General features: G+C 34.0%; 19 protein-coding genes, 2 long non-coding RNA genes and 1 pseudogene across 39 annotated transcripts in view; 14 read left to right on the plus strand and 8 right to left on the minus strand.

Moving 5' to 3' along the window:
• Positions 1–1,179, minus strand: part of LOC112783937 (RHOMBOID-like protein 10, chloroplastic) — a 3,029-nt gene extending 1,850 nt beyond the window's left edge. For 2 of the 4 annotated variants that reach the window (XM_072229302.1, XM_025827025.3), the window contains exons 1-2: positions 803–1,150; positions 27–247 (exon numbers count right to left, since the gene is read on the minus strand). In XM_072229302.1, the coding sequence (XP_072085403.1) occupies positions 27–247; positions 803–961 (380 nt within the window). In that variant the 5' untranslated portion in view covers positions 962–1,150. Of the gene's footprint in view, positions 1–26; positions 284–802 lie in introns of all 4 variants that reach the window. The other 2 variants (XM_025827024.3, XM_025827026.3) reach the window with 2 other exon arrangements.
• Positions 1,180–1,575: 396 nt separating this feature from the next.
• On the minus strand, positions 1,576–2,850 carry LOC112783939 (E3 ubiquitin-protein ligase RING1). The gene is made up of 2 exons (XM_025827027.3): positions 1,800–2,850; positions 1,576–1,694 (listed from the first exon to the last, which is right to left on the minus strand). The coding sequence occupies exons 1-2, from the start codon at positions 2,710–2,712 to the stop codon at positions 1,654–1,656; spliced, it is 954 nt and encodes a 317-aa protein (XP_025682812.1). The 5' UTR covers positions 2,713–2,850; the 3' UTR covers positions 1,576–1,653.
• A 457-nt stretch (positions 2,851–3,307) lies between these two features.
• Positions 3,308–6,990, plus strand: LOC112783940 (uncharacterized). The gene is made up of 8 exons (XM_025827028.3): positions 3,308–3,950; positions 4,408–4,572; positions 4,691–4,783; positions 4,862–4,977; positions 5,516–5,614; positions 5,708–6,013; positions 6,137–6,301; positions 6,411–6,990. The coding sequence occupies exons 1-8, from the start codon at positions 3,603–3,605 to the stop codon at positions 6,700–6,702; spliced, it is 1,584 nt and encodes a 527-aa protein (XP_025682813.1). The 5' UTR covers positions 3,308–3,602; the 3' UTR covers positions 6,703–6,990.
• A 6,124-nt stretch (positions 6,991–13,114) lies between these two features.
• LOC112783941 (fatty acid elongase 3-like) lies at positions 13,115–14,706 on the plus strand. Its single transcript, XM_025827031.3, has one exon. The coding sequence runs from the start codon at positions 13,597–13,599 to the stop codon at positions 14,413–14,415; it is 819 nt and encodes a 272-aa protein (XP_025682816.1). The 5' UTR covers positions 13,115–13,596; the 3' UTR covers positions 14,416–14,706.
• A 2,362-nt stretch (positions 14,707–17,068) lies between these two features.
• Positions 17,069–18,829, plus strand: LOC112783809 (fatty acid elongase 3-like). The gene has a single exon (XM_025826882.2). It carries the CDS (start codon positions 17,143–17,145, stop codon positions 18,007–18,009), a length of 867 nt encoding a protein of 288 aa, XP_025682667.1. The 5' UTR covers positions 17,069–17,142; the 3' UTR covers positions 18,010–18,829.
• Positions 18,830–26,806: 7,977 nt separating this feature from the next.
• Positions 26,807–28,242, plus strand: LOC112782636 (pathogenesis-related thaumatin-like protein 3.5). The gene is made up of 3 exons (XM_025825115.2): positions 26,807–27,024; positions 27,283–27,952; positions 28,040–28,242. Exons 1-3 carry the CDS (start codon positions 26,964–26,966, stop codon positions 28,176–28,178), a joined length of 870 nt encoding a protein of 289 aa, XP_025680900.1. The 5' UTR covers positions 26,807–26,963; the 3' UTR covers positions 28,179–28,242.
• Positions 28,243–28,366: 124 nt separating this feature from the next.
• LOC112782634 (uncharacterized) lies at positions 28,367–33,807 on the minus strand. 2 transcript variants are annotated; one of them, XM_025825113.3, is made up of 11 exons: positions 33,386–33,807; positions 32,893–33,121; positions 32,349–32,496; positions 32,036–32,134; positions 31,642–31,799; positions 30,925–31,090; positions 30,509–30,645; positions 29,721–30,408; positions 29,459–29,571; positions 28,988–29,243; positions 28,367–28,867 (listed from the first exon to the last, which is right to left on the minus strand). In XM_025825113.3, the coding sequence occupies exons 1-11, from the start codon at positions 33,567–33,569 to the stop codon at positions 28,568–28,570; spliced, it is 2,478 nt and encodes an 825-aa protein (XP_025680898.1). In that variant the 5' UTR covers positions 33,570–33,807; the 3' UTR covers positions 28,367–28,567. The 2 variants fall into 2 exon arrangements, with proteins under 2 accessions (XP_025680898.1, XP_025680899.1); XM_025825114.3 differs by having other exon boundaries at positions 32,349–32,503; positions 33,386–33,805.
• An 8,349-nt stretch (positions 33,808–42,156) lies between these two features.
• LOC112783221 (probable plastid-lipid-associated protein 4, chloroplastic) lies at positions 42,157–44,673 on the plus strand. 2 transcript variants are annotated; one of them, XM_025826045.2, is made up of 7 exons: positions 42,157–42,560; positions 43,233–43,346; positions 43,443–43,538; positions 43,622–43,696; positions 43,991–44,058; positions 44,275–44,354; positions 44,436–44,673. In XM_025826045.2, exons 1-6 carry the CDS (start codon positions 42,240–42,242, stop codon positions 44,345–44,347), a joined length of 747 nt encoding a protein of 248 aa, XP_025681830.1. In that variant the 5' UTR covers positions 42,157–42,239; the 3' UTR covers positions 44,348–44,354; positions 44,436–44,673. The 2 variants fall into 2 exon arrangements, with proteins under 2 accessions (XP_025681830.1, XP_025681829.1); XM_025826044.2 differs by having other exon boundaries at positions 44,275–44,673.
• Positions 44,674–45,949: 1,276 nt separating this feature from the next.
• Positions 45,950–48,518, plus strand: LOC112783220 (F-box protein At1g10780). Of its 2 annotated transcripts, XM_072229303.1 has the most exons (5): positions 46,046–46,181; positions 46,526–46,576; positions 46,718–47,461; positions 47,562–47,842; positions 47,931–48,518. In XM_072229303.1, exons 3-5 carry the CDS (start codon positions 46,720–46,722, stop codon positions 48,165–48,167), a joined length of 1,260 nt encoding a protein of 419 aa, XP_072085404.1. In that variant the 5' UTR covers positions 46,046–46,181; positions 46,526–46,576; positions 46,718–46,719; the 3' UTR covers positions 48,168–48,518. The 2 variants fall into 2 exon arrangements, with proteins under 2 accessions (XP_025681827.1, XP_072085404.1); XM_025826042.3 differs by lacking the exon at positions 46,526–46,576 and having other exon boundaries at positions 45,950–46,181.
• A 548-nt stretch (positions 48,519–49,066) lies between these two features.
• On the minus strand, positions 49,067–51,945 carry LOC112784435 (transmembrane emp24 domain-containing protein p24delta4). Its single transcript, XM_025827637.3, has 4 exons — positions 51,558–51,945; positions 50,772–50,981; positions 49,346–49,422; positions 49,067–49,211 (listed from the first exon to the last, which is right to left on the minus strand). Exons 1-4 carry the CDS (start codon positions 51,810–51,812, stop codon positions 49,067–49,069), a joined length of 687 nt encoding a protein of 228 aa, XP_025683422.1. The 5' UTR covers positions 51,813–51,945.
• A 12,986-nt stretch (positions 51,946–64,931) lies between these two features.
• LOC112786754 (uncharacterized) lies at positions 64,932–65,741 on the plus strand. Its single transcript, XM_025830128.3, has one exon. The coding sequence runs from the start codon at positions 64,932–64,934 to the stop codon at positions 65,373–65,375; it is 444 nt and encodes a 147-aa protein (XP_025685913.1). The 3' UTR covers positions 65,376–65,741.
• Positions 65,742–66,842: 1,101 nt separating this feature from the next.
• LOC112786753 (disease resistance protein RPS2) lies at positions 66,843–71,692 on the minus strand. 2 transcript variants are annotated; one of them, XM_025830126.3, is made up of 5 exons: positions 71,365–71,692; positions 67,886–71,166; positions 67,660–67,750; positions 67,306–67,407; positions 66,843–67,217 (listed from the first exon to the last, which is right to left on the minus strand). In XM_025830126.3, exons 2-5 carry the CDS (start codon positions 71,121–71,123, stop codon positions 67,085–67,087), a joined length of 3,564 nt encoding a protein of 1,187 aa, XP_025685911.1. In that variant the 5' UTR covers positions 71,124–71,166; positions 71,365–71,692; the 3' UTR covers positions 66,843–67,084. The 2 variants fall into 2 exon arrangements, with proteins under 2 accessions (XP_025685911.1, XP_029151929.1); XM_029296096.2 differs by having other exon boundaries at positions 67,886–71,172; positions 71,365–71,655.
• Positions 71,693–72,497: 805 nt separating this feature from the next.
• LOC112785426 (uncharacterized) lies at positions 72,498–74,614 on the plus strand. The gene is made up of 5 exons (XM_025828894.1): positions 72,498–72,740; positions 72,821–73,209; positions 73,521–73,734; positions 73,999–74,199; positions 74,462–74,614. Exons 1-5 carry the CDS (start codon positions 72,498–72,500, stop codon positions 74,612–74,614), a joined length of 1,200 nt encoding a protein of 399 aa, XP_025684679.1.
• Positions 74,615–85,250: 10,636 nt separating this feature from the next.
• On the minus strand, positions 85,251–96,256 carry LOC112784155 (uncharacterized). 2 transcript variants are annotated; one of them, XM_072229304.1, is made up of 5 exons: positions 96,061–96,253; positions 95,912–95,967; positions 95,702–95,833; positions 91,833–93,022; positions 85,251–85,517 (listed from the first exon to the last, which is right to left on the minus strand). In XM_072229304.1, the coding sequence occupies exons 4-5, from the start codon at positions 93,007–93,009 to the stop codon at positions 85,492–85,494; spliced, it is 1,203 nt and encodes a 400-aa protein (XP_072085405.1). In that variant the 5' UTR covers positions 93,010–93,022; positions 95,702–95,833; positions 95,912–95,967; positions 96,061–96,253; the 3' UTR covers positions 85,251–85,491. The 2 variants fall into 2 exon arrangements, 1 of the variants encoding a protein (XP_072085405.1); XR_003193737.2 differs by lacking the exons at positions 85,251–85,517; positions 91,833–93,022 and adding an exon at positions 93,456–93,720 and having other exon boundaries at positions 96,061–96,256.
• Positions 96,257–97,494: 1,238 nt separating this feature from the next.
• LOC112783849 (disease resistance protein At4g27190) lies at positions 97,495–101,512 on the plus strand. 2 transcript variants are annotated; one of them, XM_025826920.3, is made up of 2 exons: positions 97,495–97,725; positions 98,332–101,512. In XM_025826920.3, exon 2 carries the CDS (start codon positions 98,345–98,347, stop codon positions 101,285–101,287), a length of 2,943 nt encoding a protein of 980 aa, XP_025682705.1. In that variant the 5' UTR covers positions 97,495–97,725; positions 98,332–98,344; the 3' UTR covers positions 101,288–101,512. The 2 variants fall into 2 exon arrangements, with proteins under 2 accessions (XP_025682705.1, XP_025682706.1); XM_025826921.3 differs by lacking the exon at positions 97,495–97,725 and adding an exon at positions 97,730–97,861.
• Positions 101,513–101,878: 366 nt separating this feature from the next.
• Positions 101,879–112,270, minus strand: LOC112785428 (disease resistance protein RPS2). 3 transcript variants are annotated; one of them, XM_025828897.3, is made up of 4 exons: positions 112,057–112,270; positions 103,748–106,705; positions 103,537–103,642; positions 101,879–103,394 (listed from the first exon to the last, which is right to left on the minus strand). In XM_025828897.3, exons 2-4 carry the CDS (start codon positions 106,677–106,679, stop codon positions 103,037–103,039), a joined length of 3,396 nt encoding a protein of 1,131 aa, XP_025684682.1. In that variant the 5' UTR covers positions 106,680–106,705; positions 112,057–112,270; the 3' UTR covers positions 101,879–103,036. The 3 variants fall into 3 exon arrangements, 2 of the variants coding, with proteins under 2 accessions (XP_025684682.1, XP_029152168.1); XM_029296335.2 differs by lacking the exon at positions 112,057–112,270 and adding an exon at positions 107,032–107,317; XR_003816383.2 differs by lacking the exons at positions 101,879–103,394; positions 103,537–103,642; positions 103,748–106,705 and adding an exon at positions 111,561–111,841 and having other exon boundaries at positions 112,057–112,252.
• Positions 102,163–102,819, plus strand: LOC112783245 (uncharacterized; annotated as a pseudogene).
• Positions 108,270–111,206, plus strand: LOC114926110 (disease resistance protein At4g27190-like). The gene has a single exon (XM_072229305.1). The coding sequence runs from the start codon at positions 108,453–108,455 to the stop codon at positions 110,946–110,948; it is 2,496 nt and encodes an 831-aa protein (XP_072085406.1). The 5' UTR covers positions 108,270–108,452; the 3' UTR covers positions 110,949–111,206.
• Positions 111,837–117,300, plus strand: LOC112783243 (uncharacterized). Of its 5 annotated transcripts, none has more exons than XM_072229307.1 (6): positions 112,499–112,737; positions 113,173–113,394; positions 114,584–114,799; positions 116,020–116,059; positions 116,429–116,648; positions 116,883–117,300. In XM_072229307.1, exons 3-6 carry the CDS (start codon positions 114,760–114,762, stop codon positions 117,147–117,149), a joined length of 567 nt encoding a protein of 188 aa, XP_072085408.1. In that variant the 5' UTR covers positions 112,499–112,737; positions 113,173–113,394; positions 114,584–114,759; the 3' UTR covers positions 117,150–117,300. The 5 variants fall into 5 exon arrangements, with proteins under 5 accessions (XP_025681872.1, XP_072085408.1, XP_072085407.1 ...); XM_072229308.1 differs by lacking the exon at positions 112,499–112,737 and adding an exon at positions 112,811–113,038; XM_025826087.3 differs by lacking the exon at positions 116,020–116,059 and having other exon boundaries at positions 111,837–112,737.
• A 4,714-nt stretch (positions 117,301–122,014) lies between these two features.
• On the plus strand, positions 122,015–123,478 carry LOC140182555 (uncharacterized). Its single transcript, XR_011878365.1, has 2 exons — positions 122,015–123,029; positions 123,178–123,478. It is a non-coding gene; the product is annotated as an uncharacterized lncRNA (long non-coding RNA).
• A 2,035-nt stretch (positions 123,479–125,513) lies between these two features.
• On the minus strand, positions 125,514–130,095 carry LOC112784662 (phosphatidylinositol 4-phosphate 5-kinase 7). Of its 3 annotated transcripts, none has more exons than XM_025827954.3 (10): positions 129,758–130,095; positions 129,296–129,372; positions 128,275–129,204; positions 128,025–128,192; positions 127,606–127,771; positions 127,419–127,529; positions 127,154–127,341; positions 126,906–127,009; positions 126,637–126,793; positions 125,514–125,994 (listed from the first exon to the last, which is right to left on the minus strand). In XM_025827954.3, the coding sequence occupies exons 2-10, from the start codon at positions 129,310–129,312 to the stop codon at positions 125,649–125,651; spliced, it is 2,187 nt and encodes a 728-aa protein (XP_025683739.1). In that variant the 5' UTR covers positions 129,313–129,372; positions 129,758–130,095; the 3' UTR covers positions 125,514–125,648. The 3 variants fall into 3 exon arrangements, with proteins under 3 accessions (XP_025683739.1, XP_025683737.1, XP_025683738.1); XM_025827952.3 differs by having other exon boundaries at positions 126,906–127,063; XM_025827953.3 differs by lacking the exon at positions 129,296–129,372 and having other exon boundaries at positions 126,906–127,063; positions 129,758–130,033.
• A 2,407-nt stretch (positions 130,096–132,502) lies between these two features.
• Positions 132,503–139,697, plus strand: part of LOC112785054 (uncharacterized) — an 8,077-nt gene continuing 882 nt past the window's right edge. Inside the window, exons 1-2 of one of the 2 annotated variants that reach the window (XR_003194144.2) lie at positions 132,503–132,638; positions 132,730–132,902. This is a non-coding gene — a long non-coding RNA (uncharacterized lncRNA). Of the gene's footprint in view, positions 132,903–139,697 lie in introns of both variants that reach the window. The other variant, XR_003194143.3, reaches the window with a different exon arrangement.

A 139,697-nucleotide genomic window follows, 5' to 3' on the forward strand; every position in this document is an offset into this window, starting at 1 on the left:
ATTCATGGGAATATGGTAATACTCACAAGACATTAGCAGCAAGGAGAATGTTTGTCCATTTCCTTCCATTAAATGGATTGTTTCCAGACATCTTGGAGTTAGACATCCCATCATTTCCAAAGTGTGCTCCATGTCCTCCCCCATTAAAGAAAGAGAAACTAGTTGAACATGTGGAATTCAAATCATTGTTTGAAAGTTGAAGAAAATTTAGTCCTTTGAGTTTAAGGGAACTTTGGCACCATTTATCCTTCAATTTAAACAGTTGATCAAGAGAAGTGAGTTTCTGTTCAAGAAGAAAAACACTAGAGTCATCAGGGTATGCTACCACAACATCAAAAGAAGACTGAGAAGCCACAAGAGGTTGCTCATTTTCATTAAGGCTGCTTTTGGTAGCTTGGATAGGACATTAATACAAAGAAAGTGATGCAAAATATTGCTCAATTCAGTATTTGTGTCTTGTCTCAGTTTCCAAAAGCAGCATTAAGGTACCAAAATAATAGACAAAACCAAACAAGGATCCATTATATTGATACATGTCAACCACTATAGTAGCCTATGAGTCTATAACCTCTTTATCCTAAACGTATAATCATCATAAGGAACTAGGACCCCATGATTATTCTAATTTCTAAACGAAATTCACCGAAAAGCAACATTTTTCAAATAATATGACACTTATGACCTCAATTTCAGCAGGTTCCCATGATAAAAATGAAGTAATTACAAATTCTTCAGAGAAATCGAACAAAAACGCTGCGTAATTTGTTGCAAAATTAAGTAAAAGAATAAGTTAATAAGAGACCTTGAAACAGGAGTGAAGAAGGGCGTCAAGGCGGAGATGGTGGTTGGAGCAGTGGCGGAGAAGGTGGCCGGCGGCGGCAGTGGCGATGAGATCAAGTGGGTAAGGAGCTGCCTTGCAAACTGGCGACAGGAAAAGCTGAGGACCATTCACTCCTACCATTCTCTTTCCCACGCTCGTTTCTTACTTTTCTCTTTCGCTCATTTTCTCATCTTTTTTCTTTTTATTTTTCTTTTTCTTTTTCGAAATTCACAGGTGTCTCAGAAATCTTCTTACGAAGAGAATATAAAAACAAAGTACACGCAATAAAATAAAATAAAAGAGAGACAAAAAAAAAAATAAAAAAATAAAACCAACTAAAAGTACTAGTATGAAATTACAACTTTACAATATTAGTAAGTTTTGAAAATATTTGTGCACATGAATTGATTGAATACACAAAAATAAGAAAATTAAATACTTTTCTTTTTCCTTCTCAATTATTATTATTATTTTTATATGGTTAATTCATCATTTATTTAATTCGGAAAAATTAAACAACTTGATGATGATGATGATGATGATGCACAGCTCAAATTATTCAATTCAGCAAGGGAATTTCCCTAGCGATTAATATGCACAGAGAAAGTTATAAAATGTTATATACAGTAAATAATAAAAAAACAATTAATAATAATAATAATAATAATAATAATAATAATAATAATAATAATAATAATAATAATAATAATAATAATAATAATAATAAGGTAAACCAGGATGCAGGAGAAGTACTCTCTTTTGAAGTCTTCATCATCGTCATCATCAGAATCTTTCATAATAATCTAATTAATAAATACTATGCACCTTTGAGGCTATAAGATGAACAATTCTCTCCACCAAGAGCTAATAGTACCTGCATGGAATATACACTCCAAAGTAAAGCTTAATCAGTTAGGCAATCATGTATGTATGGCTTTCATTAACGAGAGTTTGATTATTGTTATGTTAATTAATTTACCTCCATCATCATGAGCAGGAGCATTGTTATCTTGGTGATTAGAGTAATGTCTGTGAGTCCAATAATCCAAGATAGCACGAATGGGGCTACTGATCGAAGCAATTTGTCTCAAAATCCAGTTGAAGCTAATAAACCTCTGCTGCTCATTATTATTAATATTATGATTATGATTATTATTCTGATTCTCACTCGCCGGAACAGGAGGAAGCTCATAGCGGCAGACAGGGCAGGTATTATGGATGCGCAGCCATGGTAGAATGCAATCGCAATGGTAGAAATGCTTGCACGGCAACTCCCTCACTTCTCCATCTACCTCAAATTCCTCTTTGCATATTGCACAGTTCGGATCACTAGCCAATTGTTCCCGCGCCAGCCTCACCACCGGCAACGCTGCGATGGCCGAAGACGAAGCCGGAGGCGGCCCCGGCCGGTTGTTATTATTCTCGACCAAATTTTGAATGAATTCATCAATCGGATCGCTGTTATTGTTGGCTTGCGGTTGCGGCTGCAGCGGTGGAGGCATAAGTCTCTGTGGACCGTTGTTATTTGGCCTGACGAATCTGAGAGTAATCCAAGCTCGTGGATCTTGTTGATTTTCTAGTGTTTCTTCTTCTTGTCCTTCCCATCGGTTATGATTGTGTTGAGGTGGATGGAGAATGAGAGCGAGGCCATTCAATAGCTGAGAAGCTGGTGAAGGTTCCAGATTGTTGTTGTTGGTGAAGAGAAACCTTGTTGGCCTTGTTATGTCAAGCTCATAACGGAGTCTATTGAAGCAATAAGGGCAGAGAGAACCGTTTGGATAGGTAGCAGGTATTCTCACTGTTCGTTGGCAGTTAAGGCACCAGAAACAGTGGAAACTTCTTGTTCTTCGGACTCCATTCACGATCACTCGAGGACGCCCTGTTAAGGACATGTATGTATGCAAGCAAAATGGAGAATGGAGGGTGTATTGTTGAGGAAGAACCAGAACCAATAATAAGCTGGACCTATTTACATGTATATATAGGTGAAGGAAAAGTTAGATTGGTGCCATAAGAAAGGGATTCCTTTGATGATGATAATGGTTTTTGATTTCGTTCATCTATGTCTATGGGTTTTAGTTTTTGTAGCTGGCTTGCTTTACTTGAGAAGGACACAAACTCTGTGTGCTCTTCACAAGCAAGGCAAATGATTTATTGCTTTGCATGCATGTTTACATTACCAAATTATTGGTTCTTCTAATAACAACCTTGAATGGGAAGAAAAGACTCTGCTAATTAAACTACTGATTTTTTTTTTTTTATACCAAAGATAGGAATTGAGTATGGAGAGACTATGTCATTTGAGTTATAACTCATTGGCTAATTAATAGACTCCCCATACTCAATTAAGAGGTTGCGGATTCGAGTCTCTTATCTTTTCAAATTTTTAATTAAACTACTGATAATAAGGATTCTTTCATTTTATTTTATTGGCCCAGCCTGATAAAACTATATAAATATTTTATATCGAATTATATATGAGAAAGTGTAGGAAAACAATGATAACTGTGAATGAGGCGGCTGAGTCGACCCGGCGAGTGAACTCAGCTGGTTAGAGTAGAATGAATTGACTTGGCCTTTGGGATTGGGTTGTTGGCTTGTTGGGTCTCAAGTGTCCAGAGTGGGCTATCTACACCCTCAGCGCCCCATCCCCTCTCTCTCTTCCTCTTTCGCTTTCTCTCTCTACTAACTTTCTAGAGAGAGGCGCCCTCTCCTCACTCATGAACATTTTCTGAGCAAAATCCAATCACAATTTTCTGTCCATCCAAACGCACCACCAACAATGTCTCACGCGGTGTTTCACACGGCGCAAATCATGCCTATGAACTCACATGTCAACGCCAACACCTTGTCCTCTAAACCCTCCCTCCCGCCTCTCCCCTTTATCCACCACCGCCGTCGCCGCTTCCTGCCGATTAGGGCCTCGGCGTCCCCCGCCGAGGTGGACAGCGACTCCGTCTCTATGCTAGAGCGCTGCTTTGCGGCCCCCGCGGCTTCGAATTCTTCGTCTCCTTCTTCCTCGGCTTCGTTGGGTCCGGTTATGAAGGGGCAGTACGGTTCCCTTGGCGCCGTGACGCTTGAGAAATCCAAGCTTGACACGACGCAAAAGCAAACCAAGTCGAGCCCTGAGGTTTGTGCTTTTTCTTTGTTTCTTTTGCAACGGTAAATTAGGGTTGAATTCGAAACACTTCTTGTTCGGTTTTGGATAGTTGAAACGGAAAGTAGAAGGAAATCAATAAAAGAATGCTTAGCTATGCTGTTTCTCTATTTACAGTGCTATTTCAGCTACGTAGTTGTGTCTTCTACGTGCTTATAAGGAAGGAAACTAATATATGTACTTAAGCAGCTTCAGAATTCAACACACTGATGATAGAAGCGTCATTTCTGTGTTTTCTTTCTTCCCTTTTTTCCAGTTAACTATTTTTATTTATAGTGTCTTGTTATTAGCTTTAACGTCTTACTCATGAGTGGTGTCTGATAGTTATGTGGTGGATGTGGGCTGTGGTTTAACGAGTGAGTCTTTGTGCTGTTATTTGCAAGTTAGTATCTGCGAATTCATTTTTTATTTTTTTATTTTCCTTCGGCAGCTAGATGTTGGGGGAGGTAGTGGAGGTATTGGAAAGAAAATCAATCATGGTGGTGGTGACGGAGGCGATGATGATGGTGATGATGATGATTACTTTGATGACTTTGATGATGGTGATGAGGGAGATGAAGGCGGATTGTTTAGGAGACGGATACTTCTTGAAGAGGTTAGAAATCTCATTTGTGCTATCTAAGAGTGTTTTCTGGCAATAACAAATCTTTTTAAGAGTCTGTCCTCATTTTAGAATATATGCAAAACCTGTAATGTCTTTCTCCTTGTTGCAGCTATTTGATCGTAAATTTGTGGATGCTGTGTTAAATGAATGGCAAAAGACGATGATGGATTTGCCTGCTGGGTTTCGGCAGGCTTATGAATTGGTACTGTGCTTTTCAGGTTATGTTTAGACTATGAAGTATAGGTCTATATGCAGGAACTGACTAAAATTTTAATTTTAGGGATTGGTTAGCTCAGCTCAAATGGTAAAATTCCTTTCAATCAATGCCAGGCCAACCACTAGTAGGTTTATTTCACGAGCACTACCACAAGGAATATCAAGGGCTTTCATTGGCAGGTAATCTCAGCTATGGCCTCTTGGAACAAACACCCCCCCCCCCTCCCCCCAAAAAAAACCCAGAAAAACAAAACTTTTCTGTATATACAATACAATTGTATATGTGCAATTAATTTTCATGCTGCTGGATTGTTAGTTTTACTTCTTTTGGAATTTTCTTTACAAAAGGTAGAAAAGATATGAAAGAAAGTCCTCTGATAAAAACCTTAGTATATTTACAATTTTACATGGGATTTGAAGGTAAGGTTAGGTTTTCGATCAACTAAAAGAAGTACAAACTTTTGTTTTTTCTCCCTCTTGAAAGAACAAGAGGGCTATATTTCTGTGCTAGTGGGGTTAAGTGGTCTGTTAGGTATCTAATTTTCGAATTCAGGTGATGTACATGTGGGAGCATGAAATATATGTCCTCTCATGTCGCTAGTAAAACTCGGGAATCATGTTTATCTTCAATGTGCTGCTAATTTGTGAAATGGAAATTAATATGTTGAACTTCCTTTATAAGCTGTATAGCCTGATATATCAATGATGTACTGCACAGGTTGCTGGCAGATCCTGCATTCATGTATAGGTTTCTATTAGAGGAAGCTGCTACAATAGGTTGCTCAGTATGGTGGGAACTTAAAAATCGGAAGGATAGGTGTGTTTGTTATCTTAAATTGATTTGAAGGTTTATCTGTATTCTCATCAATGAATTGAAGTGATAATGATTAAATTTAATTTGAATCTCTAGGATAAAGCAGGAGTGGGATCTTGCACTAATCAATGTGCTGACAGTAGCAGCATGCAATGCAGTAGTTGTTTGGTCACTTGCTCCTTGTCGATCATACGGCAACACATTTAAATTTGATCTACAAAATACATTGCAGAAGCTTCCAAACAACATATTTGAAAAGAGCTATCCACTAAGGGAATTTGACTTGCAAAAGAGAATCCAATGCTTTTTGTTCAAGGCTGCTGAGTTGTGCATGGTTGGTTTAAGCACTGGTGCAGTACAGGGTGCCTTGTCTAACTCTTTGGCCCGGAAAAAGGAGGGAAGGTATGCAGGGTTGAAGCCCACCTTATTTTCATCAGCTTCAGAAATGAGTTTTACTTGTAATTGATAAAATTATGAGTATTAAATGCTAATTTTATCTTTTTATGTGTTGTGCCTGAATGGCAGGTTATCTGTGACAGTCCCAAGTGTGAGCAGCAATGCACTTGGTTATGGTGCTTTTCTTGGAATCTATGCTAATCTGAGATATCAACTGCTATGTGGATTTGATAGAGCAATGGTTAGCCATTTTGATGTCATTGGAGTCGCACTGTTCTTCAGCACAGCCTTGAGGTGTGCTTTTCCCCCCCATTGAGTTATTCATCTCCCCAATACCAGTTTACCATGTGGTCATTATGTACTTATTCATGAATATGGCCTTTCTCCTCTGAATTTTATGCAGGGTCATGAACGTTCAATTAGGAGAAACTTCCAGGCGAGCCTGGCTTGGAGTGGAGGCAGATCCCCTTGCTCACTCGGATGAACTTTTGAAGAAAGTTTACAGCAGGCCTTCTGAAAATGTAGAAAAACAGTCCTCAAGATGGTTTATATCTAAGAATGCACTTGTTTCAGGCCTTGGACTACTGGGCATCAAACAAGAGAATGCAGGTTCCGTTGGTGATGGACAATCGTCAGCCCCTAAAGCTCGAAGAAAAAGGATTGTACGGAAGAAGGTTGCTGCAGGAACAGCTTAGTTTCTTCAAATGTAAACGTAGGCATTATCCAATTTTGCTGTTTGTCATTGTTAGCTACTGCTCGGGTGTCCCTGCGGTTTCAGGCTCTGCATACTCTGGAACCTGGAGGGGTTTGAGTGTGACTAGTGGCCCCAAATTTTTCATCACGCTAAAGCTTGAGGGGGTTTTATTGTTTTCAAATTTTTTTCCCGGATTTTTATATCCATATTGTGTTTCCTATCCGAAACTTGTAGTAATATTTTGAATCTCAAATAAAGTAGAGCTAGTTCTTTTCCCCTTTGATCGAAACACTTCCGTTCAATCGTTCAACCATACAACTTCAATTGATATTTCATATTTCAAGAGTAGAGCTCTTATGTTTCAGTAAACAAGTGTCAAGTAATACCAGCTTAGGTAAATAAATGCATAGAAATGTCGGTGATAAAATATAGCTGAGCATATAAAGTTCCGTCGTCCTTTGTTTATTATTATTGTTTTTTTTTACCTTTTTATCATCATTCCCAAGTTCAATTTGAATATTAGATGGTGCAGGTAAAGTGTAATGAAAATTGGTAAATTCGAAAAGTGTAATTACACAAGGGAATGAAAAGCGTGTGCAGCAGTGGCAGGTAGCCGAGAAATTATATTTGTATCGATTTTAGGTTTATTAATAAATATATATTTTTTATGATATGATTTTTTTTTAATTCTTTTTCTACTTTTTATTCATTAATTGTAATATAAAAACAATTATGCGTAAAATATGTACAAAAGATGGAGTTAAGCCCCATTTTGATCCCTGAGATTGACGAGTTGCACTGATTTAGTCCTCCAGATCTCGATTGCACTAAATTAGTCTCCCAGATTCGAAAAAATGCACAACGTTAGTCCTTAGCCTATTTTCCGTCACCGGAGGACTAACGCTGTTAGTGACGTGGCAAAATATTGCCACGCTGGACACGAGGAAACGGTATCGTTTCTAAATTGGCGCTAAAAAACCACTTTGAGTGACGTCGTTTCTATGCGATGGAAAACAAAACGTTGGCCTCTCCCTCTTTTGTCTCCACTCTTCGTCTTCAACTCCTCCATGATTGACGCAGAGGAAAAATGTCTCTCTTCCGTTACTCACTCAAAATAGGAACGAGTAACTGCAATAGGATTCCTGGAGACTACTGGATCACGAGTGAACACTGTATAGTTGTCTGAGGAGGTGCTTTGCCGCTACAAGGAGCTTCTGTTCCGTCACCGAGGTTAGTGAAGATTTTAAAATTTTATTTTTTCAAATTTTAGGGAATGCGTTGATGGTTGTTGATCATAGTTTATTGTTTTGTATATTGTTTTTCCTTAAGGTTTGTAGTGGAATTTGGGCTAGGATTTTATTTTGATGTTGTCTGCAACTGTTTTTTTGGGGTTTGTCTTCATGCTCTGTTCCGATGGTGGATAAATGTGTGTTATTTTGATATATATTTCTATCATATATGAATGTAGTTGATGAAAACTATCTTAAAGGGATCATTGTGTGGAACTGGTGCTGAAAAGAGATTTTTTTGAATCATACAGATGGATGTGCACTTAGATATTATGTTCCACCATGGGAGAAAGTTTCAGAAAAATAAAAACGGGATGACTATATATTCTCCTGATAAGAAGGCATGCGTTGGTGACATTGATGTAGATACTTTAGATGTTTTTTGGGTTAGAAATTATTATAAAAAACTAGGATATGATAGGATAGGAGAATGTTGGTGGCATGTGCCCGGGAGGAGTTTAGACATTAGGTTAAGAGCTCTGAATTGTGATGATGAGTTGAGAGAGATGTGTTTCATGGGTGAAAAGAATGATGGGCTGGTTGATGTTTACTTTGAGCATGCAGTTTCAACACCAGAAATTCTTGAGGGAAATGAGATTGTGGAGTATATTGAGGGTGACCATGATGATTTGAGAGAGGTTAGTGATGAAGCTGACAATGAACCCCTACAAGACAAGACCCCAAACCAAGCAAATATACCCACTGTCCCTGCTGATGAGACTCCATTCACCAACAACAATGAACCAATGCATAATACCTCACCACCCAAGACCACAGAACCAACAGATCCTGGTGCTAATAACCCAACACCCCAAAATAATAACCCCACTACCACATCCAACTCTAATCCTAGCCAAGCTACTACTGCAAATCCTGTTACCAATACTCCTCCAGTTCTCCCAAAAACTAAACCCAATTCAAATGCCAACCCAAATCTGAAATCCAATAATACTACATCATCACATAAGGCCACTGCCAACCCGAAGAATGCCTCTAAGCTCAACCTCAAGCCCAACCGGAATTCTGTGTCCAAGCCCAAACCAAATCCAAAGCCCAAAATCACAACTAAAGCCTATTGCACAAGATCTGCTTCACAAGTGAGGAAGGGGCAGCAACATGACAAGAAAAAATAAGTGCTGAGGTTGTCTTCTTCTGAAGATGAACACACCATAGAGGACAGTTCATATGATCCTGGGAGAGATGATAGCTCAAGTGATGATTATGTTGTTGAAAAAAAATGTGAGACCAAGAAAAGAGAGCCTGGGTTGAAGCATGCACCTACTGAGGGACTAGCAAAGTCTAAGAGGAAGTTTCTTAACGATGATGATGCATTGGTGATGGATGATGAGGAGTGTGAGGTGGACTTAAGTTTCTTAGAAGTCCCTGTGACAGGAGATGAAAACCTGGACAACGCTTTGGATCCTGGAGCAGAGTCTGATGGTGCCAACTCTTGGCACTTGGAAGAAATGAAGACTCCTCCTCCTTCGGAAGATGAATTTTCTGAAGAAGATCCAGATGATGTATTCCCGGTATTTAGAGATGGTATTCGGTTCGGTGATTTAAAACTTGAGGTGGGGATGAAGTTTAATACAAAGTCTGAGTTCAGAGAGGCGGTGAGAGAGTTTACAATTCAAGAAGATAGGCGGATTCAGTTTATTAAGAACGATGCTGTGAGATGCAAGGCTGTCTGTAAGAATGAGGAGTGCAAGTGGGTGGTATATGCCTCACGAGACCATGAGGAGACATGTTGGCAGATAAAAACCTTCAATGATGATCATACATGTGCTAGAGAAGCCACCAACCGAGCTGCAAATAGAAACTGGTTGACTAGCAAGTTAGTGAAGAAGGTTAGGAAATATCCTAACTTCAGACAATGTGAGGCAGCTGTCTACTTCAAGTCCAAGTGTGATCTGGTGCTAAATAGGAATTCAATTTCTAGAGCCTTGGCAGACGCTAGAGCTGTGGTGTATAGAGATGAGAAGGCCCAGTATGCAATGGTCAGGGACTATGGAGAAACCCTCTTGAAGTGTAATCCAGGTTCAACAGTTAGAATAGGAACCATCCCCCAACCAGATGGAGAGGTAATCTTTCAGAGGATGTATGTATGTCTTAGTGGGTGCAAGAATGGTTTTAAGGCAGGGTGTAGGCGACTGATTGGTTTAGATGGTGCGTTCCTTAAAACACAAACTGGAGGCCAGATTCTATCCGCTGTGGGTCAGGACGCAAATCATCACATCTATGTTATAGCATGGGCAATTGTGGACGTCAAGAACACGGAGAACTGGAGGTGGTTTCTGGAGCTACTCCATGAGGACCTCAGAGACTATAAAGAAAACAAATGGTGCTTCATGAGCGACATGCAGAAGGTAAATATAAATTGCTACTCCATGCCCTTTCATAGTATACTCTATTATTAGAACAGTTCTTAAGGTGTAGCCTACTGCTAGTTAATGTAAGTTCTTTGACTATTATGTGTCCACATGCTGGTCTGAATAGCTGTGAACTGACTGATTATACTGTTTGTGTATAGTATTGGTAATATGACTTAGGGACTATTATGTATCACGATTTGTAACTCAGGGACTATTATGTGTCACGATTTGTAACTCAAGGACTATTATGTGTCACGATTTGTAACTCAGGGACTATTATGTATCACGAATTGTATCTGATTCACATGCAAGGCCTGCTTTCTGCAGTCCAGGAGGTAATGCCTCATGTCCACCATAAGTTCTGCGTGTGACATTTATGGAGAAATTTTAACAAGCAGTGGAAGGATTTAGAGTTAAGGGGGTTACTTTGGGAATGCGCACGATCAACAACTTATCAAGATTTCTCTGACAATATGAAGAAGATTAAAATAATTAATGAAGAGGCCTGGAATTACCTGAACAAGGGGCCTATGGAGTCGTGGACAAAGTCAGCATTTAATCATGCTCCTAAACTTGATAATATCTGCAATAACGCTTGCGAGGTCTTTAATGCAAGAATTAAGAAAACAAGGGCCAAGCCAATCATCACGCTACTTGAGGAGGTCAGAATGTTTGTCATGAGGTCAATCGCTAAAAATAAAGTTAAGTTAGCCAACCATGTGGGAAAGCTACCACCAGTGGTTCAAAGTAGGTTGGATAAGATCAGGAAGGAGTCTAAGAGTTGGATGCCAATCTGGATTGGGGATGATGAGTATGAGAAGTTTGAAGTGCATGGTCATCCAACTAACATGGTAGTGGATTTGGGCAAACGACTCTGCACATGTCAATTTTGGATGCTAACAGGTAATTAAATACTTTATTAAATAAGAGACCTGTGTTAAATACTTTAATAACACATTACTTTGTTAATTACTTCAGGAATGCCCTGTGTGCATGCGTGTGCAGTACTCGCAAGGGTGAATAAGAGACCTGAAGATTTTTGTCATAAGTGGATCACTATGGACGCATATAGAGACACTTATGCACATTATGTAAATCCATTGCCTGGACAATCTCTTTGAAAAAAATCTGAGCAGAATAGACCACAAGCTCAAAGAAAAAGAAGAAGCCCGGACCACTAACAAAGAAAAGGAGAAAGGATGCAGATGAGGGTAATGGAGGAAGCAAGAAATCTAACGTGACTGAGACTCTAAAGAGACAACTAAAACCATTTACTTGCAAATACTGTCTACAAAAGGGGCACATAAAGAGGGGTTGTCCAAAAAAGAGAGCAGCTGATGTTGCTCAAGCTCTTGCTGATGCAGCTGCAGCTGCAGCTGCTACTAAGACAAAGCCCACTGAACAAGAAAATGTTGTTCAAGCACCTACTCAAGCTCCTCCAGATGCACCTGCTCAGTCTCATCCACAAGCACCTTCTCAAGCTACTCCAGAAGCCCCTGCTTAGGCACCTGCACCAGTTGATGCCCAGGTGGTTGAGATCGACCTCTCCCAGCTAAACTACTCCGATGCACAACAGTCCCAACATAGTCAAGAAATACTTGCATTTAGTTTCACAACTCATACTAAAAATTGTTGTCCACATTCAACTGAATTTATGTCCTACTGAAACAGGATCCACCTGCGAGGCCATCCAAGTTGCAGACCAGAAGGAGGTCCTCCACACCACCATCAGGATCGATCACTATGGATCCACTACAAGGAGCAAGCTCAGCCACATCTTTCAGACTGGCCAACTTCCTGAAATTTGTCCCAACACCTGGCTTCAAGCCACCAAGAAAGAAGAAATGAAGATGTACCTGATCTGTGCAGCCTATTTTAGATGAAACTTTGAATCTTTTTGTGAATCATATTTTTTGTTTTGTGGGCTGAATTTATGGCAGTAAACTTTTAGTATATTTGAATACAATATGACAATGATTGCACTCTGTGTCCTTTAGCTAAGGTGTATTTTGGAATTAGAACTACTCTTTACTTGTCTGGAGAGTTGTCATTAATATGGCAGGATTATTGTTACTTTTGTTAAAACTTATTGATATGGTTATTATTATTATGACAATTTCTTCCAGCTTCAATTATGCTACTTCAGATGTATTTTTTGCAATTTTTTTTAACAATTTCATTGAATGACAGAAAACAACTAGAAAATTTGAGAAGGAGAATTTTTCTTTCTTCTAATACACTTCCACCCTGAACACAGTAACACAAACTCATCTTCAAGCTTTATCTACCAACATAAAACCAACAACAAAAACTATAAACAAAGCCAAAACTAAAATGTACATTTTTTGGGTTCTAACTTCAGCCTCTATCTTCCCAATTCTCCAAGCCAAATCTACCCTAACTTGGTCACCATCCACAGTAGAAATTACCTTTCCTCTGAGGTCTTCTTCTCCAATGTCAGTCCAGACAAACAAACCACACCACCTCTTACCATTAATATTGTAGTTAGGGCACCTAAAGAATGACTTGTTAGGGTTAGCCTCTGTTGTGGACCACCGAAGAACAGGGCGGCACTCACACCCACACCACTGCGGAACACCCGATGCTCTACTTCGACTGAAACTCCTTGTGTTGGACCGCATGGAACTCTGGCTCCCACTTGCAATCATGATGGTAAACTCGGAAGGGAGCAAGAGACGAAGAACCAGAGAGAAACGAAAAGAAGAAGATGATGATGAGGTCACATGATGAACTTAGGTTTTAAAGGGGGGATAAGGACTAAATTGGAGTAAATCAAACTTTACGCCACATCATATAACCGTTAGTGTGTCCAGCGTGGTAATATTTGGCTACGTCATTAACGGCGTTAGTCATCCGGTGACGGAAAATAGGCTAAAGACTAACGTGGTGCATTTTTTCGAATCTGGATGACTAATTTAGTGCAATCGGAATCTGGAGGACTAAATCAATGCAACTCGTTAATCTCAGAGACCAAAATAAGACTTAAATGCACAAAAATGAGAAGAATATACACATATTCCTCTCGCTTGAAGTATGGTTGGGGCGATTTTACAATTAAAAAAAAAAATCTATTTAGTATTAACAGCGAAGTCCCAACTCCCAAGTGAATTAATAACGCAATCCATCACATTCTCCAAAACCCCACTTATCCAAAACCACACATTGCGAACCAGTTGAAGTGAAGGTGAGGCATCTCAATCGGTATTCACGGGTATGAATATGACGGCGAACGCCATGATCTCCGGCCTCCAATACTGGCTAGTTAACCACCCAACCATCCTCAACTTCCAATGGGACCCACCTCAAACCCCGTTCTCCTCCACCATGTTCCTGTCGGCGGCAGTTCTATCCTACCTATCCCTGATCCTCATCCTCTCCGTCCTCCCTCTTCCGCCACTCTCCCCGAATCTCTTAAAGCCACTCACGGCACTCCACAATCTCAGCCTCCTCATCCTCTCCCTCGCCATGTCCCTTGGCTGCGCCCTCACCACACTCTCCCACATCCCTCACCTCAACTGGGCCATCTGCTTCCCTCCAAACACCAGGCCCAATGGGCCTCTCTTCTTTTGGGCCTACGTCTTCTACCTCTCCAAGATCCTCGAGTTCCTCGACACGCTCTTCATCGTTCTCTCCCGCTCCTTCGCGCGCCTCACGTTCCTCCATGTGTACCACCACGCCACCGTGCTCGTCATGTGCTACCTCTGGCTCCAAACTTCGCAGTCGCTGTTCCCGGTGGCGCTCGTGACCAACGCCTCCGTGCACGTGCTCATGTACGGCTATTACTTCCTCAGCGGGCTAGGGATCCGACCGCGGTGGAAGCGCGCCGTGACGGATTGCCAGATCGTGCAGTTCGTGTTCAGCTTCGCCGTCTCAGGTTTGATGCTGTACCAGCACTTCTACGGGTCCGGTTGCTCCGGGATCTGGGGTTGGTGCTTCAATGCGGTTTTCAATGCTTCTCTTTTGGCCCTGTTCGTTGACTTTCATCTCAAGAGTTATGCTAAGAACAAGAACAAGAAGATTAAACACTCATAATCACTTACCAATTTGAGTTGGTTTAGTGATTCGCTAACTAGTCCGATTAAACTGTATCAGAAATTGGAATCTTACTTTATGTATGCAGCGAATTCTTGAAGTTTCGATGCTTGACGGATTAGCCATTCACCAGTTGAGTTGAGGGATGCGGGAAGCACTAAAAAGAACACTCATAATCACTATTTTTTCATTTCCATTTTCATTCTTGAAACAACTTTGTTTATTTTTTTTGTGGTAATTGTTGATTACAAATTAATCATATCAATAATATTAGTCACTAATTAATGCATATTTCTAATGCTCAAATGTTGTATTGTTGTACATCCCTTTCATACACAGAATGAAAGCCGCACCTACCTTCTGCATGGCAAGCAAATAAGCATGAAACTAACTTAAATGTAACGTGTGGTTGGCTTATGGATAAATAACTTAGATATATCTACCCTATACCCGCTTATAAACAATAAAAAATAAACGAGTATGTTGGGCCTATGCGGTACAAAATGCCACTTTGTGAATAGTACAAATATTTATATCAACTTTGTTCATTGGACAAAATTTGTGGACTCCATCATCATCTCTCACTTGACTCATTCACTATTAATATTCAATACACATGCTTCCGGTTCTTTCAGAAAAACATTTAAGTTGATCATTATGCACAACTACTCATCATTTTACACTTAATAATACATGAACTTTAGCCAGAGCTAGGTATAATGATGTTTTCAAATGATGAGTCCTTATTAATTAGGTATATGTCCTGCAACATTATTAGTGAAACTAGCTAGGAGAAACTGTAGGGGACTAGGGACCCAAGACTGAAAATCAAGGATCACCCAACCTCATAAACGTTGCATTTTTGGTTATGTAAGATGCTTCATATACAACCTCTGTCAGTACCTAAGTTTTAAATACCTCTAACTAATTGCTGATCATGACTAATGTTATTTATATTATAGTATATAGTATATATCCACTTTAATTATATGTGTATTTTTATGTACAAATTAAAGAGAGATTGTGTGTCCAACTACTATTATACGTACTTATTATTACTTGTGACCTCTGCAGATAGAAGAACGCACCCAACCGCAGTTAGTTGGTGTTGATAACTAAATGAAAAGCCATTCAATTCTCTTTCTCTGAACCCCGATAGAGATTATAAATCGACAAATGGACAGGTGTAACTAGATTTTCTCCATAACTGAATGTATCGCATAACCATTGAACGCTGCACAAGTGTGCAATGTATATCATTAATAATGGTTGGGATAAAAAGAGATATATGCATCCCTGTTAAGTGTTAACCAATAACCACTCTCATTATTTCAATATATACCTTGTTTCTTTTTTCTGTTTTCTTTCTTTTTTTAGCATGTTGTGGATATAATCATATATATAGAACATGTATGTTGACCATTTCTAAAATCTACATGTATAAAGTTTGATGTATCTCATTCTAGTTACATGCATGAAGAGATGTATGTGTAAATAAATGAAAACTATAAGGTAGTTTGTTTTGAGATACTGAGACAGAGATTGAGAGATTGAGATTGAGAGATTGAGATTCAGCATCATGTTTGTTGGTTTAGAGATTGGTACTAAAATTTTTGTCTCTGTCTCTAAAATTTCAGTATCTCCAAAAAGTAGGGGGACAGGGGACTAAAATTTTTAGAGATCGAGACTGAAACTTTAATAACATTTTATACCTAAAATATCTTCATTTTAATTAATTAATTCTAATTTTATTTTTATGCAAATTAAATTAAAGTTTCATTCTTGTTTCAATTTCTATCTCCCATTTTACATCAAACAGAATACTAAGATTTATTTCAATCTCTGTCTCTTAGGTAGCGTTTGTTTTGAGATACTGGGATAAAGACTGAGAGACTGAGACTCAGTATCATGTTTGTTGGCTCAGAGACTGATACTAAAATTTCTGTCTCTGTCCCCAAAATTTTAGTATTTCAGTATCTCCAAAAAGTGGGGACACAGGAGACTGAAATTTTTAAAGACGGAGACTGAAACTTTAACAACATTTTATACCTAAAATACTCTCATTTTAAATAATTAATTCCAATTTTATCCTTTGTACAAATTAAATTAGAGTTTCATTCTTATTTCAATTTCTGTCTCCCACTTTGCACCAAACATAATACTAAGATTTATTTCAGTCTCTGTCTCTAAATCTTTGTCTCTCAGTATCAATCTTTCAGTCTCTGCCTCTCAATCAAATGCTACCTTAGTTTCTATCTTTCAATCTCCGTATTTCCGGTTTTGTCTCTTCAGCAAAGGCTATTTAAGAGTTGACGTGGCAATAACAATGACAGGGTGAAATAAAGAGGCGATGAGATTGGCACCTTCATTAGCAGTGGCAGTGGCAATGGGAAGTCATGCTCCTATCTATCAAGACTGTTACCATTTATTAAGAGCGAGCAACATTCAATATAGCGAAGTTGTCTCTGTTTCATACAGCTAGCACTTAAATGGGACCTTCTACACCAGTATTTTATTATTTAAACATCTAGATATATGTATTATCACAACTAATATTACATAGCTGATAATAATACTCATTTATTCTTCTTAATTAATTTTAAATGACTAATAACTAATTTGAGAGCATGTTATATATATGACTCCTCATTCCATATATCATTCTTCTTTCTCACACTATAACTAAGGGTGGTGCTAGCTTGAGTGTGAAAGAAAAAGAAAAGAAGAATGAGTAACATATTGGCAGCATTAGAGTACTGGTTAGTGAACCACCCTACAATCAAGAACTTCACATGGACGCCAGGGAAAACCATGGCCTCAACTCCACAGTTTCTCTGCTTCACAATCCTCTCCTACCTGTCGTCCATCTTCATCCTCCCTCAAATGAAATCCCTGCCGTCCATCCCCCAATCCATCCTCAGGCCAATCTCAGCCGTCCACAACACATCCCTCCTCCTCCTCTCCTTCGTCATGGCCCTTGGCTGCCTCCTCTCCACCATCTCGCATGCACCTCACGTCCACTGGATCATCTGCTTCCCACCGCAAACCAAGCCCACTGGGCCCATATTCTTTTGGGCCTACATCTTCTACCTCTCCAAGATCCTTGAGTTCATGGACACACTCCTCATCATCCTCAGCAACTCCATCCAACGGCTCTCGTTTCTCCACGTGTACCACCACTCCAACGTGGTCATCATGTGCTACATATGGTTGCAAACCTCGCAAACACTCTTCCCGGCGGTACTCTTTACCAACGCCTCCGTGCATGTGCTAATGTACGCCTACTACTTATCGTGCGCGCTAGGAGTGAGACCTAAGTGGAAGAAGCTTGTGACGAATATCCAGATCATGCAGTTCTACTCCAGCTTCGTTGTTCTGAGTTTGATGCTTTACTACCACTTCACGGGTTCAGGGTGCTCTGGTGTTTGGGGTTGGACCTTCAATGTCGTTTTCTATTCCTCTCTTTTGGTCTTGTTCGTTGACTTTCACAAAAAGAATTATGGTAGTACTGCAAACTCCAAGAAAAAGTTTACTCTCAACAACGTTAAGCAGGATTATTCCAAGGGCTTGTTTTGTGCTTATCACATCTCATGATGTTAGTATTAGTCTTAATTTAATTGTACCATGCATTGTCATTATTTTATTAATGTTTGGTCTATATAGAATTAGGGTAAAATACTATTTTGATCCTTAATGTTGGGGTCAAATTTTAATTGGGAGCCATTCATTTAGATAAAAATGTTTAAAATATTTTTTTTAAAAAATATTTTTTGGTAATTAAAATTTAATATATATAATCGATTAAATCATGTTATTTTTGTTAAAATTATATTAGACAAATTGATTTAATCGAAAAAAATGGTGAATCAAATCTTGAACTGATCTAAATTAATATTATTTTCTTATAAAAAATTACTACAATACCCTTATTATATATATATTTTAAAAATTCTAAATCCTAACCTTATCATAGAAAAATAAAGGACTAAAATTTAGGATTTTCAAAATTAATATATATAATAGAAATATTTTAGTCATTTTTTATAATAGAGTATTGTAGACATTTTTTATAAAAAAATAATATTAATTTAGACCAGTTCAAGATTCGATTCACCATTTTTCGGTCAAATCAATTTGTCTAGTCTAATTTTGACAAAAATAACACGATTTAATCGATTATATGTGTTAAATTTTAATTATTAAAAAACATCTTTATAAAAAGATATTTTCAGCGTCTTTATCTGGGTGGTTCCCATTTTAATTTAGTCATTAACGCTTTAAATGTTATATTTTTTTTTGTTCCAAAAGGTTTAAAAAAAAAGTTCAATGTTGAGTGATGTGGACATTAATAAGGTTGTTGTTAAGTTATATCTTTTTTTATGTGTTAAAAAATATAATCAAAAATTTTTTGTAATACTTTTTTTTCTCAATTTTTTTTGTACAAAACTCCAAATCCTAATTGCTGGCGAATTGATTATTTTATTTACATGAATGCTATTGCCAATGAATTATAGCTCAAATGGCATAATCTCCCCATACTCAATTAAGAAGTTGCGAGTTCAATTTTTCTATCTTTAGTAAAAAAAATATGCAAATTATTTGTGTCAAATTTAATTATAGAACAATATTGAACCTATTTAAAATTTTTTTGGATTGAAATAAGATGTTTGAATATTTTTGGGATTAAAATATAACGTTTGAAACATTAGAGACCAAATTAAAATTTAACCTAAATATTAGAAATTAAAATAATATTTTATCCATAGTATTATTATATATTGTTATTTTTATTAAATCTCGTTCTACTCTAAGCCCATGAAGTGTCTAGTTTATCATTATTATAGTTACAAATTTTGTTGTTTTTGTTTCTAATAAGATAGGATTGCATGGAGAAAATTGTTACGCGCACATTGGTATCAAAAATGGAATTGTATATTTAAATTTAGATCCTATTGTTTATATACTTCTCTTACAAGGCTTGAATGTTGCAAGTATAATTTTGTTTAGAAAATTAAAGGCATTCTTTGTTTCAATGCAGCTGCAAGCCTGCAACTTGTTTAGTACGTATGTAATAGTAAATTTTAAAATGTTTAATTGTTTATTGTCTCTCTCAAAACATACATGTCATGTCTCAAAACCTTCATAATTGGGCAACCCTACGCAGCTAAAAAGAAAAATTAGAAGTTTTGTTAATGAATATATCGATAGTTAGTAAATGAAGTATAGTATCTTGTTAGAATTTTTATTCTAATTGTGGTCCAATTTGTTAATATAGAAATTAGGTTGGGTAGTGTTGTAATTATTAATTAATTATATTGATAATTAGTCTATTCTTTGATGAAAAGAATACGACTGTTAAAGTTTGGGTCCCTAATTCTAATTACACAATAATAAACAAATACACTTTGATTTCATCTGAGTTTGTGATTTAAGAATTGAAAATTTTCAAATTAAATCAAAGAATGATTTTATCCAAGTTTGTGATTTAAGAATTGGAAATTTTTAAATTAAATCAAAGAATTTATTGGCAATGACTGGAGGTACGCAAATTACTGATTTTATAAAATATCTAACATATGGTATCAGACCCAAATTATCTCTATTTTGCCATTTTAAAATTTAATTATTGTGCATTATTTTGATAAATTATTTTTAAAAAAGAATGTATAGTATGAATTTTAAAATAAGTAAGAAAAACTATTGTAATTAAAGTTGACGTACCATAAAAAGAGGGAATAATAAATATTATTCTTAGAAGGAATCTTCTAAATTTATGTCGTAGTTGTTTTTTATAATAGCATAATTTTCTGTGATTCCCATAAGTTTTCTTATTCTTGAATAAATAAAAAAAATAAAAAATAAAAAGAGAGAGAAGAAGAAGAGAGATAAGACACTGGAAGAGAGAAGACAGAAAGAACTTGTTTCAATGGATGAATTTTGTTTGTTATATAACATTGGATGCTTGCTACTTTTACGTTGAAGTGGTTGGGTTTCAAAATTTAAATTTATTATAAAAATTCAAACTTTGGTAGGAGTGAGATTTGAACTTGGATCTTCTAAATATTGAAGTTGTTGGGCTTCAAAATTTAAATTTATTATAAAAACTCAAACTTTGGCAGGAGTGAGATTTAAATTTGGATCTTTTAAATATTGCTAAAATATTTGTCCACTAGATCGTCTCCACTTTGATAATTCATATTACTGAATTTATTTATTTGATGATTATATTTGCATGCAATATAAATTATTTCGCTGCATATCATATTGTGATTAATATATGATTTATTGAGAAATAACCATAGCATCCTTGATAATAATAATTATATTTAAAAAATCACATAAATATTAATATGATATATTTGTAATTGTTGTGAATTATATAATGAACTTATCCATAGGAATTTATTATGTTATTCACATATAATTAGGTTGAAATAGAAAATATCTTTTTATTTCTTAATTAGCCTACAGGTATTAAGAAGTAGTATTTTATTTTCTATTTTCAATACCTTAGTTAATATAGTGAATATTATGTGTGTTAAAATCTTTGCCCACAAGTAGATTTTAATGACACTATGATTCATATTTATTTTGATATGACTTGCATTGGCATGTATTATCATATGTTATGGATTTTGATGTGCTTATTTAAAGTTGAGTAATGTTAGTATGATTTATTATTTGTAGCAATAATGATATCTGAAACTGTATCTGAAGTTCATTTGTTAAGTGGTGACAACTATAAAGAATGGAAAGATAAGATTCTCTTTTACTTAGGGTGTGCAGAACTTGACTATGCTCTTCGTAGGGAAGAGCCTCCGGCACCTACTGATACTAGTTCTCAAGTCGAGGTAGCATTATACGAACGGTGAGAGAAATCCAACCGTTTAAGTATGATGTCAATTAAGTCTCGTATCTCAACTAGTATCCGAGGTTCAATTCCTGATTGCAGAAATGACAAGGATTACATGAAGGTTATTGATGAACAGTTTGAGTCTTCTAGTAAGGCGCACTTGCAAGTCATCCATGAGGCTTACCGGCATAAGAGGTGTGCGTGAACACATCATGAGGTTGAGAGACATTGCAGCACAGTTGAAAGCTTTAGAGGTTGAGATCTCTGACTCATTTCTAGTGCATCTTATTCTGAATTCTCTTTCTACCCAGTACGAACCATTTAAGATTTCTTATAACACACATAAGAAAAAATGGTCCATTAACGAATTACTGGTGATGTGTGTGCAAGAGGAAGGAAGGCTAATTTAGGAACTTGGTGAAAGTGCACTTTTAATGACAAATGAGGGTAGTAAAAAGCAAGCTCATAAGAAGAAAGGAAAGGGTATTGTATCCCATCCTATGAAGGAAGAAGGTGCACGATGTTTCTTTTTTAAAAAGAAAGGACACATGAAGAAGGAGTGACCAAAATTTAAAGTTTGGGTTGAAAAGAAATGTACTAACTTTTGTGATCTTATTCCTTCAGTGTGTTTTGAATCTAATGTTGTTGAAATTTGTCATGACACTTGGTGGATTGATTCTGGTGCTGAAATTCATATTTCAAATACCATGCAGGGTTTCATAAGGAAACCGATAAGAAGTGAACTAAGCATCTATATGAGCAATCGGATGCATTCACGTGTGGAAGCTGTTGGAACATTTAGACTTGTATTAAATACTGGTTGTATTTTAGATTTAAAAAAAATTTATATTCCAGATTTTTCTAAAAATTTGATTTCTTTATCTAAGCTTGTAAAACAAGGATTATGTATAAATTTTTATGATGATTCTGTTGACATTATTAAAAATTCTAATATTATTGGACGTGGTACTTTAACTGGTGATTTATTTAAAATTCATTTAGCTAATAATGTTCTGTATAGTCTTATGGTTATGCATAGTAATGGTGTGAATGAAAAATCCTCCATGTTGTGGCACCGAAGGTTGGGACACATCTCCATTGAGATAATGAATAAATTGGTAAGTGATGGAGTTTTTGAACCTCTATACTTTACTGATTTTGATACTTGTGTGGATTGCATTAAGGAAAAACAAACCAAAAAGTATGAAAAAGGTGCTAAGAAGAGTTCTGACATATTAGAAATAATTCACACTGACATATGTTGTCCTGATATGTTCTTAAGTGGTTAGAAATACTGTATCTCCTTTATTGATAATTATTCACGATATATGTATCTATATATGCTTCATAATAAATATGAGGCATTAGACACTTTTAAAGTTTATAAAGCTGAAGTAGATAAACAATGCGAAAAGAAAATTAAGATCGTGAGATCAGATAGAGGTGGAGAATTCTATGGGAGATATATTGGAAGTAGACAAGCACCTGGTCCATTTGCAAAGTATCTTCAAGAGCATAGTATTGTGGCACAATACACCATGCCTAGCACACCAGATCAAAATGGTGTAGCTGAAAGAAGAAATATGATTTTGGTAGATATGGTGAGGAGTATGCTTAGCAACTCCAATCTTCCTTTATCCTTGTGGAGTGAAGCCCTTAAGATAGCTGCGTATATATTAAATAGAGTTTCAACAAAGGCAGTTTCTAAAACTCCATTTGAGCTATAGAAAGGTTGGAAACTTAGTTTGAATCATATACGCATTTGGGGTTGTCCTGCTGAAGTTCGAGTTTATAATCCACAAGAAAGGAAGTTGGACCCAAGGACGATAAGTGCCTATTTTATCGGCTATGCAGAAAAGTCTAAGGGTTACAGATTTTATTATCCCTTCCATTCAAGTAAAATAGTTGAATCTAGAAATTCAAGATTTTTAGAGCATGATGTGAAAAGTGTGAGAAATCATCCTCTTAAAATTGTTGAGAATGATAATGTTTGTCAAATCTCTTCATGTACAAGAATGATTGTTCAATACAATGCCCATACAGATAGAGTCAATGTAGAATAACCTATTACTGATGTTCCACATCATGAAGATAATGTTCAAGTATATCATATGGTGGAGGATCAAACTCTTCGTAATAAAAATGTTGTTCAAAAACATATTGCTCAAGAGTAACTTTAAGAAGAGGGAGAACCTGTTATGCCACTACCTTTACAAGAGGTTGATGATGCAACATTAAGAAGATCAACAAGAATAAGAAAGCCTACAATTTCTAGTGACTATGTAGTATATCTTGCTGAGTCTGACTACAATGTTTGTGATGAAAATGACCCAAAGATGTTTTCACAAGCAATGAAAAGTCGTAATTCCAATTTATGGCTAGATGTTATGAAGGATGAAATGAATTCTATGGCGGATAACCAAGTTTGGGATCTTGTAGAATTGCCTGATGGGAAAAAGGCATTGGCTGTAAATGGGTATTTAAAACCAAGAAGGATTCATCAGGCAATATTGAGCGCTACAAGACTCGACTTGTCAAAAGATTTACTCAAAGGGAAGGAGTTGACTATAAAACCTTTTCTCCTGTTTCAAAGAAAGACTCTTTCCGCATCATTATGGCATTGGTAGCACACTTTAACATAGAATTGCATCAAATGGATGTGAAAATGGCATTCCTTAATGGAGATTTGGAAGAAGAGGTCTATATGAGACAACCCAAAGGGTTTGTCTCAAGTGCTGGTAAGGAGTTAGTTTGCAAGCTTAAGAGAGTAATGTATAGTCTTAAGCAGGCTTCCCGACAGTGGTATTTGAAGTTTCACAATGTGATTTTTTCGTTTGGGTTCATTGAGAATATTTCTTATCAATGTATATATCATAAGGTTAGTGGGAGTAAGATCATGTTTCTCATCTTATATGTAGATGATATTTTGCTTGCAACAAATAATTTAGGATTGTTACATGAAGTGAAACAATTTCTCTTTAGACATTTTGATATGAAAGATATGGGTGACGCATCTTATGTCATTGGCATAAAGATTCATAGAGATAAACATAAAGGAATTTTAGGTTTATCTCAAGAAGCCTATATTAATAAAATTCTTGAGAGGTTTAAAATGCAAAATTGTTCACCAAGTGTTGCACCTATTGTGAAAGGTGACAAATTCTGCTTAGATCAATGTCCCAAAAATGAACTTGAAAAGAAACAGATACAAAATATTTCTTATGCTTCAGCCGTTGGAAGCTTAATGTATGCTCAGGTCTGTACAAGACCTGACATTGCTTTTGCTGTTAGCATGTTAGGAAGATATCAAAGTAATCCAGGAATTATCCATGGGAGAGTTACAAAGAAGGTCTTAAGGTACCTTCAAGGAACCAAGGACTTCATGTTTACATATAGACGAACCGACAATTTGAAAATTGTTAGATACTCAGATTCAGACTTGGTGGAATGTGTTGATTCTAGGAAGTCAACGTCAGGATACATCTTTATGCATGCTGATAGAGTAGTATCTTGGAAGAGTGCAAAATAATCACTTGTATCCGCTTCTACCATAGAAGCCGAGTTTATTGCTTGTTTTGAGGCTACATCACAATGTATTTGGTTAAAGAATTTCATCTCTGGGTTTAAGATTATGGATTGTATCTCTAGGCCATTGAGAATATATTGTGACAATTCAGCTGCTGTATTTATGGCTAAGAATAATAGAAGTAGTAGTCGAAGTAAGCACATCAATATTAAGTACTTAGCCATTAAAGACCAAGTTAGGTCTAATGAGGTACAGATAGAGCATATTAGTACTAAACAGATGATAGCTGATCCTTTGACAAAAGGCATGCCACCAGGATTGTTTAAGGATCATGTTACTAGTATGAGTTTATATTCTATAACGTCACTTATATGACTTATTTTATATTATATGATATATTTGGATATGAAATTCTTATTATTGTTTGTTTCTCATTGATTAATATATATGCGCATACATAATTGAGAATGACAAATAAAATTCAGTGAAGGACCTAGAATAAGTATTGTGCATATTCCTACAGAAATACCACATAAAGAGTTTATTCACTTAGGAGATGTTACATTGTAATACATAGAAGGTAATACTCGATTAATGAGAACCTATCGCTATGATTCATATAATTTGTCTTAATTGTTTAAGCATAGTATGTAATTACAAACTATACGTAACAGATATTGGACCAAGTGGGAGAATGTTAGAATTTTTATTCTAATTATGGTCCAATTTGTTAATATAGAAATTAATTTGAGTGGTGTCGTAATTATTAATTAATTATATTGGCAGTTGGTCTATTCTTTGATAAAAAGAACACGATTATTTATAAATTTTATAAAATTTGGGTCCTCAATTCTGATTACATAATAATAAACAAACACACTTTGATTCTATCTGAGTTTATGATTCAAGAATTAAAAGTTTTTAAATTAAATAAAAAAATTTATTGACAATGACTAGAGGTACACAAATTATTGATTTTATAAAATATCTAACACATCTATGATTATCTCTATATATTATTTTTCTAAATGATAATCACTCTTAAAAATATAGGACAGTTTTTATAAAGTCGTTACTCACATACAAAGAGTGTGTAAAATATCATGGTAGGCCTTTTCTTTTTCTTTCTTTTTTTTCCTTTGTTTTCCTTCATTCGGTGTTCTATGTAGCTTTTAAATATGTATGAGAGTGGAAACTTTTTATAATTAACTAGCCATCAAAATAATTAATATATTCTGAAAAGAGTAAATAGTTAAATTAATCCTTGAAAGATTACTAGTTTTTTTCAATTAGTTTCTAAAAAAATTTTTTAATCAAATTCGTTCTTTAAATATTTTAAATTATTTATATTAGTCCTTCCGTCACTTTGTTTGTTGATGGTGTAAAACTTTGCTAATGTGACACGTTAAATGACACTCCAACACACACTTAGAAGTCTTAGTTAACTATTAACATGATTAGAACAAAATGAGGGAATGAGTAATATGACTAATTTAAAATCTTTAAAGGACGAATTTGATTAAAAAAAATCTTTTAGAAATCAATTTGAAAAACGAGTGATTTTTCAGGGACTAATTTAACTATTTACTCATTCTAAAAATGTCTCTTTCATAGGTTTAAAATTGTCATATTAACACTGCGACGCAAAAAAAATTAACAATTTATGCATAATATTTACTATTAAATGTTAGAATATGCTCTTTTATAAAAATAGTTCTCAGGTAATTTTAATTTTATCATTTAGAATTTAGAGTAAATCTCATTTAAGCTTAATTCAAAAGAAGTTAAATACATATTTGGCTGAGAGTAAATTAAAGCAGTAATACTGGAATTCTTACAGAGAGTTAAAATATCCTGTTATTTTGGGTGAATCTTGTAAAGCACTTCAAAACAAGAGGAGAAGAAGAAAAGTTTGAGAAATAAGTTAAAAGAGGGAAAAAAGTGAAAGAATAAATGAATCTTAGGACATGAGCATGACATTGATGAGCAAGGTATCCTTTGATTTATCTCCTAAGCAAGGAAGCTTTTCTCGGTTGTTAGTGTTCACATTCCTCACGTATTCTTCAACTCCTCTCTTTACAGCATACTCATAAATAACACAACTCTTCATCACTTGATCAAATGTCACGTAATTAGAGACACTAATTACTGCTATAAGAGTGTCATTGGATGGCTAATCCTTATAGTGCAGTTCTCAAACTCACTTTCATCTTCCTTGTCATTGCATCCGGTAAACTTTTCATACTTGAGCCTTTTTGTTGTGTCACCAACCTTAGCCATGCAGAGCAAATATAGCATTTAGTGCTACACCTTTTGCTTGATGCCTCTATATATAGGTTCCTACTACAAAATGTTTCTCAATTTTCAATTGAATATATTTCTTGATCCATTTATTTTATGTAAAACTTCAATGCAAATATTTTGTGTACTCATTTCGTCTTATATTGGAAGTTATTTTTGTTCAATAGCTTGTAATTTGATGTTGCAGCACCAGAACTTGGTGGAAGCAGTAAATCAGTGACCATAGTGAATTACTGCAAGGAAACAGTATGGCCAGGGATTACACCAAGTGAGAACTTTAGTGGTGATGGCTTCACACTGAAACCAGGGCAATCAGCAGTGTACACCGCACCGGCCGGATGGAGTGGCAGGATATGGGCAAGAACAGGATGTGATTTCGACAAGAACGGCAATGGTGATTGCCAAACAGGTGGCTGCGGCGGCAATATAAACTGCACCGGCCCAGGAACCCCACCTTCCACCATAGCAGAGTTCACACTCGGTGATGGTAAACCTGATTTCTATGATGTTAGCCTTGTTGACGGCTTCAACTTGCCTATTGCAGTGAAAGCTGTGAATGGCTCTGGGAATTGCAGCACTGCTGGCTGCGACGGCGACTTGAGGAATAACTGTCCTTCGCAGCTGACGGTGAAGAAAAACGACAAAGTCATTGCTTGTAGGAGCGCCTGTGATGTCTTCAACACTGATGAGTATTGCTGCAGAGGCATATATGAGGACCCTGCTATGTGTTCTTCTTCAAACTACTCCAAGATTTTCAAACAAGTGTGCCCTGTAGCTTATAGTTTTGCACGTGATGACCCAACCAGTGTTATGACATGCACTGGAGCAGATTTCATTGTCACATTCTGTGGATCAAGGTATTCTTATTCTTGACACTTATTGTCATCTTACAAGTTACCATGATCCTATATTCTTATAATTGTTGCTAATATCCTTTGATGCAGGAATCAAACCGTGTGTTCTTATCATGGCAAGCAGCTTTTATGCAATGGCTCAAATTCAAAAGGCTTTAAGACAAAACCAGATTGGTGGTGGGTCTTCTTGCTCTTAGTGGCATATGTGTCCAAGTTATGCTTATCTTAGCGAATGGATAAAAAGGTCATGCAGTAATTTATGTGGCAGATATGATTATAACAACAACATAACCTTTTCACCGGTTGGAATTGACTAGAGATTCAACTATCTTTTTTAGTATACCATAACTGTAAATCAATGTTTCTTTGTTTTGTTGTTTCATTCACTTTTGTTGAGAACATCAGTAGAATCCTCAATTGTAATAAACCATATATTATTGATTTCTTCAATCCTATGAAACACAAGTTAAAAAAGAGTACTATCCAACTCAAGCATTTTATGTAGCAAATCCAAAATATAACTAAGCTAGCACACAAACTTTCTATTTTTCTTTACAAAAAAATCAAACAAAATTTACATCTTCACATTTTCCTTAGGCAGCCAGGAAACTAGTGATACTATCTACTGGACTTACCACTGATATTATTTTCTTGTGATTTTGATTGGTCATTGCTCTCCTTTAAGTAAATCTGTGATCTTGATTCTTCATTTTCGTATGGTAAAACCGATACTGGGGCAGCCGGCACTGCATTCCAACGCTCCCTTAAAAACTTCATGAATTTCCTAACCATTTCTCTCCGAAACTCAAGCTCCCGCGTGAACAAGTCAAAGAGAAGAAAAGAAAGGATGTACTTGAATGGCACAACAAGAAGAGCAGTTGCAGAAGCTAACAGGACTAGTGCAACCTCAGTGGTTATCTGAGAAGGAAGCAAATCAAATTAAACATACATTAAAACAAGGAGCAAAGAGCAAGGATAATATGAAAATATCGCCGAAATAAAAAATCCAAGATCTACTTTGAAAGCACATAACTATACCTGTGGATGGCCAGAGAGGAAAACAGAACGTATTTTGAGAAGTGCAACATTCACTTGCTGTAAGAAATTTTCAACATCACGCATCGCATCTTTTACAGCAATAATCTTCTGTATTGTATTGGAAGGTGGCTGATCACGTATTGTTACTTTACCGAACGATCGTCCAAGGCGACCTTGCTCCTTAAGGCCCCTAATTGTCAACATTCCAACTGCCAAAATCATCAGCATCATGGGGAACACATATGACAGCAAGTTTCTGCAGAAGACAAAAACACATTAGCTCATCTAAAATAAGGTTTCCACCTTCCAGAAATACGTAAAATGTAAGCAACTAAATGCGTCAAACAGAAATCCAAATCTGGAAGCTACCAAATAATTATCAGTTTAGCACACCATGTGATCATAGACAAATGTCCTTTAGAAAGCAACAATCATTAATAGCAGAGAAAGTAAATTGAGGAGTGAATTTACCTAAAGATTATTGTATAGGTAAGAGAGAGAAATGCAACTGTCAATGGTGGCTCCTCCCAGCGCCTGAGCTTTTCAAAGTTTCTGACAGTTAGAGTGAAGGGGAAAAATAGCTCCTGCAGATGATCAAGACCAATCTCATGCAGACTTAGTCCAGGCACAATTATTATGCTAATGAAGAATTATGTAATTGCTCAAAACTATATGTATAGTGAACTAAAATGCCACTCATAATATGAGAAGTAATTAAGTTGAGCATCCAAACCTTAAAGAGATCAACATTGCTGGGTATTCCTTGTAGAGTTGCAGCATCAATGGTGGCTTGAGTTTTCTCCTCAACCCGGTATTTCTGTTTACTTATTTCTGCTGCTCTTTCTATAAGCGACATATCAGCCACAACAAGATTCTTACTTAATATTAAGCCTTTGGTTGAAGTATTCTTCCAGAAATTAATGGAATTACTAGATGCCCAAGATGGAGATTTCATCCACTTCCGTAAGTAGACACTTCCATCTATGTCAAAAACATGGTTGATGCTATTGCTGCCATCAGACATTTCTTCAGAGGATTGAGTCTCTGGCTGATTGCGGGTATTCACAAATCCTGTAACCAGTGGGCCTCCCCAATAGTTAACAGCTAAAGTCTGAAGGACGAGGTCACTATGTGGAGCATTCCGTAAATAAGAAAACTGAACAAGCTTGATGGGATCTTCAAGCAACTTCCTCATACATTGAAGCGCCTGGAGTCTAGCTATACCATTAATGGCACTGGTTGTTGCTTTTTCCTTTCCTTTGTGAGCCCCGTATACATGAAACAATGACTCGTCAGAATCATCAGGTCCATATTCATGTGTGAACTTGTGTAACGCTATAATTTCACTTATCAAAGCATGCCAAACATCTCTCCTCATTTCACCTCCCAAGTCAATGAATTCCAGTATCCAGCTATTTGGCCTAAGTATGAAATAAAGTAGAAGTATCAATTATTGTAAGACAATGATATTAAAAATTTAAAATGTAGCATCCAATGCTCGATGGAACAAAGCATACTTACTCTGAGACAGAAGAAATGGAAACAGCAGAGTCAAAAAGTGCAGACCCTAAAGGCCCAACCTTTGCCTTCTCTACCTTTAATCCTTGATGTGTAAGATCCATTCTCATGGCTCTCTTCTCTCCCAGCAAGCCAACTGCCTGAACGTTTATTTTAAGTTATCAATAGAAAAAGATAATGATCCCTTTCTCCTTGCAGAGGAACTATTCTAACCCCCCCCCCCCCCTCTTTCTTTTTTTCTCTTGTTATTTATAATCAGCTTACTTTGACCAGAGAGACTTTTCTTTCGGCCAAACAAAACAACATATCAATCAAATTGAAACTAAGCAAGACAAATAAATTAGGCATAGAGGTCATTGTGATTATACTGAAGAAATCAATGGGTCTTGTATGTGGAGAAAGTGGCAAAGACTGTGTACCTCAAAATATATTGCTTTATCAGTAAGAGTGAGTTTGCCTGGCCATGCCATATTACCCTCCCATTTCAGAACAGGTTGCTTACTGTTGGAACCAATGCATAAAATTCTCTCCCCTAAAATTTGAGGGAACTCTGGAATCTGATATGACCTCTTTCCTTCACGCACTCTACAATAATATTAGTACAAGGTCAGCAGAGATGTTCTGTAATATCAGACATTATATAGAAGTTGAGAGCACTCCAGCAAATCAATGTAGAAGTAAAATAATGAGACTATTCTTACACTACAACACAATAGCAGAACTTGCTTATCTTTATCCTATAGAAATGATCGTATACCACATAATGCAGAACTCAGAACTATATCAAAGAAGAGAAACTGGATAAAGGTCCAGGAAACCTAGTTTATTTTTAGTAATAGCTTGCATTAACCTTGAGCACAGCAGATTTGGATAAAGGACACAAAGGAGAGAAGTCTAAAGCAGCACAAATAAATATCAAAAGATACTTCAATAGAAGTGAACCAAAAAAAAAATCGAAGAGCTAATAATTCATCGTACTTTGTTCTTATGGGAATTGGATTATTTAGAAGATGTTTTCAGTAGAAAACTTTAATCCCCTAATCATGCATCCCAATTATTCTTTCCAAACTTTGCTTGGATGCCTTTTTGTAAGAATGCAACATCATTGAAAAAGGGAGAGAAAAAGACAAACTTACTTGATAAATTCATTAATGTAAGTCAGCCATGAGCTCAAAGAAATTCCAGATTGATCTTTAGCAAGAGCCTTAAAAAGATTATGCACTACAGGTCGATCAACCACACCAGAGACTGCAGGAGCAATACGAACAAAAGCTTCTTCAGTGACAAGTTTACTCTGCAAAGCCCACAAAATTATGCATCTAAAATGAGCACTCTACATCAGAAATATGAAAGAACTAACTGAAAAGATAAAAGATGTACTTAGTAGTTTTCTCTCCAATAAGCCATGCACCACTCTTACAAGTTCAACTAGTTTGAAAAGAAAAGCTAAACAGGGGATCCCTAAGAAAAAGATTATCCTCCTTTCATACAATTCAAAGGGACATTTACATGCAAAGGAAAGAACTGTACCTGTAAGGAAGCCTTCTCTGAGTTGTTGGAAAGGTCATTGGTGTAAGGATTTTCCCAAGCAAGCATGGTTATGAATATCAGCCTTTGGAATGCAGGATCCTGTGCAAAAATTTCAACAAGCAGCAAGCATGTTCTTGAGAGAACATAAAAGAATAAATTTGTTCATACAGTACTTGATTTATTAATTCATTTGATTGGAAAAGAAACCTGACAAACTTCTGTCTGCATGTGGGTGCTAAGCCCGACATATTGTTAAAAACAGAAACCGAACAAATTTTCCAATACACCTTTCAAAGAACAAGATGAGACTAACCTTAAGGGAAGGATGAATATTAGCACCATCTCTTGACAAGAATCTAAAGCAGCAGTATTCAACCAAGTTACGGGCATCACCACATACAGATTCCGGGACAAGTGCTTCAAAAATTTTTTGCATCTTCTTCCCAGTCAATCCATTCATCCTGCAATCTTATTTCCATCATGTCAAATAATAATTTCTGTATCAGTCTTATAGGTATTAAGTAAGCAAACTAAGAGATATGAAAACAAAGACAAATTCCTCAACTAGGTCATAACTTAAATCATAGCTAGCTCAAAAGCCACTCATATATTTTCATATTGAAGAAAACATTAAGTAAGTGTCTTCTCCAATGACCTCTTTTTCACTGTAATTTTGGGAGTAAAACATTTTAATGTTTATTGTACATTCCAATGGCATAAGCAAAAAGCATATATGATATAGCGCTACTTCTTAGTCTTGACTCGTGAATTTCTTAAATATGATCCATTTGATTAATCCAAAGCACAATTATAGAAAAGTGTCACCAACATAGATAGAAGAATGCAAATGTATTCACCTGCTGAATTGCTCAATACATATAACAGCAGCTAGAGATAGAACCCCATATCGGGTTTTGCGTTCTATTGTCTCCTCTACCATTAATATGTCTTCCATTACTTGAAACCCGAGTTCATTTTCATGAGAAGGCTTCCTATTTTGACCAGGCTTTGCAAGGGGAGAAGCCACTTCATTTAAGAAATTCTGGGTCCTTGATACCAATGCATTCAACCTCTCTTGTATAGAATCTATGAAGAAGAAATGGAAATTTAAAAGTTCAAAGGCAAATTCACAATGAGGAGACCAAAAAACTAAAGATAAATAACTACAACACACACCAACACTTCTTCAAGACTTCAAAATATGAGGGAAATCAAATTCCTTAGCATCAATATCAGCAATTTCAAATTTACACAGAAATTAACAACATATCTTAATGAAACAAAAGGCAAACGTATAATAGAAACTGATACAAAGAAGTAAATTGAAAAAGAGTTTGAAAGAGAACATACTGGGAGTTATGTCATTGAGCTTGAGTTTATCCCCCAAAGACTGAGGCGTGAACTTGAAGGGAAATCTCTGCTCTGAGAATATTCTTGGGGAATACTTATGGTATCCATGGAAATCTTTGCGGGATGAAAAAACAAGATAAGTGGGTGTTATTCTGAAGTGGGTCAATGGAAGCTTTGGCCCCATTCTTCATGAGTGAAGTGTGTTTGAAGTTCAAGTTTCAAACTTGGAGCTGATAATTCATAGCTGAAGCTGAAGACGAAATGATGGATCAAAAGAGGAAAGGGAAAGGGAAGTGATTAGTATCTAAAATGGAAGAAATCAAGAAAGAAAGAGAAACGTATGCAAATAGCATTCCTGCGCTTGCGTTGAGAATGAGAGCCACCGGCCACCCCTCAATGTAGTGCCCTTCCACGTGCTAAATGTTTATGAAAAAAATTCATCACCTTTTTACAAGAAACTAAAGTCAAGTCAATGTTTTTAGAATTTAATTTTGATGATAGTCATTCTAGGTAAATGTTACTATACTTTCCTAATCTTTGGAATTTTAAAACTTCTTTACATTATTAATATTGTATGTGTATTAGCATAATATTTTAAGAGATATTCTATTAATAGAGTTTTTATGAGATAAGTTTTAAAATGGTCCTTGAAGTTACCCTCGAGCTTCATAGTGATTTCTGAAATTAAAAATTACTCATATTCATCCCTGAAGTTGCACTCTGAAACTCAGACTCGTCCTTCCGGTCAATTTCGTCCAGCTGGCACAACTGGAAAGCTGACCTGGACTCGTTGGTGACACGCTGTCAGTACAACGGCTAGCTGACGTGGCGACGTAAACTGTTTTGACTCAATTTGGTCCCTAAATTGAGGTTAAAAACTCTAACTCCCAATTGACTCTCTTCTCCTCCCTTCTTCATCGCACACTCTCTTCTCCTCTTTTCTCCATCACACCAGAAGTGACTCTCCTCTATTGCTTCTCCTACAGTGTCTTCTCCATCTTCGAAAACCACACGTTATGGCTAGCGCGAGCAATGCAGCTGAGAGCTCCAACAACCCACGATCATTTGGAAGTATCATGAGGAGAATGAATAGAAACAGAGATGCACGTCTGCCAGAATGGTGTGAGTGCGGGTTGAGACCAGTATTGTGATGGTCAGCGACGGATTCTAATTTAGGGAGACCGTTCGTGGGTTGCCCAAACTACAATGTAAGTGTTTGATGCTGTTGTTTGCTGTAATTCTAGATGTAAACTTGATTGATTCACTTTCCAGGATGCAGACTGTAGGTAAGAGGTGGTGTGAGTTGTTTCTGTGGATGGATAAAATTCTGGAAGAAGATGCGGTAACATGTGATGGTAGAACAAGCTCTTCAAATGACAACGAAGAATGTGATTATAAGCAAAACAAGCTCTGTTTCATATTAGATATGCAGAGAATCATATGTACGTGATTGCATATGTAATTGTCCTTGTTGAAAATACTAAAAACTGGAGGTGGTTCTTGGAATTACTTCATGAAGACTTGGGAGATTATAAGCAAAACAAGCTCTGTTTCGTATCAGATAAGCAGAAGGTATGTTTTAGAAATTTATTTGTTGTTGTATAATTAGTATTGGCTGCTGTGATAATAGAATAAGTGAGAAGATACTCATTACAGGGTAGTTGGATCACTGCTTATATAATGAACTGCCGTGTATATAATGAACTACTGCTTTACTTAGTAGATGGACTAATGCTTGATGAACTGCTGTGTATATAATGAACTGATTTGTATGTAAAGAATAGGGACCATTTTGATGTCACTTATAAAACTGAAGGGACCATTCTGATGTCACTTATGTAACTCTAGAGCTGCTAATGAGGATGCTGCTGTTACTGCAGAGGCTGTTGCTGCCCAACCCCTTGCTGCTAATGGTGGTGAAGCCACCCTTGTCCACCAAAATTCAGCTTGAACTCAGTCAACCATCCTTGTCACAAACCGATGACTCTCAATAGGTTCAAAAAATTAGATGACATTCATTTTATTATGTGCATGTTCTTATGCACTTTTACTAACTATTTTACATGTCTTTACTAATAGGTTTTGCCTTCTCCTGTGAGGCCACCAAAACTCCGTCCCAAAAGGAAGTCCTCCAAACAAGAAAAGGCAACTCCAGAAAACAACAATCAAGCAGCAACCACCCAACCAGCAACCAGTTAACCCGCAACAAATCATCCGTCTCATTCTATGCAAGGTGCATCACAGGAGAGCGTTACAAGGTTTGCTAACTTCATGAAGTTTGTTCCCAACCTTAGATTCAGACCACGCAGAAACAAAAAATGAAGACTAGGATTATTACGTTTAGGAGAAGACTATTTTATTTATCTATTTTGATGAAGCAGCGTGCTTTCTGAATTTTGAAACCAGTGTTGGAGATTTTAGTGTTCAAAACTTGTGTTCTCAATATGTTGAGAACTTTGATATACTTGTTGAATATTGCCCTAACTCTGTAATGCCTATTTTAAATATGTTTTCTGCATTATGAATATATGAATATGGATTATGACTCCCTTGAATTGAGCTGTGGCAGATTTTTTTTTTCTTGGTCTCTGATATGCAATTAAGATTAATTCCATTAGATGAATCCATTAGTAGTGCAAGAACAATTATTTACATATAACCTCTTGTTTATTCAAATTCCAAATTATTCTTACACAGTCATGTCAAACAGTTTAATCTGCATTTTTTTCAACCAAAAGGACAGGTACAAATACATGAACAGAACAACATATGCATATCTCATGTCACATTTTTTTTTGCTAAATACAATTAACTATATTGCCTATCCAACCTTAAGACAAGCACAACAATTGTAATCAGTAGCAGCAGCATACATGTAAACAGCAAAATTCTCCCCATTTTGAGAACTCTAACTTTAGAATCTAATCTTCATCCTCCATTTTTTGTTGTCATTTGAAGAGCTTGTTCTACAATCACATGTTACCGCATCTTCTTCCAGAATTTAATCCACCAACAGAAACAACCCACACCACCTCTTACCTGTAGTCTGCACCCAGGAAAGTAAATCAACCAAGTTTACATCCAGAATTACAGCAAACAACAGCATCAAACACTTACATTGTAGTTTGGGCAACCCACGAACGGTTTCCCTGGATTAGAATCCGTCGCTGACCATCGCAACACTAGTCTCGACCCGCACCCACACCATTCTGGCAGACGCACATCTCTGTTTTTATTCATTCTTCTCATGATGCTTTCAAATGATCGTGGGTTGTTGGAGCTCCCAGCTGCGTTGCTCGCGCTAGCCATAACGTGTAGTTTTCGAAGATAGAGAAGACACTGTAGAGGAGAGTTACCTCTGGTGCGATGGAGAAGAGAGGAGAAGAGAGTGTGCGATGGAGAAAATAGGAGAAGAGAGTCAATTGGGGGTTAGGGTTTTTAACCTCAATTTAGGGACCAAATTGAGTCAAAACAGTTTACGTCACCACGTCAGCTAACTGTTGTGCTGACAGCGTGTCACCAACGAGTCCAAGTTAGCTTTCCGGTTGCGCCAGCTGGACGAAATTGGCCGGAAGGACAAGTCTGAGTTCCGTAGTGTAATTTCAGGGATGAATATGAGTAATTTTTAACTTCAGGGATCACTATGAGGCTCGACAGTAACTTCAGGGACCACTTTGAGACTTATCTCGTTTTTATTGTATATTGATAACATTGTTAAACAATTAATACTAAAAAATTATATTTTTTTTAAAAATTAATATTTAAAAAATTAACACTAACTTAAAATTATACTTTTAAATAAAAATTATAAAATAATCATAAAATATTAATCTCTCATCTGTACTTATTAAGCAACGTTTTTTTTTAATTTTAGTATTTTATTAATGTTAATTATTTTACTGAAATAAAATAAAAAATTTTATTTTTTTCCATAACATTTTTTTATTTTTATCTTTTAAGATTTATTTTATTTTAGAATTTCATAAACTCATTACAGTATGATCTAAATCGTACTGGTATATTTTTATTTTTATTTAATCTAATTTTATTCACATAATTTAAAATTTTAAATTATAAAATTTTTAAATTAAAATTTAAATAAATATAATTTAACTAGTAACTTAATTTAATTTGATAAAAATAAACGTATTCGTATTATTATATTTATATAATTAATTATATTTATTCAATTTTAAAAAAATAAATATTTGTTCCTATTTTATTGTTTTAAATTAAAATTTAAAATTTTACTTTCTAACTCAGGTAAGTAATCTAATCCCAAAAGAACATCTTAATATTTAAATTTAATATTAAATAATATATTTGGTTCAATTAATTAAATTCAACTTCACATTTCCGTGTTTTGGTTATCCAAAAAAAATTCAAATTCAAATTTTTATTTTTTAAATTTAATAAAAACAACTTTAATTATTTAAAGAGTAAAGTATTATTTTTGTCCTCAACGTTTGGGATAAGTCTCAAAATTATCCCTAATGTTTAAATTGTCCTATTTAAGTCCCTGACGTTTTAAAATTGGCTCAATGTTGTCCTGCCGTTAGGAATATGTTAATAGAATTGACGACGAGATAAAATTAAAACGATTTTAAAATGTTAGGGATGTAAATTGAACGAAAACATTGGAGACAAAAATAATACATAGAAATAAATTTTAATTTTATCCTTCAATAATATCAATTTTTTACGGTACATAGTTATTCAATTATTTTTTAATCACATTTAAGTAAATTACACTTAATTACATTACTTTCATTATAAATAAAATTTTTTTTTATAATTTTACTTTTAAAGATTTTTACTTTTAAACGTTAAAGAATTTTGACACGTTAGAGACAAAAAGTACAATTTATACTTTATTGTATATGTATCAATTTTTTTTCTTTTTCGCAAGTTTACATACTAGTCATTTTATAAAAATTTCATGATGAGTAAAAATATGTAAGAGTAAAATTATAAAAAAAATTAAATTTATTTAGAATAAAAGTAATGTTATTAAGTTTAATTTACTTGGATGTGGTTAAAAAATAATTAAATAACGATGTACCTAAAAAATTGATATTATTGAAAGATAAAATTAAAATTTATTTTTATGTATCGTTTTTGTTCCCAGCATTTTCGTCTTATTTAAGTTTCCAACGTTTCAAAATCGTCTCAATTTTGTCCCACCACCAATTTTGTTAATAGATCCCTAATGGTAGGACAATATTGAGCCAATTTTAAAACGTTAGGAACTTAAAGCCTTTGCGGACGGAGATCAAGTAGCATCGGAGAATCAACACAGAACCACAGAAGACAAGCGGCGGCGTCGGCCGAAGGCAAGACCCATACGCCTGAGAGTGAACCTCTTGAAACCGAGGTGGAGCAAGTGTCACCAATCACTAGAATCTGGAAGGCTTGAATCCATTACAGAGGAAAGATTACATGTGACCAAGGAGGAGCAGAGATGACTGCGGAACCAGAGCGTTGGAGAACAAACGGCATCAAAACTTTTCTACCGATCCCAATCATGCTTCAAGGGTGCACGAACTGCAGTGACGAAGGAGATGGTATTAGGCGTTGGGTGGAGTGGAGTTTTCGGGTCTCTGTTTGTGTTGGACTGGGTGACTGGCTTTGACAAAAAAAAATTAACATTTTAATTTTTATTAAATAACATTAATACTAAAAAAATTTTGGTCTTTTTAAAATTTATCTTAAACATGATATTTTAATTTTTTAATATTAAATTCAAATTTTTAAATTTAAATATATTTAAACAACATTAATATTAAAAATATATTTTTGTCTTTTTAATTAAACTTTAAATGGATATTTTAAAAGTTTAAACTAAATCTTCAACAGGAATAATTTTATCTATTTTACATTCAAACATATTTTATTTTATTTTTTAAAAATCAAACAACCCTAATCTTGTCAATCAGTTATATCTCAAATGGTATAATCTTTTCGTGCTCATATAAGAGGTTGTAGGTTTGAATCTATGTATCTTTGGAAAAAAACAACTTTAATTCCTAAAAAAATTTTATCTTTTTGCAATTAATTAAAACATATTATACTTTTTTAAAAAATTCACTATAAAGAAGTATTTTGTCTTTTTAACTTTTTAAACTTTTTAATTTTTTTTTTGTTAAGAGGTTTTTAATTTTTGTTTCTATTATAATTTTGTAAAAATCCAATAGCAATTTAAAAATAAAAGAAACCTAAAACAGGTCCAAGTAAAAACCAAAAAATAATGTTAGCCCTGTTGTAAAATAAATAAAAGATATATTAAATATAAAATAAAGATGTATAAATAGAAGACTTTAGTATTAATATAATTAGTTCAATAATGATTTATATATATAATAATAATATTATATGTTGTAATGTGTATATATATATATATATATATATATATATATATATATATATATATATATAAAGATAGAAAGAAGTATTAAAAGTAAAGAGAGAGAGAATTGCATTTGTTTATTGTTACTGTGTGTAAAAACTATTTGCCTCGTTTATGCTTTTATAGGCAAATAAATTCAACCTTTCAAACTATATTAATTGTGCTGTCATGGGAATTTACTCCTTTCAGTATAGGAAATCAGATCCACCATCAATGAGCATCCATCCTTATCTTTATTGTAACAAGCCCAACCATTATTTAAACTATTACCAAAAAAAAAGTATTATTTAAACTACAAAACGGTAACTTATTCCTAACTTTCTAAGAGGAGTTTTAATATTCCAAACAATTGTGGAGCACTAAATTGTGTCCCGTACCTAAAATGACGGGACGCGTCATTCTATACATTCATGTAATTTTGTATACAAGTTCATTCAAGTTGGCCCAACATTAAAAAAATTCAATACCATTAAATGAAATGTAAAAGACATGCATTCAATACACATAAAACTGCTCTTATCCAACGCTTCTTCTCTTTTTCTTTTCTCTCTGCTCTTCTTCTTCTTCTTTTCCCGCGCTTCTTCTTCTTCTCACGCTCATTTACGCAGGGAGCGTCTTCTTCTTTGCCTTTTTCTTTGCGTTCCTCTTCCTCCTCATTCTCCTCCTTCTTTTTCATGTTCTTTCTTCTTCACATATTTTCTCCTTATCATCATTCTTTTGTTGTTATTGCCTTTTCCTCATTTTTTCTCTGGTGAAGAAGCAGTAGAAGGTGAGGAGGAAGAGTTTTGAATTGTGTAGAACAGAAATGAACCGAATATGTTATTATGGTGAAACAATTGTATAGTACTAAATGAATGGAACATTATCCATTATATAAATTCAAATTTGAACATCTTTCTGCATAATGAACCGAACACGTACTCATGGTGAAACAATTGTATAATACTGAGTGAGCGAAACATAATCCATTATATAAAATCAAATTCAAACAGCTTTCTGTATAATGAACACAGTACTCATGGTGAAACAATTGTATAGTACTCAGTGAACGAAACATAATCCATTATATAAAATTAAATTCGAACAGCTTTTCTATATAATGAATCGAACGCGTACTCATAGTGAAACAATTGTATAGTACTGAGTGAATGAAACATAATCCATTATATAAAATCAAATTCAAACAGCTTTCTGCATAATGAACCGAACACAATACTCATGGTGAAACAATTATATAGTACTGAGTTCCTACAATTTACAGATTATCAATTCAATTCAGTACACCTCCGTCCATTCAATTCAATTCAATTCAAATTAGCAATTGCATTCCATTCCATTCAATTCGATTCAAAATTGAACAATCCAAACTTCATCAGTTCGATTCGTTTCAGAAGAATAATCCAAATCACTCTCATTCAACTGATTTGAAGTTGAGTTATTCATTGTTTTGATTCAGAAGTGCATATCGAAGAAGAAAATGAAGAGGAATAGGAAGAAGATAAATGCAACATAATCAGATCGAAAGAAGAAAATGAGAAGATGAACCCAACCAGAGGAGAAAACGATGAAGGCAATGCAGATCAATAAGGAAGAACGCGAGCAGAGAAGAAGAAGAACATGCGAGTAGAGAGGAAGGTTGTTGCAGCACGTTATATGTAGCGCATGTATGACAAACGAGTAAGGGTGACCAATATTACTTGGATAACTTGGATGTATTTTTTATATGGATATAGAGTATTATTGTAGTGTAAAATAATTTTAAATGTGCATCTAATTATATAATTTTATATTATTAAAAATAATTATTTTTGATATTAATTGCATAAATAATTATTTAAAAAATACACGTGATTATATGATGGTGTAACATATTTTAGTGTGTTAAATTTAAAATTATATTTTATAATCAAGTTTAATTTAATTTTTTAACAAAATTTAATTTTAATTTATTAATAATATTTTATATAATTAATGTTACAAATGTTTGTTATTATGTAATTAAATATATATAGAATTATTTTATACTAATAATACATTAAAAAATACTTTTTAGTCATATTTTTGTTTATTTAAATTTATTAAGACTTAATTTCAATTTTAAATACATATTATTTCTCTAATTTTAATTTTTTCTTTTTGAATTTTTCTTAATAAAATTTTGAATGTTTTGATATACAATTTTAGACGTTTATATAAATATTAATATGAATTAAAAATAACATTTTAACTAATATTAATTAATAAATAATTAATTCTCTAATTAAATTTAATTTTATTTAAATAAATTTTAATATGTATAAAGTATCTATATTCATTTTGATATTTATATTTTTTTATTTTGATCAATAAATACAAATGTGCCATTAATCTGTATTTATTTTTTGAGAAGAAAATTTAGCAGGAAAATGAAAAGGAAAAGGAAAAGGAAAAGGCAGATGAACATGAAAAATGGCCTTATCCTCTCCCTCCTTGGGCGCACACCATCACCACCTTCCACCTCTCCACACCACACATCACTCCTCCTCTCCCAAACTACTCTTTCTTCATCCACCGCATTTCTCTTCTTCTTCTTGTAACTTCCCTATCATCATCAGAACCGCCACCACTCCTCAGACTGAGAAATGGAGAGCTCAAGTCTCATTCTTCCCTGCTTTCTTGAAGAAAGGCGGCAAAGATGCCAACACCATCAAGCAAGAGCTACTTCAGGCCATTGCACCTCTTGATCGAGGTGCTGATGCCACCCCCGATGACCAGCAAACTGTTGATCAGGTTTCATTTCCTAATCTTCTACTATCTCCTTCAACTTTATTTATTTTTTATCAACAGTGTTTAGTTTTTGGATGCGGATTTTATGATTCCAGAGAAGAATACGAGTAATAAGCGCAAGTGAAATCCATAATTCATAAAAAATTGTTATGGAGCTACATTTCCTACTCATTAATTACTTACTTCAAAAAGTTTATGATACCATAGGTAGGGTTGAATCCAAGTTTTTCAAGTATTTAGTGTCACTGACCTAATAATTTAATTTGCTAATAATACATAAATAATATTTGATATTATAAAATTTGAAAACACTAAATATTGTAATTTATTGAAAATAAATTTGTTTTATTCAAGTTGGGTTGGATAGAAAGAGATTTAAGATGTACGGATTCAATTAGGATAGAGTTTAAACTCTAATCTACCATATCCATTGCACTCAAAGCTTTTTTTGATTTGGTTTGCTTAAATTTTATATATTTTTTACAAGTTTTTATACCATATCATAAAATTACTTATTTCAAAAACTTAAAGTGGTTTCATGAACTTTTTTTCATATTTACAAATATGTAAATTATATATGCATTATTCTTTGGTATATTTGTGAGGAAATTTTGATGTAAGTTGTTCACGTGCATGTTCATTGTTGATTGTTGGGATTTATTTCCATCTAAATAGATTGCACGGAAACTTGAAGCAGTAAATCCTACAAAGGAGCCCCTGAAATCTAATCTACTTGATGGCAAATGGGAGCTTATATACACTACCTCTCAGTCAATCTTGCAAACCAAGGTAAACCAATACTACTATTTCTATGTCATTGATAAATAATTGATTAGCCTTTTCATTTTCTGTATGCTTTCGTTAATATCATATATTGAATGACAGAGACCAAAGCTTTTGAGATCAGTTACAAATTATCAAGCAATCAATGTGGATACCCTTAGGGCTCAAAACATGGAGTCTTGGCCATTCTTCAACCAGGCGCGTACCCATTATTATTACAAAATTCAGATAATTAAATTGTATTTCACATGTAAATGAAATCAGCATTTTAAACTGTGTAGGTGACAGCAAATCTAACACCTCTAAATGCAAGGAAAGTAGCTGTACAATTTGATACATTCAAAATCTTAGGCTTGGTAAGTTTTATTCAGTGTTTCGATAAACGGTAATGCTAGGGAGACCAAAAAAACAGCTATAACTTATCTTATTTAGCATTCATTAATTTAATGAATGCTAAATAAGGTAAGTTCTGACTGTTTTTGTCTAATATTTTTTTGTTACCAAACATTTTTCGTTCGACAAATTATGACTTAAATTATATTTTGCAATGTTAGTTCTTCATATCATTTTATCAGGCTTCTTCAAAATTTCATAGCAAATTATTACTTGACCTCCTTAATCTTGTGAGAGTTATAATAAAAAATGTGCAGATACCTGTGAAAGCACCTGGAAGAGCCCGTGGTGAATTGGAAATTACATATTTAGATGAAGAACTTAGGTGAGTTGCCACATTTTATTCTAGTCACATTTACTTTGTATCCCACTCGGAAAAAGCAATGAAATTAAACCCATTGGAACTTTTTCTTTAGCTTCATCTCAATTTTAGCTACCTATATATATGACTTGTTAAGTTGTTATATTATAGAGTAGAAATTAAATATTCATTGTGATGCTTGCTTACTTGATTAATTATTATCATAATTCAAAATAACAGAGTATCAAGAGGTGACAAAGGAAACTTGTTCATCCTGAAAATGGTGGATCCATCTTACCGGGTTCCTGTGTGAAAATGATGTATTCTCAGCACTTCTATTCTATGACTCAACTAGTTGAAAATATATACAAGTTGAAACTTACAGTAATTTTCTGCTGCAGTGTTGCTATTCAAGTTGACTTAAAGTCTCAAACAGTTAAAACCATTTTACTTTGAGCACTCTTGGTGTATTAAAAAAAAATCTGAAATTATGACTTATGAGTACATCCATGATCCACCCCTTGTAAGTTTGTTGTATTAAGTGGAGACTCTGAGTCTGAGACAAAATAAGTGGTTGTCAAATCTTGATACTTGATGTATACTATATTATTTAATTTGATTTAATATCTTATCAACTAAGCTATGGATTCAGGAAAACAAGACAGCTTGGAAATGTGCCATTAATTAATAGATGCATTCAAAGCGACTATGTTTTTGTGACCACAGATCCATGTTAGTATAGCCAATACTATTGAAGCATATGATGATAGTTTAAATTTTTTTTTTGACCTTCTTAAGTGAAGGATTTAGGTTGGTTTAGGTGAATGATCAATTAATTATTATAACATTTGGTTTTTTGTCATTGTAATAATTATGACTCGTTCAATAAACCACTATTAACATAATTAAACAACTTCTAAATAATTTTATGAAAACAAAAAAAAGGCTTCCTTAGCTGGTGATAAAGATTTTTCTAATGCCGAAAAAAAAAAATGCAATTTGCAAGCTAAGCAGCTGTTGTCAAGGAGTGCTTAAAACAAAGCTTGCCTCTATTTTTGCAACGTGCTTGCTCCACATTGTTACTAATGTTACCACGGCGATAAATCAATTTAAATCTCTAAACGTGATATATCTCATTTACTAGAAGAGTAGTACTATATATACAAGTTATTTGAGTTTACAAGTCATATAAAGTGGGGCAAACACACGCGCGCTACTCAACGATTTTTATAGCGTGCTTTGCGTTCCTCCTCCTCTTCCTTCTTCTTCTTCTTGGTGACGACGATAACGAAAGAGAAGAATAAGAGGAGGAGGAGGAGGAGGAGGAAGAAGAACATACAGCAAAAAGAAGAAGAAGAATCGTGCAGTGAAGAACGTGCAATAACAGTTTGAAGCACATGAATATAAATAATTTATAAAGACTTGTATGGAAAAATCCTTGTATGTGGAGAATTATTCTTACTAGAATTTAATTAATTAATTGTTGAATGCATAGTAACACGCTTACATACAGTGCTAAAGTTTTTTAAGAATCACTCTTCATGATAAAGATATCAAGTTCAAATACAATGGTATAACTTCATCTACTTAACTAACAGTGATGGATATATAAAATGTTACTTAATAATAATGTGGGTGGGTGTGTGTTTAAGCATGGCAAGTAACTCACATGTATAGGATTATGTATATAACTATATATATTATATGGTTTTATATGTTGGAGCCTTGGCCTGCCTGTTTGAACGGTCAAAAAATATTTGAAATAGCGAAAATGAAAGCGGGCAAATTTTAATTTTGAGGCGCAACCCTCATTCTCCAAAAATTTTCAACTTGAGCCAAACAGACAACTAACAAAACAACACAAACTTTCCAGAAAATTTAAAAAAAAAAATCCAAAAAATTTCTCTCTTCTTCGTTCTTTTTTTTTTTTTTGCAATACAAGAAAAACACTGTTCCTATGAGCTCCCTATATTATTATGTCCCTCTTGGTATTGCAATATAGAGTGAGAGTGAGAGAGAAAGAGAGAGAAGGAGAGAATCTTTGGCACAGCACAGGCAAGGGGTAACGAAGACCCATACCCAGATCTTCATTCAGCGTTAATTGCCAAAGCTTTTTCTTTCCTCACTCTTTTCGGATCTCATTATGTGTAAGTTTTTCCCGTCACATTCTACGCTCAACTAAGAGGAATAAAATTGAACTTTTTTTTTGTTTTGGATGTTTATGGTTTGAGTTATGAGTGGGTTCTGTTACTGCATTTACTTGAATTTCTCAGATTCGGTTTCATTTCTGTTTTGAATTGTCATGAAATATTTAAATCTTAACTGGGCCTTTATAGTTACTCTAGAAATGTATGCATTGCTAGCTGAGATTTCAATTTTTTGAGCAAGTTTATTGAATATGATAGTTCTCTTATTTCTCACATGTTGATAGTGTTAGTATAATCTAAAGTTGCAAAATCTATTGTTTGAGTAAAAAGAGTGAAGTTTTCAGAGGTGAGTTGAAGCAACAAGGGTCAACTCGAAGGAGATTGTGATAGTAAAGGTGGGAAGCAAAATTCTTTGCTTAGTTTAGTCATGTATTTTGAGGTTTTAGTGATGGCAGTTTTCCCTATGTTCAATTATATTCTTTACTTGAATCTGTCTATTTCATATTGCTCATTACCTCTATGATTATTGTCCTCAGCCATGGAATCTCTCCCCGATGCCCTACTTCAATACATCTTGTCCCACATCAGTAATGCTCGTGATGTGGCAGCTTGTAACTGTGTTTCTAAGCGATGGAAAGATGCAACAACTTATGTCAGAACTCTCTATTTTCCTCGCAACTCATTTGATAACCCTTCTAGTGGTGAAATTCCGGACAACATTGTGCAGAGAATGGTATCAACTGTTGTAAAATTAGAAGAGTTAGTGGTATATAGCCCTTTCTCCCCTTCAGGCCTTGCTTCATGGCTGTCTCTTGTAGGTCAATCACTCACTCAGCTTGAGCTTCGAATGGACAACCTTACTGATAACCAGGCATCACGTGAAAGTCCATCAAAGTTGGACTGCATTGGGGCAGCAAAGAATTTGGTGTCTCTAAAATTGTGGGGTGTTTTAATGATAAATTCGCCAAAATGGGATGTCTTCCAAAATCTTAGCACCCTTGAAATAATTGGTGCAAGATTGGAGGATCCTGTATTGACTGTGGTGCTTCAAGCATGTCCTTATCTTAAACGGTTGCTGTTGCTTGGATGTGAGGGGGTTAGATCAATTTCAATTGAGCTGCCATATTTAGAGGAGTGTAAGCTTGATTTTTATGGTTTGGGAAACTGTTCACTTTCTCTTATCTCTCCGAAAATTGAATCCCTTGAGGTACAAGGCTGTAGTTGGATCAGGGTCCCTGAAACCGGGCATTTGAAGAAGCTTTCAATTTCCAACAGTTCGGGTAATCTTCAATATTAAGTGATTCTTGTACATATAGTTTTTTTTATTGGCTGTGTTTTCTTGTTCTTATATTTCTTTCATCTCATGTTAATTGTTTCCAGGGAGGGTATACATGATAGATTTCGGAAACCTCAATGTTCTGGAGTTCCTGTCAATGCGGGGAGTCCAGTGGTGCTGGGATGCAATATGTAAAATGCTGAAATTGGCAAGTGAGGTGAAGCATCTTTTTATGAAGGTTGAATTCACAGGGGACTTTGAGGCTCTGCAACCCTTTCCAGAGATTGATTTTGTTGAATTTTTCAATAGCCATCCAAAGCTGCGGAAGTTTGATATCCATGGAGCTATGTTCGCAGCTCTGTGCCAGAGGAACAGTCTGAAACATGTAAATTCATAATAGGCTAAATATTACTCTTCTGATTAAGTGTGCTCTTAGAAATCTTATCTAATGCTGATATTGATTCATTTTGCAGGTTGATCCTGGGTTTGCCATCCCATGTTTGGAGGAGGCTGTAATCACTGTAAGATCACCACTAAATGCTGAACAGAAAATCAGTACTCTTGAATCCTTGTTGAAGTATGGGAAAAATTTGAGGACCATGGTTATAAAGATTCTTCAAATGAAGAGCTGCCACACCAGTGCTGATGATTTTTTTGATGAGATTTGCCGCTTGAGATACATGAACCATGAGAAGGTACGAATAGAATAAAGCTTATAAAAGGCTATCATTGTTTCTTGATGCATTCATAATATAGGAAGAGGGTGATGAACCTTGTTTCACTGGCAAGGTTGTTGCCTTATGAGTTCAAATCTTAGAAATAGGCTCTTTATTTGCCTGAATAAGGTTATGGACTTACTCTCCCATTAAGTGGGTGAGTCTTGTGCACTAGTCTACACTTTTTATTTTTCATTTTTGTATTTGTCAAAAGAGACTTTTGTTGTTCATTTTTAGCTTAAGCTGGACTACTCACTGCTGAATTGATGTATGGTTCTCAACATTTCGGGGGAGCTAATTGACTTTGTAAACTTCTAATGTATTGTTTTTGAACTTCATTTGGAATTATGATCTTTCTGTTAAGCTAATTTGGAGAATGATTGGATTATCATCTTTCACGTGATTATCAAAAGAACATGATAATGGTGTTGCTAAGAAAAAGATGTTTATACTTTATATACTATCCACCATTTTAAGTTGTGTACAACAATGAGGTTTAGACTTGAAAGTTGAAACCTTTTAGAATACTGTTTGTACCCCTTTCTTCCTATCAATAGAAAGTATAGCTATTGTATTATAACAAAATCTTGTAGGTTAGCAAGATTTAAGTGAATAAGTGCTGTAATATGCCTCTACTTCGTCAAGTAAAAGCTAATGTTTCAAGTTATAAAATTCCTTCTTGATTTTCAATTTTTTTTCTTGTGTGCTTATATTTGTCACACGAAACTACTATATTTTTGTAATTATTTGAATAAAATTAAAATGTAAAATGAAAAGTTATTCGCTTTTTTTTTTCTAATAAGCTTTAAAAAACCTGATAAAATCAATTCTGAGAAAATCATTTGTACAAAAAAAATAATTATCCAAAGACCTAAATTTAGCACCATCTAGTTCTAGATAAGCTTCTTCTTTACGAAGTATCGCTTCAAATGCCAAAATTGCAAAGCTGAAACTACAATGCAGATACCCAAGGACATTATACTAAGCCATGCTACTCTGGCATTTGTTCTTTCACTTACGCCCCTCATATTTGATTCTCTGAGAAGAAAAAAAGAAATGGTTAATCAGAAAAAGTCGAGACAACTTGCAACACCGCCTCAAAGATGATAAGGGAAAAAATAAAAATAAGTGCCAACATTTAGGCGTTTGTCATATAATAAAAATTACGATACCTGTTCTTCAGATTTAGCAAATTCTCATGGATAGTCACCACTGCTTCTTCCAGCTTTCTCAACTCAAGCTCTACCCCCTAAGCATCAATAACATATAAAACTGATGTTAGCAAAGATAAATTCTTCAAGGGGGCAATATCCAGAGCATAATCTGTTAAGTAGTGTTTGTTTTAAAAGATTGAAACTGATATTGAGATATTAAGATTTAATATTGTGTTTAGTAATTAAAGATTGGAATTAAAATTTTAGTTTCGAGACATAAAATTTCAATCTTTTCATTATTTTTAGAAAATAGAGACATAAGGAACTAAAATTTTTAGACTAAAAAAGATTGAAATTTTAACACTATTTCATGTTCACATTTATATTGAATCAAATAAGATAATAAACCATAACTTAATCCTGTATATTTTACACTAAATATAATATAAAAATTTAATTTAGTCTTAATTTTTTAATTTTTGTCTTTTAGACAATCTCTATCTTTTAGTCTCAATCTCTTTTATAAATGTAGTATTAAGTACTTTATCAAGATACAAACATTAATGCATTCATGGTGATTAAAGCATTTTATGAATAGTTCGGACCGTGAATAATTAGGTTAATTTTTTTTTGAAATGGACAATTATTCATTAGTGTGGATAAATTAAGTGTTTTTTTTATGTGGAGATAAAAAATCTGAAGATCAGATTTCATAATAAAATTTTATGAATACACAAATCTGAGGATGGCTCTCAGATTTGTGATTTAAAAAAAATTATAAATACAAATTTAATCCTCTAACTTTTTGTTTTTAAATCTGACCCTCTAATTTCTTTTATTTTTTTTTCCACAATTTTATGATACATTCTTCATCTTCATGATATAACAAAACACACTCTTTTTTAATATAAAAATTGGGATAATTAACCCGGTCAAACATGATGAAGTCAAACAAGTTTTCCTTCGATTTGAGACAAGCAAGCTTACCTCACATTTAATTAAGTGGTTCGATTAGTAACTAACCAGTTAAATTATTGACTCAGTATTAAGTAATTCAATGCCTTAGATAGGTTAATTGTTAGATCAGTTTTGATAATTGTATATGCTTTTGAGTCACAATTTCAAAGTAGCATTAAAAAAAAAGAGCTGTGATAGATGTACTTAGGTTCCATTTTAAACTATCATACTTCCATTACTATTAGATAGAACTTAATCTCATTTTAAAATAGAATCACACCATATGTTTAATAGTAATAAGGTCGTGAGTTTCTTAATATAAAATACAAAATAAGTTACCCTAACTATTTCTATTCGAAGTGTGTTACAAATACTGAGATTTATCAAACCCTAACTGATTATTCATCTGTAGATGCCATAAATGGAATATATAGGTAAATTAAGAAAATATATGTAGGTAGATATGACTTATGAATGGAATATTTACCTCAATCTTTTCTTTCTTAGCAACTGTTTCCCATTCCGTGGCTGCAATGCCGATTTTCCAATCGAGGTTGACTTGAACTTCTTCGTTTCCTTGATTTTCAGCCACCCAGAAGCATGCCAGGTAGCTCCCAGTCTCTGTAGTTGTAAATGCGAACTTGCCGATTGTTGCGTTCTCCTTGAAATGAAGATTGTTTCCATATGGTGATGTCACCTAAACAAAATTTGTAGTACTATTACTATAAGATAAATCCAGAGATCAACTTACAAGAAACGGTGGAAGTTATTTTTTGATAACAAAATAATAGGTATACAGACAGAAACTAAGACACTACTATCTCTAATCTCTATAATTAATGCATTATTATTCGATGATTAATGTATCTAATAAATGTATCAATTTTCATAATAGAACCCTGATAATAATTTCTGGAAGGATTATTTGCATTCACTTCACTGGTAGCAGCATGAGCAAATATACATATAAGCACGTGCATTCAGATAAAAAGTTAAAATAGCCTGAAAGATGAGTTCATCAAAATAAGAGAAACACGTAAATTGAATGAATCATATTATATTCAGTAATTCTCATGGCACAAACCACATGAACTATCTAATATTAGTACTAAATCAATTTCACAAATCGAATTAGGTCGTCGATGAAAGATGATCCAAAATAATCTAACCTAATAATGAAGGTGAGATATATGAATTAATTATATTATTGTGTTGTGTGAGAAACGAAAACAAACGAGAATAAAAGCGATCGATCCAGATCGGTACGCGATACCTTGACGGAAATAGTAGGGTTTCGGGGAGGTGAGCGATGATGAAGATCAGCGGCACCGACTGCAGCAACGACAAAGTAGTTAGCTAAAACGATGATGTTGCTTTGGATTTCTTCTGAAACGCATTTCGTGGAAGTAGCCTTCGCCTGTAACGTGATCCAGATGGCTCCACACGGCGGTGACAGTGACAGCAAGAAGAAGCAGAAGATCAGTAATAAAACTATGGCTTTCACTTTCACTTGCAGTTCCAACAACATGATGTTGCTTCACTTTCTATATAAGATATAAACACATACAACGACGAAGAATGCAAATGCAATTGCCAATGGCAATGGCAGTGGCAATTGTTCCTCGATCTCTCTCTTTTTCGATCTCTTTCTGTTTCCTATCTTTCCGCTTTTTTTCTTTTCAAATTATTATTTTTGTTTTTTCTTTAATCTTATTTTTATATTATTAATAAGTTTTGTGAGTGAAATTTGAGGATCAGTTTTTGATGCATGATAGAGTATCCACTATCCAGTCACATTCTTCTCTTTAGATAATCATTTAAGAATATATATGAATTTAAAAATTAGTTATTTCTTATAAAGTTTTTAATGTTTATTATTAAATTTTGTCTTATATTGAATCAATTTTTACATTTAGAATTTATAAAATTAGATAGAGTTGCATTAAGTTGTATAAGAATTTAAAATGTTTTGTAATCTTAGTTTAATTTAAGGATTCGCTTACAAAAATTTATTGATTTGAAAGACAGTTAAAACTTAAAAAGTTTTCTATATAAACTATAAGAATCTATTGGACAGCTTCCAACCTCGCAGAGGGCTCAGGCAAGGAGATCCAATTTCTCCTTATTTATTTGTTTTGTGCATGGAAAGATTGGCGTGCTTCATTTCCAAACAAGTTGACGAGGGTATTTGGGATGGTGTGGCTGTTTCTAGAGGAGGACCTAGAGTTTCTCACTTGATGTTTGCAGATGACCTCCTCCTTTTTTGTAAAGCAAAGAAAAATCAAGTTCGGAATGTTGTGCACACCTTGGAGTTGTTCTGCAAAGCTTCAGGTATGAAGGTTAACATTGAAAAATCTAAAGCTATTTGTTCTAGAAATATCTCAAATAGAAGGAAGGAAATGTTGTCTGGTGTTTCTCATATTCCTTTTACTAGTGACCTAGGCAAATACTTGGGGGTGAACCTTAATCATCCTCGAGCTGCTAGGTCTATTTTTGCGGACTCTTTAGAGAAGATCAAGAATAGGCTGGCTAGTTGGAAAGGTCGGCTCCTTAACAGAGCAGGCAGGCTTTGCTTAATTAAATCTGTTGCTTCTTCTCTTCCTATTTATCAGATGCAAGTGACTCTTTTTCCTACTTCAATTTGTCAAAAGATTGATTCTGTGCTTAGACAATTCTTGTGGAAGGGAAAGGTGGGGGAGCGATGCTTAAATTATGTCAAGTGGAGCAAAGTTGTCACTCCAAGAAAATATGGAGGCTTGGGAATTAGAGATACCCAGTGTGTAAATTTTGCTTTATTAGGAAAGCTTGTTTGGCAATTACTGCATAATAATGATAAGCTTTGGGTAAGAATTATGTTGGCAAAATATTTATCTGGGAGGTCTTGCTTTTCATCCAGTTTTTCTAATAATGTTTCAAGCACTTGGCGAGCGATTTATAAGACAATAGAAAAGCTTCGTGATGGTTTTGATTGGTGTACAGGCAGGATGTCTCAATCCTTTTGGTATCATGCTTGGCGACCATGTGGAACGCTAGCTCCTTTGGTTCCTTTTGTGCACATCTCTGATTCTCACTTGAAGCTAGAAGATGTCTGGTACCATGGACATTGGCGGTGGGATATTCTTTGCACAATGATTCCGGAAGAAGTTAAACTTGATTTGATGCTCTTTGATCCTATCAAGCAGGCAGGAGATAAAACAGGTTGGTTTTGGACAAACTCAAATACTCTCACCTACTCAACTAAAAGCGGGTATGAATGGCTATTGAAGAAGAAATTTGGCTGGAACGATAATGAAAATTGGCTTTGGCTTTGGCGCTTGAGAATACCGGAGAAGATAAAGTGTCTGCTCTGGCTTTGTCTCAACAACGGAGTTCCCACAGCTAGTTACCGGTTTCAAAGAGGTCTTGCTACTTCTGATTTTTGTCAGCGATGTTATCTTGCTCTAGAGGATATTAACCACTGCTTTAGGACTTGCCAAAAAGCTCGTCAGATTTGGATTAGCTTAAATTTGGGAATGACCGCTGAGGACTCTAGTTTGGATTTTGTGTCTTGGATTCGTTCTAACCTCAACAAAAATGAGTTTCTCTTTACAGCGGCCTTTTGGTGGATTTGGAGGGATAGGAACAATGACATCTTCCATCAAGATGATCCATGGAGTAAGGAGAAAATTGTTCACTTAGTTCAACATGCTGCTCGCGATTTCTCTAAGGTTGTTACTATCCAAAAACATATTATTCCTTCCTCTTTGCAATATAACTGGGAACCACCTCCAATGAATGTCTGTAAAGTGAACTGCGATGCAAGCGTTTTTGAAAATGGGCAATTAGCGGGCTTTGGATGTATTATTAGAGACAGCATGGGAATTTGGATGAAAGGTTGTTCTGCCAGTATACCTCTTTCTAGTGTTCTCTCTTGTGAGCTTCATGCTATTTGGAGAGGGCTTGTTATGGCTTGGGATTGCGAGTATAAAGAGGTCATATGTGAAACTGATAATCTTGATGCATTTCTTCTTGTTTCGCGAGGCACAACCAGCATGATTACGAATGACTCTGATCTGCTTGGCAAAATCAAAGAGATGCTTCAGCGCAATTGGACAGCTACTTTAGTGCTCATCCAGCGTACAGCAAACAGAGCGGCTGATTTAATGGCTAAGACTGCTGCTTTAAACAAGCAGGTGTACCTAGAGTGGTTACAACCCCCTAATAATTTAGACATTATTATTAGAGAGGAGTACTACTCTTTCTCTTAGGTGTTTTTTCTTTGTGTTATGTTCAGTCACCAAAAAAAAATAAGAATCTATTATATAAAAATCGGATTTTTCCATTTAATGATAGAGTTGACGTGGCATGCTTTTGAGAGTGTTTTTTTGTTTATTTTTTTTAACTTATTAAATACAAGTTATTACGATAAACTATATCAATTAATTAATTTGATTAGATATTTAAATATCATTTAATTTATTATAATTTATATCAATTTAATTTGGTAGTATTTTTTAATTTATTTATTTTAATATTCTATTAATATTTTTTAATTTATTTCTTTTAATTTATTAAACCAAATTTATTGTGTGTACTAATTAATTAATTTGATTAATTTATTAGTCATTAAAATAATAAATCTATGAATAAAATAGGTAATTGAAATATTTTTAACTAATAATTGAATCAAATCAAATCATATCATATACAATGAGCTAAATTCAAATAATGTGAATTAAGAACTAAATTAAAATGAAATAATTTCTTACTTATTCAAGTTGAGTGCAATAAATACAAATTAATTTTGTTAGATAATTATAGTTGTCTAGTCTATTATATATAGATGGCCACACAAAATTATAAGAATTGTGATTTTTATTGCTCTTACTATTTCAGCTCTTCTTTTCTTCTTTTTTTTTTTTTATGTATAATTTCTTTTATGTATAAATGTATCCAAAATGAGAAAGTACGGATGAGTGTTTTATTGATTGTTTCTTTGATGAATATATCTCAATTTAGGCATTCTATTAATATGGATGAAAGTTGACCTGTAGCAATTCAAAATGGCCAGTGTATTTTTTTATAGTATTAGATAGAAGAATATTTGTTAAAATGAATATACCCATTGTAATGAATTTTTTTCAATTGTTATATTTTTATGTCAGTCGTGTAAATTCTTTGAAGGCACAAGATAATAAAATAGGTTGACTTTAATATCATTAGAAGCTAAATTTAATAGTTTAAATAAGCACCACTAATTATGTTAAAAAATAATTTTATAATAATAATGTGATTTACATATTAATATTTTCGAGTAAATTCATTTCAAAATTAAATGTAGAAATTAGACACAATTACGCTAAAATTTTAAAGGTAATATAGAATTTGACAACAAAATTAACATTCATTAAGGAAATAAATTTATTTATGGCTATTTTCTAATTATAAATAATAACAATACTTATGAAAAAATATTAATGTCATCATTTTTGTTAATTAAATTATAATATTAGGTAATTGATAGTTTTATAGGCAGAAATTATTAAGTAATTACGTAAAAATTAGCAACGAACAAGCAATAAGGATTCAGAAAAAAATCGATTATATAATACCAATTTCATAATTAAAATATATCACATATCATATTCTCATATATTCTATTTATTATCTATTCTATTATATAAAAATTAGGTTTCTGCACTTAATGATGAAGTTAACGTGACATGCTTATGAGAATGTTTAGCGATTTGTTTCTTTTAACTCATTAAATACAATTTATTATGATAAATTAACTATATCAACTAACTTATTTGATTAGATATTTAAATATCACATAATTTATTATAATTTATATCAATTTGATTTGGTATTATTTTTTAATTTATTTCTTTTAATGTTCTGCGAGTATTTTTAAATTTATTGAACCAAATTAATTATACTAATTATATGTATTAATTAACTAATTATATTAATTAATTAATCATTAAAATAATAAATTTATGAATAAAATAGGTTCTCGAGATATTTTTTACTAATAATTAAATCAAATCAAATTATATTTATTGAACTAAATTTAAATCATGTGAATTAAGGACTAAACTAAAAATAAGATTATTTTTTACTCATTCAAATTGAACGCAATAAATAAAATTAATTTTGTTAGATAATCATGGTCTTTTGGTCTTTTTATATAAAGATAGCCATACAAAATTATAAAAATCATCATATTTTTTAAGTTACTACACAAATATTATATTTTAGGTAATTGTATATTTTTTATGTTATTTTAAAAATTATTATATAAATTTAAGATCATTTAATTATGTTTATTTTTTTAAAAGCATTGTTATTATTGGAGAGTAACTAATGTTTGTGATAGTCTAAAATTAAAAAATAAAAATACAAAATATTAATATACTAAGTTTTCAAAGTATAAATCTTGAAGTAAATATACGTTATTATAATTAATGATCATAATTAAAAGTCTTTATTTTATTTCAATTTGTTCAGGACATGTTTATCTTAAATTTTATTTCTTTATTAATTAGTTTTTTTTGTACATTTAATTGTCATTAATTTATATAAATTAAAATGTATAACTTTAAAAAATAGGTACGTGTCTAAAAAATAAAAAAAATATTTTTTTGTTAGTAAAAAAATTATTCGCTTTAACTTCTTTTTGGCATCATATCTTACATTTTTACTATAATTAAAAGTTAGAGATAAATTATTAAATATAAATTAGCAAAAAAAATATAATACTTAATGAATAATCATAATCACATTTAAAGGTATTTAAGTTTTTTTCATATAATAAAAAAGATATGCTTCAAAAAATATTTGTATATAATTTACTAACAAGTATATGAGATATTTATCATAATTTTTATTTTTAATAAAAATATCATTGTATTAAAGTGATGTATTTTAAAGATGTATAAATGAGATTTTTATTAAAAAAATTTACAAGATAGTTAATGCAATTTTATTTTAATTTTATCCTTAACATTTAGTTTTAATTTTTACCTTTAGAGTTTTAATATGTTTCAATTATACCATTAGAGTGAACAACATTAGTTATAACTAATCAATTATATTATCTGATTTGACCAAAATTAAATAAATATTAAATTATTTAATAAATAATAAATAAAAAAACAAAATAAATGAATTTAATTTGAATTATTTTCTTATTATTTTCTATATCTAGGAATCTTAATGTGCTTTTATATATTTTGATTAATAGTTTTGAAAGGAATTACTATTTTATTCACTAATATTTTAAATTTTTTATAATATTTTCATAAAATTTGATTAATAGTTTTTTCTTCACAATGTTTTTCTTGAATTTTTTAACCAAAATATATCTTAATTTTTGTCTTTCATCTTTTATATTTATTTATTCTACTAATATTTTTACAGTGTATTTTTATCAACTACATATATTATTTTTAGTCTTCTTTACTTTTTTTTAAAATTATTTTATTACCTTATTTTTAATTATTTATTTTATTTTCACTCATCATATGTTTATTGTATTTCACTTCATTTTAGTTTTAATTTCATAGTTAACTTTCAATTATATAAAAGTCAATAGTTTCTTTCAAAACATGATTAAATATACTATCTATTATATACCATCATTAGGATAAACAAATATAAATTGAATATATAATTTAATTTTAATTTAAACTAAAAACTAATTAAATGAATTGTCAGAAAAATAGCAACTAATTTTGATTTTAATTTCTCTATAATTTATTTAAAGGTAAAAATCTCTCTATAACCACTAACATCGTCGATAACAAAATTATAAGTCTCTATAAAATAAAAATATATAAAATAAATAACATATATATAATTTTAAAATTATTAATCATAGACTATGGACAATTTTTTTTTTAAAAAAAATTTATGGATCAACATATAATTTTTTTTATATTTTTTCTAAAATTTTCCAGACTTATCAACCTTTAAGTTGTCTATACATCACTTTTCAAAATATTATGATTTCATAAGATATAATATGTGGGATAAATCACCTTTATAAACCATTTGCATACCAATTTACGTATATCCCCCAAATTAAAAAAGGCTACGTGCATGTCTCAATTTACATATCTATGTAAATCAAATTTATGAAGTTCGAATTATGTGTTTTCGTAGTAAATCGAATCTATAAGATTCGAATTACTTGGAAGTTATCTGTGCTGCTAAATCGAACGAAGGAGATTCAATTTAAAATGAATTGGATTGTTACTAAGTGAGTATAAATCGAACCTTACTGCTTCGATTTAGCATGGATCACATAAATCGAAATTTATAGATTCGATTTAGTAGGGGATGACATCATTCGAATTCTTTAAATTCAATTTACTTTCGAATCACAATGTCAAGTAATTCGAATCCTATAGATTCAATTTACTACTTATTACCTTAATTCGAATTTATTAAATTCGATTTATATAGAAATGTAAAAGGAGATAACTGGGTAATGTTTTTGGACTTGGAGGATTCAGGTAATTTTGGGGTGGTTTTAGTTTATCAATGTAAATTAATCTAATATGTGATATTATTAGTTATTGTTATATATATGAAAAACGTGACTTATTTATGCATTGTTTGGATTAGAAGAATTTGTAGGAAAATAAAATGCTGGAGAAAAAAATGGATGGAAAAATCAATTTTTCATTGTTTGGATCAACATAAAGAAATTGAATGAAAAATATAAAAGTGTATGTGGAGGTCATGTAAATTTTTTCTCTTTAAAATTGCGAAGAAAACTGATGTAGAAGTGCAAACATGGGTAAAAATACAGAGTTACCATTTGAATTATAATTTATATATAATATATAAAATATTAACATCATTTTACTCTGTTATAATTTTTTCTCTTATTACTTTTCCTTCCATCCAAGCAAAAAAAAAATTTTCCTCTATTTTCTTTCCATTCATTTTTACTTTATCTAAACAACACAAAAAAAAAATATACTTTTATTTCCTCTCATTTTTTTTGTTTTCATTTTTTTTCCTCTTATTTTCCATCTTATATCTAAACAATAGCTTAGTGTTTATCCATTTATCTTCTATTAATATTGTTATAATAAGGATACGTGTGACTTTATAAAAATGATATAAACTAAACTCTGATTATCACAAAAACAGTCAAAATGGATTGCAGGAATCACTCGCGTTTTGAGGTTAGATGGGAACTCTTGAAATCCTCACGACCTGCCACGCGAAAAGGATAGGGACTAGGGGTGGCAAACGGGCCGAAACCCGTCGGATTGGCCCGCGTAACCTGCCAAAAAAGGTGGGTTGGGCTGGAATTTTGAGACCGCCAAACTTAAAAAGCCCGCCTATCCCGCACCGCTTAATCCATGGGTTTCAGCAGGGGCGGGGCGGGGTGGGACAGGCTTTCCCACTGAGCCAAGCTTTTATTTTATTAGGGCAATTTTTTTACAAATTTCTATGATGTTATTGATCTACGAGAGGATAAAGATGATGATTGAAGATGTTCTAAGTTATATTTTGGATTATGTTTTATGTTTGATTAATTATAAACTTAAAGATGTTTAATTATATATTTTGGATAATGTTTATTTTGGTTTGAACAATGTTGGTTTTATTATTTTGTTTCAAAAAATTTTGTTTATAATTATGTTTATTACATATTTATAATTATTAAGATTTTAATGTGTGTGAATTTAAAAATTATAATTTTTTTATATTTTTAGAAATTATAAATTTATTAAAATTGTTGTGAAATTATATATATTGTTTAATATTTAATGGTTTATAAAAAAAAAAAGAGATCCTGCCAACCCGCCAGCCTACTATTAGGCGGAACGGGAAAAAAATTTAAAACCGCCTTATTAGGCAGGGTGGGGCGGACTAGGCCACTAGATGGTGGACTTTTGGCGAGACAGGGCGGGTTTTCCCATTTGCCACTCCTAATAAGGATACGGACATAAGTGTCCGCTCCATGGAACCTATTAAATATACACAAATAAATAAATAAATAAATATATATATATATATATATATATATATATATATATATATCAATTTCTTGAATTTAGTAACCCTAATTTCTGCTTCCAATTCAAATTTTATTTTTCTTCCATATTCATTCTCAGCCTCGATCCTCTCTCTCTAACTCACTTTCTCTGCGTCTCAAGTCCGTCAATAAATATCGTCTCAAAAAATTATGTTATGTTATTATGTTGGAACATGTTTTTATGTTTTTTCTTTTTAAAATGTTATTTTTCATAACGAATATGTTATAAATTGTGTTGAATTATATTAAATTGATTATTTTATGATTATTATATTATGTCTTTTTGTGTTAATTTTTTTCAAAAGTTTTCAAAGAATATTCGTAGATACCTGAGAAGATCTGCGTTTCCTGAGGGATAATTAAACAGAAACTTGCAATGACGAAGAAGGAACGCGAGCATTTTTGTTAAAATAGGAACGGATGGGAATTGGGAAGGGGCTTCTCGCGCTCCCCTAAGTACTCGTTACCATATCTAACTAGCAATAGAGATCTAATTTGAGTCGATTTAAGAGGGGACGCATGGACTTTATCTACATTGAACCTTTAAAGTAATGAACCTAAGTTGAGTTAAACCCCAAAATGGTCCCTGAGATTCACGGTTTGCACCAATTTAGTCCCTGACTTACCAATTGCACCATTTATGTCCCCGACTTTGTAAAAATTGCACCAAGGTTGTCCCTAGCCACATCTCCGGGCAAATTAATGAACGCCGGCCAGGTGAGAAGCCATGTCCGCCTAACCTTCTTTCTTTCTTCTCTTCTCTGAAACCCAGCCCAACCCGCAGACCTCCACACCAACCTTCCGTCCGTCCGTCCGTCCGTCCGTTCCTACCGCCGGCGACCACCGTCGCTAACCCTCCCTCCTCCCTTCTTCCTTTTCTTTCTTCCCTATTTCTCCATTTCTTTCCTCCTGTACGCAACACCCATGTTCGTGGCGCCACCTCTGTCTGCACCTTCCAGTTCCGGTGAAAACCACCAGCGGCGGCGAAACTCTGTGCCGCTACGACACTACCTCCGCTCCTTACGCTATCTTCTTTTTTCACTCCTCAACGCAGGTTCCATTCCATCCTCTGTGTCTGTTTCTTTTTTTTCTAATTATTTTTTTATTTCAATGCCTTTTGATTCTGCTTTTACTGATCTTGTTAGACTTAGGATAGTTGATTATTTATGTTTCTGGACTGAATGTGTATTGGCTGGTTGAAATTTTTGGGTTGATTGATGCTTACATTAAACTGAAATTGCTGTTTATGAATCCTGCATACAACCTGTTCGATAAATTGCCTGAAAGTTAAATCTTATGTCTGATCATCATAGGCTTCAAATTTTGTTTTTATTAGGCATTGTAACTCATATTGTGCAGTTTTCTATAAATTTTTATGATGATTGAGATTGAATTTTGGTTATGCACTTGGTGAATGTTCTTGCTTAACACCAAATTGAACTGAAATTTTAGAATTCATTCCTTGTTTGGTGTTAGCGAAATAAAAGGAAGAAAGAAAAGGAAGAAGGGAGGAGGGAGGGTTAGCGACGGTGGTCGCCGGCGGTAGGGCGGACGGACGGACGGAAGGTTGGTGTCGAGGTCTGCGGGCTGGGCTGGGTTTCAGAGAAGAAGAGAAGAAAGAAAGAAGGTTGGGCGGGCGCCAGGTCACTGCCGGTGTTCATTAATTTGCCCGGAGATGTGGCTTAGGACGACCTTGGTGCAATTTTTACAAAGTCGGGGACATAAATAGTGCAATTGGTAAGTTAGGGACTAAATTGGTGCAAACCGTGAATGTCAGGGACCACTTTGGGGTTTAACTCACCTAAGTTAGATTTGGGACCCTAACAATGGATTTTAGTTGATCTTGCTTGCATTGAGGTCTTACTAAGCCCAAATATATCTTGGATTAGTATTTTGAGTCATTGTTATAGCAAATACTATACTATTTAACATTATAACATTTAGTATATATAAAAGTTGGATATATTTACAAGATATTTTTTAATTCAAATTAAAAAAATTAATTATCTCTTTTTTAGCTTTAAATATTATTTTCTAATGTAACAAAAAAAAAATAAAAATAACAATAATTACTCACATAATTAAAATAGATAATCTTAATATATACATGACACTATATATATCAAGAATTATTATATATGATATATAATTTTTTTTCTTTTCTATAATGACTATTTATATAATTTATTCAACAATTTTTTCATCTTAATATTTAATAAATTTAACATACAAAATAAGTAATTTAAGTTATCATCTAAGATAATAAGTATAATAGTGTAAATATTTATTTATTTATTAGTAGTGAAAAAATATATAAATAGTATAAATTGATATTTTTTAGTATAAAAACAATAATAAAAATCAATTACATAATTAAAAAATTATGAAGAATTTCTTAAATAATAATAAAAAATAAATCACTATTTTCATATAACTTCATTTATTCTGGTGTGGATGGCAGGCAGGCCTATATTTCTTGGTTTCAATAGCACTCTTTACGAGCGTTGTTTCTATCTACTATTATTTAAAAATAATTAAGTTATTAATGACTGATTACAAAGTTTATGAAAAAAATTTAGATAATAAATCAATCCTCAATAAATTATACATTAATTTTGTCAAAAAAAAAATAATACATTGGATATTATTATTTACGTACTAATATAATATATATTATCGATTATTAAGTTTATAATTAATTTTTAACCCAATTTTTGGTAATTAGAATTTAAACGATTGAAATTATTAAATGTTAAATATTTTACATCTAACCAATTTATTTTTTTATTGAAATTAAAAAAGGATGAGTTGTTTCTAAATTTAAATTTAAATTTGAGTAAGAAAATAAAAAAATATTTTAAATTTTATCTAGCTAACCAGAATTAATTTTAAGATAAGAAATTACTTTGTACATCGCATATATTGTAAGATAGTATGGTCATTTAATATTTTTTAATGATAAATAATGGTGTAAGAAATTAGAAGAAAATGTATTTACAAGTTTAGGAAATATTAATTTATTTTTCAATAGAATAAATTATATATTGAATAACAAAAGTTATTATTGGTTTCTCTTCACACTAACTAATACTCAACGATGGTGTTTCGGTACACCATGTTACCAAGAAATATTAATCGATCTAATAACTTTTATAATGATATAAGTTTATGAATTTGAAAATTTAAAAATCATTTCATAAAATGTGAAGTTTTAACGAGTAACAATGTTGATCATATTGTTTTGATTTTAAAAATGAATATGATACCAACGAATAAAATTGTCCCAAGTAAATTTTAACAAAGACAAAAGTCCATAAGTATTGCTATTAATGAAAAATTAATCTATTTTAAAGACAAATACAATTTTTTTCTACAGATTCCTAACTCAGCAAGTCGAGGACGACTAATCCACTACATATTGATGCTCTATTTATTAAGGGTCTGTCAACTAATAGATTATTTATACACACAAGACGATATTCAAACTCCAAATACTTGCTTACGGACAAATAAGATGATCATTCAACCAATTCAAATTGATTAAAATAAATATTAATTATTTTTAATATAATTACTATATATATTTTTTATTTAAATTTTAATAAAAAAATTTTATATAATTTTTAAATTGTTACGGGATCATACACTAGTTTACATAATAATCTGAATTTTTGGGTGGGCCGAACGAAAGCCCAGAGGGGAGTAATGAATTTCTTTAGAATGTTACTGTTCATAGTGTTTTGGGCTGAATGGATTATGCAAGTTGAAAAGAATTAGACTTGACTTGACTTGCAAATACTACATGTCACATGACCATTTTTTATATTTAAAAAAATCAAATTCAATTAAATTAGTCCAGCATTTCTATCAATTCTATACTTAATAAAAGGCAGCATCAACTTCAGAAAAAATAAAATTTCACTTATAGTATAGTAGCTCTCGTTTTTCTTAGTTTCTTTAGTGGGTAGATAGAATTTGAGCATTACCATCAAGTTCATAAATCAGATTCAGACACTTAAAAACGGCTACCTACTTGTATTCCCCAACCTATCAATACCATTTTGTAAATATGAGGTGTCACAATCCACTCTAGTTTCCATTTCCATACCCAATATCAAATTAAATCTTAGCACCATGAAAAAGGCATTCTTTTTTACCATTAAGGTTCAGAAAAGTCCACAACTCCATCAATTCATGCTTTGAATAGACACCAAAATTTCAAAGCAGTGTCCCCACTATATCACTATGATTAAGATTCCTAACTATGTCAGTGTATAACAGATAACATGAGCCGTTCATCAATCCTTATCTTCATCATACAGAAATAAAAAAAATTAACTTCAACGGTCCCATTTCACATCAAACTGAGGCTTAGTTAATCTACAACCTTGATGAGGCCAAACTCAATAAAAAGAGAAATCTTTTATAATTCTTTTAAATATATTCTATTCATTTACTTTGTGGAATATTATAGCCCTTAAAAAAGTTCTTCAAATATAAAGGCCAAAAATACTGTTCCTTTATACTTTTTCTTGCACTAAACACAGAAACAAGATCTGCTTCTTAAATTCAACAAATTCATACTCACCAAGAGAAGAGAAAGAAAAAATGGAAGCCCTTCTGTCCCAATTCACCTTGCTCTCAGACCATGCTCTACAGGACAAGAACTTTGATCCATCCACAATTGAGGACCTCATGAAGCTGTTTGAGATTGAGTCATACAAGGCATGGGCAGCTGCAGAACTTGAGCAACAGACAGAGGTTGAAGAGGCTGAGGTTTCCATGCAGGAAGCTGAGGACTACCTTGATTCTGTCATGGAAAGCGCCATGGACGAGTTCCGGCGCTTCGAAGAGGAGTTTGAGAGCATGTCAAAGGCTGAAATGGAGAGCCTAGTTAACACTGCTGAGAGTGCAAGAAAAATGGGAAATTTGATGGAGAAAGCTGCCTCCATTGCTTCCAAGAAGTATATTGAGGCTGCACTCAATTCGGCCACTGCTTCCATGAAATCTGCTTGGAAAGGTATCTCTTCTGGCAAGGTTCATCCTTCTTAAAACATGACAATAACAATTACAACCCTACTATTGATATGTATTCAAGTTAAAATCTGTAATAAGATACTTCTCTTTTAGCCTTTCTTTTTTCAGTTATCTTCTGTTCTTATGTTGCTGCTATAGAAATTGGATCAGAATTCATGTACCAAAATTGATAGGCTGAGAATTCATGAGTTAGAGACGAGTAAGATTGCAAACAGATTTTGTGTTCGTGACTCATGGAAAATCCATTATTTTCATGCATAAATCTGATTCTAGCTAGTAGCTAAGTTCATCAACATGAATGATGCAGCTTAATCTCTAAGATTATGTAATGTTGTCCACCACCACCAAATCTTTTTCAATATTTCAATTCTGTTCTATAAAGCATGCTGATGAGTCAATTTTTATTGTTCACTTGTACACTTAGATTTGGATGAATAAATTTTGTCCTTGATTCCAGTTTCATTCATCTCAACGAAATGCTATGTTAAGTTGTTAAAAAGTAACAAATTCATTACCCCTGCACACATTAATATTGGTATATAGTTCATTCATCATTTTCATCATCCTCAATCATTCCAAATGTGGAAAGCTCACTTTGAATCCAATTCAGAGGCCCCACAATGAATCGTACCTTAGGTCCGTAACATCTTCCCCAATCCAAAGTTTAGGAACATTATGAAAGATAATTTGATGGGTAAGTTGGTATGCAACGCAATGGTAGTCCTGTCATTGTAAATACAATGTAAAGAGACTGTTATGACTATGGTTTCAAGTTTCAACTTTCAACTATAAGAAAATCCTAAATCAAGGTGGCTTCTACAATGGCATACCATGCTACCTTATAATAATAACTTACTTCAAGGTAGGAGATGATAAGAGTATAAGAAGGCGCCTGCGAAGCAGAAGCTCTTTCTTACGGCTGTGCTGATAGGAGGAGAACCAGATGGGCACCCCCTCTGGAGGGATGGATTAAACTGAATACAGATGGATGAGTTCAGGGAGAGGATAGCAGGGCAGGTTGTGGTTGAATTTTCAGAACCAGCATGGCTAAAATAAGGTGCTGCCAACCACAAGAAGCTGAGCTCCTTGGTGTACTTAATGGGATCCGAATGGCAGCTGATATGGGTATGAGACGTATGATAGTAGAAGTGGATTCAGCAGAGGTGTTTGAGGAACTTAGAAGCATAAAGCCCAATTCAACCTGTCACGACTCCATCGTCAAAGAAATCCAAGCCTTCATCTACAGACCCTGGGAGTTAAGCTTTCAACATTAACAAAGTCTTAACATTAAACTAGGATGCAAATTCATAGATGTTCCACCTTTTGAATTAGTCTCTTTATTTACAGCTGATGTATTCAATGACTCTGTAATCCTTTTTTCTTGAGCCTAGACCCGTTTTCATACCAAAAAAAGAAACCTACTTCAAGGTAGGAAGTTGAAATTTTCCCACATTTTTATGATCATATTTAATGTTAGCAATATAAAACCAAACATGTAACCATAGTCTTTGAAATAAATCCCAAGATCGGAGTTAATAGTATGAATTGACTTATTAACAATCAATAATCATATATCATTCTGAAAATTAAATGCTATCACAATTCCTGACTTCATTGTTTACACCAAGGATAGTGGTTGACACTGGATGTATTTGTACTTCATGTGTGAGATAAGTCGGTAGAAGATCATCTATTCATATTTCATAGACAGAGTTGTATGTTGACTACGGTCTACGGCGGCATGTATGATGCCCAAAGTAAGCTGTTTTATATAAAGGAGGGTCCTCGCCAATCTGTTGAACATGCTTTGTGGCCATGCATCCTTGATCATACTTATGAGTGCATCTGTAATAATTTCTGCATATAGACCATCCATAATGCATGCCATAAGCCCAAGCAAATTAGTGAAAACATTTGGATGCTTAAAGAGTAAATATGGTGTTACCTCGGGTACTTATTGTTGAGCAACGCTTTCTGACCATATTTTCTCCACGTGTGTCCATCATCAGTGAGATAACTTGTCTCTACCTCCCAAGTTTTTGAGATTCTGTTGTGATACAGTAGTCTGGATTAGAAAATGCACTATGACTCTCCTACAGTTAGGATTTCTCGAGGGAAACAATATATAAAGCTTGTGAAAAAGATTCAGAGTAGACATGATAGTTCAAATACTTTGGATGCAATTGGACGGTCTGAGTAATTTCTAATATATTCAACCAAGCATAATGTGAGATATGAAAAATAATATATCATATAGTATCTGATGCATTATGTGCCCAAGTTTAACAGGGTGCATTACCTACGCCTTCTATATTTGCCTCTCCTAGTCGGTGAATTTGATACACAAGTTGCAATCCCTGTAGGCTGTGACGGCTTACCTACTGAGTCACCTGTTTACACACGATTTAACAATGTATACAAGTGAATCAAGCTAATATAGTAAATTAGTAATTTATGATATAGAGAGAATATTATTAAGAAATATGGTCACGGCATGTATTGTGGTAATAATGTAATATAGTTACCTGGACCATTATCAATACCGTCATCGTCACATATACCTAACTGAGTCATCAAGTCAGCCTCTTCATTAATTGGGGAAAAAATCCGATTAAAATTAGGCGTTCGACCTTCTAGTGACTTCCACCAGTTGGTTTCTCCTTTTATTACCGTTAGTTCTTTGCTAACCAATTCCTTCCTTGAAAGACTGTGCAGCTTTGGACAGTCATAAAATGCTATTTCTTTTAAACCAGGCCCAATTTGCAACCCGTTTGAAATGCTGGACAATTCAGGAAGATGGAGAAGCAATAACGTGCTCAATTTAGGGAGGAAAGTATGTGCATTGCGCTTGGATGATTCATGACTTATCAATGTACTTAATTTGGGGCAGTCCTTCACTATAAGTTTCTTCAACAAAGAAAGATTCCCCAGAAAGTCCAAAGAGAAGAGAGTCACCAACTTGGGACAACTTTGCAATGACAAAGACTGTAACATACCAAATGGGGAGTGAGGGGAAGTTGGGCCTTCCCATATGCTTCTCAGGTTCTTCATGTGGAATATACTCAAGAATAGCAAATGCGGAAGCATGTCATCTTCATCTTTTGCTCCACCTCCACATGTCTGCATTTCTTTGCATTCTGCCAATATGCACACCCTTAGTTGCTCTAAATTTTTCATTTCAAATTCAGAAAGACTCTTCAAGGTGAAATGCCTATCCAAGAAAAGAGCCTTGCTGTGTCTAAGAACCGTTTTGATTTCATCTGGGACACCCTCACCTTTTACAAATTTTAAGCTGCAGTCACTTTGTTTAAATTTCACATCAGTGGCAGGTGGTATGCTTGATATAATCCGCTGCATATGACGACCAACAATGAACCTGAAATCAAGCTCAAAAATGTGGGCCGGTATGAGCTTCAAAAGTTCCGGTTGTGGGATATACATACTGAGAGTTTGCAAACACTCTAATCCCAATATTTCTGGTAGAATAACTTGCAGATTCTCATCCCACCGCTCATCATCAGGGTTTACACCAATACACAAATGTTCCAACCTCTTGAGTTTAGATAGCACGCCAGAAGGAATAATTGTTGAGCAAGAATATGGCATGTCCTTCTTGACACGATATTCATAAAAGCAGAGGGTCAAACTTTGCATATTGGTTAACTTCTGGACCTCTTTTGGCAGATGTGTGATCTGAGTCTCATCAAGATCAAGCTTCTCAAGCTTCTCCAAATTTCCAATTTCAGGTGGTAACTTCATGAAGCATTCACAACCTTTCAGATACAGTTCTCTAAGCTGCTCCAGAAAAAACAATGAAGATGGCAGTTCTCTTACACTAGTGTAGGATAAGTTCAGGATGCAAAGCAGTGGCATCTGACCAAAAAATGAAGATGGTATTTTTGTCAAATCAGCATTGCTTTGCAGCATCAAAACTTTGAGTTCCAGACAAGCTGGGGACTTTGGTAACTCAGAGATTTTATTGCCTGCTAATTCAATTCGTAAGGCATTATTCCATTTGTCAGGGTTGGGTGGTTCAGTCAACCCTAGGTTTGATTTCTCTATGAACAATGGGTATGAGCTGTATAGCCGTTCTAACATTTGATAGGTTTCTTCTGGTAACCAAGTATACCTGCCTCCAACACCATCAAATTGAAGAAAGACAGAATTTTCTACAAGTTGTCTTAGGTTCTTTTCTGTTTCTCCAGAATCCACAAAGAGAGAAGACATCCAGTGATTCATCAATTCATGATCAACCATGCCATCTCTAATTTTAGGGATGACTATACAGCTCAGTAGGCAATTCTGTTGTGTCTTATTCATGCCATCCCATATTAAGTTTAGGAATGTGTTAACCATGATCTCGTTTAAACCATGAAAATTGTGGATATCTTGTGAAGGATTAGCAGATTGCAATTTGAGGAGAGCAAGTTCCCACTTTCTGACATCTTGATGATTCTTCAACCACTTTGCCACAAGGAGAATTGCGTGAAGGTGGCTTCGACACTCCTCAACTATGCGCACTGCAGTTGTCAGGATGGCACTTGATGAATATACAAAATCCTTCCCCACATTGTGACAGAAGACCACCCATGGCAGCAAATGTTCTTTAGTCCGAATTTCCAAGTCCACTATCGCTTCCATCAATCCTTCTTCTTTAGCATGTTGAGGTGCTGGTGAATCAGTGGTAATGAGTACCAAAACTCCTGACAGTAGACTCTTACAAAATCCCACTCTTTGTAGATCGACAATTTCCTCACCATCCCTGTCTGCAAGAATTACTAGGTACCTGCTGCTTGACATCTCTTCCTCAATGTGTCTGGTGCACAAAACTTCGTCTTCAATCATTGAAAGCTGAAGTAGCTGACAAACATGTTTTCGAAGTTCCTTCTCTCCTCCTGTAGTTGGATAACTTGAGGCTTCAATACTAAGAGTTCCACGAAATGAACTCAGAATGTCAAGCACATTATGCTTGTCATTCAAGGCTGCTGCTACTTTTGCCATGACTGCTCTTTTTTCAACATCGCTTCTGGTTGACAATCTGATGTATTTTATATAGTTTAGATTTTGATTTTTAGAAAAGGAAATCAACGTTTGGATGAGTTGGTGGACAGCAAGATCAGGAGCCAAATTGAGAATAGCTTCTGGAATGAAGTCCAAGTCGGCCTCACCGAAGCCGGAGCTGGACCGGGACCAGGACCTATCACCATTTTCAGCATCCCTTATTATCTCCTTTGGAAGAAGTCCTCGTAGATTAAGCGGCAGCTGCCTCTCATCATATGACTTTGATGTGAAATCTTGAAATATCATTCTCGCATTCACAGAGTAACTAGACAAGAGGCTCAGCAAATCCCTCTTCCTCCTCAAACTATTTTCTGATTCAGGTGAGAAAATTGATGATTTCAAGCTTGTCAAAGTACTAGTCTGAGAAGCCGAGGCCCCTTCAGATTCTGCTTCGTCAGAAAAAAAATTCTCCACTAAGGACCCTTCAGATTCTGTTTCGTCAGAAAAAAATTTCTCCACTAAGGAGAAATCTAACAGCTCCTTTCTAGGAAACTCTCCTGGCTCTGTTTTAAGGATACTGAATGGCTTCACCTCTGTTTTGGAAAAATCACCTGCTTCCAACTCCATTTTGGGAAATCCAGATGGCTCTTTTTTCGAAAATTCATTCATCTCCGTTTTAACGATATTAAATGGCTTCACTTCCATTTTGGGAAACTCACCAGCCTCTAACTTCATTTTGGGTAAATCACCTGCTTTGCTCATGTTGGAACTTAATATCTGCTAATGCCCTATGAGGAGTGCCAAACTGCAACTTCAAAAGTCGCAAGCAACAAGAAATTTTACCATCAAGACCCTTCTCGTTACTATATAGTAGAAATTATTGTGAATAGATCAATACTATCCAAATATTATAAACAGAACAGATATTGTAAAATATTGAAGAATGCAAATGTGATAGAATATTATGAAAGAGTATAACTCGGATGTAAACTAGCAATGATACCTAATAGAATTGAAGCGATGTTCTTCTGATCCGAGCTAAGCCGTTGAAGATATGTGTGGGCTTAAGAATTAGGATTACGATCTCCCTCCAGAGACTCACCAAGTGCCAAGAAAAAGACTTGTTAGGGATTTTTTTAGAATCCTCGCATCAGTCAACGATAAGAAATGCGAAACAGTGGAGAAAGAAACGTCCACATTTCTGATTCAACAGTCAACAAACCGACTGAGAAGTGAGAACGACTAAAATATATAATAACTAGATTTATGTTGTGATAACTGATAAGGTTAAATTGAATGTCCATTAATGTGGGTGGTTGGTTTTTATTTTCAATGCTGAACGAAAAACTTCATATGCCTATACATAGAGAAGTAATTCTATGAATGTTACGTACAATAATAATAAAAACTAAAATATTTTCTCTCTCTCTTAGAGTCCGTTTGGGAAGTGACAAAAGTTATTTTTTTGACTTTTGAATTATGAAAAGTTACGATAAGCGTATTTGGCATAATTTTAAAGAAGAGCTTTTAACTTCTTGAAAAGTTAATTTGCAGCTTTTGGAAGGAGTAGAAATAGATGACTTATCTCCTTTTCAATATGTCATTTTTATCTACTTCCGTAAAAAAATATTTCTTGTTTCTGTTGGAAATACTGGCCCTCCACCACCATTTCCACGCAAGGTTCCATCTTCTAGAAGCACTGGCTTTCCATCATCATCTTCACGCAATGTTCCATCTACTGGAAGTGTTGGCCCTCTACCACCAGGTAATGATTCATCTAATATTGACCTTTCACCACCATCTTCTGTTCCATCTGAACCAGCATATATTCCTTTCAGGTATTTTTTTTTTATCATTTTATCATTATATTTTTATTATTAAATTTGTATTGAACATTGTGTATGCTATGAGATCTCAGTTTTAATTTTTTTTATATGTGATTTTAATTTTATTTTTTTATATGTGATTTTATTTTTATACAACTTGCTATTATTTTTATAATTAGTTTTATAATTTTCTTTTTTTTTTAATGTTCTTTCCCAACAAATTCATGAAAGTGGCAAGTCCGGAAAAAAATTTAAAGCTGATTGGAATGAACGAAATACTGTTATATTCATGAAAATATGTAAAGAAGAGATGGTGGCTGGAAATAGACCTGGAACACATTTTAACAAAGTTGATTGGGCAAATTTAAAAACAAAATTCTTGAAAGAGACTGGTTTAAATTATGAGTCTAAACAGTTTAAAAACAAGTGGGAGGCTATGAAAAGAGAATGGGGACTATGGGCTAAACTAAAAGGAAAAGAGACCGGTCTTGGTTGGGATCCTATTAAGAAGACCATACAAACAAGTGATGATTGGTGGGATGCTAAGATTCAGGTATGTTACATTTTTTAAAACTATTTCAGAAATATCAATTTTATCGAGAGATTTTTAATTGTCATTTTATCGTTTCATAGGAAAATCCTGATGTGGCAAAATTTAGAGAGGAAGGTCCAAAACATCTTGATGAAATGGAGTTTCTTTTTGAAGATGTTGTAGCTACTGATGTAGGTGCATGGGCACCTTCTGAAGATATAAATGATAGTTATAACGATAGATATAATGACGAAGATAATGGTAATGAAGAAGAAGGTTTAGAAGATGAGTTAAATGATGAATCAACGCCTCCTAATGCAATGAGACAAAAGAGAAGAAAGGTTGAAAAAGGGTCTGGAGCCTCTCAACTTTCAACTCAACTAGAACGTATAATTAATGTGTTTGAAGGAGAAAAGGCCAACGAAATAGCTCATAAAAATAACGTACCAAGTATATCTATTTGTTTAGCTGTTCTCAAACAATTACCTGGGTTAGAAGTGGGGAGTGATATATTCTTTATAGCTACAAGACTAATGGCAAAAAGATCGAATAGAGAGATTTTTATGGGGCTAGAAGATTCTGCCTTACAACTTGGTTGGTTGAAGACTCATAGTTTAGCAGATGTGTCTGGTTCTTAAAGTTTTTTTGCTAGAATGTCTCTTTTTAATATATTTATGTGTTGGTCAAAAAATATTTTCTATGATTATATTTTTTTATTATTTTCTATAGTTGTTTGCTATTTTATATCTAATATGTGAACTAGTATTTATTTGATATTAGTTTAAAATATTTGTATAACAGGATATCTAAAAGCTCAGCTGAAAGTTTGTCAACTGAAAGTTTGATGTCAGATACAAATGTGTCAGACGAAGAATTTGAAAACAAACAAAAGGTTGCAGCCAAACGTAAGAAGAAGACAATGACTTTAATAACAATTGCAACTTGTGTTGATTATTTTCTAAAGTACGTTGTGAAAAATCCACGAAGAACTTCAAGATTGACAGGAAGTGGTTGGGTAAATGAACTTTTAAATGGGCATCCTATTCGTTGCTACCAGCAATTTAGGATGAAAAAGCTTGTGTTCCTTCATCTCTGTGATGTTTTATAAAGTACTTACAATCTGAAGACAACAAAAGAGATTGGAATTCATGAACAAGTAGGTATATTTTTATATATCATTGGACAACCAGGTTCAATACGTAATGCAAAAGAGAGATTCTAACATTCAGGAAAAACTATTTCTAGACAATTTCATTGTGTATTGGATGCTATTTGCAAGCTTGCTCAACATATTATTCAACCAACTGATCCACAATTCATAGATACTCCAGTGGAAATTAAAAATGATGAAAGATATTATCCATATTTTAAAAATTGCATTGGTGCAATAGATGGAACTCATATACCTGTTGTTGTTCCTGCCGACAAGAAAATTCCATACATTGGTAGAAAGGGGATTACAACTACAAATGTGATGGCAGTATGTGATTTTAACATGTGTTTCACATTTGTATGGACAGGTTGGGAGGGATCTGCACACGATACTAAAATTTTCAATCAAGCTGTGCGTAGACAAAGTCTTCATTTCCCTCTTCCTCCTAAAAGTTAGCATATGAGACTGATATTATTTATATAAGATTAAACTCTTTATTTTTATTAACTGATTTTATGGTGCACTAAATTTTTACTAGATAAGTACTACTTGGTAGATTCTGGCTATCCGTGTTTTATGGGGTTCTTAGGTCCTTATAAAGGTCACATATACCATCTTCCGCATTTTAGATTGGGTCCTAGAGCAAGAGGAAGAAATGAAGTATTCAACTATTATCATTCTAGCCTTAGATGTACCATTGAACGCTCATTTGGATGTTGTAAAGCAAGATGAAAAATCTTAGGTGCCATGCCATCGTTTTCCTTAGACACACAAGTTAGAATTATTGGTGCTTGTATGGCTTTACACAATTTTATTCGACGGAATGACACAACCGATGAACAATTTGAAGAATTCTATGAAAATTTTGATCCTATGGGTGAAGGTGAAGGTGAAGTAGAAGAACCAGTTTCTAATGATATTACGTGGGAAGAACCGAATGCTGAAAGTGTTAGAAAAATGGAACTAATTAGAGAACAAATAAAGAATCAATTGCCTGATCGATTGTAATCTTAGTGGTTTGGTTATGTAAAATCAACCTTCAATAATAAAAAGTATTTGTTATCATCGTTATTTTAATATTCATTCTCTTATGTTAAAAAAATTGTATTTTTTGAGTTATTTATCCAAACACTACAACTTTAAAATAAGTACTTCTATAGTTAAAAATTCAAACACAAAATAACTTATTTATAAGCTACTATTAATAAAAATCCTTATACTTTAATCTCTTTTTCCAAAAGAACTTATTTAAGTTATTTAGCTAAACTGGGCCTTACTATAAAACACTTATTTACTTTTCTCTTACTACTAATATAATATTAATATATTATCTTTATAGTAGTATAATAGTATTGGTAAATACTGATAATAGTATTTTTTTATTTATACTTTATTTTATTACCTCTTTCTTATTTATCTTATTTATTTATTTATTTCACAACACGTTATCAGTACGAGACTCTGATCAAATTTTTAGGAAGACTCAGGTAACAAATTTTCATTATGTCGAAACTCTCTCATCTTGAATTCAATGCTCTTGATATATCTGGAAACAATTATTTATTATGAATATTAGATGCTGAAATCCATCTTGATTCAATGGATCTTGGAGATACCATTAAGGTTGAAAATAATGCATCCCAGAAGGATAAAGCCAAAGCCATCATTTTTCTTCGTCGTCATCTTTATGAAGGATTGAAAAATAAATATCTCACATTAAAAGATCCTGCAGATCTTTGGAAAGACCTTGAAGAAAGGTACAATCATAAAAAAACGGTGATACTTCCTCAAGCTCGATATGAATGGACGCACTTGCGTCTACAAAATTTTAAATCTATAAATGAATATAATTCTGCAATGTTTCGAATCACCTCACGGATGAAATTATGTGGGGAAAAGATAACTGACTATGATATGTTGGAGAAAACTTTCTCAACCTTCCATGCCTCGAATGTGTTCCTGCAGCAGCAGTATCGAGAGAAAGGGTTTAAAAAATATTCTGAGTTAATTTCTTGCCTTCTTGTTGCTGAACGCAACAATGAGTTGCTTTTAAAAAATCATGAAGCGCACCCAGCTGGCGCCGCCCCATTTCCTGAAGTAAATGCAGCAAATTACCCCAGAAGAGGTAAATGGCAAGCTTTTAATAACAAGAAAAATTATGGAAAGAAAAGGAATTATATTCAAAAGAGAGGATCTCACCAGAAGTGGGATAAAGAAAGAAATATCGGGCAGAATAACTCAACAGAGGATAAGTGTTTCTGTTGTGGTGGAAAGGGCCATTGGTCACGTACCTGCCGTACCCCAAGGCACCTAGTTAATCTTTACTAGGCATCTTTGAAAAAGGACGACAAGGGAAAAGAATCGAATTTCGTTTCAAATGATGCTGAAAATTCCACCACTCATTATGATGTATCTGATTTCTTTGAGGATCCTGAAGGAAATATTGGTCATTTGATCAATGATGGAATAGTTTAATGTGTGAGATTGTTAAGCATTCATGTAAATAAATAATGTAAAGAACTTATTGTTAAGTTTTAGTTTCTATGTATTTAAGTTTTAAATATGATGTATATAAATAATGAAATATTAATGTTTATGAATTTTGAAATCATTAAATGTGTCAAGTTTTAAAATAAAATTTTAGTATATGACATTATTTTTATGTGCAGTATTTCTTAGAAAAATAATTCCGATCAAGTATTCAATTTAACTGTGCATACTACTCATTTTATTATTATTTGTCTTTGAATAGAATGGCAAGGATATGTAATGAAGATGTATGCCTTGCGGATAGAGCGAGTTTGCACAATATTCTCAAAAGTGATATATATTTTACCCATCTTGTGCCAAAAGAAGAATGTGTTAATACTATAATTGGCTCAGACAATGTGATTGAAGGTTCCGGAAGAGCTATAATTTTGTTTCCCGGAGGAACAAAATTCATAATAAATAATGCACTGTTGTCAACCAAGTCTCGAAGAAACTTGTTGAGCTTTAAAGATATTCGCCGAAATGGATATCATATTGAGAGTATGAATGAGGGAAATCATGAGTACTCATGTATCACAACTCATGATTCAAATAAAAAGGTTATATTAGAAAAGTTGCCCTCACTTTCATCTGGGTTGTATTATACCAAGATTAGTGCAATTGAATCACATGCCATTGTAAACCAGAAGTTTACTATCCCAAATGAATTCATAATTTGGCACGACCGATTGGGTCATCCGGGAACAACCATGATGAGGAGAATTATTGAAAACTCCCATGGACATTCACTAAAGAACCAGAAGATTCTTAAAACTAGTGAATTTTGTTGTGCTGTATGTTCTCAAGAAAAGTTTATTTTAAGGCCATCACCAGTAAAGATTGGATTCGAGTCCCCTGAATTCCTTGGAAAGGATTCAAGGTGATATATGTGGACCTATTCATCCACCATGTGGATCTTTTAGATATTTTATGGTCTTAATAGACGCATCTTCGATATGGTCACATGTGTGCTTATTATCTTCTCACAACCTGGCGTTTGTGAGATTACTGGCTCAAATTATTCGATTAAAATCACAATTTCCAGAAAATCCAATTAAAGCAATTCGTCTTGATAATGCTGGTGAATTTACTTCCCAAGCTTTTGTTGCTTATTGTATGGCTAATGGAATAAGTGTTGAATATCCAGTAGCTTATGTTCACACACAAAATGGGTTAGCAGAATCACTTATTAAACGCCTCCAATTAATTTCTAGACCCTTGCTTATGAGAACAAATCTCTCAACCTCGGTTTGGGGGCATGCTATTTTACATGCCGCAGCACTTATTTGTTTGAGGCCAACGAGTTACCATCAGTTCTCTCCTATGCAACTAGCTTTTGGCCAGCAGCCAAATGTTTCTCATTTAAGAATATTTGGGTGTGCGATATATGTTCCCATTGCACCACCTAATCGTACCAAAATGGGACCCCAAAGAAAATTGGGGATATATGTTGGATATGATTCTCCCTCTATAGTAAGGTATCTTGAGATACAAACGAGAGTTGTATTTAAAGCCCGATTTGCGGATTGTCATTTTGATGAATCAAAATTTCCAACATTAGGGGGAGAGAATAAGCTTCCTGAAAAGGAACTTAACGGAATGCATCATCGTTGATGCATTTAGATCCTCGATCAGGGCAATGTGAACTAGAAGTTCAAAAGATTATACATTTGCAAAGAATAGCAAATGAATTGCCTGATGCATTTTCCGATACAAAGAGGATAACCAAGTCATATATACCGGCGGAAAATGCCCCAATTCGGATTGATGTCCTAGTTGGACAAATTGCCACCGAAGCAAATTCACGCCAAAAGCGTGGCAGGCCTGTCGGTTCCAAAGACAAAAATCCTCGAAAGAGAAAAGAGGTAAATATTATTCATGTTGAAAAAGACATAGTAGAGACACCTGCAGTTGTCCAAAATTCTGATATAGTTTTAACGCCAGAAGACGTTCAGGTACCTGAAAATTGTGAAAATGACGAGATCTCGATAAATTATGTCTTTACAGAAAAGAAATGGGACCGAAATAAGACAATTGTCAATGAAATATTTGCATATAACGTGGCATTAAATATCATGCATAAAAGTAAGGATCTTGAGCCAAGATCAGTCGAAGAATGTCGACAAAGGAATGATTGGCCAAAATGGAAAGAAGCCATGAAGGCTGAATTAGACTCACTTGTAAAACGTGAAGTCTTTGAACCTGTAGTCCTTACACCAGAAGATGTAAAACCTGTTAGATACCGATGGGTATTTGTGAGAAAACGAAATGAGAAAAATGAAGTTGTACGCTACAAAGCTCGACTTGTAGCACAAGGTTTTTCTCAGAGGCCAAGTATAGATTATGAAGAAACGTATTCCCCTGTAGTGGATGCGATAACATTGCATTATTTGGTCAGTTTATTTGCATCTCATAAACTGCATATGCATTTAATGGATGCGGTAACAACCTATTTATACAGCTCATTAGATTGGGATATCTATATGAAAGTCCCTGAAGGACTAAAGATATCTAAACCATCCAATAAATATTCACAAGGGTTATACTCAGTCAAATTGCAAAGATCTTTATATGGTCTAAAGCAATCTGGACGAATGTGGTACAATCGTCTTACTGAGTATCTGGCCAAAAACGGATTTAAGAATGATGATATTTGCCCATGTGTTTTCATAAAGAAAACTGCATCTGGATTCATTATAATTGCTGTGTACATTGATGATTTAAATATCATTGGAACTCCTGAAGAGATTCCAACAATTATAAAAACTCTAAAAGAAGAGTTTGAGATGAAAGATCTTGGAAGGACTAAATTTTATCTCGACCTGCAGATCGAGCATATACAAAATGGGATCTTTATTCATCAAACAACATACACAGAGAAGATCTTGAAAAGATTTTATATGGATAAGTCACATCCATTAAGTACTCCAATGATCGTAAGATCTTTGGATGTGAAAAAGGATCAATTTCGTCCTAAAGAAGAGAATGAAGATATTCTTGGTCCTGAAGTACCATATCTTAGTGCAATTGGAGCGCTAATGTATCTTGCTAATAATACGCGACCTGACATATCATTCGCGGTGAATTTACTAGCAAGATATAGTTCCTCTCCAACCAGAAGACATTGGAGTGGAGTCAAACAAATCTTTCGATATCTTCATGGAATGGTTGATATGTGATTGTTTTATCCCTATGGATCCAAGTCAAACCTAGTTAGCTATGCAGATGCCGGATACTTGTCTGATCTACATAAAGGGAGATCTCAAATAGGATGGTGTTCACATATGGTGGTACAGCTATATCATGGAGGTCCACGGAACAGATGATAGCAGCAACCTCCTCTAATCATGCTGAAATACTGGCGATTCATGAAGCTAGTCGCGAGTGTTTTTGGCTGAGGAGTCTGATTCAATATATCCTGTCATCATGTGGACTGATTGATCATAAGATAGCTCCAACTGTCCTGTTTGAAGATAATACACCATGCATTGCTCAATTTAAAGGCGGATACATCAAAGGTGATAGAACAAAGCATATTTCTCCCAAATTCTTCTTCACTCATGATCTTCAAAATCAAGGGACAATTGATGTCCAACAAATTCGTTCAAGTGACAATCTGGCAGATTTATTCACAAAGTCACTTCCAAAATCCTCCTTTGAAAGATTGGTACATGAGATTGGGATGCACCGATTTCGAGACATTAAATGATGTTGACAAGAGGGGGAGACTGTACTCTTTTTTCCTTGGTCAGTTTTTTTTCATTAGATTTTTCTTGACAAGGTTTTTAATGAGGCAGTCCCCGTCACAAAGGATATTGTACTCTTTTTCCTTCACTAAGGTTTTTTCCCACTGAATTTTTCTTTAGTAAGGTTTTAATGAGGTATATTCCTAAATGGGCATTCAAGGGGGAGTGTTGTGATAAGGTTAAATTGAATGCCCATTAATGTGGGCAGTTAGTTTTCATTTTCAATGCTGAATGAAGAACTTCATATGCCTATATATAGAGAAATAATCCTATGAATATTACGTACAGCAATAATAAAAACTAAAATATTCCCTCTCTCTCTTTCTTACTATAAAGCACTTATTTACTTTTCTCTTACTACTAATATAATATTAATATATTATCTTTATAGTAGTATAATAGTATTGGTAAATACTGTAATAGTATTTTTCTATTTATACTTTATTTTATTACCTCTTCCTTATTTATCTTATTTATTTATTTATTTCACAACAATTTAGACCAAGTTGATTTGGTCGACTTATCAATTAATTCGTCCGCTTGAACAACGGTCAGGAATTTGAATCATATTTTGTGTATCATTTAATCAGCAATAAATTTTTTACATAACATTTGGATCTATGACAAATTAATTTTTAATTTATCGGACTATAGAATATTTGTTAAATTTTTTTTTGACCTGCCTCTTGTCTGAAAATAAAATGTATATATACATTATAGATTATAGAATGTATAAATTAATTTAAAATTTAATATTATATAATTAACAATTTATATATAAGTTTAATTTTAAGTAAAATTATAAAAATTTTAATTTTAATTTATTTGTTTAATTTTATATTATTATCTTTATTTTTATTCTTTTAAGTAGCCATTTTATTTATTCATTTTTCTATATTATATTTAAGTACTATAGTATAAATATAAAATTATTAGATAAAATATAATTTTAAATATAATATAGTCAAAATTAATATTTAATTTTTTAATTTTATTTTTCATGATTCACAATAATACTATGTATTTTTAATAATATTATAACAAAATAATATTAAAAAATATAAATAGTTAAAAAAAAGAGAGGATATATGAATGATAATTAATGAATATAATTAGACTAAAAATAAAAAAATTAAAAAATATATAAAGAGTATGATATATAATTGATTTAATTTTTTAATTTTATTTTTATGACTCACCGTAGTACTATATATTTTTAATATATTATACTTAAATAATATTAAAAAATATAAATTGTTGAAAGAAAAACAAATGATATATGATATAACTAATGAATTTAATTAGACAAAAAATTAAAAAAAAACCTAAAAAATTGTACAGATATAATGTTTTTGGAAATTTATTATCTAATATATATGTTTAGCAAACTTAAAAAAAAAGAGTTGTGATTATCAACCGAATTCTTCAAATACTTATGTCAAATATTAGTAAGAATCAAGGAAAAAGAATAAGTGACATAAAAATTAGTAAGTATAAAAAAAGAGGATGAATTATATTTTATTACTTAATTTATACATATTAAAGAGAAATAATATTAATATTAAAATCATCTAGTATCTTATATAAAAGTAAAGAGTAAGAGAATATAAAAAAATAGAGTAACCTAAAGAAAAATAAATGACATAAAAGTGAAAAGAAAAAGAAAAATGAAGAATTCTAAGATATAATTCTATATAATAATCATAAGAAAGAGTGAATATAAAATATGATGAATTATGTTTATACCTAATAAAGAAAAATAATATTAATATTGAAGGCATATATTATCTCATATAAAAGTAAAAAGTTAGAGAATATAAAAATTATAGGATAACCTAAAGAAAAATAAATGTCATGAGAGTGAAAAAAAATAAAAAAGATTCTTAAATTATAATAATGAGACACATGAGAAGTAAAAATAAAAGATTTAAAAGTAATTCCGTTAGAAATAAAAGGATTAAAAAGTAATTCAATTAGATAAGTAGTAAACAAAATTTTTAATTTATCTTTTATAATACTATGTATTTTTAATAATATTACAACTAAATGATATTAAAAAATATAAATAGTTAAAAGAAAAGAAAGTGATATATAAATGATATAACTAATGAATATAATTAGACTAAAATTAAAAAATAAAAAAATGTAAAGGACATGATATATAATTAAAATTAATATTCAATTTTCTAATTTTATTTTTCATGACTCACGATAGTACTATATATTTTTAACATATTACAACTAAATGATATTAAAAACTATAAATTGTTGAAAGAAAAAAAATGATACATAAATGAGAATTTATTAACATAAATGATACATATATATAGGTCTAGTATTTTAGGAATTTATTACCTAATACATATGTTTAGCAAACTAAAAAAAATTGTGATCACCAACAGAATTCTTTAAATACTTGTACAAAATATTAGTAAGAATAGAGAAAAAAGAATAAATGGTGGCATAATATTATGTGAAAAGAGAAGATAAAGATGTGTGAAGTAAATATTGATTTATATAGAAAATATAAAAAGAGTAAGTATGAAAGAAGAAAATGAATTATGATATATTATTCAATTTATAGTTATTAAAGAAAAATAATATTAACATTGAAACTATACAGTATCTTATATAAAAGTAAAGAGTAAGAGAATATAAAAAGTATTAAGTAATTTAAAGAAAAATAAATGACATAAGAGTGAGCAGTGGCGGAACTTGAAACAAAATTTTGGGGGCACATAGAAGATAATTGTCAAAATACTTTTGATATAGACCCCATTTAAGATAAGCTCGTCTAATCTCATCTCTCTGGTTTGGGTGATATTGCCAAATTTAAAGCCGTTTTTCAGAGTCTCGTTCCAAAAAATTAAGGTCAAACTCATCAGATGTAACTTTTTGAACTTTTAAAGGTTGTATCTCACTTTTTTCGTGATTCATTAAAGTAGAAGAACTATCTACAGGTGTTGATATTGTAAAAGTTATATGTTCTCCTTCTTAAATATTAGCCTTCCTCTTAAAAAATGCATCAATTCTTTGATTTTTTATTATTATTTTATATAAAAATTTGAATATATATCCTGTAGAATTGTAAAGAAGAAGTTAGAAGGACAAATATTGAAATTTATTATATTTATTGAATTTTTTTTTATCAATTTATACAATACAATAATATTAATACTTATTGAATATTCTATTATTTTTTATCATATAAAAAATTAAATTAAATAAATAGTAAAATATAAAATAATATTAAATTAAATAAATAAAAAATATCTAATTTTTTATATTTGAACTTAAAGGTGGAGAGAAGTGTTGCTTATTGAACTTATTGGGTACTTTAAGTCATAGTAAAATATTTAAACCAATTGAATTATTTTTTATTTTTCGAAAAAGTACTACTAATTTTTTTATAAAAAGTTTGGGGGGCCATGGCCCCCTGTTGCCTGAACTAAGCTCCGCCACTGAGAGTGAGAAGGAAATGAGGAAGAATCTTAAGTTGTAATGCTATATAATAATTATAAGAAAGAGTGAATATAAAAAAATATGAATTATATTTATACCTAATAAAAAATAATATTAACATTAAAGACATATAGTATTCTATATAAAAATCTTTAAAAAAAAATAAATGTCATGAAATGAGAATGAGAAAAAAAAATCTAAACTATAATAGTAAGCAAGCATATAAAGAGTAGAAATAAAATAATTTAAAAGTAATTTAATTAAAAATAAAAAATATAAAAAATAATAACATTAAATAAGTAATAAGTAAATTATATCAATTAATTACTTATGTTAACATGGCATAATATTAAAAAGTTGAATGAACTACTAACTCGGTCCTTGTCTATTTTTCAGTTCATGTCCTCTACTTCCGTAATACAACGTAGTTTCTGTGGGTGTTTCTTCGTCAACTCTAAACGAAAAACGCTCACTTATCAGGTTCAAAAATGGACATGAACTTAATTGTCTCTAAATTCAAATTAGTTAGGGGTTTATTTGTCCTTATTTTTTAAACAATATTTTTTTAATTATTTTTTTATTCATTATATTAATATTATTTTTTAAATAAATTATTGAATATATGGTATAATAAATACAAACTAATTAATAAATTATTCAAATTTAAAAATATCATTTATTATGAAATTAAATAAATAATTCTCAAATATAATTTTTAAATATATAAATAATAAATATTAAACTACAGTTAATACATTAATAATAATAACTCTATGATATACTATTAATATTATGATCTAGTTAATTTTCACAATAAAATAAAAATTAATAAACACATTATTTGATATATAGTAAAAAATTTTTGAGTAATAACAAATTTAATTTTTTCTCATTTTAAAATAAATTAATAATTCTATTTAATATCTTTGCACTAAAATACACTATGAATATGCTACTAATACTAAATGATATATATATATATATATATATATATATATATATATATATATATATATATATATATATATATATATATATATATATATATATATATAAAGACCATTTATAAACTCAACAAACTCAAAACATCAATAATATTATTAATCTATTAATAATACATATTGTCATAAGGTACAGATCGATGAAGATTTATCAATATAAGAATAATGTGATTTATCAATATAAGAATAATGTAGATTAGCTAAAATTTTATGTACACTAAAATTTAATTAAATTAACATATTTTATTCAAAATATTATTAATAGATTAATAATATTATTAATAATTTATATATATATATATATATATATATATATATATATATATATATATATATATATATATATATATATATATATGTAACACCCTAATTAGCCTAAGCCTTACCTCGCGTCGTAAAGCCAAGGTCAATCAGAGATTACGACAGTTCTAAACTCATACATAATATATATATATATATATATATATATATATATATATATATATATATATATATATATATATATATATATATATATATATATATAGAAAGAATAGTATAATCTAGAAGCCCGATGAAAGATATAGCTCAAAAACAGAATTTCGAAGCACAAACGTACTAACGGAGCTACTAGCTTAAGGCATAAGAACCAGAGAAGATATAACAAAAGATAAGTATATAATATCATAGGGAACTAGTCACGACTCACGGAGTTTAAGCCGGCTAGCCATATACTGATATACAAAACCATACAGTGAAAACAGCTTATACAAGTTTTGTTCTCTCAAATACATGCCTCTAGGCAAAACAAAATACAAAAAGAGAGATGTATAAACAAAATAAACCAAAAAGAACTCCAAAATGATCCAAGATTCTCTGCTCCTGTCACCAACCAAAGCAACTCACCGAGGTGGGTTGCGACCTGCATCTGAAAAACACAACAACAATATGGTATGAGAACCGGCGGTTCTCAGTATGGTAACAGTTCCCAGTGATATAGGATATAAGACCCCGGGACGCCAAAGGCAATCCTAAGCTTCATATCAATCACAAGATTCAACTTAAAGCATTCTAAAACATTTAAGCATAATATACCAACTTGACTTAAATAAACCAGGTTATCTATCTTAAGGGATTTCTATTCTAACCAAACACCGCTGTCCCACAGCCTTCACCAACCAATCCTCCATGCGATCCCATCGCCACCGCCTTCCGAACCTCCTCAATCCCAGCAGAAAACACAGATAATGTTCAAAGCAAGTAAAGCACAAGTAGTAGCATATATGGCAAATAATTCAGATAGCAAGTAAGCATGTTATTCAATTAGGTAAACCATTACAAGTAGACAAAGCAAACAAGCAGATAGAAAATGCATATGATGAATGCCTGCCCTACTGGCTGTGATATCACATTGTCGGTTCAACTGCCAACCCGACACATCTCCATGGAGACGTCGCCCTTCGGATTTCTCATATGGGAACCCCCGAGATATAGTGCCCGGATCACTGTCCAGGTACCGGCGCCTGCTCGCCCTATAGATCCGAAGGGATGCGAGCGGGATATTCTTGCCTCAGACCTCACATCTCAACGTAAGCGGGATTAACCACCGTCCTTACGCCGCCGCCGCTACCTCGACAGGCAGGATTAACCACCGTCCCTGCTAGGCGCATAGCGTCTCAAAATATCATGTAAAAATATTATTTCAATGGTTTTCAAAAGTATTTTCAGCATACATAGATCCACCACTTCAATCCGAGTCCCCGACTCATCTCAACCACTGTCCCTTTATAACTCAGTTTTCAAATACCAAAACTCTATCATTCCTCATCTCATATACCAATCATCCTTCACCTAACGTCAAACCATTCTCAGCACGCCAGAAACCTAGGCCTCCATTTTCTAATTTACCTTAAAATCATGTACTAGAGCCCTTAATTTATATCCCATGTTCTAATAATCAAAACTAGGCCCAAACGTTTTAAAATGCTGTTATAGAAGCTTACAACCTTGTTGAAAAGGCAAAATAGTTGAAAACAAATAAATTTTTGAGAAACAGGACGTGTGCACCCGCACATATCAGAAGTAATGAAATTCTGCAACTTTGGAAAATTTCATATTTTTAACACCAACTTTGAATGATCATAACTTCCTCTACCAAATTCCAATTTTTTACAAACTTTATATCGATTCGAACAGTTTTCAATAAGCTTTAATGCTAAACTAATTTCAATAGATTTTGAAAACCAAGGCATAAGTTATGATTAGACAAAGTTCACCAAAAGTCAACTTTTACCAAGTCTCACAAGAATCTCAATTTACCAACTTTCATAACCCAATCCAACCAAAACCACATCAATTCTATCACATATCAGAATTTACCATTTTTCATATCCAATTTACCACTCCACCATATATAATCATTAATTCTCACTATCAAATACATAATAATACCCTTACTAACCATCATCATTATTAATTTCAACATCAAACTCCAACATCATACTATCAACATCAATATAACCATTTTCAACAATCCCAACACTCACCTTCAATTACCAAAAATATCAATATTTATCATCCATTATCAACCACATCAACAAACCCTCATCAACAACAATAAATCATACATCCCTCATCAACCTGTATAATCATTAAATTCCAACAACATCATTATTCATCATCAATCATTAAATACCAACAACCTCATCAACAACACTAATCATCAATACTCATTAATACCAACAATTCTCCATAATCATCCTTAATCACAATATTCCAAGGATACCAACAATTAACATCAATTTACACATAATCATTCATACACCAACAACATTCAATCCTATCTTAGGGTCAACTAGCCTAAGTGTCCATGAATATTATATACTACATAGAGGAAACCGAAACCATACCTTAGCCGATTCCCTTTATGCACCCAAACTCAAAATGAGCACCAACAAGCTTCCAACCATAATCCAAGCTTTCAAATCCACTCCAACAAGCACAAATAAGTTCCAAAAGCTCCCAAAGCCACAATAATCAAACTATATACATATAAATCACCACAAATCAACCTAGGGTTCAACATAAGCATAATCTCACAAGGGTTTAAGAGCTTTTACCTTTCCCAACAGATTTGATAACACAAATCCAAAGCTAAGCAAGGATTAGAGCAAACCTAAACATCCAAAATCACAAAAACCCATTTAACCTAAAACTCTAATAAAATCCGAAATTTTGAAGAGAGAAACTGGGAAGATTTCGTGATTATCTTGAGGGTTTCTTGGGTGGGTTTTGTAGATCTCTTCACAAGGAACGCGTAGCCGCAAACAGTGCGGCGATCGGAGCTCCGTAGCTCAAGATATGAGCTTGGGAAGTTTGAAGTGAATAGTAACAATCGTGAAAAGCTCTCACCTCTCTCCTCACTTCAGCTGCTATTGTGTTTAAGTTATGAGGGTGAAAGTGGCTGAAATAGGTTCATTTAAGTGTATTTATATGTTGGGCTTGGGCCTAACTTGGGCCCGGTCCAACACGTTAGCGTTTTTAGCCCTTTGGCCTAACTTTGGGCCAAATCTTTAAAATTAAAGCCCGGTTTTCCATTTCTAATGTTTTTCTAAGGTTTTTTAACGGTTTTCACTTTTCTCGTGCGGTACCAGGCAGACTTGAACCGGTTCAACTGCCGGTTCGCGATTTTTCACGGTTTTTCATAGAAAGCACATTTTCTGACTCAGAAAGACTCACTGAGTCCAAAAATCACCTTTAAATCCCCAAATTCTCTCTCTAACTTTTTGGAATCTAATTTGGGCAATTAATCACTTAATTAACCGGTTGATTAGTTGCGGTTCTTACATTCTCCCCACCAAATAAGAAATTTTGCCCTCAAAATTTGAATTACCTGAGAAAAGCTCGGGATAATCATTTCGCATCTCAGACTCCAATTCCCAAGTGTGCTCTTCTACTCCTGCTCGCTCCCAAGCAACTTTAACTAATGGGACATCCTTTCCTCGCAGCTTCTTCACACTAGTGTCATCGATCCTCACTGGTGTCACTTGGAGAGTCAAGTTCTCTTTCAACTTGACCGATTCAGGCTCCAACACATGAGCCGCATCCGACGTGTATTTACAGAGCTGTGACACGTGGAATACGTCATGCAAGTTAGACAGATGAGGTGGCAAAGCTACTTGATATGCCACCGGCCCGAATCTCTTCAAAACCTCAAACGGTCCTATATATCTTGGGTTCAACTTCTTGGTCTTGATTGCTCTTCCAATCCCAGTTGTCGGTATAACCCTAAGGAATACGTGTTCTCCCACTTCAAACTCTAAGGGTTTCCTTCTCTGATCCGCATAACTCTTCTGTCGACTTTGGGCAGTTAAAATCCTTGCACAAATCTTCTTAATGTTCTCAGTAGTCTCTGCTATCAAATCTGGACCCAAAACACTTACTTCTCCAAATTCATACCAACAAAGTGGAGACTGACACTTTCGTCCATACAAAGCCTCATACGGAGCCATCCCAATGCTTGCATGAAAGCTGTTGTTATATGCGAACTCCACCAATGGCATGTAACGATCCCAACTCCCGGGTTGATCCAACACACATGCTCTCAGCATATCTTCCAACGTTTGAATAGTCCTTTCCGATTGTCCATCTGTTTGTGGATGATACGCCGTACTAAGACATAGCTTCGTACCGAAAGCTCTTTGGAAAGCTCCCCAAAACCTTGATGTGAATCGGGGATCACGGTCCGATACTATGCTTGACGGCACACCATGCAACCTCACTATCTCCTTGATGTATAATCTTGCCAATTCCTCCATAGAACAGTTTAGTCGGATAGGCAGAAAATGAGCGGATTTGGTTAAGCGATCTACGATCACCCAAATCGCATCAAACCCCGACCTAGTCCTCGATAAACCGGTAACAAAATCCATAGCAATTCCTTCCCACTTCCACTGAGGAATCTCAAGTGGTTGTAGCATTCCTGACGGTTTTTGATGCTCTATCTTCACTTTCTGGCAGGTCAAACATTTGGATACCACTGTAGCTACATCACCCTTCATCTCCGGTCACCAGAACATCTTCTTCATGTCATAATACATCTTCGTGCTCCCGGGATGAATAGAAAATTCACTGTTGTGAGCCTCCAACAGCAAGTCTCGCCTCAAACTCCCAACATCTGGTATGCAAATCCTTCCCTTGTATCTCCATAACCCTTCATCATCCTTAGTGAATTCTTCGCGTCTCTTATCACCAACTGGTTGAAACAATTGCTGAAACTTCTGCTCATCTTGCTGCGCCCTTTGTATTTCTGATTTAAACGTGCTTGAAATCTGTAACTAGTTCAAACAAGCTCTTCCGGCAACTTCACTAATATCCAGCTTAAGATCTACAAACTTATCCACTAGTTCTTCTTCCTTGATTCTCATCCAAGCAATTGTTAAAGATTTCCGACTCAAAGCGTCTGCTACCACGTTTGCCTTTCCAGGGTGATAACTCAACTCGAAATCATAATCTTTAAGCAACTCCATCCACCTTCTCTGGCGCATATTTAGCTCTTTCTGATCAAAGATGTACTTGAGACTCTTATGATCAGAAAAGACGCTAAACCTTACTCCGTATAAGTGGTGTCTCCAAATCTTCAATGCAAACACAATTGCCGCTAATTCCAAGTCATGAGTGGGGTAATTCACCTCATGCGGTCTCAGCTGACGCGATGCGTAAGCCACCACATTCTGGTGTTGCATCAACACGCAACCCAAATCCTTCAAAGAAGCATCACAATATACCTCAAACGGTTCATGCGGTTCCGGTAGGATTAGAACAGGTGCTGAAGTTAATCTCTGCTTTAACGTTTGAAAACTTTCTTCGCACTCCGACGTCCACTCGAACGGCACTTCTTTCCTTGTCAACTTTGTCATTGTTAGCGCAATCCGGGAAAATCCTTCGATAAATCTCCGGTAATATCTGGCTAAACCCAAAAAGCTTCTGACTTCCGTCACAGTCGTCGGTCTTTCCCATTCCATCACCGCTTCTACTTTAGAAGGATCTACAGCTATTCCTCCCTTACTCACCACGTGGCCTAAGAACTTTACTTCCTCCTTTCAGAACTCGCACTTTGATAACTTAGCGTATAACTTCCGCTCCTTTAAGATTTGCAGTACAATCCTCAAGTGTTCCTCATGCTCCTTTACCGTCTTAGAGTAAACTAAGATGTCATCTATGAAAACCACCACGAATTTGTCCAAAAAGGGACGAAACACTCTGTTCATGTAATCCATGAAAATAGCAGGTGCATTCGTTAACCCAAAAGACATTACCGCAAACTCGTAGTGTCCATAGCGTGTTCTAAAGGCAGTCTTAGGGATATCCTCTTCCTTCACTATTATCTGGTGGTAACCGGATCTCAAATCAATCTTGGAAAACACTCCAGCTCCTTGCAATTGATCCATCAAGTCATCTATCCTTGGCAGCGGGTACTTGTTCTTTACTGTCACTTTATTTAACTGTCGGTAATCCACACACAAACGCATCCCTCCATCTTTCTTCTTCACCAATAAAACTGGTGCTCCCCACGGTGATACACTCGGTCGAATGAACCTCTTATTCAGAAGCTCTTCCAACTGAGTCTTTAGCTCTGCCAGCTCTATAGGAGCCATTCTATACGGTGCAATCGATACTGGTCCGGCTCCTGGCACCAATTCAATCGCAAACTCAATTTCCCTTTGAGGTGGGAACTCAGGGATATCTTTCGGGAACACTTCTGGAAAATCTCTAACCACCGGAATTTGATCTAAGTTCTGGGCATCGCCCAATGCATTAGCAGCCAACAGAATATAACCCTGACACTCCTCCCCACTATAATGCACCATTACAGAGTTCAGGTAATACCCCGTAGCTACCACTGCTCCATTTTCTCCTTCCGGCATAAACCGAATTGTCCGTTCAAAGGAATCCAACAAAATCCGGTTCTTCGACAACCAATCAAACCCCAAAATCATCTCCAGCCCCACCATTGGTAAACAGATCAAATCGTGTACAAAGTCTCTACCCTCAAGCTTGAAACCTACTTGTCTACAACCTGACCTAGTCATAACTGTTTGATGCGGAGTATGTACATGTAGATCAAAAGGTAACTCTGATACTTTCAAGCCTAATTCCTCAACTTTAGCAAATGAAATAAACGAATGCGAAGCTCCAGTATCATATAATGCAACTGAGGATTTATCACCAATTAGACATATACCTTTCATCAAAGGATCTGCCTTGGAAGCATCCTTGGCATTCACAGCAAAGACTCGACCTTGATGCTGACTCTGGCCCGCATTCTGATTCCTCCCACGAGGGCAATCCCTCGCAATGTGGCCAGGTAACCCAAACTTGAAGCAACCACCTAAACCAATCTTACATGAGTCATAAGGGTGAAAATGTCCACAATGATCACAAGCTAAATCCGGAGAACTCTTACTCTGATTTCCTCTGCCTTTAGCATACTGAAACTGATTCTGATTGTTCTTTCTGAAACCCCCTTGGCCTTGAGGAGTATATCCCCCTCTTTTGAAGCTTTGTCCTCTAGGATAAAAATACTTGCCACGCCCACGACTAGAGCTCCCTCCATGAGTGTCCTTAGATGCCGCCACTGTCTTGGCATACTCCTCCACTACCCTTGCTTTGTTCACCAAGTCGGAGAAGACACGGATCTCCATAGGAGCCACAGCAGTCATAATGTTGTCCTTCAAGCCCCTTTGGTACTTAATGCACCTCCAGCTCTCGAAAGTCTCCGGGTCACCCTGACATACCCGAGAAAACCTACAAAGCTCTTCGAACTTGTTGGTGTACTCTGCCACAGACATGGAACCTTGCTTCAGCTGCATTAGCTCCATCTCCTTTGCTTCCCTTGCAGACTCAGGAAAGTATTTCTTGTAGAAAGCCGTTTGGAACACCTCCCATGGAATGTTGGCGTTCTGAAGCTGTAGCAAACGACACTCAGCTTGCCACCAGGGCTGGGCCTCTCCCGCTAGCTGATAAGCGGCAAACTCTACATATTGATTGAGAGGAACATGCTGCGCCTGTAAAGCACGCTCTATAGCCTGGAACCAGTGGTCCGCTTCAATAGGATCTGTGGATCCTCGGAAAGTTGGCGGATGAACCTTGAGGAACGTCGCCAGGATCATCGGAACTCCTCCTGTGTTATCGCCATTACCCTCAGCATTATCATTGGTATTCCCTTCGCCATTCCCATTTTCGTTGCCATTTCCAGTCGGTTGGCCCAATCTCTGCACTGCTTGCAGAGTCGCAGCAGCATTAGCTTCCATGGTGTTAGCGAGATTCGCCATCGCCGCCATGAATTCGGCGTGATTGTCAGCTGGATGCTCATTCCTACTTTCCCGTGTACGCGTTCGACCTCGCCCGCGAGTAGCCATGTAGGATTCTTGTCTACACAATACAATAGATATCAAGGTGATCAGTCTCAATATCAAAAGTTTAGTGCTTCAATTATCCCAAACAGACACTCACAAACAAGCATGCTATGCATATATCAAACCGATAACCTAATAGCATCAAAGAAAAGACACACAGAGTATGCAATGAAGCACAATCGGTCCATCTCTCAGGCTCACGAGGACGAACCGCTCTGATACCACTAAATGTAACACCCTAATTAGCCTAAGCCTTACCTCGCGTCGTAAAGCCAAGGTCAATCAGAGATTACGACGGTTCTAAACTCATATATATATATATATATATATATAGAAAGAATAGTATAATCTAGAAGCCCGATGAAAGATATAGCTCAAAAACAGAATTTCGAAGCACAAACGTACTAACGGAGCTACTAGCTTAAGGCATAAGAACCAGAGAAGATATAACAAAAGATAAGTATATAATATCATAGGGAACTAGTCACGACTCACGGAGTTTAAGCCGGCTAGCCATATACTGATATACAAAACCATACAGTGAAAACAGCTTATACAAGTTTTGTTCTCTCAAATACATGCCTCTAGGCAAAACAAAATACAAAAAGAGAGATGTATAAACAAAATAAACCAAAAAGAACTCCAAAATGATCCAAGATTCTCCGCTCCTGTCACCAACCAAAGCAACTCACCGAGGTGGGTTGCGACCTGCATCTGAAAAACACAACAACAATATGGTATGAGAACCGGCGGTTCTCAGTATGGTAACAGTTCCCAGTGATATAGGATATAAGACCCCGGGACGCCAAAGGCAATCCTAAGCTTCATATCAATCACAAGATTCAACTTAAAGCATTCTAAAACATTTAAGCATAATATACCAACTTGACTTAAATAAACCAGGTTATCTATCTTAAGGGATTTCTATTCTAACCAAACACCGCTGTCCCACAGCCTTCACCAACCAATCCTCCATGCGATCCCATCGCCACCGCCTTCCGAACCTCCTCAATCCCAGCAGAAAACACAGATAATGTTCAAAGCAAGTAAAGCACAAGTAGTAGCATATATGGCAAATAATTCAGATAGCAAGTAAGCATGTTATTCAATTAGGCAAACCATTACAAGTAGACAAAGCAAACAAGCAGATAGGAAATGCATATGATGAATGCCTGCCCTACTGGCTGTGATATCACATTGTCGGTTCAACTGCCAACCCGACACATCTCCATGGAGACGTCGCCCTTCGGATTTCTCATATGGGAACCCCCGAGATATAGTGCCCGGATCACTGTCCAGGTACCGGCGCCTGCTCGCCCTATAGATCCGAAGGGATGCGAGCGGGATATTCTTGCCTCAGACCTCACATCTCAACGTAAGCGGGATTAACCACCGTCCTTACGCCGCCGCCGCTACCTCGACAGGCAGGATTAATCACCGTCCCTGCTAGGCGCATAGCGTCTCAAAATATCATGTAAAAATATTATTTCAATGGTTTTCAAAAGTATTTTCAGCATACATAGATCCACCACTTCAATCCGAGTCCCCGACTCATCTCAACCACTGTCCCTTTATAACTCAGTTTCCAAATACCAAAAGTCTATCATTCCTCATCTCATATACCAATCATCCTTCACCTAACGTCAAACCATTCTCAGCACGCCAGAAACCTAGGCCTCCATTTTCTAATTTACCTTAAAATCATGTACTAAAGCCCTTAATTTATATCCCATGTTCTAATACTCAAAACTAGGCCCAAACGTTTTAAAATGCTATTATAGAAGCTTACAACCTTGTTGAAAAGGCAAAATAGTTGAAAACAAATAAATTTTTGAGAAACAGGACGTGTGCACCCGCACATATCAGAAGTAATGAAATTCTGCAACTTTGGAAAATTTCAGATTTTTAACACCAACTTTGAATGATCATAACTTCCTCTACCAAATTCCAATTTTTTACAAACTTTATATCGATTCGAACAGTTTTCAATAAGCTTTAATGCTAAACTAATTTCAATAGATTTTGAAAACCAAGGCATAAGTTATGATTAGACAAAGTTCACCAAAAGTCAACTTTTACCAAGACTCACAAGAATCTCAATTTACCAACTTTCATAACCCAATCCAACCAAAACCACATCAATTCTATCACATATCAGAATTTACCATTTTCCATATCCAATTTACCACTCCACCATATATAATCATCAATTCTCACTATCAAATACATAATAATACCCTTACTAACCATCATCATTATTAATTTCAACATCAAACTCCAACATCATACTATCAACATCAATATAACCATTTTCAACAATCCCAACACTCACCTTCAATTACCAAAAATATCAATATTTATCATCCATTATCAACCACATCAACAAACCCTCATCAACAACAATAAATCATACATCCCTCATCAACCTGTATAATCATTAAATTCCAACAACATCATTATTCATCATCAATCATTAAATACCAACAACCTTATCAACAACACTAATCATCAATACTCATTAACACAAACAATTCTCCATAATCATCCTTAATCACAATATTCCAAGGATACCAACAATTAACATCAATTTACACATAATCATTCATACACCAACAACATTCAATCCTATCTTAGGGTCAACTAGCCTAAGTGTCCATGAATATTATATACTACATAGAGGAAACCGAAATCATACCTTAGCCGATTCTCTTTATGCACCCAAACTAAAAATGAGCACCAACAAGCTTCCAACCATAATCCAAGCTTTCAAATCCACTCCAACAAGCACAAATAAGTTCCAAAAGCTCCCAAAGCCACAATAATCAAACTATATACATATAAATCACCACAAATCAACCTAGGGTTCAACATAAGCATAATCTCACAAGGGTTTAAGAGCTTTTACCTTTCCCAACAGATTTGATAACACAAATCCAAAGCTAAGCAAGGATTAGAGCAAACCTAAACATCCAAAATCACAAAAACCCATTTAACCCAAAACTCTAATAAAACCCGAAATTTTGAAGACAGAAACTGGGAAGATTTCGTGATTACCTTGAGGGTTTCTTGGGTGGGTTTTGTAGATCTCTTCACAAGGAACGCGTAGCTGCAAACAGTGCGGCGATCGGAGCTCCGTAGCTCAAGATATGAGCTTGGGAAGTTTGAAGTGAATAGTAACAATGGTGAAAAGCTCTCACCTCTCTCCTCACTTCAGCTGCTGTTGTGTTTAGGTTATGAGGGTGAAAGTGGCTGAAATGAGTTCATTTAAGTGTATTTATATGTTGGGCTTGGGCCCAACTTGGGCTCGGTCCAACCCGTTAGCGTTTTTAGCCCGTTTGTCCTAACTTTTGGCCAAATCTTTAAAATTAAAGCCCGGTTTTCCATTTCTAATGTTTTTCTAAGGTTTTTTGACGGTTTTCACTTTTCTCGTGCGGTACCAGGCAGACTTGAACCGGTTCAACCGGTTCAACTGCCGGTTCGCGATTTTTCACGATTTTTCTTAGAGCACATTTTCTGACTCAAAAAGACTCACTGAGTCCAAAAATCACCTTTAAATCCCCAAATTCTCTCTCTAACTTTTTGGAATCTAATTTGGGCAATTAATCACTTAATTAACCAATTGATTAGTTGCGGTTCTTACAATATATATATATATATATATATATATATATATATATATATATATATATATATATATATATATTATGTTTAGGGTTTAGGGTTTAATATATAATATATATATATATATATATATATATATATATATATATATATATTATGTTTTATTTCATTTAGTATCAATAGCTTACTCATAGTGTATTTTAGTGTAAAAATATCAAATAAAATTATTAATTTAATTTAAAGAGATAAAAAAATTAAATTTGTTATTTTTCAAAAAAATTTTACTATATATCAAAAAAGGTGTTCATTAATTTTTATTTTATTGTGAAAATTATTTAGATCATAATACTAATAGTATATCATAGGGTTATTATTATTGATGAATTAACTGAATTTCAATATTTATTAATTATATATATTTAAAATTTATATTTAAGAATTATTTATTTAGTTTTGTAATAAAACATATTTTTAAATTTGAATAATTTATTTATTAGTTTGTACTTATTATACTATATATTTAGTCATTTTTATTAAAAAAAGAATATTAATATAATAAATTATAAATTTAAAAAAGATATTGTTTAAAGAATAAAGACAAATAAATTTTTAATCAATTTAAATTCAGAAACAATTAACTCTTTATTTATTAAACTTGACACGTCAATATTTTTTATTTAGAGTTGATAAAAAAACATTCATAAAATTATTTTGTACCACGAAAATAAAACACAAAAATTGAAATGGATCGTTTTTATTTTAAAGAATCCTATTGTCATCGTAAAAAATAGACAACAACTAAATTAGTAGTTTACTCTTAAAAAGTTAGAGGATTAAAACCGCATTAGAACACTACTTTTATGTTTTAATATATTATAAATAGATTAGAGGTCATGGAAAAATACTAACATGCGAAGCTTAAATGATATTTCTCGGAAGCTGCCTGGTAAAGTTGAGTTGACTTGATCCCGCCACTTTCTTCTTCTGGTTTCTGTTTTGTCAGTAACAATGGACCTAAACCTGCACCTGGAATCTAGATCTCGACCAAGCCTCACTCCTTGAATAGTAGTGACTACGTCAACGTGGCAAACTAATTCTGTAAGTCCTCCATATGCAATCATAAATTGAACCCATCCCTGCCACGGGTTTTAGCTTTATTCATTCTAAACAAGGTGTATTCCCCTATGAATCGAATAACTACTTATCATTTTTCTTGCTAAAACGTATTTGTCAGGTAAATATGAAAAAATTTGAAAAACTTTTAAGAGTCCTGATACATTGGTGATTCAATAATTTTTAACCGTTAATTTTAATTATAAAAACTATATAATATATATAATTAAAATCAACTGTTAAAAAATTTACAGACTTAAAAAGTTTTCAAAAGATTTAACCTTAACTGCTCACTTTGATTGAATCACACTGTGAGTGCACAACAATTCATATCAAGAGTGTGTTGAGTTTGAAGGGCAAATAGGCTTTTTTTTACTTTTTCTTTTTTGGCAATAAGAATCATACTCTAAGCTGTTAGGCAATGCTCGTGAACCGTTATATATCTAATATGAAACTAAATTAATAATATACTCTATGAAATGAATTAAGTATCATGATTTTTGTGCTTTGTTTCATTTCTTTCACAATCCCACGATAATTCATGTTCTAATGCTGTGTGCTTAACATATGTTTTTGTACCATCTGATCCAGGCATTTAATCATCATGGCTGGTTTCGGAAACATTGCTTCCAATCTCGGAGATTTGGCAACAGAGGTAGCAAAGCAGGTTGGAGGAGAAGCCCTAGCAAGCAGGTTGGTATCTGTAAGAAATTCGGGAGAGAACTTTGAACTTCTGAAGCAAGAACTGCAAGGACTACTTGCATTGAAAGAAGATAAAGAGAAGGAAGTTCAAGGAAACAGACACAAAGATACCTCAAGTGCTTATCGCTTATGGTCTGCAAAGGTGTTTGAGGTAGCTGCTGAAACTCGTCATTTGATTGCCAAATATGAAACTTCAACTTGGTCTTGGAAGCACCCAATCCTATCCACAGAGATTGAGAAAAAGCTTAAAGAAGTTCAACAACTCGCAGACAAGGGAAATTCTGTGGATTCTACAGTTGATAAACCACCAGATCGAATCTTAAAAGTTTTTTATGCTCCTGAAATCATGGGGTATAAGACTCTCCAAAGTGCACTCGAAAATATTGTAGATCTGCTAAAAAGCAGCAAAATACAAACCATTGGAGTGGCTGGAATGAAGGGCGTGGGGAAGACAGCACTGATGCAGAACCTAAATAACCATGATGTTGTTGCAGAGATCTTTGATATAGTCATATTTATTAGCCTCTCAGCTGATCACACAGATCACGAGCTTCAATGTAAAATAGCAAAGCGATTGAAGGTGGATACTGAAGTCATCAATGATCCCGAGGAAGTTGCGAGAATAATACATGAGGAGCTGCAAACTAAGAAGTATTTGCTGATTTTGGATGGGGCAGCGGATGAGATCAACTTGGGTCAGCTGGGAATACCATGTAATGACAATCACAGTAAGGTGATAATAACTGCTCAACATCGCCAAGTTTGTACCTTGAATGGAGCAGAAAGGATGATTGAGGTAGGCCTGTTATCCCGGGATGAGGCATGGAAGATGTTCTGTAACACTGTAGGTCCTGTGATTGATCTCCCGGACATTCCAGAGATAGCTCGGCGTGTATGTGACAAGTGCTCTTGTCTTCCCCTTCTGATACAGAAGATAGCACGCTCTTTCAGATTGAAAAAGAGTGCTTCCAGCTGGAGGGTAGGACTGGAAGATCTTGAAGAACGATGGCCGGATTATGAGAATGAAGGCGTGAGTGAGTTGTACTCATTCTTGACGTTCTGTTATGATGAATTGAAAGATGAAAACAAACAGAAATGCTTTCTGTATGCTTCATTGTACCCTGCCAATTGCAAGGTTTATACTGACTATTTGGTGGAGTGTTGGGCTGCTCAGAACTTCCTTGGTGATGTTAACAACACAAGGAAATACCAAAAGGCACGGGATCGTGGTCAGGCAATATTGGAACATCTTACTGATGTCTCTCTTCTGGATAGAGGAAAACAGATGATATATGTTTCCATGAATGATTGTATGCAACAACTTGCTTTGCATATATCATCTAAGCACCCTGAATGTAGTTCTTACGTCCAAACTAGAGAGAAACTTGATGATGCCCAAGAATCATTATCATGGGAGAAGGCTAGATGGGTATCAATGATAGACACTAATCTGAAAAGTTTGCCAACAAACCAAGATTGTAGCATGCTTTTGATGCTATTGCTGCAAAAGAATCCAGACTTGTCTACGATCCCACAACTGTTTTTCAAGAAACACATGAGAAGTCTTCTTGTGTTGGACTTGTATGGCACTGGAATTAGGTGGTTACCATCATCGATGTCAAAGTTGACAGGTCTTAAAGGGCTCTATCTTAATCACTGTAAGCATCTAAGGGAGTTACATCCTGCTATTGGAACACTTGAGCTTCTTGAGTTCCTCGACATTCGGGGTACCCAGATAAGCTTCATCCCATCTCTAATTGGGTACTTGATCAATTTAAGATGCCTGCGAGTCCCATACATCAGAAGTGGTGATCAAAATATGGATCAAACAGGTGATCTTGATCCTTGTGCAATTTTAAGGCTCACGAGATTAGAAGAATTGGTCATCGAAGTAGTTTCCTTTGAGGATTGGTGCAGTAATGCAGAAAATGTGATGGCGATGTTGACTTCTTTGGAACATCTAACCAACCTTCAGTGCAGCTTTCCCTCTTCCAACATTCTTGACAGGTTTCTAAGAAGGAGATCTGGAAGGCAATTTACTTCGTTCCAATTCTTTGTCGGATGTCCAAACTCAAAACGGCCACAAATTCTAGAGTCTTTTGAGTATAGGATTTCCAAATACATAAGGTATGACAATAGCAAGCATGAGAATACTTTTTCAATAAGTGAGATACTTCCTCAAACCCATGCAGTTGAATTGGTACACTTCAAGGAAATTAAAGAAATATCAGACCTTGGAAAAGAAAACTTGGAGCAAATTCGGGGTCTTTCACTCGAGGAATGCAATGAAATTCATACCCTTATAGGAGGTAACGTGAATGGTTCTAGAGATGAAATCGGCCTGCCAAATCTAGAGCAATTGCTGTTAAACAAATTGCTTGAACTGAATTGTGTGTTTCGAGGTCCTCTGAACCCTGGATCCCTTTCCAAATTAAAGGTTTTGACATTGAAGAATTGCCCCTTTTTAATAACCATTTTTTGCAATGGGGCTATTCAATATCTCTCAGAGCTTCAGAAACTGGAAATTCACAGCTGCTTTAGATTAGAAGAACTTATTCCAATCATAGAGATCGGTGAGGATGTTCTTCCAAAACTGGAGGTGCTGCTGCTAGCTAACTTGCCAAGACTCAGATTTGTAACCCCAGACATGACATTGAGATGGTCCTCTCTAGAGCGAGTAAATATATACAGGTGCCCTCTGTTGAAATCTTTACCATTTTGCAAGGACAAGGAAACAAACCTAAGATCCATTAGGGGTGAACAAGGATGGTGGAATGAGTTGAAGTGGAAACACAAAGCTCAATACCAAGACATATTTCTACCCTCGAATGAGCTTACATTTTAGCCATATTTCTTCATGGTTCGGATTAACGTTTTATGAAGAAATAAAAAAGCAAGTTGTGCTTGTCCCTGTTGTATTTTCCTAGTATGTTCTGTCTTAAAAGCATTGTAAGTTGTAACATCTTGTTCATGGATAAAGTTTGATTTGTGTAAGTTAGAAGAGTCTTTCCTTCTAATAATATCTTCTTTGAAAAAAATAAATGCAGATCATGCAAGATTTTTTAGTGCATGTGGAGTAGTGTAGTTAGCTTTCGTCAGAAAAATCATTTTAAGCAAATGTATCGGTTGAACTCCGATCACATTTCATGATGTTCAAATTGATGGGAGATATCATAATCGGTTTGTATGGATAGTGTTTGTTTAATGAACACCTTGTGCGCAGTTCCTAGTTAGATTTTTAACATCTAGACATCTAGTTTTATAGAATATAGCATATTAAAACAAAACATTTTTGAATAATATATAATATAATTTTATTTTGGCATGCCACCAATATAAAAATCTTATTCCTAGATAGCAAATTACATATTAGTATGTCAGTGTATAACATGAGCCATCCATCAAAGTATCAAACCTTATCTTCATCATACAGAAATAAAAATTAATTTCAACGGTTCCATTTCACATCAAACTGAGGCTTAGTTCATCTACAACCTTGATGAGGCCAAACTCAATAAAAAAGAGAAATCTTTTATAATTCTTTTAAATATATACTATTCATTAACTTTGTGGAAAATTATTATAGCCCTTAAAATAGTTCGTCAAATATAAAAGCCAAAAATACTATCCCTTTATACTTTTTCTTGCACTAAATACAGAAACAAGATCTGCTTCTTAAATTCAACAATTTCATACTCACCAAGAGAAAAGAGAGAAAACATGGAAGCCCTTCTGTCACAATTCACCTTGCTCTCAGACCATGCTCTGCAAGACAAGAGCTTTGATCCATCCACAGTTGAGGATCTCATGTAGCCGTTTGAGATCGAGTCATACAAGGCATGGGCAGCTGCAGAACTTGAGCAACAGAAAGAGGTTGAAGAGGTTGAGGTTTCCATGAAGGAAGCTGAGGACTACCTTGATTCTGTCATGGAAAGTGCCATGGACGAGTTCCGGCGCTTCGAAGAGGAGCTTGAGAGCATGTAAAAGGCTGAAATGGAGAGCCTAGTTAACACTGCTGAGAGTGCAAGAAAAATGGGAAATTTGATGGAGAAGGCTGCCTCCATTGCTTCCAAGAAGTATATTGAGGCTGCACTCAATTCAGCCACCGCTTCCATGAAATCTGCTTGGAAGGGACTCTCTTCTGGCAAGGTTCATCCTTCTTAAAACATAACAGTAGCAGTAACACCCCTCTTATTGAAATGTACTCAAGTTAAATCTTGCAATAAGAATATAAGATACTTTTCCTTTAGCCTCATTTTATTATTTTCACTTATATATTGCTGATACAGAAATTGGATCAGAATTGATGTACCAAAATTGATATGCTTAGAATTCATGATTCAGCCACCAGTGAAAATTCCAAAGATTTAATGTTCATGACGCATGGAAAATCTATTACTTTCATGTATGGATCTGATATGCCAGCTAGTAGTTAGGTTTATGAATGATACTGCTTAATCTCTAAGCTTCAGTAATGTAGTTATCCCTTGATTCTTAAGAGATATATGATTACAACATTCGTCATGATTCATTTCCTAATGATTCAGGAGACAATCATCTCCAGCACCTTATCTTTTGCCATGGCTCAGTTCACTTAAAAAGCATACCGCTGAGGATTCATGAACTCACGTGTCGCCTTGTCATAGGGATGTGTAACCTTTGCAGAATTTGCAGACTCCTCGGCGGCATCGAAGGTGTTGGAGTAGAGGATACTACTCTGGCTGGGCAAATTGGTTTTGGCCTTATGGCCGGGGAACTCACGTGCGGTTGCGTCGTCGGCACCTGCGGCCTCTTCAGCAGGGTCAAAGGTGCCGAGCCAGATGCTGTTCTTGCCAGGTTCGCAAACCTGGGACGTGTAACGGCCCCAGGGCCTCTCCAAAATCCCTCTGTATCGAATCTCTCTGGAGAATTTATTTGAAAGAACGGCAGATCGGAGTTGAGGTATTGATATTCTGGAGAAAACAAAAAAATTGGTTAAGTTGATTCAAAAAGTTATTTAATGTATTCAACTTAAAGGTATGAAATAAATTAAATAACCGTGTCTGATGGATAATATACCCAAATTTAACAGTGTGCATGTAAGATGTTGCGTACCTAAGGTTGGAGAACCTGGAACCCTTCTTGTTTTTGAGGCCCTTGCCACTTGAAGCTGGTGAATTTGATGCTGGAGTTGCAAACCCCGTGTGCTGTAATGGCGTACCTGGTGAGCCAGCCGTTTTAACATGTGAATGAAGCCAATTACGTAACAAGCATAATTCAAACAATTAATAAGACCTCTTCAAAATAATGTCATCATCATAATTACCTAATTGAGTCATCAAGTCCGCCTCTTCATGGATTGGGGAAAAAACCTGATCAAATGTAGACGGTCGACCTTCTAGCGCCTTCCACCAGTTTGTGTGTCCCTTGATTACAGTTAGTGCTCTGCTTACCAATTCCTTCCTTGAAAGATTACGCATCTTTGGGCAACCATAAAATCCTACTTCTTTTAAACCAGGTCCAATGCCCAACCCACTCGAAATGCTGGTCAATTCAGGAAGATGGAGAAGCCATAACTTGCTCAATTTAGGGAGGAAAGTATCGGCACTGGGGTTACATGTATAAGAAAAAGGCTTATAGCTTATTAGGGTACTTAATTTGGGACAGTCTTTCACCATGAGCTCCTTCAACAAAGAAAGATTTCCCACAAAATCCACAGAGAAGAGAGTCGTTAACTTGGGACAACTTTGCAATGACAAAGACTGCAACATACCAAATAAGCAGGGTGGAGGAGTTGAGCCTTCCCAGATGCTTCTTAGATTCTTCATCTGGAATATACTTAAGAATAGCAGATGCGGAAGCATATCAATATTATCGTCTAAGTCACCTCCTCCACCAATTGTTTGCATTTCTTTGCATTCTGTCAATATGCACACACGTAGTTGCTCTAAATTTTTCATTTCGAATTCAGTTAGACTCTTTAAGGTGAAATGCCGATCCAAGAAAAGAGCTTTGCTGTGTCTAAGTAGCATTTTGATTTCATCTGTGACACCCTCACCTTTTACAAATTTTAAGCTGCGGTTACTTTGTTTAAATTCCACATCAGTGGCAGGTGGCATGCTTGATATAATCCGCTGCATATGATGACCAACAATGAACCTGAAATCAAGTTCAAAAATGCGGGCCGGTATGAGCTTCAAAAGTTCCAGTTGTGGGATATAAATGCTGAGAGTTTGTAAACACTCTAATCCCAATATTTCTGGTAGAATGACTTGCACATTTTTATTCCACCGCGCATCATCAGGGTTTACACCAATACACAAATGTTCCAACCTCTCGAGTTTAGGTAGCACGCCAGACGGAATAATCGTTGAGCAGGAATATGGCACGTTCTTCTTAACATGATATTCATAAAAGCAGAGGGTCAAGCTTTGAATATTTGTTAACTTCTGGACCTCTTTTGGCAGATGTGTGATCTGAGTCTCATCAAGATCAAGCTTCTCAAGCTTCTCCAAATTTCCGATTTCAGGTGGCAATTTCATGAAGCATTCACAACCTTTCAGATATAGTTCTCTAAGGTGCTTCAGAAAGAACAAGGAACATGGCAGTTCTCTTACACTAGTGTAGGATAAGTTCAGGATGCAAAGCAGAGGCATGTGATAAAAAAATGAAGATGGTATTTTTGTCAAATCAGCATTGCGTTGCAGCATCAAAACTTTGAGTTGCAGACAATCTGGGGACTCTGGTAGCTCAGAGATTTTATTGCCTGCTAATTCAATTCGTACAGCATTATGCCATTTGTCAGTGTTGGGTGGTTCAGTCAATCCTAGGTTCGATTTCTCTATGAACAATGGGTCTAAGGTGTATATCCATTCTAACATTTGATAGGTTTCTTCTGGTAACCAAATATACCTGCCTCCAACACCGTCGAATTGAAGAAAGATGGAATTTTCCACAAGCTGTCTTAGGTTCTTTTCTGTTTCTCCCGCATCCACAAAAAGAGAAGACATCCAGTGATTCTTCAATTCATGATCAACCATGCCATCTCTAATTTTGGGAATGACTGAACAGCTCAGTAGGCAATTCTGTTGTGTCTTATTCATGCCATCCCATATTAAGTTTAGGAATGTGTTTATCATGATGCTGTTCAAACCATGAAAATTGATGACATCGTGTGAAGGATTAGTAAATTGTAATTTGTGGAGAGCAAGTTCCCACATTCTGACATCTTGATGATTCTTCAACCACTTTGCCACAAGGAGAATTGCATGAAGGTGGCTACGACACTCCTCAACTATGCGCACTGCAGTTGTCAGGATAGCACCTGATGAATATACAAACTCCTTCCCCGCAGTGTCACAGAAGACCACCCATGGCAGCAAATGTTCTTTTGTCCGTATTTCCAAGTTCACTAACCCATCCTTCAATCCTCCTTCTTTAGCCTGTTGAGATGATGGTGAGTCAGTGGTAATGAATACCAAAACTCCTGTCAGTAGAGTACCATAAAGTCCCACTTTTTGTGGATCAACAATTTCCTCACCATCCCTATCTACAAGAATTACTAGATACCTGCTTCTTGACATCTCGTCTTCAATCTGTAGGGTGCACAAGATGTCATCGTATTTAATAGCTGAAAGCTGAAGTAGTTGACAGATATGTTGCTTAAGTTCCTTCTCTGCTTCTGAAGTTGGATATCCGGTGGCATCAATAGTCAGATGTCCATGAAATGAATTAAGAATGTCAAGTGAATGGTGCTTGTCATTCAAGGCTGCAGTTACTTTTTCCATGACTGTTCTCTTTTCAACATCATTTCTTGTTGATAACCTGATGCATTTTGCATGCTTTGGACTTTTGCTTTTACAAATGGAAATCAATGTTTGCATGAGTTGGTGGACAGCAAGATCAGCAGCCATATCGAGAATAGCTTCTGGAATTAAGTCCGAGTTGGCATCACCAAAGATGAAGTTGGAGCCGGACCTGTCACCATTTTCAGCATCCCTTATTATCGCTTTTGGAAGAAGTCCTTCTAGCTTAAGCAGCAGCTTCCTCTCACAATATGCCTTTGGTATGAAATCATCAAAGATCACTCTCATGTCCAGTGGGTAACTACACAAGAGGCTCATCAAATCCCTCTTCCTCCTCAAACTATTTATCAATTCAAGTGAGGAAATTGTTGATTGCAAGCTCGTCAAAGTTCTAATCTGAGAAGCCGAGGCCTCTTCAGATTCTGTTTTGGGAATATCACCTGCTTTGCTCATGTTGGAACTTAGTATCTGCTAGTTCCCTGTAAGGAGTGCCAAGCAACAAGAAATTTTACCATTAAGACTCTTTTTTGTTATTATATAGTAGAAATTAATCTGAATAGATAGTTAATACACTCTAAATAGAATAAATATTTTAAAATATTATGAAAGATTATAACCCGGTTATTAACTTGCATGACTGTGATGTATAAAGGCTTCAGCTAAATTACATCTCAGTTCATTTGAAAAAGAATTCGGCATAAGAAGATTTATTTCTTCTTGTAAGGATTAATTAAATGCTGCAACATAAGTAACTAGCAGTAACAAAGAAATGAAGAATACTAGTATCTGTGAGACGCAAGTGTACCAAATAGAATTGAAGCGCTGTTCTTCTGATCCGAGTTAAGCCGTCGAAGTTAGGAATCAGGATTACGATCTCCGCTCCAGAGACTCACCAAGTACCAAGAAGACTTGTTAGGGATTTTAGAGTCCTCGCATCAGTCAAGGCAATGTGAAATAGTGAAGAAAGAAATGTCCACGATTTCTTACTCCAGCTACTCAAAAAACAATGAGAACGACTAATGATATATAATAAGGAGAAGCCGTGGAAAAATACTAACCTTTGAAACACTCACAATGACATTTCTCGGAAGCTACCTGGTAAAGTTGACTTGACTTGAGTTAACATTTAACCACTTCTTTTGGAAAATTTTATTACTACAGGGTATATTCTTCCGTAATCGTGTGATTGCTTCCGCCATTTTCTTCTTCTGGTTTCCGTTTTGTCAGTAACAGTGGACCTGAACCTGCACCTTGGATTCTAGATCTCGAATAAGCCTCACTCCCTGACTAGTGACTACTTCAACGTGGCAAACTCATTCTGCGCTTGTTTGTTTCAGTAACCGTAAGTCCTTCACATGCAATCATAAGTTTAACTCATCCATGTTAAGTGTTTTCGTTTCATTCATTCTAAACAAGCTGTATTCCGCCAAGAATTGAATAGCTGCTTATCATTTTTCTTGCTAAACGTATTTGTCAGGTATATATATGAAAAATTTTAACCTTAACTGCTCACTATAACTACTTTGTTTGAATCACACTGTGGGTGTACAATAATTCAAATGCTGAAATTCCTTCTTTTGATCACTTATGCCAGAAGTTTGCGCTGTTAGACAGAGGCATATATCTAATAGGCATGTAACTGAATTAAGAATACTCTATGAAATGAAACAAGTGTCATGAGTTTTGTGTTCTGTTTCACTTCTTTCACAATCCCACGATAATTCAAGTTCTAGTGCTGTGTGCTTAACATATGTTTTTGTGCCATTTGATCTAGGCATTTAATCATCATGGCTGGTTTCGGAAACATTGTTTCCAATCTCGGAGATTTGGCAACAGAGGTAGCAAATCAGGTTGGAGGAGAAGCCCTAGCAAGCAGGTTGGTATCTGTAAGAAATTCCGGAGAGAACTTTGAACTTCTGAAGCAAGAACTGCAAGGACTACTTGCATTGAAAGAAGATAAAGAGAAGGAAGTTCAGGGAAACAGACACAAAGATACCTCAAGTGCTTATCGCTTATGGTCTGCAAAGGTGTTTGAGGTAGCTGCTGAAACTCGTCATTTGATTGCCAAATATGAAACTTCAACTTGGTCATGGAAGCACCCAATTCTATCCCCAGAGATTGAGAAAAGACTTAAAGAAGTTCAACAACTCGTAGAGAAGGGAAATTCTGTGGATTGTACAGTTGATTCTGGATCGAATCTTAAAAGTTTTTTATGCTCCTGAAATCATGGGGTATAAGACTCTCCAAAGTGCACTCGAAAATATTGTAGATTTGCTAAAAAGCAGCAAAATACAAACAATTGGAGTGTCTGGAATGAAGGGCGTGGGGAAGACAGCACTGATGCAGAACCTAAATAACCATGATGTTGTTGCAGAGATCTTTGATATAGTCATATTTATTAGCCTCTCAGCTGATCACACAGATCACGAGCTTCAATGTAAAATAGCAAAGCGATTGAAGGTGGATACTGAAGTCATCAATGATCCCGAGGAAGTTGCGAGAATAATACATGAGGAGCTGCAAACTAAGAAGTATTTGCTGATTTTGGATGGGGCAGCGGATGAGATCAACTTGGGTCAGCTGGGAATACCATGTAATGACAATCACAGTAAGGTGATAATAACTGCTCAACATCGCCAAGTTTGTACCTTGAATGGAGCAGAAAGGATGATAGAGGTAGGCCTGTTATCCCGGGATGAGGCATGGAAGATGTTCTGTAACACTGTAGGTCCTGTGATTGGTCTCCCGGACATTCCAGAGATAGCTCGGCGCGTATGTGACAAGTGCTCTTGTCTTCCCCTTCTGATACAAAAGATAGCACGCTCTTTCAGATTGAAAAAGAGTGCTTCCAGCTGGAGGGTAGGACTGGAAGATCTTGAAGAACGATGGCCAGATTATGAGAATGAAGGCGTAAGTGAGTTGTACTCATTCTTGACGTTCTGTTATGATGAATTGAAAGATGAAAACAAACAGAAATGCTTTCTGTATGCTTCATTATACCCTGCCAATTGTAAGGTTTATACTGACTATTTGGTGGAGTGTTGGGCTGCTCAAAACTTCCTTGGTGATATTAACAACACAAGGAAATATCAAAAGGCACGTGATCGTGGTCAGGCGATATTGGAACATCTTACTGATGTCTCTCTTCTGGATAGAGGAAAACAGATGATATATGTTTCCATGAATGATTGTATGCAACAACTTGCTTTGCATATATCATCTAAGCACCCTGAATGTAGTTCTTATGTCCAAACTAGAGAGAAACTTGATGATGCCCAAGAATCATTATCATGGGAGAAGGCTAGATGGGTATCAATGATAGACACTAATCTGAAAAATTTGCCAACAAACCAAGATTGTAGCATGCTTTTGATGCTATTGCTGCAGAAGAATCCAGACTTGTCTACGATCCCACAACTGTTTTTCAAGAAACATATGAGAAGTCTTCTCGTGTTGGACTTGTATGGCACTGGAATTAGGTGGTTACCATCATCGATGTCAAAGTTGACAGGTCTTAAAGGGCTCTATCTTAATCACTGTAAGCATCTAAGGCAGTTACCTCCTGCTATTGGAACACTTGTACTTCTTGAGTTCCTCGACATTCAGGGTACTCAGATAAGTTTCATTCCATCTCTTATTGGGTCCTTGATCAGTTTAAGATGCTTGCGTGTCCCATACATCAGAAATGGCGAACAAAATGGAGATCAAACCAGTGATCTTGATCCTCGTGCAATTTCAAGGCTTACAAAATTAGAAGAATTGGTCATTAAAGTAGTTTCCTATGAGGATTGGTGCAGTAATGCAGAAAATGTGATGGCGATGTTGGCTTCTTTGGAACATCTAACCAACCTCCAGTGCAGCTTTCCCTCTTCCGAAATTCTTGACAGATTTCTAAGAAGGAGATCCGGAAGGCAATTTACTTCGTTCCAATTCTTTGTCGGATGTCCAAACTCAAAACAGCCTCAAATTCTGGAGCCTTTTGAGTATAGGATCTGCAAATACATAAGGTATGACAATAGCAAGCATGAGAATACTTTTTCAGTAAGTGAGATACTTCCTCAAACCCATGCAGTTGAATTGGTACACTTCAATGACATTGAAGAAATATCAGAAGTTGGAAAAGAAAACTTGGAGCAAATCCGCGGTCTTTCACTCGAGGAATGCAATGGAATTCATACCCTTATAGCAGGTAATGAGAATGGTGCTAGAGATGAAAGCACCCTGCCAAATCTAGAGCAATTGCTGTTAAACAAATTGCTTTTACTGAATTGTGTGTTTCAAGGTCCTCTGAATCCTGGATCCCTTTCCAAATTAAAGGTTTTGACATTGAAGAATTGCCCACGTTTAAGAACCATTTTTCACAATCGGGCTATTCAATACCTCTCAGAACTTCAGAAACTGGAAATTCACAGCTGCATGGAATTAGAAGAACTTATAGTCATAGAGATCGGTGAGGAAGTTCTTCCAAAACTGGAGGTGCTGCTGCTAGCTAACTTGCCAAGATTCCAATTTATATGCACAAATACGATATTGAGATGGTCCTCTCTAGAGCAAGTAAATGTATACAGGTGCCCTTTGTTGAAATTTTTACCCTTTTGCAAGGACAAGGAAACAAACCTAAGATCCATTAGGGGTGAACAAGGATGGTGGAATGAGTTGATGTGGAGACACAAAGCTCAATACCAAGACATATTTCTACCCTTGAGTGAGCTTACATTTTAGCCATATCCCTTCATGGTTTGCATTAATGTTTTATTAAGAAATAACAAGCAAGTTGTGCTTTTGCCTATTGTATTTTCCTAGTATGATCTGTCTTAAAATCATTGTATGTTGTAACATCTTGTTCATGGATAAAGTCTGATTTGTGTGTAAGTTAGAAGAGTCTTTCCTTCTAATAATATCTTCTTTGGAAAAACAAATGCAAATCATGCAAGATTTTTCAGTGCATATGAAGTAGAGTAGTTAGCTTTGGTCAGAAAAATCATTTTGAGCAAATGTATCGGTTGAACTCCAATTACATTTCATAATGTTCAAATTGATGGGAGATATCATAATCGATTTGTCGGGATAGTGTTTATTTAACACCTTGTGTGCAGTTCTTAGTTGGATTTTAACATCTAGACATCTAGCTTTATAAGATAGCATATTATAAAAAATATTTCCAAGTACAAAATAGAGAAATGTTAGGAGATCAACAAAATTTATTGTTTTTTTGTCGTCATTTAGCCACTAATTTAATTCTTTTAGTCTAGTAATCCACCAACATACTTTATTCCATACTTTTAAAAATTGATAGCGTCAAAAACAATAAATTCTAATAGCTCTCTAACATTCTTCTAGAAAATATTTTTGAATAATATATATAACATAATTTAATTTTGGCATGCCACCAATACAAAGATGTTGTACACTTATACCTATATATCCAATTACATATTACTATCCAAGTATATTAAAATTAAAATCTATATATATCTGGACTAAGATCATCTGTTATTTCATTGTCTCACCTCGTGTGACACCAATAAAAAGTTTGCCACAGCTCCATTTGAATGTCTGGAGTTGGCCAACAAGTTGCTAACATATACATGCCGGGATTGAAACTCCAACCCTCGCTGAAATGGACGAGTGAGCTAGCCACTCAGCCTCTCAAATTAACTTGATAAATCAATTTAATTCCTAACTTTTAAAAATGATCAAGTCCCCCTCTCAAATGAGTCAATAGGAGTGTATTTTTTAGAATATAAACTTAATTGGCTATTTTAAAAGTCAACAATTATCAAACTGAATTATTAAACGAATTCTAGAAACTAAATAAAGTGGACATTACCTTTTTTTTATGCACCACATCCGAAGTCACAAAGCAAAGAACTTGGGGAGCTCCGGTTTGAAGTTTAAGGAAGGAAATCAGGGAGGTTTCTGGGGAGAAGAAGACATCACCCACTAGATCCATGGAAGTAGCGGCGGCGATCCAAAATTGGAAGGAAGGTCGTCTCCGGCGACTCCTTTCCAGAAAGAGAAGAATTAGAAAAGGACTCATCCCTGGTTCTCTGATTCTCTGGTTTCCTTGTTCTGGGCTTCAGCCCAAAGAAGACAATAAAAAAAAAAACTTATTTCAGTTTTAGAATTTGTTGGATGTCAGTTTTTGATTTATGGCGTTTCTTTTTTTGGACTTAAAACCTATTTTTTCTTAAGGTCAATATTGAGGCCCATTTAGTAAACTTAAAGGGAGAAAAAAAAGATAAAGAAAGACTAACTCAAATTAAGGAAGGAAAAAACCGAAAAAGAGAATAACGATAAAAACACATTGGAATAGCTATTCTGAAATTACCAAAAAAAAAAAAAGAAAATTCTAATTTCGTCGTGTTCTTCTCTGTCCCTACCTCCGTCAGCCTCACCTGGCAAGCCGGCCGACCGCCTTCCGTTACGTCCGGCCGGGTGTCTGTTCCGTTCATCTTGTCGGAAGCTCCACTCATCTCCGACCTCCCACTCTCTATCTGTCATTTCCGAGGTACCGTGTGTGATATTCTTTTGCCATTAAATCCATTGATTTGAATTTCAACCTATCTATTGTTGACCGCAATTATGTAAATATGTTATCTACTATAATAATCGGTTGCTCTAGTGTTGTTTTGTTCCTAAATACCTAGGGTTTAATTTATGCTCTCGTGGCCAATAAAAATCCTATATTACCATGTTATTTAGCTGCCTAGTCATGTTCTTTTAGTTTTATGATTCTACCAGTAAAGTTTAGCTGAGACTTCACAATTTTCCCTAAGCTCTTGAGCCTCATAAGTCATGGCTTCGATCCTGTTGTTTTCAACTTTGATATCTTTGATTCTGATGATTATTCTGTGTGCATAATAAGTTTGTTGTGCTTTTTGAGTATTTCTGTTGTCTATTCTCAACTGGTAGATTTTTAATTTATTGATATTTGTTTTTACAGGGAAGCGATTTTCTTTTGGGTTGTCCTGACTCCTGGGTCTTAAGTCGGAAATTGTCTTAATCTTATTGGGGATAGGCGTAAGGAGATGCCTCGAGACTTATCGCGATCAAGATCGCCTCCCCATCGGCGTAGGCATTCGCCGTCTCCTGTTGGACACAGGCATAGCAGGAGGAGCAGAAAAGACAGAAGCCGATCTCCTTATTCATCCTACTCTCATAGCAGGTGACGCCTTTTGTATGATTAATTGATTCGTTTTCTTTATGATAGAATACTGTATCCTTCATATTGAGTTAGAATTATGGAGGACTTTATGATTTACGATGTATTTGTTACAAAATATGAATCTTAAACACTTATATTCATGGAAATTTTGTATCTTTTTTCCCCTTATATTGTAAATTTGTAGAAGTAGGAATGATTTCAATTCATATTTGTTTACTATTGATGTTATGTCAAATGTTCAATGAATGCAAATTTCTGTATTTGGTATATTAGATTTGTTTTCAGGTTGGATGCTGAATGGACAAAACAAGGATATTAAACAGATGTAATATATATCTCCCGAATTTCAATTGACACTATAAACTTGAGAATATTGCAAGGTTTTTTTAAGTGGTTTGGGTTAATTATGAGGTGATATGGGTAAAACGATGTGTTTTAGTAGGACTGTTTACCTTTTATTATATTAATTTGTGAAAAAAGTTATGAAATTTAGGCTGCACTTGTTTTCATTATCATAAAAGGTTTCCTTTTTGTTTTCGTTTTGTACATATTATTTTTATTTTCTTTTTTCATATTTTGAAAAGCATTTTTGCTTTTTATTTGGCACAACCATTGCCTTGTGACAGCAGTGGGGAGCTAGATTTCTTATTCTTTGTTTGGATTCTCCCTTCTATTCAGCAGCTTGGCCGCTTAATGAGGACATTCTATTATGTTGAATGACTCATAGTTCTAATTTATAAGGATTAGGCATTTTTGTCATAACTGTTTGGTGTTGATGATGCTTATTTTCAGAAATTTTTATTGGGTTTCTTTCTTTTTGAGGGCTTTTCTATTGTTATGTGGAGTTGTTAGTCTTCAATAACATTTATATACACCATAATAATATAGTGAAAAAGATAGGATATATGCCATCTATAACCAAATTAGAAGATCAGTTCGTAACTTGGGAAGTGAGAGATGTGAGCAGGTGGTGGGTGCTGATGATTTTTTATTGCCCTTGCTCAATTGTGACATTTGCTTCTTCATGTGGTAAAAAGATGGAGCACACAATGGTTAATAGCAATTGATGAGGTAACTGTATATGTTTTTGGCTTTAGTGTGGTAGACAGTGGGTAGGTCTTATGTTCACTTAATATATCTGTTAATTTGCACTAGTTCATTGCTTATGATCTTCTGTGTCATCATACAGGCGAAAAAGTCGCTCTATTTCACCAAGAGGCCACAGAAGCCGTTCCCCAACTCCGAGGCGCCATAGAAGTCGATCTCCAGCCACGAAACGATATAGAAGACACAGAAGCCGGAGTTCTTCGCTATCTCCTGTTCACAAGTCTTCCAGTTCAAGTCTTGGGTCAATAGAGCAGAAAAATGTTGTTGACAAACAAAGGAAAGAAGAAGAGAAGAAAAGGTAGATGATTCATTTGTCATGAGTTCTAACTCTGTCTCTTCTTCACTTATACTGGAGCTATGGCATAGGATGGAACTTATGATTTAGTGATTTACTAATGGATAGCTCCTTATGGTTCATGGTGATAATTTCAGTTCTTATGTGTTGCCTGTAATTCACTACTAGAAAATCGAGACCTTAAAATATTCTGTCTGAAAAACAAATGTGCATATTCTGGGTAAGACAACTACTTCCTGGAAAAATAGAAAAATTGAACATGAATGTTACCACTGTAAACCTTTGTAACTGTTTCTAATTCTTTGGTGAAAGAGATCTGGTGGTCTCAAATTTCCCCGGTGGAACTATTTCAGAATTCTGCTGTTGACATCCTCCACTTTTGTGGTCTTATTGTCCTTGCATCTAAATTTTTTTAACAGATTTGACTCAGGATATTTGCACTTTAGAACACAAAATCTTTTCCTAGGTTGAGCTATGAAATACTAAGTTTTGCTCTTTATCCTCTCTCACAATGTACTTCCTATGTGACCATAGTGATCTGTTGACTAGTTTATGATTCGAGTCTAAAGAAGACAAAATTACATAAAATAGTAGGATGTTGAATGTCTTTTTTCATCAGATTTCTCATGAGGCAGTGTTTCTCTCTCTGTTTTGGGAATTAACACATGCTTTCTGCAGGGGATTTCTCTCACTAATTTTGATCCTCTCCTAATCTAAAGCTTTCTAATTTATTTTCCTCTGTATGGTCATTTGGTTGTTCTAATAGGATTTCTTATCCTTTCTCCCTTTTTTTCTAATTTTTCTTGACTCGCAGAAAAATTAGATTGCATCCCTCCTTTAATGTGATAAGGTCTAATATTGATCTTTTATCAGTGGGCTGTGGTTATATTTTAGGGTTGTATAATTGATCTAATCCTGTAAGCCACATCTAAGGTTCTAGGAATTGGACTTGCAGATTAGTTACCCATGTTCAGGTGGTTTGGTTATGGTGTTCCTTTAAGTGAAGCTTTTCTTTTTCGCATAGTTGTCATTTAACGAGTTTCTCTCTGGTTCAACAGAGTGAATATTACTTTCAGTAGGATGAACATATGATTTTTATAAATTTTTCTGATGCTTTTGGCACAACTGTCAAAAGAGAAGACCTATGTTAAACAGCTAACTTGTGAAAGATGTTTAGTGTAAAAGTTCCAAATATTTCCATGATTAGTTTAAAATTTCAGCAGGTTACTTGAATTTCGTCTCCACGGGCTTGTCTGAAGGAAGGTACTGCTATAATTCAACTTGTTATGTTTGATGATCAAATTGGCTAATGGCTGCCTCATTTATCTACTGTTCACCAGTTTTGAAACTGATTTGTTTGGATCAGGATCCAATAGAGGTATGCCTTAAAAGCATAACCGTATTTTTGTGCATTTGTCGTCATGGAGGTTAGTTTGCGATTGATTGTGGTTTTCATTAAGTAATTTAGGAAAGGGTAGAAAGAAAAAAAGGTAGAAAAAAAATGAAGAAATGCCTAGTGTCCAGCTTTAGTCCTTAGTTCTGTATGATGGAAAACATGAGTTCACTTTTGTGTGGCATTCTCTTCTGTTTGAGTGGCCATTTTCATGCTTAACATTTTGTATGTTTTCACAGGCGTCAACAGGAAGCGGAATTGAAATTAATAGAAGAAGAGACAGCAAAGAGAGTTGAAGAAGCCATTCATAAGAGAGTTGAAGAAAGCTTGAACTCCGAGGAGGTTCAGGTCGAGATTCAAAGGCGGTTGGAAGAGGGACGAAAGAGACTAAATGTTGAAGTCACAGCCCAACTTGAAAAAGAAAAAGAAGCTGCTGTTATTGAAGCTAAACGGAAGGAGGTATATCATTTGTGTTTCTAATCACTCCCCCTCTGTTGTGCTTTCACTGCTTTGGGAAAATAATTAATAGGATGTACTCAAGACTTAGTTTATTTTACATCATTAGCATATTATATAGGTACCATGTTAGGGCCTTGGTGTAACATTAATTCTTGCGATGCCTAAAGTTCTATGTCTGCATTGCACTTTGAAGTCATGTGGAAAACTTGTTAGATTATGTATGTTTCTGTGCAGGAACAAGCTCGTAAAGAAAAAGAAGAACTCGAGAGGATACTTGAGGAGAACAAGAGGAAGACCGAAGAAGCTCAGAGAAGAGAGGCTCTAGAGCAGCAGAGGAGGGAGGAGGAACGATACAGAGAGCTCGAAGAGTTGCAGAGGCAGAAAGAAGAAGCCATGAGAAGGAAGAAACAAGAAGAGGAGCAGGAACGTTTGAACCAAATAAAGTTGTTGGGTAAAAACAAATCCCGACCCAAGTTGTCATTTGCTCTTGGATCCAAATGACTTTGGCAATGTACGTTTGAGTCTTTTTATTATTTGGCCTGAACTTGTATTCGGCTTTTGTAATTTTGATGAAACTTTGTAGCCTCCTCTGCTCCTCATGACACCTTTGTCACTGATTAAAACATTGAATTAGATTCCTCCATTGCCCCCACCTAGTTTTTTTTTTTTTTTTTTGGGGTCAGATCCCCACCTAGTTTGTCATATATTTGTGTCTTTGATGGTTTCTTTTTTCTTTTTTCTGTTGGGAAATGATATAGATGAAAGGGGGCAACATATGTCATTGATTGGGCTAATAGGCCCATTGGGCTTGATAAAGTTTTTGTTTCAGTGGGAGCCTTTACAGACCAATGTTCATAAGCGGAGGAACAAAATAGTGTTCCTGTTTTCTCCCCGAGTCTTTTGTTTAGATCACAAAGGGTATGACTAAATAAAAATACGGGGAGAAGTTTTATGAATAAACTCTAATTTTATATGTCAAATTAATTTATAAAAAATTTCACCACAATTTTCTTCCCAACAAAATACCACTAACAAGAAAAGCTGCAACCCTACTGAATCAGTTGAATCTCTATATGGAGCTTGACCACACTGTAAGGTTTCATGCTATGTAATTATCGTAGACTGGAGGTGGTTGCCAAGGTTCCCTGTACAATTTGCATTTGGTGGCTACTCCAATGAAGATTTCATGATTGTCATCGTGTGAAGATACTTCATTTTGACCATTGGATGATAAGTTGTAAGGCTTGATTTTTATTTGAAGTAAAAGTGTTACTTTTATTTAGAATGTTGTTAAACAAATAAGTCACACTTTTTAAATAAAGATCATCATGAAAAGATGTTTTTAGCATCTTCATTGGAGTAGTTGCCTTTGCATTTTACCTCTCAAACAAAACCAGAGAATATGTCCTTTCATGTGTTTTCACATGACCATATCTAGAGATATATATTCACAATCTTAAAAATGCTGTTGTGTTCTTATTATAATATATAGTTAGATCCGCCACATTTAATCTATTGTTATCCCGCTCCATTATAAGATGAAAATTCATACACCTTTCTAAATACTTGAAAAAGCACAATCATATTTGAAAATCATTTTTAATAAATACTGTAATGCTAGCACTACATTGCAACAATGCAAAAGAGAAAGTAACGAAAAGGCAAACAAATACTATGAAATTGAAATAGAAATGGGAAATGAAAGTAGGGGAATGATGAGGGTAAGATTGGGTGTGAGAGTGTCAGAAAAGAAGAGAAGTGAAAAGTTTTTGGTGACCCACATGCATGCATGATGATGTATCATCATTAACATATAATTGCCAAGACGAGTTGACCCTGACAGTTGAAACCAACCAGAGAATGCCACGTAGAGAGACAAGGTACGTGGACCCCCCAAATGGAGAAAAGAGACAGAGCAGATGAGTGCATTGAATTCAAGGTGCAGTGCCCGATGCATGATGCATGATGCATGCTGAATTCTGCACTCTGCATATGCTGTCGTCTCACTCTCACGTGGTCCACTCTTGTCCGTCCATTGTCGTTGACTCCTCTCTCTTCTATTCAATGACCTTTCTTTCTATTCAATTCACCTCTTTTACGGACACAAAAATATTTGTCAAAAGGAAAGTGATAGGTAAATAATAATTTTTTTGAGTAACGTGAATAATTATTAATTAAATAAAAATATATTATATTTTTAAATTATTTATTTAAATTTTAATATAAAAAATTATCTGTATATTTAATAAAATAAATATTTAATATATCTATTATTTATATTATTTAATATTTTTATTGTTTATTTATATTTTTTTTTGTCAAAATTATTCACCTCTAAAGACTTTGTATTGAAATATACAAAAATTTATATATTTGTATGCAAAGGTGATCGGTTTAATGTTAACGAGTTATAATTCAAATGACATAATTTTTTTATATTCATTTAAAAATTATGAATTTGAGTTTTATTTTTAATTTAAAAAAAAGTGACAGGTTGTGGTATATAAGAGTATATATTAAAGTTATTGTTAATAAATATTTTTTTATTTTTAATAAACATATAGTAAATACATTAAAATTTAAATTTTATATATTCATTATAATAATAATTAATAATTTGAACATGTATCTTCATATGTTACTTAAATCTAAAGAAGATTATGGTATTTTGATTGGTATCTTTAAACTCTTACTCTAACAAGATATTTGTTAGATTATATTATATTGTAGTTATCAATATATATTTATATTTATATAAAGATGATTTAAATACTTAAATTTGGTTTGATAAAATTTGTTGAAGAGTTGTTCGCGCTATTTAATAAAGTATTATTATTTTGTTTTTCATTTAGTAATAAAAAAATATTTAATTACTCTATTGGTCCTTATAGTTTTGCAAAATTTTTAATTAGGTCCCTGTACTTTTTTTCTTTTAATTAAGTCCTTGTACTAATTTTTTTTTAATTGGATCCCTACACTTTTTTTTCCTTTTATTTGGGTTCATGCACCAATATTTTTTCAGTTGGGTCTCTATAAAATTAAGTCAATTATTGTCAAAAGGGACCTAGTTGAAAAAAAAATTTAGTGCAGGGACCAATTAAAAGGAAACAAAAAAGTATAGGGACCTAATTGAAAATTTCGCAAAACTATAAAGACGAACAGAGTAATTAAACCTAAAAAAATATATTTTTGAAAGTTAAAAATATTTTTTAAAACATCTAAAAATATATCTTTTTAAATTAGTTGTATTTATCAAAATTAAAAACTTTAATATAATTTCATATATGTTTATTATGGTCCTTTAAAATTTTAAATTTATTTTACCAAACAATTATTATTATTTATTAAAAATTATTTTTAGTTTGATCTATTAAAGATAAGTGCTATAATTTTTAGAAGAATATTTTTCAAAAATCAATTTTGATGAACTACTTTTGGGAAAAAAAAAAAAAAACTGAACCTTAAATTAACCACATAATTTTGTTGAGTCTTTGTAAAAAAAAAGGTCTTAAGTTTGATATTTGTATATATTGAAACAAAAGGATGAATTAATCATTTGTTTTATGAATAAGTTTTATTATGTGTGGAATTCAAAGCCGTAACTAGTTCTTCATTTTTTGTTCCTTCAGTTTATCTGCATGACTGCATGACAACTTTAAAGAAGTCAAATAAATACATAAATACACAAAGGTTTAATTTAAAATCAACATAAATATATTTTTTTAAGTTTGGTATGATAAAGTTTTAACTTTTTAAAATATTTTATAAAAATTAGTTTTTAAAATTTTTTTTTTTAATTTGTAATATTTATATTTGATAAATCAAATTGAAATGACTTTCAATAAGTTAAAACAACAATAATTATATTTGGTAAAATAACTTAAAACTTAAAAATACTAAAATAGACATAAATATCGTAAAAGTTGAATTTAAAATTTAATTAATATATGAAGTTATATTAGACTTTTTATTTTGATTAGCACAAACCAACTTTAAAAAGTTTTACCTTAAGAGTTTTTTATCTTTTAAAAGCTACAAATATAAATACATTATCTTTTATATTTATCAAACATAAAATAAAAAAAATCACCTCTTTAAAAAATATTACTAAACTAAGCCCTAATTATATATATATTAGGATTTCTTTTAATAATTGATATTTCATCATTTTAAACCAAATTTAATTTTGAAACACTAACGTCTTCTCTTTTATGATATATATTTATATATCATGTAAAATAACTTCAATTTTGTTATAAATTATATTAATTAAATAGCATATATATATATATATATATATAGGGAAGTAGCTAGGTACAATCTTTATGTGAGGCTAAAGAAAACATCCAGAAAAAAGAACACATATGGTGAAAGATTATATTTGATAAGATCAATATTTGAGAAGGGAAAAAGAGAGAGAGAGAGATCCATTTTCATAAAAATACATATCAACGGTTCAAAATGCTGTTAGGATGAATATATACATTTATTTATTTGGTAATTTTACATGTACAAACATTTTTTAATTTGATCAAGTTGATATAAGTCCAATAAAAAAATAGTATTTGTATCATATTTTTTTTTACATTTTTTTAATATAAAAATTTTTGCATATAATACAAATTTATTGATATAATATAAAAAAAATTTACATAGTATAAAAATTTTTATATATAACACATAAGTTTGTTACGAATGTATTTTGTTAGTTGAGTGAGTTAATGTTCTAGAACTGTGATCCTTTAAAAAATGTTTTATATTGTACACTAAAATTTTTATGCTCTAATTTTTTAAACATATATAAGAGAAGAAGAAAATGAATACGACGAAAATCACAATAATCAAAGAAAATGAAAAGAAAAAAGAAAAAAGAGAAAAAAAATGACGACATTGACATTAAAAAAGCTTGCATATAATAAACTACTTGGTTTAGAAATTGTTTTTTTTTTTCAAAAATAAGAAGACTTAAATCCGCGATATTTTAGATAAATATAGAGAGACTATACCATTTAATTTGAACTATAACCCATTAGCGTTGTCTAACTTTTTGTTATTTATTTATATATGTTAAATAAAATTAGGTAAGTTTAATGGCCATATATAGGTCTTAAACAAATAGAGAGATGGATTACATGATGGTGTATGATCTTTGTTAGCAGAGATTTAAATTAAAGTAAGAATAAAGAATGGAAATTTGATATCCGAATTAGGTTGGCCTTATTGAAAGAGAGTATATTTGGCAAAAGATGCCAAAATAGAGAAAGACGCGAGAGCCCTTAATCACGCCACCCATGATTTGATCGATAACCTTAACCTATTAAACAAAACCAAACCCTTACTACTTCACCCCACTTCCTAGGTTTTATATATCCCTCTTCCCTCACCCTTTTTCTTTGCTTCTTCATCTGCTTCTCTTGTTCTCTCTCTCTCCCCCCTCCCTCTCTAGCTCTTTCTTTCTCTCTCGAGAGATGAAAAAATAGCTAGGTCTTCTATGGTGTGATCTTCCATGGTTGGAAATAAAAATGGGAGATTGAGGTTGATGGGAATGTTGTTTGGCTCGAGGTCACTTATTGAGTAGTTGTATACCCTTTATAATGAGATCTCGGACCAGGCTTCATTCCCGTCGACTTGATCTCTCTCGTTCTCTCTTTTTCATTTTCGATCTCTCTTCTGAAGACGAAGAGAGATCCAATCTCCCTTGAGGATGATGCATCATGATTAGGGCAATTTTTTTTTATTTCTTATTTACAAGTTAGAGAAATTTGGGTTTTAAAAATTTGAACTACTAACATTATAAATAAGATCAGTTTACATTGGGAATAATATAGACATAGACATAATTAATTAATTGCATGGAAGAAACATGAAACATTTATCTAACATTATTCCAGCGAGTTAAGATCGATCGATCACAAAAGATAGATGTTGTTTTGACGTTGATGACCATGCTGTCACTGTGTTTTCAGTCTAGTATATTATGTATATGGCTGAATAAAAAATTGTTTTACTTCCATTATTGGTTATTATTATATGATGATTGCCTAGTGATTATTTATTTATCTAGTGTATGTGAAACATTATTATTTTTTAATTATTTTAAATAAGGTAAAAACAAAGATGTACTTCAACTTTATGTAAAGTTGATAATTAAGAGCGTTAGATGATAAATCATTTAATAATTTTTCAGTCATCAACTTCATGAAATCAACGGCACATGAGTTTCAACCTTTAAATAATAATGTGTGTGGAGATTAGAGAAACCCAATGCAAGGGAATTTGAAATTCTGTAAATATTTGTCAGGCTAGAATCTTTAGGGTTTCAGTTCCATGCCTGCTTTTATTTCCTTGCTTTCAAGTTTCAGCCTACCCTCATTATTTCTGGTAACTACTGTTTACTAGCATGGTAGCAATCTACCATTACCTTCACATATATATTATCTTTCTTTTTCTTTGAATCAGTAGAATATTTATTTCTTATTGTACTTATTATTAATTAGTATATTTGTATTGTATTTTTAATTCATTTTAGGTGGTGCTGTTGCTTTTTTCATGGGGAATGCCTGGATCCAGTTTTATTTTGGCTACATGCTTGGGTTCCAACTTCCAAGACACAAGATTAGTTTTAGGGATTTAGAACAAAGTGATGGATAGCACACATATTTTTTTTCTCCCTTTCTTCTGTTTATTATTAATAGTTATTATATTACCCCTTAACTATTTTTCTTGTTTCTTCAAATTTGAAATTTTGTGTATAATGTAGCAGTCATGGATATGGAGATGTGGATCACTTTGGCTTTTAAATAAACCTGTAAATTAACATGAGGAACTAATTTTTATTGCACCTAATTTTTATTTTTATTAATGCGATATTACTTAATTAAGTGCAAGTGTAAATGTAAATTAGCATGAAGAATTAATTTTTAGTTAACTAATATTAATTAATTTTAGTATTTAAATTTATAATTTAAAATTTAACATAAATAAAATAATTTCAAAAAAAAGTTATGATATTAGGATGACAAAAAAAATAATTTTTTTTGTTATCAAACATATTAAATGAAAATTTAAATACAGTCAATTTCATATGAAGTTAATCTTAAGTTTACATAATGAAACTATATCTGAATTTCTGCCTTAAGTTAATAACCCTACCTCTTTAGTAGGTCTTTACTTTAGTGAAATATTAGTTCATGTGAAATCATTCCATCACCAAATTAATTAAATTACCCTAATCATTTAGTGTCTAAAATCCAAGAAAACTGAAAGCATATTAAATGGGTGATAATATACATTTCGAAAACAATGTTATGCAAAGTATACCATAGCTTTAAATGATCATATATATTAAGTTCAAGAATAAATGTGCCATGGCCGAAGCTAGATTGTAACAGACTACACCTAGAACCCTAGGTTGGCTTTGTAATTGGATTATAATTAAGATGTAAATCTCTTCAATAAGGAGATTCTAGAATGAAAATTATTTAAGAGTAACAAGCTGGAAGTAACTAAAGTTTCATCGTAACTGCAACATTTCTTATGCAAAGGAATCTGTATTCCTTGTCTTATATGCATTATTTTTTAATTATACATTGAAATGCGTTTAGTAACTCTGCGCTTTTTTATATAATGCAATTCTTCTGAGCAGCTACGGACAAGGGTACACTGCCACAATATATACATTCAAAAAATTAATTCCGACTGTATGATTCTCTCAAGTTTTGATTTAATTTGTTTCTGATGAGATCTAATTTATTTCAAATGCACATATGACAGCTGCATCTTATATTGAATAAAAGAAATAACAAAAAAAAGGTTGAATATGTAATTAAAGAAAATTGAGTTTGTAATATAATCTATTTAATTAGTATGAAATCAAATGTTTTCTTTTTTTTTTTTTCAATGGACATATAATTTAATAGATTAAAAATTAATTTATCACAAATTTAAATTTTATTTAAGAGTTTATTATTAGTCAATAAATTTATATATATAAATTAGGACTCGATTTCCTAATACTTGTTTAAGAAGATGAGTGAACTAACCACTCGAATCACTCAAGTTATTTTGAAATTAAGCTTTTTCTAGTTATGTATGCATGAAATAATCAACAAAACGTAAAATTACTTTAAGATCTGTAATAACTTAGATGTTATACTTGTCTCTAAGTAAATTATCCGAAGTTATGGAGTCAAGAGGGATAGTCTAATTGTGAAGGATAATGTCCAAGATGATAAAGCACTCCATTGATATAATGGTGTTGTTGACAAAGATAGCATATTGAGATCGCAATTAAATGAGAATACTATGTTACGAACTCAATAAAAATTAACAGATATATCATTTATATTAATAAAATTATTAACTCGTCAAATCGAGACATTTTAAAAACATTAAAAAGTAATATATGTCTAATAACGTATATAAAAAAATGGAATAAAAGGGAAAAGAAATTCTGCAAGTAACACACTATTTGTTATTATCGCCCAAAAAATATTATTAATTTAGACATTAAAGTGTTCTTGCAGGTTGTCCTCCCAACCTAATTCCAATATGTTAAGATTTTTGAATCTTTTTAGCTCATGAACTCATCAAAAAGTACAAACAGTGTTATATAGTAGTTGGTATCTAATAAAATATGGGTATCTAGTATTTTGAGCTTGTAACTTTAGGTAGAACTACTTTAATGCTTATGTTTATGGTATGTTTGTGTTGGTTAGATCTTATTTTGCATTTTCAGAGTTTGTTCAGATATTTCCTTAAAAAAAGATTAAACTGCCACGTTAAGTGTGAGGTAACTTTATTTCATTTCATTATTTCAAACATGATGCATGAAGCTGGCATATACTTTTCTTGGCAAGACAAACATAATAAACTCTTGCAATTTATTTATTTAATTTTGTAATAGGACCAAGATTGTACAACAGCAAGAACCTGAACCAGATAATTCTGGAAGAAGAATCATGTGAGGAATAATAAAAGATAAGTTATTATAAATAAAAATCAGGGAGTTTGTGGGAAAACTTTGTTTTGTGAGAAATTGATGAAACGTTGAGCATACAAGTTAGGTTGAACTACAGATATTGTGAGAGGGTCAAATTTGATGGACTTGTATGCATTCTCAACTCTTTTTCTGAGATTGTATGCTTGCAATATATCAATGATTCCCATGTACAGCACTACATCATACACCTCAAATAACTCTGCTTCTTCTTCATCATCATCATCATCTCTTCCCTCCACCTTCTTCTTCTTCTTCTTCTTCTTATTATTATTATTATTACTATGATCTTCCTCTACCTTTCTGTTTGCTTGTGCTGGCATGTTCACTCCTAGTTGAACCCTCAACCTTAGAAGATATTGTACCACTCAATCAGTTACATGCTTCAAATGCTAAATAATAGAATGACTATTTTTTGTGTAATTATTTAAAACTTATCAGTATAGATGTGATAAAATGTCTACCTTATATGGACATTTATTTTCTGTGTGTATTCATTTGAAATTTATCCTGACTTTGGTTACATAGACATTTATCTAATCTCACTGCTAATTATTACTAACATATATAAATATAGATAAGAATTTAATTTTGATATACTGCCCATTAGTATAAAAGAGATTTACATATACAGTTGATCGTATACTACTATATCAGTAAAAATAATTAATTTTTAAATCTACTACTTTAAAAAAATCATCTAAATATAAGTATCTATTTGGATGACCGTATTTTATACGTTCGTACATTAAAATTAAACTCATATAGATATAAATGAAGAATACATGAGGATCAGAAGTACACAAAACAATAGAGAAAATCTTTGTCAAGGTGCTGGATTAAGATTCCATAATGAAATTGAGGTGACAACAATATATAGGGGTAGAGTGTAATTTGGCTCTAAATAATAATAATAATAATCTAGTTGTATTAATACTGAACATGAGAAAAAAAAATGATAGAAAAATTTGAATAAATATAGGTACTAACCTTGCAGTACCAGGTAATAAGAGATCAACTTGATTGTCACCCATGGAGTATGCCCTCAATGGATTGCCTCTAATGTGGGGTCCAGGTGCAGTGTTCACAACACTTGGTTCATGTGTAACTAGAAGCAACCCTTTTGGAAGAATCAGAGGCTCCCCTTCTTTAATTTCAGTCCATGCATACATAGTACAATTAAACAAATCAACCCATATATATATAGCATACTCAAATATATATACTTATTACTTAGGCTAATTAAATTTAATTATTACCATCAGCAGGAACTAAACTCTTTTGACGGTGCATTGATCCATGATGAGTTTGTTCTAAGGCTTTTAGATTCTCTGGAGCTCTAAAGTGTAATCCCAATAGAAGGCTGTAATCAATTATGTTCTGAGATTCCAAGAACTTGCAATCTATAGATATTTGCCTGTATATATATAACAACAAATTAGAATGAAATTTTGTTTGTCACATTAACAGAATATAATGAAGTGATTGTTAGTAGTAGCTAGCTTACTTTAGCAACGACTCTCTCAATTTTTTATCCATATGAAATTTATACTTCAAATCAAGGTCTTTTAATGTTGTATTGCCACTGATTTTATCTTTGTCTGTATATCTTCCTTGAGAAGAACCCTTAAGATCATAACGCCGATGAATATGCAATTCTGTGCAAAACATATTCCCCATCACAACAAAACGCACCTGCAAATTCAAAGGATAGTTAATAACTGCTACAAGAAATTATCAGAATAGCAACCGATTTTTCTAGATATAGATACCTTTTTTCCACCTCTTAGTTTTATTCTATGAAGGCCAAAGAACTTTGTAATAAGAGTATTTTCATAATCTTTTACGTGACGGTAATATTTAGGAAGCATATTTAGCAGAACCTACAAAGAGGGAACAAATTAATAATCATTGTTAATGAAACAAAAATAGAATAAAGTGATAGATTACAAGTTAAACCTTTAGTTCAGATTTGTTTAGAGTCTTGATTACAAATCGTTCATCGTTTGAAAGATAGAAGATGCTGCCACTTTTGCCCGGAGAAGTTATGTCCCTCAAACCGCTATCACCGCATATAGACATCATATACTCTGCAGCATCTAACTTGAACATCTCTCTCAAATTCCTGCAAATATATTATCATTTAAGCATTCGTGAGAATCATTAAATGATTTAACATATTTGACTGAAAACACTCACATGCAGTTGATTTCATGTAAAGTTGGTTGTTGAAAATCATTAGATAACAATTGAGTTAAACATGTCAAATCATCTAACAATTCTCAACTAACAACTTTACATAAAGACAATTACATATGAATTTTCTCCAAATGATGTGACATATCAATATCTTAGCTATCATCTTCGCATTAAAATACCTGAAAACCATTGGACAATAATCTTTCCAATAGAAGTCTATAGAACAATGAGGAGGAGTTAACTTTGAACCATCCCTAGGGAAGAACATCCTTATTCTAGCCCGATCCCCGAAATCCGACGATCGGACTTCGCGTGCCGGCACCGGCGTAATTTTTCCGACAGTATACCTGAGCAAAATTCAGCCAAATTTGTTCAACCAAAAACTGCAAAATACCAAAACAGATAAACAAAGTTTTAGGCTTATTATACCTTATGCCAAGCTGCAAATTAAGATTGAGAAAATAGCCTCTGTGAGCTTTAAAAATGTCCATATATGAACTCTTCTCTACATGATTAACACTAAACTTATTGTTCTGGCCTTTGTTCTTAACAGAGGAAACAGAACAATCTCTGATTCTCTCCATAATTAGAACACCTTGAGCATATTCCCTTTCATAAACCAAATCACTCTGATCTTGAAGGGTCCATTCAGTAGTACTCAATGACAAAGTCCTTTGAGATTTCGGCCGCGAACTTAACCGGCTAACAACTGGTATATTCTCAGAAAGACTTCGCTTAACCGGCTTAGACTTTGAAGCAATGAAATGTTCTGTTTCAAGAGAAGTGCATAGATTCTTAAGGGAAGGAAGTTTAGTACCAGCAGGGTAGAATGTTCCTTTACCATCTCTTAGGCCATTGTTCCATGTCCCAATATAAACGCCGCCGTCTGCGAATCGATAAACTCCTGATCCATGTCTTACCCCATTCATCCAGAATCCATCAAAGGTATCACCATTAGTCCATTTCATAACTCCTCTGCCTTCAATTTTTCCATTCTTCCAATTTCCAATGTAAGTGTTTCCATTGTTCCAAGAGTACTTACCACATCCTTCTTGAACTCCTTCTTTCCACAAACCGTCATAAACATCCGAATTCGAGTACTCTTTCTTTCCGATCCCATGCTGAGCATTCATCCTCCAACCTCCTCTGTATGTGCAGCCGGAAGAACTTGTAAGCGTGCCATTACCATGAAGAAATCCGCCGCAGAATTCGCCTTCATACTTTGATCCTGATGGCCATCGAATTAGTCCTTTACCTGTCATTTTCTCACTTTCAAAATCACCATCATAGATTGTTCCATCTAACCATTTGTACTTTCCCTTCATCTTATCTCCATTTGAAAAGGAACTCCCATAAATCCTACAATTTTACATTACATTGCATTCATACAGAAAGAACACATAAACATGAAACAATAAAGTAGGAGTTTCTACAATATTATTATTATTACCTTCCATTTTCCTCCATGGCTTGAAAGCTTTATCAAATGTAGCTTAATATTGTTAAGGTTATAAATGTCACTGAATTCTGTTATAAAACATGTTAATGAGTCAAAAGTTGCCAAGGAAGAAAATTTGTGCTTTATTGAATTTTCATACATAACAAGAAAGGAAAGAAATCTAAAATTTGCCAAGTTATGGGATCAAGTGTATATGATCTAAGGATGAAACCTAAAGATAACTAGATTCATCATCATCATAAAATAACTAATAAATAAACAAATAAATCATCATCAATCCATGTTGTGAATCAATTAAGGGGATAAGAAAGAAAAAGAAACACTGCATGCATGCTAGATATTAATCATGTTAAGTAATAAAACAAGCTTTAATTTGTAGAAAAAGATCATGCAGAAGATAAACCTCACATGCATTCTACTAAGAAAAATGATCATATGAGAGGAGGGAATCACCATTACTAAGCTGAACTTGGGTGGATTGATGAAAGATCTTACAAGTCAAACCCAGAAGAACATGATCAACAAGTAAACTCTTCATATATATATATATATATATGCTTGTGTTTCGTACAAGATATTTCTCTAAATTTTTATTTTATTTATTCTCATGCCGACAAATACCCCCATAGCCACCCCAAAAATTTAATCAAGCAAAGTTTCAGGATTCCTTTGATAGTCATATTTTTTTTAGTTTTGGTTTGAAGATTTATTCGATCTAACCAATTTTTCAATCGCTCAATTTTGCAGCGTTATCTGATAATAATTGTATTGGGTACAAACTACAAAGTGCTATAGTAATTATCGGACTAAATTCTTAAAGTAGTCTGACGACGTACACCAAGATTGATTCTGAGATTTTAATTACATCAATTATGTTTTTGAGGTTGGAAAAATTGCACCATATTAGTCATTGACCCGTGCTGACGTGAACTTTTGGTGACACGTGTCATCTCAGAATTTTGCCGCGTATAACAGTATGATGACGTGTTGGTCACTGACACGTCACAATGCTATTTTGCCACGTGTCGAATTATGTCACGTATCACAATGTTATTTGTCCACGTGTTATCTATTATATCATTATTACATATGCATCAAATTTATCTCTTTTTTGTGTCAAATTAATCATTTTAATTTTTGAAATTGAATGTTGTACACTAATTTATTATCAATTTTTTTCTCATTTTTTTTATAAATTTAAAATTTTTAATATTTTTTATATATTAATTTTAATTATTCGATTTATTAATCTAATTTATGAATTAGATAATAAAACAAGTAATTAATATTTGGAACAGATGTCATATTAAAATATCTTATCGTCCTGTCTCGTTGTCATCCCTATACATAGTCAAATAGGACATTAGAATTCAAACATGTCAACAAATAGACACAACTCTAACTACTGTTAGGCAATGATCTTGTCTCCTTTTCCAAGGCTTTATGTAAGTTTCACTTTATTTTGTTTATTTATTTAACAATTGCATGGTAATGAAACAACGTTAGTTTCCACTAGCCACTTCTAGACAAAGCTTTTTTTACTCTAATCATATTCCTTTAAGCTTACTTTTAATATTAAATTAGCAAAGTTAAATTCATAGAAAACGTAATCTAAACACTGATTTAGGTTTGGTTGGCCATGCAACGATGAGAAAGTGGTGTGGTCCACTACAGCACCAAAGTAGTAATTGATACGTGATACTAAATAACTAAAGCCCAACGCAGAACCTGATTCTCTGCACTAACTAGATTCTCTTCTCACTTCTCACTTTACATTATCCTATAATATCTCGAAGATATTAGTTAGCTATACATACCAATTAAAAAATTGTTGTATCTAACCCATATGTTATACTTATCAATAGGGAATCAATTTTTAATAAAATTAGTTAATAATTTTTTATAAAATAAAATTATTTTTTAATTTTCATTTTTTGGAGGGTTTTCGAATTAAAATTTAGAATTTAAAATTTAAAGTAAAAATATAATTTCAAAAAATTTTACTGGTATTAGTTGAAAAAAATTGTATCCCTAATTAAATTCATGTTATATATATGAGATATTATATTAACTCAGTTTTTAGTTATTATTATATAAAATGGAAAAAATTTTGGATACCAACAATGTTTAGTATTTTTTGTCATCATTTAACCAGTATAAATATTAAATTATTTTAAAATATTAATTTTTTTAAATATATAAATTCTAAAAAATATAAATACAAACGGTATTAATTTATATATATATAATTCTAATAAATATAGGTGTAAATTATATGTTTATTATGTGTAAAACTCTTATAAATATGTATGCAAATTATTATTAGTCAAATACGAACAAAAAATAATAATATTTGTTGATTATATAATATTTTTTTTTATTAAAATTAAATTCACATTCTATTTAAATAATAAATAAAATATAAAATGTACATCACATACATATAACATATAAGTCAAGGGTTGATCCCACGTCTCTTTTACATTGTTTTTTCGTTTATGAGAAAAATCAATGGCACACCTCATTTTAAATGAGTTATATATGTTGTAGTTGTGCATCATGTGCGATTAATATAAATGAATACTACGTTATTGTACACTAGTACTTGTCCGCGTAACTTTTGATTATGCTCTCTCTTTTCAATTAATTTTGTATTAATTTAGTCAGAAGTGGTGCATTTATCTGTAAAGCACACTAGAGCAGAGTGGTGATTGGGAGCTAATTAGTTAATCTTATCTGGTGCAGATGTTTTAGGCAGCTTTTGGTGCAGCTGAGTTGAGTTGACATATTGGCTTAGTGAGAATGATATATTGCAAATTGCATGGAGATGGAGGGAGAAGGCTAGTTTGTTTAGATGGAATAAGGATTAGGAGCCACATATCACTTCCTGACTCAATAAATTATTGCATATATAATATATAAAGTGTGATTCGAATTTAATATTTTTTTATATTTTTTTATATTTTTTTATTTTTGTAAATTAATGACTAATTCGTTACGAATTGAAATTTTATTTAAAAATTTGTTATTAGGTAATTGATTGCTATATGAATAAAGCAGAATTTAAACCACTGACACTTACTTAAACATACTAGTAAATTAATTAGTAAACTAAACTAATTTGGTTTCCAATTTGATACCTTTTTTTGGTATAAAATAAAGGTCAAGTCCAAGGGACAAAAAATCACTAGCTATAACATAATTTTATAGTGTGGATTACAAAATTTTCACTCATATCTTTTGTTAGAAGTGGAACAAGCTCTTTAGGAGGGAGATCCATAAAACAAAACTTTTCATTATCCACATCAGACCTTACTAACCAATCAGCACAGCGGTTAGCCTCGCGATAGATGAGTTTGAGTTTCAATTTCCATGGCCTTTTCTTCATCTCTCTTATCTCTCTAACCACGGTATTCCTACTGCAGGTTTGAACTTCTTCTATACACTGGAATGCTATCTTTGAATCAGTTTCAACTATTACGCTGCGCATACCCATGTCCCATGCCATACGGAGGCCATGGAGCGTCCCCCATATTTTAGCTTGATCAACATCACAGTTCTCCAATCTAGTTTTGAAGCCGCCGATCCATTCTCCCAGGTTAGTTCTTAGTAGCCCTCCACAAGATGCTTTAGAATTTGTTAACTTTATAGATCCATCTGTGTTGAGTTTAACCCAACCTTGAGGAGGTGGTTGCCATTTTATTTAGATGTTCTCTGTTTTATAATGTTTTACGAGCTTTAGTTTTCTCCAAGCTTCTATGTTTCTTTGTATTTGAATTTTGATGACATCAAGAGTGTTGTGAGGCCTCTTAGTTGGGGGGAGAGAAGATCTCTATACATCGCCATTTCCATAGCCACCAGCATGTGGTTAAGAAGTAATCTTTCCATTTTTCTTGAGCTGAATTTTCCAACTCATTCTCTAAGTTAAGTTTCATCCACTCTTGCAATTGGCCAGAAAAAAAAAGATAGGGATAAAGCTACGATTTAGAAGCTTTATCCATAGAGAAGAAGCTCCAGAACAATCTCTTAGAGCATGAATAGTTGTTTCTGGTTGACCCTGACAAATTTGGCATAGATCTGATGTTTCCAAAAATCTGGATCTTCTACTAGATGTGAGAATTCTGTTATGCATAGCTTGCCAAATAAATATCTTAATCTTCTCCTATCCCTTCCATTTTCATATAATCTTCTATAGGAGATTTTTATCTATATTAAATTGGGTTATTTGTTTATAAGTTGACGCTACTGTGAAATTTCTGTGAGGTGTGTGATCCCAACAAATACTATCTTCATCATTTTCAGGCTTGGGCACTGGGACTTTATTAATACTTCTGATATCATCCTCATCAAAAAATTATTTTAACATGTCTATATTTCAGTCACCATTTTGCATGACATAAGTGTTGACTTTTGAATGTATTAGATCATCTGGGATATTCTTACTTGTTGCCTGTCTTAGAACATTGATAAAAGAGAATTTATGCCAATTCGAAAAACTAGATAAAGAATTCCGTTGTGAGTATAGTCCAAACCGGCAATGGATCCTCTCAATCAAAGTTCAATCTAAGATATTGTCACAATTCAATACAAAATAACCAGGAGTTTTAAGTTTCGGGTCGTTCTCCTTAGGAACTAATGCCAAAGAGTGCACACAATTTTGGTTGTGGGAAATAAGGAGTGTTTTCAATGATTAGGAAGCAATAAAGAAATAAAGAGATAAAAGAACGGTTCAAAATTGTAATTAATAAACTAATAAAGACATAAAAGAACTATGTATGTAATATAAACAAGTAATGCTATAAAGTGATAGAAAAGTGGTTCAAAATATAAATGAAATCTTGACTTGGGATGAGTTATGAAATCTCTTCCTTGCCATAACCACAACTATAATAATTATCATGAGTTAATATCGCCTAGTTAACCTCAACCATCGAGGAGTAAGTCAAGCAAGCATAATTGACCTTAATCCATAGGTTCTAACCAACTTACCAAACTAGTTGATAAAAGGCTAGCTTTAATGGAAACAAGAATCAACTAACTTCCCAAGAATTATCACTAAATATTAGACATTATGACTCTAGTAATCCATAGACTCATTTTCCCCAAGCCAAGGGGTGGAAATTTACCCCATAGCTAGGGTTGACATTTCATCAAACACCTAGTATGCATATTCACAAAACATGGCAAAATTGGTAAATTAATGAAAGTTATGAATCATAAATGACCAAAATCAATAAAGACAACTCAAGCAAACATATAAAAGCCATCAACATCAAATTAAACAACTAGAACATCAAAATCGCAAGACTATGTAAATTGAACAAAGGAAATTAAAATAGATGAAAATGTAGAACAAGTAGTGTAATTAAAAGAGAAATTAAAGAAATACTTACAATGCAATTGCTATAATCCAAAATCAAACTTGAAGTATAAAATGCTATAAAACCTACTTAAAACCCTAAAAGAGAATTTTCTATACTACACTACTCCTACTCCTACTATGTGTTTCTACTATTCTAAGATGGCTCTTTTTCATATGGCATGAAGTTCCCTTCATATAGCACTTGATTTCAGCCTCAAGGCTTCAGAAATGGGCCAAGGAAGTCCCAAAATCGCGAGTGCACGTGCATTTTTAATGAAGGCATGCACTGGGACCTGTGCGGACGCACAGACGTGTGCATCCGCACACTTCGCTGAATTTCTACTTGTGCGTACGCACGCAGGGCTGTGCGCACGCACACTCCGCGAAGCTCTGGGTTCACTCTGCTTGGGTTCTTGTGCGTACGCACGGGTAGCTGTGCGCACGCACGCATGCTAATTCCTTCTGTGCGTACGCACGCATTCTTGTGCGCTCGCACGCATGGCTAAGCTCTCCTCCTTTGTTTTCTTCATGCTTTCTCCCAATTGCATGCTCCTCTTCCATTCCCACCAAGCCATTCCTACCTTATTCATCTGAAATCACTCACAAATAACATCAAGATATCGAATGGAAGATAAATGGAATAAATTAGTCAAAATAAGCACAAAAGAGCATGTTTTCACATTTATGTCTAAATCAGGGAGATAACACAAAAGTATGCTATTTGAGTGCTAAAGTATGAGTTCATGTGCTAGAATCCATTCAATTTGAGTCAAAATACACTAACAAATATGGACTCATCAAACATCCTTTCCTTTTATCTATTTGTCATTTCAAAACTCTACTTGATCACCTTTGCCCATCAACCAATGTGTGTTTTTCTTTAGGAAAGACCCAAGCTTGACTAGCTCCCTCCATAGGGGGGAATCTGATTTTCTGCCGGTTAAGCCACTCTTCCAACTTTGCTCTACCCCTTTATGGCTCTTGAAATGCTTCTCTTCATAGTGACCTTTCTCTGTTAGAAGCCTCCAAAGGATTTTTACCAAAAATGCATCGTTCATCAGACTAAGATTTTTGAAACCTAACCCACCATAAGGCTTGGGAAGGCAAAGAGTTGTCCAGTTCAAAGAATGCATCTTTCTTTGTTGTTCTGTATCCTCCCATATGAAATTACGTTGTGTTTTCTCAATTTCTTGGCATACTCCTTTTGGCAGTCTTGTAAATTGCATTTCATAGTTGGCAATAGGGGTAATGACAGATTTTGCAAGTGTAATTCTACCCGCCAAAGATAAGCACTGAGCTTTCCAGCCTTTTAGTTTATTTTGAACCCTCTGTAGCACGTTTTTAAATTTTTTCTTTCCTTTTCTGAGATTGTTGAAATTAGCTCTCAGGTACATTCCCAGATTAGGAAGTTCTTTATAATTGCACCAATCCATAATGGCTTTTCTGCTATTCTGAGAGACATTACGGAAAAATGAGACTGAGGTTTTTTGTGCACTGACTTTCAGCCCTGAAACCTTGCAGAATTCATCCATAGCATCACAAACCACCTTGATTTGTTCCTGGTTAGCCTCTGTAAACACTAATAAATCATTCGCGAATAAGAGATGTGAGATATAGGGCCCCTTCTTCTCCACTTTCATGGGTTTCCACTTCCGATCCCTTACCTTTTCCTCTATTAAATGTGAGAGTCTGTCCATAGCAATTACAAACAAATAAGGGGAAATAGGGTCCCCTTGTCTAAGGCCACATGTTGGTTGAAAATCTTCAGTTTTTCCTCCATTCCAAAGAATATTATATGACACCGATGTAACACAATTCATAATAAGGTTAATCATATTATTATGAATTTTGAAGTTTTTTAAACATTCCTCTAAGTATTTCCATCTTAGCCTATCATAGGCCTTTTCAAAATCAAACTTGATAGCCATGAACCCTCTCCTTCCTTTAGTCTTCTTCATAGTATGCACCATTTCTTGGGCAATTAGGATATTATCCTGGATCTTTCTTCCCAGAATGAAATTGGATTGACATGGTGAAATCCTCTTATCCAGACACGGTTTTAGTCTCTCAACTAGGATTTTGGTTATACATTTATAGCTTACGTTGCAGAGTGCAATGGGTCTAAAGTGTGATATGAATTCAGGGGTATTGTTCTTAGGGATCAACGTGATGAGGGTTTGGTTATATTAACTGATAATGCTTGGATCAATCCACACTGCACTCACAAATTCTGCTATAGAGAATTTTATAAGATCCCAATGCTCCTTGTAAAAGAGGGCTGGGTAACTATCATATCTTGGGGCTTTCAAGGAGCCAATGGAAAAAATAGCCTTTCTTATACCAATCATGGTTGGTTTTGCACATGTCTCTACACCTCCAACTCTCCATATCAGGATAACAATTTGGCATAATCATTGTTGCTTGTTATAATTCTTCCTCTTTATAGAGATTCTTATAGAAATCCACTGCCATCTTCATTAGATCATCTTGATTTTCCACCCACAAGCCAGTAGTACCTCTAAGTTGAAGGATTCTGTTTTTTCTCCTTCGAATAATTGTTTTCGCGTGAAAATATCGGGTATTGCGGTTCCCAAATATAATCCAATCATCCCTAGATTTCTGTAACCACATAACCTCCTCTCGATCAAGAATATCATCCAGGTCTTTCTAGAGTTGTTTTTCTAATTCTTTAAGAAAGGAATTTTTACCATAGCTGTCAGCTTTCTGTATCCCCCCCTCCCAATTCTTCTCCTTAATTCTTCCTTCTTTTTCTGTATATTCCCGAAGGTTTCTTTATTCCATCTTCGGAGGCTTTCATTGAGGGTTGTGAGGGATGCATTCAGATTAGAATGGTTATTCCAGTATTTCCTAACGTATTTGTTGTACTCCGAATGTAAGCTTCACATGACTTCATATCTGAATGGTCTTTTCCTTCTAAATTGAGGTAGTGGGTCTGTAGTGACCAAAATTGGGTGGTGGTCTGAATGTGATCTGGATAGCACCTCCACTTTAGCTTCTTGGAACCTAGTCCTCCAGGAAACATTAGACAAGGCTCTGTCTAACCTTTTGAACACTCTGTCTAGCCCCTCCCATTTGAGGCATTTCCATGTAAATTTTGAGCCAATGAAACCTAGATCTATCAACCCACACTTTGTAACCCAATTAAAGAATCGTCGACAAGCATTAACATCAATTCTAGACCTTCCTTTCTTTTCCCATGGACTAGAAATATCGTTAAAATCTCTGACCAGCAGCCACTCCCCTGTATTATTTTGAGACAAAGAATATGTCCTCCCATAAAAGTTTTCTAATATTCTCTTGAGGGCTAGCATAAACAACTGTGAGACTCCAGCTTCTCTTGTTACCCTCCTTAACTTCCATATGAACTTATTGTTTTTTGGACCTAATCACCTTAATATCTAAACCAGGGTCATTCCATAATATCCAGATTCCTCTGCTGTAACCACAAGCTTCTTCAACATAATTATATTGCATTCCCATTCTTCGCATAACTTCTTGGGCTTTTCTACCACTACACCTTGTTTCCATAAGAAAAACTATGTCCGGCTTATTAACTCTAACAATTTCTCTAAAGGTGCGACTAAAACTAGCACTAGCCGCCCCTCTACAATTCCAAGAGAGAATAATCATGATGACAGACTGAGACAAAAGAGGATAGATACCTTATTGACATTCTTCACTATCTGCCCCTTCTTGGGTCTCTATGGCTCTGTTGTCAAAGCTCCCATCATCTAGCATCATGTTGGCATCGTTGCCAATATTCTCTTCAATTCTCTGTTCTGCCAACTCCTTTTCATAAATCTGAGATGCTTCTAGTATGACATCAGATTCAATGGAATGGAGGTTGTGATCAGGTGGTTTTGGGTCAGGTGCTTCCTTCATCTCAGCATCCACAGGGGCTGTGCTTTCGATGAAGGTGTCTACCATGGATGAGTCTGGAGTAGTGGTGCTTGAGGTTCAGTTCTCATGGTTGTGTAAGGTTTGGTTGGTTCTTTGATATGCTTAATAGATCAGGTTTGGGCTTGTGTGGTCATGTTATTTTGGTTGAGGAACTTTTCAACTGTTATTAGTTTCTTTGTTTGTTTGACTCTTTTGGGCTATAATGTTTGTTTTCATGTTTTGTTCAGGGTTAGTAGGGCTGGTATGGTTAATAGGCTGCTGATTAAAAGGTATTTTGGGTTGAGTGGATCTTTTAGGGGACTTAGGGAGAACAGGGGTTTCTGGAATGTATTCAACATATTCTGCAGCAGGAATATTCTGTAAATTGTTATGATTCTCTATTGCCAACTCATCATCTTGATTTTGCAATATTGCAAATCTTGTACCCTTTCCACTCCCTGTTGCACCATTTTCCTCTCTCGCATCTACTTGCACTACTCCATTACTATTAGTCTCATTTCTACCTCATTTTCTGCCACGTGTAGTCTTTTGGACCACCATCCAAGGTCCAAAGTTTTCATTCTCCTCTAAAACTTTTTTACTCTTATCAATTTTTATAATGACAAAATTATCCTCTGCTGGATTGTCTTGCTTGTCACTTCGTCATTGGCCTTCTTCGTCACCAGCAACGTATGTCTCTGCTATTCTGGTCACTTCTTCCCTCGCAACTTGAGTCTTGTTTCTAGGACAGCTAGCCTTATCATGACCCACCTTCCTGCAATCAAAATAAATGAGATGTAACCCTTCATATTCAACCTTGTATTTGACACCATTAATGGAATACTGACCGATAAGAGGTTCAGCTAGGTTAAGTTTAATACAAAGCCTAGCAAACTTTCCTCTGATCTTATCAGCAATATTAGTATCTACTTTTAAGGTCCTTCCTATCACATTTCCTATCTTACTTAGCATAGTTTCTTCATAGTATTCTATTGCCAAACCTAGCAGTCTCACCCAGGCTGCTATTCGGTCTATCACAGCTTCCTCTGGGTTGAAGTTTGGTGTCCAAAATTGTATTGAGAGGTAGTGGTCTAGGATCTTCTAAGGTCCCTCAGTCAAGGCAAAGTCCAG

Source organism: Arachis hypogaea, chromosome 20 (assembly GCF_003086295.3).
Source record: "Arachis hypogaea cultivar Tifrunner chromosome 20, arahy.Tifrunner.gnm2.J5K5, whole genome shotgun sequence".
NCBI classification, from domain to species: domain Eukaryota; kingdom Viridiplantae; phylum Streptophyta; class Magnoliopsida; order Fabales; family Fabaceae; genus Arachis; species Arachis hypogaea.

Coding starts and splice junctions, on each gene's coding strand:
- LOC112783939 (XM_025827027.3), bottom strand. CDS start 2,712: ATGTCCTTAACAGGGCGTCCTCGAGTGATCGTGAATGGAGTCCGAAGA. Junction 1,695..1,799: donor TCCTGCTCATGATGATGGAG/GTAAATTAATTA, acceptor TATTCCATGCAG/GTACTATTAGCTCTTGGTGG.
- LOC112783940 (XM_025827028.3), top strand. CDS start 3,603: ATGTCTCACGCGGTGTTTCACACGGCGCAAATCATGCCTATGAACTCA. Junction 3,951..4,407: donor AAACCAAGTCGAGCCCTGAG/GTTTGTGCTTTT, acceptor TTCCTTCGGCAG/CTAGATGTTGGGGGAGGTAG. Junction 6,302..6,410: donor TTCTTCAGCACAGCCTTGAG/GTGTGCTTTTCC, acceptor AATTTTATGCAG/GGTCATGAACGTTCAATTAG.
- LOC112783941 (XM_025827031.3), top strand. CDS start 13,597: ATGAATATGACGGCGAACGCCATGATCTCCGGCCTCCAATACTGGCTA.
- LOC112783809 (XM_025826882.2), top strand. CDS start 17,143: ATGAGTAACATATTGGCAGCATTAGAGTACTGGTTAGTGAACCACCCT.
- LOC112782636 (XM_025825115.2), top strand. CDS start 26,964: ATGGCTAATCCTTATAGTGCAGTTCTCAAACTCACTTTCATCTTCCTT. Junction 27,025..27,282: donor CTTCCTTGTCATTGCATCCG/GTAAACTTTTCA, acceptor TTGATGTTGCAG/CACCAGAACTTGGTGGAAGC. Junction 27,953..28,039: donor GTCACATTCTGTGGATCAAG/GTATTCTTATTC, acceptor CCTTTGATGCAG/GAATCAAACCGTGTGTTCTT.
- LOC112782634 (XM_025825113.3), bottom strand. CDS start 33,569: ATGGGGCCAAAGCTTCCATTGACCCACTTCAGAATAACACCCACTTAT. Junction 32,135..32,348: donor ATATTCATCCTTCCCTTAAG/GTTAGTCTCATC, acceptor ATTTTTGCACAG/GATCCTGCATTCCAAAGGCT. Junction 31,091..31,641: donor TACATTAATGAATTTATCAA/GTAAGTTTGTCT, acceptor ATATTATTGTAG/AGTGCGTGAAGGAAAGAGGT.
- LOC112783221 (XM_025826044.2), top strand. CDS start 42,240: ATGGCCTTATCCTCTCCCTCCTTGGGCGCACACCATCACCACCTTCCA. Junction 42,561..43,232: donor ACCAGCAAACTGTTGATCAG/GTTTCATTTCCT, acceptor CCATCTAAATAG/ATTGCACGGAAACTTGAAGC. Junction 43,697..43,990: donor CATTCAAAATCTTAGGCTTG/GTAAGTTTTATT, acceptor AAAAATGTGCAG/ATACCTGTGAAAGCACCTGG.
- LOC112783220 (XM_025826042.3), top strand. Junction 47,462..47,561: donor TTCAATTTCCAACAGTTCGG/GTAATCTTCAAT, acceptor AATTGTTTCCAG/GGAGGGTATACATGATAGAT. Junction 47,843..47,930: donor AGAGGAACAGTCTGAAACAT/GTAAATTCATAA, acceptor TTCATTTTGCAG/GTTGATCCTGGGTTTGCCAT.
- LOC112784435 (XM_025827637.3), bottom strand. CDS start 51,812: ATGTTGTTGGAACTGCAAGTGAAAGTGAAAGCCATAGTTTTATTACTG. Junction 50,982..51,557: donor ACCCTACTATTTCCGTCAAG/GTATCGCGTACC, acceptor AATTTTGTTTAG/GTGACATCACCATATGGAAA. Junction 49,423..50,771: donor CTAAGAAAGAAAAGATTGAG/GTAAATATTCCA, acceptor ATTGATGCTTAG/GGGGTAGAGCTTGAGTTGAG.
- LOC112786754 (XM_025830128.3), top strand. CDS start 64,932: ATGGAAGCCCTTCTGTCCCAATTCACCTTGCTCTCAGACCATGCTCTA.
- LOC112786753 (XM_025830126.3), bottom strand. CDS start 71,123: ATGAGCAAAGCAGGTGATTTACCCAAAATGAAGTTAGAGGCTGGTGAG. Junction 67,751..67,885: donor CGGTATTGATAATGGTCCAG/GTAACTATATTA, acceptor GTGTGTAAACAG/GTGACTCAGTAGGTAAGCCG. Junction 67,218..67,305: donor CTCAACAATAAGTACCCGAG/GTAACACCATAT, acceptor GTCTATATGCAG/AAATTATTACAGATGCACTC.
- LOC112785426 (XM_025828894.1), top strand. CDS start 72,498: ATGGTGGCTGGAAATAGACCTGGAACACATTTTAACAAAGTTGATTGG. Junction 73,735..73,998: donor GATTGACAGGAAGTGGTTGG/GTAAATGAACTT, acceptor GCTATTTGCAAG/CTTGCTCAACATATTATTCA. Junction 74,200..74,461: donor CAACTACAAATGTGATGGCA/GTATGTGATTTT, acceptor TGGGGTTCTTAG/GTCCTTATAAAGGTCACATA.
- LOC112784155 (XM_072229304.1), bottom strand. CDS start 93,009: ATGGCTACTCGCGGGCGAGGTCGAACGCGTACACGGGAAAGTAGGAAT. Junction 85,518..91,832: donor GGCAGATCCTTTGATGAAAG/GTATATGTCTAA, acceptor TGTGTTTTTCAG/ATGCAGGTCGCAACCCACCT.
- LOC112783849 (XM_025826920.3), top strand. CDS start 98,345: ATGGCTGGTTTCGGAAACATTGCTTCCAATCTCGGAGATTTGGCAACA.
- LOC112785428 (XM_025828897.3), bottom strand. CDS start 106,679: ATGAGCAAAGCAGGTGATATTCCCAAAACAGAATCTGAAGAGGCCTCG. Junction 103,643..103,747: donor GGACTTGATGACTCAATTAG/GTAATTATGATG, acceptor CTGGCTCACCAG/GTACGCCATTACAGCACACG. Junction 103,395..103,536: donor TCCAGGTTCTCCAACCTTAG/GTACGCAACATC, acceptor TGTTTTCTCCAG/AATATCAATACCTCAACTCC.
- LOC114926110 (XM_072229305.1), top strand. CDS start 108,453: ATGGGGTATAAGACTCTCCAAAGTGCACTCGAAAATATTGTAGATTTG.
- LOC112783243 (XM_025826087.3), top strand. CDS start 113,258: ATGCCTCGAGACTTATCGCGATCAAGATCGCCTCCCCATCGGCGTAGG. Junction 113,395..114,583: donor TCATCCTACTCTCATAGCAG/GTGACGCCTTTT, acceptor GTCATCATACAG/GCGAAAAAGTCGCTCTATTT. Junction 114,800..116,428: donor AAAGAAGAAGAGAAGAAAAG/GTAGATGATTCA, acceptor ATGTTTTCACAG/GCGTCAACAGGAAGCGGAAT.
- LOC112784662 (XM_025827952.3), bottom strand. Junction 127,530..127,605: donor TAAACAAATCTGAACTAAAG/GTTTAACTTGTA, acceptor CCCTCTTTGTAG/GTTCTGCTAAATATGCTTCC. Junction 127,342..127,418: donor AACTAAGAGGTGGAAAAAAG/GTATCTATATCT, acceptor TTGAATTTGCAG/GTGCGTTTTGTTGTGATGGG.